The sequence below is a fragment of the Crinia signifera genome, chromosome 3 (assembly GCF_055691185.1).
Source record: "Crinia signifera chromosome 3, ASM5569118v1, whole genome shotgun sequence".
Lineage (NCBI taxonomy): Eukaryota > Metazoa > Chordata > Amphibia > Anura > Myobatrachidae > Crinia > Crinia signifera.
This window is the reverse complement of record NC_139219.1, coordinates 60,003,176-60,147,354: the sequence shown is the minus strand read 5'-3', so window position 1 is coordinate 60,147,354 and position 144,179 is coordinate 60,003,176. Positions and strand designations below refer to the sequence as shown.

The 144,179-nt window shown below is 43.5% G+C and overlaps 3 protein-coding genes across 5 annotated transcripts in view; 2 read left to right on the top strand and 1 right to left on the bottom strand.

The window, feature by feature from the left end:
- REL (REL proto-oncogene, NF-kB subunit) overlaps positions 1-40,584 on the top strand; it is a 47,496-nt gene extending 6,912 nt beyond the window's left edge. The window contains exons 2-11 of the mRNA XM_083174615.1: positions 8,196-8,228; positions 12,906-13,048; positions 14,998-15,152; positions 16,885-16,976; positions 28,996-29,136; positions 31,341-31,445; positions 33,458-33,670; positions 36,023-36,076; positions 36,609-36,698; positions 38,888-40,584. Of these exons, the coding sequence (XP_083030741.1) occupies positions 8,196-8,228; positions 12,906-13,048; positions 14,998-15,152; positions 16,885-16,976; positions 28,996-29,136; positions 31,341-31,445; positions 33,458-33,670; positions 36,023-36,076; positions 36,609-36,698; positions 38,888-39,561 (1,700 nt within the window). The 3' untranslated portion in view covers positions 39,562-40,584. The remainder of the gene's footprint in view (positions 1-8,195; positions 8,229-12,905; positions 13,049-14,997; positions 15,153-16,884; positions 16,977-28,995; positions 29,137-31,340; positions 31,446-33,457; positions 33,671-36,022; positions 36,077-36,608; positions 36,699-38,887) is intronic.
- A 23,320-nt stretch (positions 40,585-63,904) lies between these two features.
- On the bottom strand, positions 63,905-136,931 carry PUS10 (pseudouridine synthase 10). Of its 3 annotated transcripts, none has more exons than XM_083175884.1 (19): positions 136,847-136,931; positions 133,975-134,082; positions 126,074-126,210; positions 124,272-124,499; positions 122,641-122,727; positions 102,128-102,162; positions 100,064-100,175; positions 97,100-97,161; positions 90,364-90,409; positions 82,540-82,604; positions 80,329-80,414; positions 79,284-79,409; positions 76,749-76,805; positions 76,591-76,667; positions 72,396-72,448; positions 71,889-72,006; positions 69,716-69,858; positions 67,643-67,742; positions 63,905-64,159 (listed from the first exon to the last, which is right to left on the bottom strand). In XM_083175884.1, the coding sequence occupies exons 2-19, from the start codon at positions 134,012-134,014 to the stop codon at positions 64,121-64,123; spliced, it is 1,611 nt and encodes a 536-aa protein (XP_083032010.1). In that variant the 5' UTR covers positions 134,015-134,082; positions 136,847-136,931; the 3' UTR covers positions 63,905-64,120. The 3 variants fall into 3 exon arrangements, with proteins under 3 accessions (XP_083032010.1, XP_083032009.1, XP_083032008.1); XM_083175883.1 differs by lacking the exon at positions 136,847-136,931 and adding an exon at positions 134,184-134,290; XM_083175882.1 differs by lacking the exon at positions 136,847-136,931 and having other exon boundaries at positions 133,975-134,261.
- On the top strand, positions 136,364-143,929 carry PEX13 (peroxisomal biogenesis factor 13). Its single transcript, XM_083175886.1, has 4 exons — positions 136,364-136,520; positions 138,059-138,768; positions 139,921-140,046; positions 141,925-143,929. Exons 1-4 carry the CDS (start codon positions 136,426-136,428, stop codon positions 142,212-142,214), a joined length of 1,221 nt encoding a protein of 406 aa, XP_083032012.1. The 5' UTR covers positions 136,364-136,425; the 3' UTR covers positions 142,215-143,929.
- The last annotated feature ends 250 nt before the right edge of the window (positions 143,930-144,179 follow it).

Here is a 144,179-nt window from a genome sequence, read left to right as displayed (position 1 = left end):
TTTACGTGCTCAGACATTGCCCGGCATTAGACTGCGGAATGCGCAGTTTAATCCAGAAATTTCAGAATTGGATACTCCAATCCCAGAATTAAAATCCCAGACATTTTTAGGCCAAATCCCAGGATCCCGCCGATCCCGGGATTGGCCACCCTACTCTTTACTGTAGACGTTGACACTGGCGGTTTGCGGGTACTATTTAATGAAGCTGCAAGTTGAGGACCTGTAAGGCATCTATTTCTCAAACTAGAGACTCTGTACTTGTCTTCTTGCTCAGTTGTGCACCAGGGCCTTTCACTTCTCTTTCTAATCTGGTTATTGCCTGTGTGCTGTTCTCTGAAGGGAGTAGTACACACCATTGTAGGAAATGGTCAGTTTCTTGCCAATTTCTCACATGGAATAGCCTTCATTTCAAAGAACAAGAATAGATTGTTGAGTTTCACATGAAAGTTATTTTTCTTCTGGCCATTTTGAGAGTATAATCGAACACAGAAATGTGATGCTCTAGATACTCAACTAAGTCAAAGGAAGGCCAGTTTTATGGCTTCTCTAATGAGCAAATCCATTTTCAGCTGTGCTAACATAATTACACAAGAAGGCAGGTGGCGCTGAGCAGGAGACCCGGCTGCCGTTCTCGGTGAAAGGGAGGTAGGCGCTGCTAAGAAGACACAACGGCAGCTGTCAGGAGCACTGAGTAGGAGACCCACGGCAGCAGGAGATGCGGCTGCCATTTCCGGCAAAAGGAGCAGAGGCGTGAGCAGGACATCTGGGTGGCAGGGGTGCTGATCAAGTGACCCAGCGGCAAGGGCGCTGAGCAGGAGATCTGGTGCACGGGGCCACTCAGCAGATATCTTATCACTGGTAAAAAGAAGATGGCCCTGGTGAGTGCAATGAGGGGAGGTGGGAGTTGTTCCTATCAGAAACCTTTCAAACTTTTGCTTTCCCACCCCTGTCTCCCCCTACACAGTGCTGCTTGCACTAGAGTGGTGATGGTAGGGATTAGGGGATACAGAGCATGGTACACGGTGCCATCTCTCTTGGGGGGTGGGGGGTGGAGGTGCGGGGTCAGAGGGTCAAAGTGATTACTGTCAGAACCCTTTCAAACCATGCTCTCCTCCTCTCCTCCACCCACACCCTGTCACCCCATTCTCCTCCCTCTCCCCCACCCACTCTTCTTCTCTCCCTCCCATATTAATCTTTCTCCATCCCCTTTTCTCTCTCCTCATTTTTCTCCCTCTTTGTTCTCTTCCCCACCCCCTCTCGTCTGCTATCCCGCCTCTTCCCCCCCCCCTCATTCCCTGCCTTGTCTTCCTATCTTGCCTGCTATCTCTCCTCTTTTTTTCTCCATCCCCACTCTCTCACCCCCTGCCCCATCACACTTTTGCCTGCCATCTCTCCTCTTTTTCTCTCTCCCCCTGCCCCCTTTCTCTTTGATCCCTCTCTTTCTCTTAACACTCACACTCCCTCTGTCTCACCCCCTCTCTCTCTCTCTCTGCCCCTAATATCTCTTTCTGCTCCCGCTCTCCTCCCTACCTCTTTCCCCATGCTCCCCCTCCCTCTTTCTTACAGTCTCACCCCCTCTCTACCTGGCACTGTCTCTCTCATACCATCTATAAACCTTCACCCCCCCCCCCCCCCCAATATCTCCTTTGTCTCACCTCCTTTCTCCTCCTGACACTCTCTTGGTCCCCTCCTTCTCCCTCCCTCCCTATGTCTCTTACTTCTGCTCACACCCCTGCATTTCTCTCTCTCATTCTATTTCCCTATTTATCCATGAAGCCCTCTTTCTCACCTTGACCACCCCTCTCTAGTGACAAAGGTTGGGGTGGGGGGGGCTTTCAAGATTTTGCAACGGGGCCCATAATGTTCTAGTTAAGCCCCTGGCTAGTATAGTCATACCACATTAACAATGTAGAGAGTGTATTTCTGATCAGTTATCTTCATTGAATAAAACTGTGCTTTGCTTTCAAAAGTAAGGATAATGACAGTTCTTTAGCTTTGAGATCCATTTCAAAACTGACTCTCAAGGACTTGGATCACTGTGCCTCTGAACCCTACATATAGTAATGCAGTTTATTCTCAAAGATCATTTAAACAGGGTGTTTATTTGCAAGAACTGGGGCAAATGAAAAACAACCCTATCGTATTGCCACTTTTGAATAAATAGGCCAGAGAAGCCGGATAATGGCCTTTTCTATGTTGACCTATTGCTTATGTTGACCTTTCGACCATGTTGACCTAAGGTATGTCGACCTTTTTCATGTGTCGACCTATGGCCTTTCGACCAGTAGTGATCAACATATTGACTGTTGACCTTGTTACCGTTGACCCATACCCTAGAAGCCTTGATTAAAATGCATATATTGGTTTTCTTATGTTTGTGTTATACTCAGTGGCATTGAGAGGGGGGGGGGGGGGGGGAGAGCGGGTAGTTTTTACCCAGGCCCAGTACTGCTGGAGGGGTCCTGGTCTCGCTCCCCCATTGCAGGCAGCCGGGCAGTGGGGAGAGAGATGACAGGTTGCCGCAGCACAGCCTCTCTCCCCAGCTCAGCACATGCTGCTCAGTGCCATGCGCTGAGCTGTGGAGAGAGACAGCTGCAGCGGCAGCCTATCCTCTCCCTCCCTCTCATTTATTTTTTTCATGGGGGTGTAGCCATGTTCCTGGAGGCCTCGCCAGTGGACACCCCCCTCAAATTTACTGGGCACAGCCAACCTGTTGGCACCCCTGATTGTACTGGGCAAGAATATCAGGGACATGCAAAAATCCAGTTTTGAATTTGTTTTTATTCTTCACCTATTCCTTGAGGCTGATTTAATATAACGTGTAGCTGTACATTTCAATGATGCAACTTTCAAAGCAAGTTTTCGCTTGAACCTCTGATCAGCTTATCTGAGCATTATGGGACAGCACATTGAGCATATTTTAATTCACCTCCATATCTGTCACCCCCATATATGTCATACCTCCTGCATTGAATGAGCGTTTGGCAGTCAGTTGATGAGAACAATCTCCTTATGGTGAGAAGGCAGATGCCGACACAGAACGTGGCTTAAACATGTTCCTTTGGTCCAGAAGGGGATCTCTTGTGTCTTCTGCGACTGTTGTGTGTAAAGAGGAACAGCCTAATTATGGGTGTAACCTGAGAGAACTGTATATTGGGATTCCCCCATGTTACAATACTTACAACACTACTATTCAGGTTATAGCTGTGCTCCATAGGAAGTCTCTATTAACTACTTCTAGGTGGAAAAGGTTTAACCTTGGATCTGATACTAAATACATACAAAAAATGTAGATCTTTTTGTTTGAATCTTTGCTTGAGTTGATTTGGATTTTTGAGTATGTATAGCAGGATAGGACTTTTATATATGTTAAATGTAGGTGTGGCATTTTTTGAGGCTCCAAATGCTTTGTGTTAATTTAGGTTCCAATTCAGGTTGGATCCTTAATCTGAGAAATTGCAGTTGTCTGCGAGCAGTAAGCCGCCACAGAGACAGAAAGAGAATTTGCGAATGCATTACAGATAGCTGGGCATTCGCAGATCTGTTCTAAAATCCCGGAACATTGAAGAGCCTTCGGGCACATGCATTTCCTTAGTGAAATGTGGGGTACACACCAGGACGACCCTCTCACGATGCACGATGTGAGTGGGTCGTCAGTGTTTCTTCGGACCCACTCACGATGACGCGGGGGGGCACGACCCGCTCACGATGTGCACCGTGACCGGGTCCAATCTGATGGCGACCCGCACCCGGGAGTATGGTCGTTTCCAGATCCTACCTGCTGCGGGTAGGATCTGAATAATGACCATCCAACCCGCGGAACCGAGCATCGGATCGGTATCGGTCCACACCAGGACAGAAAAGGGCCCAATCACAATCTACATCCAATCGGTCGGAATTGGATCTAGATTGATGATCGGACCCTTGTCTTCCTGGTGTGTACCCAGCATAAGGTTCCATACACCATGTAGCGCGTGTGTTCCCTGAGTGTCAGCAGCAGCAGCCTCCATCTCCCCATGGTCATCACCTCACTGAGTAAGTCTAGACTTACTTGGCACTGCTAACATTTGCTCTCATTTTGAGAGCGCAATGTGATAAAGGTCTGAATTTTCCCCCATTGTTCCAGCACTGCTGAATACAGTATACCAGGCAGGGGCACCGACTTACGTTTTTGCCGGTGGGTGCTCAAGGGGGCGTGCTCAAGGGGTGTGGCCCTGCAATGGGCTCCCACAGACCCCCCCCCCCCCAGTCCTGGATGGAGGTAGGCGGGGATCCTGGCAGCGCTGCAGTGGGTTCCCATCAGCGGATATGCCGTCAGCAGCGGAGGTCCCTGCGGAAGATGGGAACTAGCAGCGGTATTAATACCGCTACTAGTTCCCATCCGCCACAGGGACCCCCTGCTGCTGACGGCATATCCGCTGATGGGACCCCACAGCAGCGCTGCCAGGATCCCCGACGGCGAGCAGCGGATGAGCTCCGGCCGTGGCCTGTCGGTGCTCCTCACTTTCCATGGGTGCTCGGCCCCGAAGCACCCATGGTTTCGGCGCCTATGATACCAGGTACTGCTGAGTGCAGTGTGTTGGCATTACAGGGATCATATGGCAATATGCTGGGCATTGCCCGGTATAATATTGTATGCTGCTATACAATACACAAGTTATGCAGATAAGCCATTGTTATGCATGGCCAGCGCAACTGTTTTATGCGTATTTCCACCAGCAAATATGGTTATGCATCCTACCAGATATAGTTGTTTTCCCATACATAATTCAGTGAGCACCACGCATGAGACTTCCCCTGCCCTGAAACAGTTAAGACATTGTGACCTGGCTGTGTAAAATGTGCCTTTGCAAGTTAGACCACATTCTTCCTCCATGATTGCTGCGGGTATACAAGGGAGTACTCTGGCACGAAGCCAGGTTCACCATAGTGACAAAATCCCGTAAGCAATGCAGAAATAACAGTGGCTGACTTAAAAGAAAGCTAAATTGAAACGTTATAAACATAAAGGCAAATGCATGGTTCACCATTGCTCAGACTTGTCTACTTTTAAAAACTGCAATCTGGAATATTACGGTAGCATGCTGTCATGGGGGCGTTTCACACTCTGCATAAAGGGCGTGTCTGGCTCCACATATAGGAGTGTCTATGCTGGTTGTTGCAAAATACAGTATTTCTATAAAACATTAGTAACAATATGTTTTGGGAAGTATTGATACTAACATTGCTGCCTGTAATATGGGATTTCTTATTTGCAGCTATATATCTGCTGCGATATTTATTTTCTTCTAACTCAGCACTGTATACATGATTAAAATGATGCCTATGAAATAAATACAAAATGCAATTTGACCTCGTGTGAATTCATCCCTAAGCATAAGTATGTTTTCGGTGTATTTACTCATACATCCAACTGGCCCGGTTTTCATGGCACAGTCCCTTTTTTAGTACTTTTTCCTCCCCTGCCACTCGCTGCTCTGCCCAGCATGTGCACAGCATCTATTCATGGGAGACAGGGGCATGGCCAGCATCTCACCCTGAGCTGGCCATGCTTTCATAGTGATGACAACAGGGGCATGTATCGTGATCCTGCCATTCCCACAATGCCACACCCCCTTTCATCGAGGTCACACCCCGTTTTTAAGGAACGCGACGCTGTGTGCGAGAGTTACGAAAATGTAGTAAATGTTGGGAGGTATGATTAAATAATTGTATTGTATTGTGAACACTGACTGTCTGCATCTTGAAGACTCTCCTTATATTTATTGGATATACTGTTTTTCCATATCATTATAGCATTAGCCAAATCAGTATGGAAACCATATACACTAGATAAACAAATGTGTTTAACTACAGAATGGTTGCAAACAAAAAAGATATTCCCAAGTCACACTACCAGCAGCAGGCTATGGATGAGTGCACACCAGCACAGATAACATCATGTGCTTCTGTTTAAATCTCCTGTCAGGGTTCTCCACAAGGGGGGATAATAAGAGGGGTCAACAGGGAGCAACTACAGAAAATCTCAGGAGATTCTTTGCAAGTGCAGGGATTTGCTGTAATCACTTAGGGCCTGTTCATGATTGGCTCAGTAAGCTTCGAAGATCGGAGCTTACTGAACGCCAGAGAGGACACCCCGCCGAATACCTGCCCCCCCCCCCCAGTTTCCCCTCGCAACCATGCAACGGGATGAGTAACGAAGACACATCCCCTCGCATGCTGCCGCTGCAGGAGAAATCATTTGATGGTGGCCGACCATCAAGTGATTACTCCTGCCTTCGCAAATAAAAGTCAGTCTCAACTGACTTTTATTTGCGGGCGCCGGAACGAAGACAGGACGGCAACTGATGTCATGTGACCTCAGTCGCCCACGCTCCCTTTTTCCTCCCTATAGTCCATGCTTTTTTGCGTGGAGGGATGGGTGGGGCGGGGTGGATTTATGAGAGGAGGAGGTACTCATAAATCAAGAGGTATGGGAAAGAGAAAAACATTGGTAACCGCTACTCCAGACCCTTATGGAGATGACCCCAGCCTTCTGGATAATAACTCCCATAACCTGTACTCTTGTGAAGGCATAAAAGTGATTCCTTTGAAGCAAATGTGTGACTGCTTACTAGATAAATCGTTTATACAATAGATTATATAATATCATTGATGACAGTTTAATACAGTATAACGGTGTCGCCGGAGTTTAGAAACATTCGCCAATGACTCTGTTTGCTTCTCTATATAAGTTATATATAGGGTAAAGTACAAATATATCCAAAGGAACGCTGCATGCTATAGCCGCTCACCTATCTCGTCAGTGTCGCTGCTGTTAGATATAGTTCCCACGTCCTCCCACACTGGGGCTTAGTCATGATAGACGGCACTTTTATTGAAGGCCACACAGTAATATGGTAAACGAGCGTACACCGTACAGAGCAGTCGCTGCGATTTCATGAATGAACCAGCACATATTAATGTTTTTAGGTCTGGATATCTGAAGTATTGACACACAGGATAGATGCAGGTGGGCACAGCGCAGTTCTATCAGTCATTTCACCAATGAAAGGCATTTTGCATTGTTATCTGGAAATGAAGTCTGTAGAGCAATGATGGGCCACATGGGGCCCTCCTAAGCCGCCAGCTGTGGCGCCAGGCTGCTTTATGCTTTGATGAAATGCACGTGTGGGTTATAAGTTTTTATGTTACCCGCTGATATAGTATTACAGATAGCTTAATTGTATTTCTTTATTTATTTTACAATAAATCTACATTGAATATTCATAGAAAAAATAAAGGGGGGGGGGGGCATGCCAAGTACAAAACATAAAAGAAATTCATGTCAGAAGTGTAATCATATATCAATATGGAGTATAATATGATTAAAAACAATAATGTACATTATTGTGTCAACATAGTAGTCAGAGTGCAGCCATATATATATATATATATACCCTTCGTTCAGTCACGGAAGCATCTCCTGATGTTTTAAAAGGGAGAGCGGTTTCTGTTTTTTTTTATTAAAAATAAATAAATAAAAGTATTGATTTAACTTATCACTGAGATTAATGCCCAGATTCAGACCTGTTCACTAGGCTGCATATACTCGCAGCCCAGAGAACAGATAAGCGTCACCCCTCTGCTATAATCGAGTCCTTAAAGGTCCATACACACTGGACGACTATGCCCAGCGTGTGTGGACAGCGATGATCGCTTTCGTCATTGGGGGGAAAGCCGCTCAGTGCATACACACTGAGCGGCTTTCCCCCTGCTTGGTACGGTCAGCGGTCAGCGGGTGGAGGACGGTTTTGCATAGCGCAGCGCTATGTAAAGCCGTCCTCAAAGCTGCTCATCTGCTGGTAATACCAGCAGATGAATGGCTTTCCCGGCGATGATGCGGGAGCGCGCAGTAGCGCTCACCGCTCATCGCCAGGCCATACACACTGGGCAGTTTTGAGCTGAAAGCCACTCAAACATGCTGTTTTGAGTGACTTTCAGCTCAAAGTCGCCAGTGTGTATGGGCCTTTAGTTTGAGGGCCTGGTTCTGCATATATATATATATATATATATATATATATATATATATAATGGAAGATGTAGATACTCTTGGGTATGCTATAGTTATACCGTAGCTGAGATTTATATGTTACATGTACTAATGTGCTCTTGCTAAACTTGTTGATCTGATTTTTGTATTTCCCCCCTGGCAGGTCATCAGATGCTGATGCAGAACAAACTTCTGGGTGAGTGAAATGTTCTGTTACATATTTATCATTAGCGGTAGTGCTGCCTCAGACTATTATATGTACTATTTACAGACTATAAACACTACTATGGGGTAAATTTACTAAGATGGGAGTTCTATTTCAGATGGGATGTTGCTATAGGCAACCAATCACTATATACTTTTCTTATTTATGCAGCACCTTCTAGAAGATAATAGATAAAATCTGATTGGTTCCCCATAGAAACATCGCATCTGAAATAGAGCTCCCATATTAGAAAATTACCCCTATAAGTTCTGTAGATATTAGAAGCCCCTAAAGCTGACCAAATATCTACTGGTTGATTGTCATGTCTGGCTGGTTGGAACAAACACCTGGTAATATCTGAATGACAATTTGGCAGTTTTCCATCATTTTAAAGCAAATGGACAACTGTCTTTTGCTCTGATCCATTACCAGGTTTTTGTTCCAACCAGCCAGATCTGACAATAATTCTGCAGATGTATGGCCATCTTTAGGCAGTTTCCCAAGCTCTTCCAATACAAATGGTTGGCAGGAGGAAAATGTCATCCCCCCCTAGATCCATCACTACAAGCACACAGAAAAATGTATACATTTTAGCATACAATATTTATTATACAGGTCGGGTCTCCCTTATCAGTGTATTCCAAAAACCGAAATATTCTGAAAAACGTGTTTTTTCTGAATATTACAGGCTTTTTTTTTTGGGGGGGGGGGGGGGGGGGTGTTTACCCCGCCCCTTTTTTCATACTTACCTCGTCCCCTGATGTCCGGCGGCCTTCAGGATCATCTTCAGCAGCATCTCCAGTCCCAGGGGTGCATTACGCGAGTGCGCCGATGACGTCACCGGCGTGCCCGCACACTCGCGCAATGCCCCCCTGGGACTGGAGATGCCTCTGAGGAGGATCCTGAAGGCCGCCGTAGACGCTGGGGGACACCGTGGACGTCGGAGGACCATCGGGACACCACCTGGGGAAAACAGGTACTTGTGTATTATAGCGGCGCCCATCGCATCGCATACCAAAAGGTATGCGATGCAATATCGCGTGATATTGTACAATGTCATTTTAAGATGCGATGCGATTAAAAATTGTATAAGCACCCTAATGGGTGCTTACAATGTTAAATGCACCCCCCGAAGCGTGGAGAGCGCAGCAAGCCCGCGAGGGGCGGCGGTACGCGTCCTCCGACCTTTTTATACCCCCACTATCCACGTCGGCGTGGAGTTGAGAATAGAAAGTGTGGCAAGCGCAGCGAGCCACCGAGCCCGAAGCGTGGCGAGCCCCGTGTGGGGACGCGGATACCTGTGAAGCCTGCGAAGGGTCGCGGATACCTGTGAAGGTATCCGCGTCCCCTCACCGGGCTCGCTGCGCTCGCCACACTTTCTATTCTCAACTCCACGCCGACGTGGATAGTGGGGGTATGAAAAGGTTGGAGGACGCGTACCGCCGCCCCTCGCGGACTCGCTGCGCTTCGGGTTCACTTTATAGTGGGGGGGTGGCGTGGGGGTGCATTTAACATTGTAAGCACCCATTTGGGTGCTTAAAAGCACCATTTAGGGTGCTTATACAATGTTTCATCGCATAGGGGGCAAAAATCGCGTCGCATCGCATGCCATCGGGTGATGAACATCGGAGGCGCCGTTATAATACACAAGTACCAAAAAATATCCCAAAATACAGAAAAATCCATTATCCAAAATACTCATTGTCTCAAGCACTTTGGATAAGGGATACTCATCCTTTAACAGGGCCGAAACTAGGTGTTTCGGCGCCCGGGGCGGCAGTCATTTGGTCGCCCCCCCTCCCCAAATGACTGCCGCCCCTTTGAAAAGTCAGAGAGCTACAGGTATAATAGTGCCAATCCAGCACATTGTATTATCACTATATATACAGTACACCCACACAGACAAGGAGACACTGATCGCAGGGTATGCTGGGACTTGTAGTTCCTCAGCAGCCACACGCAGAATCAATACATGTTACAACACTATATACTGTATATACATGTGGAAAGGAGATACTGATCACAGGTTATGCTGGGACTTGTATTTCCTCAGCAGCTCCAATTTACCGTATACACACAGACTCAGATCAGGCACCAGCAGCCTGAGGTAGGGGGGGCCATCATGATATATTGCGATACATACAGCTCCATGGCCGCAACCTACACAGACCAAGGGGCAGCACTGCCTCATACACCCATACCGCGACAGGCACAGCAGCCCTGCAGCCACCGCTCCATGTCGTGACAGACCCTGCGCCGGAATCGCCGAAAGGGGGAGACGCGGCCTCTTTACCGTGAGCAGCTGCCGAGGAAAACGGGGGCTCTCGTCGCGGGCCAGTGACGTCACCGTTACCACGGGAACGGCGGGTGGCTGGGCTACTCGCGCTTGTAGTAGCTGCACACGGTGTCAGTGCGCATGCGCGCTGACTGGCAGGCGCCCGTGTCCCAGTCCCACACAGTCACAGCTCTGCTCTCAGCAAACAAGTAACAGGCGGGACCCCGCTGCCCGTCCCCGGGATCCCGCTGCCAGGAGTCCCAGGACCGCACACTAGCGCCCCCCCCCCCCCTCCAGCGCCCGGTGCGCGTGGCCCCCCAGCCCCCCCCCCCCCCCCCTAGTTACGGCCCTGCCTTTAATAACTTAATAAGAAGTAGTAAAGAATATTTAAACCAAGATCAAAATGTTCTGTTGTCCTTGATCGCACAAAATAAATTGACTGCTGCAGAAAACTAAGATATAGGAGTTTTTTCGAACGGGTCTCGCACTGGAATTTCCCACTATGGTTATAATACACCAGATTCCATAAGTGAGAGGTTAAATTGTTTAACTGTCCAGATCCTCAGGAGTACATTTATTAAGCTCGGTGAAGTAATAAACTGTTTTTTATCACCGTCCAATTAGCTCCTACCTGTGAAGCTACAGGCTTGGTTTGAAAAAAGACAGGTAAAAGCTGATTGGCCGGTGATAAAAACCAGACAGTTTATCATTTCACCAAGCTTAATAAATCTACCCCTGTGTCTCACGGCTTCTCAGACCAATATATAGAAAAAGAAACTCCTGAGTTTTCTTTTTTTTTGTTCTATATATGAAAACAAAGATATTACAGCTTTATTATGAGCTGTGAAGTGTGTCATAATATATTGCTCTGTTTCCACACTGTAATTTTTATGCTGGGTGCCTCGTAGTTCGTTAATTGAGATTAGTTGAGAACAGGACATTACTATTCCTTATTAAAGTTGGCATGTGCAGGTTTTTTATTGGGGGATTCCACTTTCATGCAGATATATACAATATTATAATTTATACAAAGAAATATGAATTAGTCCCAAGGCGCTAAGCCTGAATCCTGCAGCCTTACACTGGAAGAAGAGTATCACCAAAGACCTCTAATCGTCGAATTGTGGAAAAGAATCAGTGTATATGGGGCGCTGGATTCTTGTTGACCCAATATAGTAGCTGTCCGATGGCTCATACAAATTTTGTGAGGGAGAAAACACAAAGAAAAGAGAGGAGACAGCAATCAATGGAGATCTGTATATGGGTAATAAACAGAAAAGTTTTTTCTCTCTCTGAGAGGTACAATGGGCAAAACTCCCAGGGGGATATCGTACCCTCACTCACACAAGATGGTGCGTGTACATCCACATCAAGGTATCTTTAGGGTGTTTTTCAAAAGGGGGGGGACACCTCCGTGTGTGGAAAAATTGGAACAGGTGCGTACCGTACTCACATATATGCGGGCAATGGCACTCCTATAAAGGTATCTTTGGGTTCCAAAAGATTAGTGAAATTTTCAGTGATTCCTTCCAATATTCTCCGTGTAGGGTATGAAAAGGAAACACAATTCACTCTCAATAAAACCAGAAATGTATTGGACAATGGTACACCACAAATATCTGTATGCAAAGTGAATTCCCAAAAGGGTTATCGTACCCGCACTCACACAAGGAAATGCGTTTACATCCACATCAGGGTATCTTTACTTTCAACAGAGCACCTCCGTATAGGAAATGGGTTGGTTATAGGTGCGTACCTTTACTCACATGAGAGTTAGTGATGGTACTCCTATCTGGGTATCTTTTGGATTCCAGTCAATAGGTAGATTTTCAATAATGAACTCCAAAAATCCCCGATCTGAAAGGCAATGTATGGCCATCCACTGTCAGCCAGGTAGTCCCCAGATGGTACAAGTATAGATGCACAGCTCCTCTCCACCATGGAAGTGGGAGTTTTGCCCATTGTACCTCTCAGAGAGAGAAAAAACTTTTCTGTTTATTACCCATATACAGATCTCCATTGATTGCTGTCTCCTCTCTTTTCTTTGTGTTTTCTCCCTCACAAAATTTGTATGAGCCATCGGACAGCTACTATATTGGGTCAACAAGAATCCAGCGCCCCATATACACTGATTCTTTTCCACAATATTATAATTTACCCAGCAATAAATAAAGCGTCACGAGTACTTTTGGAAAAAAGCGCTATATAAATAAAATAATGGATTGCACAGCATTGCAAAACAGTGTAAGCACAAGTTCTTGTGCTATATTAATGAAAGCTAGTGGTGGATTCCAGGTACCAGTAGTCGTCCTGAGATTGCTTTTGAAAAAGGGCACAGAGTTAATAGTATATGATGCCTTTTATGTTTACAGTTGTGATATTATCTGTTTCAGATGGACACAAGCCCTACATAGAAATATTTGAACAGCCGCGGCAGAGGGGAATGAGATTTAGATACAAGTGTGAAGGCAGATTAGCCGGCAGTATCCTCGGTGAGCGCAGCACAGAAAACAACCGGACATATCCTTCCATCCAGGTAACATGGGAAAGACGGGTTCAAAATGAGCAACAATATTAACCTGTCACAGCTCGCAGGGCCAGTATTCAACTGACCCCCCTGCATACGCTGTTTTTCCCTCGCTCCGTTTTTTTGGAGCAAGTGGGAAACAGCATATGGGGCCGCTGAAACAGCGAGACTGGTGGCCAATGCAGTGGGTTCCTTGCATTAGCCACAAGCCTCGCTGTTTGGGGGAATTCTCGCCGTCCTCTGACAGCAAGGATTTCCTGGTGGCATAGAATAAGGTGAGCGGCCAGCACGGGGGTTGAACAGTGAGGATTGCTTGTTTTCTGTGATCCCTGCTGTTTAACCCCCTCGCCGGCCGCATTGAATACGGGCCAATGGGTTAAGTATTGCTGCATATTTAGTCACTAGCTTTTATGCAAATGTTAGCTTGAGAACGGGATTGTTTTGTACAAAAAACTTTGCTATTGCAATAAGAACTTTGGTTTTTGCATTCACTTTTCTGGAGTGCGGAAATGCCCTTATATACATAGTAATGGACAGGCATGGATTCATAGATGCATATTGTGTATTTAGCTGTCAGTTAATGTTAGCAGCCTACTACTCATTTTCTATTTTCACAGATGAGGGAGGTGTTAGTGTTAAACCTCAACCATGACACACACATTCACTGTTACAAATGTGGGTAGGAAATAGATATTATAGTATGTGTTCAAGGTGAACTGTACAAATGTTCCGCTCCCTCTCCCTCACACAGGAAGGCACCTGTAGGAAGCCAGCCATGCAGAGGTGGGATGTTCAGCATGATTCCAGTTCCTCTATAATTCTGTATCACAAGCATTATCTTTCCCAACAATAAGACACCAATGAGATATTTAGTGGTTAAATAGCTGCACATGTGATTGGCCAGAGAAAGGGATGACCTATTCCAGTGTTTCTCAAACTCTGTCCACTAGACCAGGGGTTCCCAACACCGGTCCTCAAGTACCCCAACAGCTCAAATTTTCCATGTCACCTCGACTGGGTGTATTGGGTGGGTGACTTGGAAAACCCAAACTGTTAGGGGTACTTGAGGGTAGAGTTTGGGAACTGCTGTGAATCTAGACCCCAAAAAGTTTATGGGTGCATTTATTCTTGATTATGCCTGTTGGAACAATTGTAATATCAGCCATTTCTGACGTTAATCCGACATTCTGAAGTTACTTTAGTTGGGGATTGTCGTAAACAGCCACAACGCGGATTCAACTTTTTTAAAGTTAAATGTGTGCCTTCAATGCGGTTGGAAACTGCACACATTGAAAACACCCCGCTCCATGTCTTCCAGGTCACCTGAGGATCTTTAGGTTGTGATAATTGGTCATACACCTGTGCTAACTACATACTGTATTACCTAGGGAGGGATGCATGGCGCATCACATTTTGTGTGTTACGCATCCCGCTTGTCATTGCAAGCATAATGGCATTTATTAACACGTGTGGTTGAAGAAAATTACAAAGATGTCCCTACGGTATAATGGACTTCGGGGGTTTTAGACTCGGCAGTCCTTCTGCGCATGCGTCAGAGATTCTGGGATTTATCACATTCTGAAGCTTGCGAAACAGCATATCCTGCAGTATTAGATTCGTTACATCCGGCTTCTTAACCCTAGCACTTAGGACCCCTAACAGTTCACATTTTCCAAAGCACCCTGCAAAGCCACACGTGTGTTACCAACTGTTACACAAAGATCCGCAAGTGACCTGGAATGTGAACTGCTTAAGGACCTATTCAGGTTTTTACATCTCCGTGCTTCTATGGGCCTTGGAGAGTGAGAAAGGGGGCGGTTCAGACCAGGTCATTTGGGTCCGTATTGTGGGGGGGGTTTGCGTATGTGCGGTAGCCATTTGATGCCCTATGCAGATAGTCAGTTCTACATTTCTTATAGTTTGTATCACATATGTCGATCTCTCCCAATTTCCTGCAGCTGCACAATATAAATTACAATTGTAAAGGCAAAGTGAGAGTAACTTTAGTGACGAAAAATGAGCCGTACAGACCCCATCCGCACGATCTGGTTGGCAAGGACTGCAGAGACGGCTACTATGAAACAGAATTTGGGTCTGATCGTAGAGTTCTATGGTGAGTACTATGGTCTCCCTGTCACTAACACCGCACAGTCATAGAAAGCATGTCACCTTGTGTCCGTACAAACAATTGCAGTAGTATTAGTCCAGTAGATGTACTGTATATGTGCATTTTACTTGTGATCATGATACAGGTGGAACATGCTAGGGGCTGATGCAGCGGCAGGTAGCACAATGGGCAAAACTTCTAGTAAGAAAAGAGCACAGGGAAATGGCAAATTGCTGGGTACACATTAGATGATGTGCAAATGACACCACACTCACTCTGATTTCACTTCATCCCCAGAACAAACGATATTGGGCCTAATTCTGAGCTGACCGCTTATGTGAGAATTGCGAATGGATCGTTAACCGCTATCCATACGCAATTCCCAAACCATCGTTATTTCCATCTGTGCAATTGTGAGTATTTCTGGGGCTTTCCCAAATCTGTGACTGAGACAGGCCCGGAAATGGTCATCACTGATGTCACAGACGCAACTCATAAACGCCTGGGCACGCCTGCGTTTATTCTGACATACCCAGAAAACAGCAGGTTCTCACCCCCAAACGCCTGCTTCCTGTCAGTCAAAGTCCGGCCACCCTTACGCATGCGTGATGCATACAGTACACATGCGCAGTCATTGGGATAGCACTCCTTTTGTGAATTTTCTGATTGGCAATCAACTCTGAATCAGGCCCATAGTGTGTACATTCCGTGCAATCCTTCAAATGACAAATTATATATCATGTATCGTTTCATTATCAGCAATATATGAGCTATGTACTGTATGTCAGTTAGGGCATACATTGCAGACAATTTGCAGAAAAGCGTTGCGGATAACTTCTCATCTGCCTGCACGGCAGACATGACAAGTTGCCGTGAACGCGCAATAGAAACTTCAAACTATTTTATTCTGGGACCCTGGCAGACACTAAAAATGATTACAGGACACCGGCAAGTTAGCACAGAACGGGTTCCATATGTGTGGTCAGCAGATGGCACATGCATGGCAGCATTTTGGAGGCACAAAGTCATGCAAGAAGTATGAAGTAACAGACACTTTAACTGATTTTTCAGACTTCTTGGATCACTGACTGAGATATTATAAAAATCATTAGCCTGACTGTCATCAACATGGAGTCACGACCCCAAGCTGAGATGGTCATGACCAACTTTGGGGTTAGGATCCACAGTTTGAGAAATGCTGGCCTAGTGTGTATCCAGCTTATATATATATAAGACTAACTACTACTCACCTCTATGAGGTGAAGTACCACCACTGGCCAAAAGAGGCCACTCAACAGTTCAAATGACTCCTTTTGTTTTAAAAGATGTCATAAAAGAAGTGAAAGCAATTTTTGCAGGGACACTGATCTGTTTCAAACTTTCTGGATATGAAGAGAGGGAGCTGTGAAGACAGAGATTGGATGTAGGAGCACATGAGTGGGGTGGACAGTTTGTGGGCTTAAATCTGTCACCGCTGAAACCTAAAACTGTCACAGTTCAAAGTGAAAGTACTTTGCAGTAGCTGTAATTTTGACGGGCTTTTAACTAGTAAGAAGATATTTAAGGGGATAGATAGTAAGAAGATATTTCTGGTCTTTGGACAGATACATATGAATCCCCCTTGGAGCATTTTATGGCTCTGATTTGAATGTATACGTTCAGCTATTAGTATCTCTCATTATAAATGACTATTGATTTAATAAATCCACATTATGATCTTTTCTGTCTTCATTTGTAGCTTCCAGAACTTGGGCATCCAGTGTGTTAGGAGGAAAGAAGTGAAAGATGCCATCCATTCCCAAATGATTCGTGAAATCAATCCCTTCAAAGGTAGATTCTTTATGTAAAAAACTAAAACTGAATTGATGTTTAGGTCTTTTCCAATGCAGGGATAGGAGCAAATAAAGCCCAATACACAGGGACGGCACCACCACTAGGCAGCCTTAGGCATTTGCCTAGGGCGCCGGCCGCTGGAGGGTGACAGTTTGGAGCTTGTCCACGCTGCATCACCCGCCAAGCCCCCCCCCCCCTGGAAAGTCACGGCGCTGCCGGACACCCCCCCTCTCCTCCCGTCCCTGGGCAGAGTTGCGGCAGGCAGCGCCGCATCGCACGGCAAGCCCCCCCCCCCCCCCCGGAACGTCACAGCACTGGACCCCTCCTCTCCCCTCCCTGGGGAGAGTCGCGGCGGCGCACAGCAAGCCCCCGCAAAGGTCACGGCGCCATGCGCCGCATCACTGGACCCGGCAGCGTGGCCCCCCTGGAACCGGTAAGTTTAAGCACAGGGGCTTGGCCTGGGGCGCTCCGGTGCCTAGCACCGGCTCTGCCAATACATGCTAATGCAGGGGCTACATTTTGCTTGTTGATGACAAATGCTGGGCAAATTTCTTCGTACACTGGAGTTTAGAATGAAGCCGCTGTAGGACACATACCTTCCCAACACTAACCCTCCTGCAGTGTGTGTCATGGCTTTACCAAGGGGAAAATTGCTCTTATTTTGAATTAATTTATGTGCCACTAACACTACTGCATAGACCTCACCGTGGCGTCAGTAGAAATGCTTCACAATCTAATCTTGGTGCTCTGAGTCAACACTATTGTTAGTCATGCATTGGATGTGGTCATATTCTCAGCGTAAACCTTGCATGTTTCCTTTATGTAGAATTGTGAATATTATAGAGAGCACTCACCATACTTCCAGTTGTATGCAAAATTATTTGGAAATGTATGTAGACAGTGTGGTCCGGTATACAGAGGGTGCCCCATTTCAGTCCTCTGGGTCACCTTTCTCAAGACCATAGAGAAACCTGAAAAGCAAGTTCAGGTCAAGACAAAGTCCATTGTAGGACCTTTCATTTGAATAAATCCTGCCGATGCCCTTTTAGGCTGGAACTCATATCCTTGAACATGGGAAACAAATGTATACTATATACTAGTATAAGCATTACAGCCTGCTGCATTTTGTATATTTGGAGTATGTGTATATTTGGAGCAGCTAGTTTGAGCTTATATTACAAGTAGTGTGTTTGATATAGATTGGCTCCTAAAGCACTGAATAGAGGACATACCATATGGAAGATGTATCAAACCTTATGGGGTCGATTTCAGGGCATTGTGTCCACGATGTATCCGCACTGACACATCGCGGTGTGCTGATCGATGTAGGCAGTGTCATTACGAAATGGCAAATCAGCCCAACATCACTCCAATGTGTACCCAGTTTTAGGCTTGTGCTTTAGTGCCCCCAGCTTCCATCTGCTAAAGTGAGAATCAAATGAGATGTGAGTATGAGTTACTTGTGGGGAGGGGGTACTGCCCACGGCTCAGGACTGCAACCAACCAAGGTATAGACCTTGCTGGTCTGTGACGACTACTTTAATGTCACATACCACTTTGCACTTTGTTTATGATATCACATGTTATATTGTGGTCTCCTATGCCATCGCGTACTGCCCTTACACCACTCTTGTAGTATAGACGTGGCTGGGTACACATTAGATTACTGTATAAAGGATGTGGATGATTTCAGCTGCTTCTGAGCAACAAATCATGTAAATCGTCCATTGTGTCTTATGACTATGCCGATCCTCCTTCCCACTGGTCGTTTGTCGCTGCTGATCTTTTGTACATGCAGGAAGAGCTTTATATATTGTTAACAACGGATTCTTCAGGATGTGGCATTGAAAATATATTTTGCAAGATTGTACAGTGTGTATGCACTATATGGTTTGTCTGGGAGTTCAAGGGAAAATGTTGATGACATTGCATCTTCTGCAAGTTGTCTAATGTGTACCCAGCGTAAGTCTTGGTGCACCTGCTTTTTTTCAGTATAACGCAAAGCATTGGGTGTCCAAAAACATTTCACCGCTACACACCACAGTGAGTGATTTTAGCTTCCGGGAAAATGGGAGCTTTTGTCCCAGTGCATTGAACTCTGTCGGCACAGTCCGTGCTACTCAGTATGGGCCTCATTCAGGACCTGCCGTTGAGTGAATCCCCGCACTAGCATGCGAGGGGATGGGTATGCTTACACATCCCCTCGCATACAGCCACACTGATTAACAATCATTGGACGGTCGCTCACAATCATATTTTTTTTTCCTCCGTTCATGGATTATAGTCAGTCTAGACTGACTTTTATTCTGGCCAGAAATGGCCAAATTCGGGGAGGGTGCTGGCATCATGTGATGTCAGCCGGCCACCCCAGGCATCGACACGCCCATGAAAATGCTAGGCGTTCTGCTGCTTCCTCCCCAGCCTGCCCTCTGTCTACCCACATTGGAGCGAATGCTTCACTAAAGACGTTCACTTCGGGGGTTTGCACATGCGCATAATCGCGCTTGTGCATACCCCAAACATCGGACAGGGGAGCAAATTTGGCCCTCTGTGAGCGGGTCGGAATAACCCCCTATGTCTGTAATTCTGGTTCTTGTTTTAATTTTATTTTCTGTAGCAATAAAAGTATATGTAAAGTTGAGTCACATGTTTCACCCGTGTTTTTATTACATGGTTTCCGCAGCATTAGTAATACAAGTTCCTCCAGTTTACCTTTCAGATTATTTATATTAAAATAGTATTCCCCAAGAAGATTCATGTTTGTAGCAACCAGACAACACATTTTAGTTGCTGGGGAAAAGCCCAAAATGGGCGTGTCTATAAAATGCAAATCATTAGAGTGCTGCTTATCATTGGCCAGATGGTTTCCCTGGAGATATAATCGTTATAACAATAATAACAACTATATTTCCTGTTGTCATTGGTATTTAATCTTTGGAATGTATTTACATTAATCCACTGTAGTCTTCTCCCCTTTATAACTGTATGGCAGCTTTCCTACTGTACAGCAATTTGCATTTTATAGTTTGGAAACAAAGTAGCCTTGGCCATTTCCCAGATTCTTGTGGTTATAGGGAAATTGCGGCAATCCATCCCTCAGTCATCATTGTCGTGACTGTAGGGGTGCAGTGTATTCTTCTTTTGGTCGGAAGAATTTAGAATTTTTTTTTTTTATACTGGGCGGGTAGCTGACATCCAGTGATGTCAGCTGCCTACCCCCCGCACCCGCGTCACAGCCTCATTTCCATGAGAACGCTTGGCGTTCTCATAAGAATGCCCATGAAATGCTGGGTATTCCCATATGGAAATGGGTCCGTGTAGGGTGCGTGCACCCAGCGAAACGAAGGTTTGCCGTGAGTGCACGCACCCTGCGTCTGCACATGCATAGATGCACAACATGCATGGAGGACCGAACGGATCAGAATAAGGGCCATGTTTCTGTTTATAGCCTTTGTATATTATTATACCCCTTTCACCCCGAAGCCCTAACTCCGACCCCGGATACTGAACATGCCCCCCAAATAAGAGTGTCTTTCTCGTTGTACACTTTGCAGAAAACAAATACATCTCCTTAAATGTATCAAGCATAGACATAATCAAGATTACCTTTATCAGTATTATGTGGAGGAAATGAGATTGTTATCATAAAGTCTCAGGATGCAAATCTTGAAATAGAATGTTCTTATTTCCTGTAATGCTATCTCACATGTGGTCATAGAAAGCGTGCCTACCCATTGTGCCATAGTAACCCATTGTGCCATAGTAAGGTTGAAATCACAACATGATAGCATACACCTAATGTATGTATACTTCGGGCTGGCCAATACGTGCATTATTACAACAATTAGCACTGCAGTGTTTGTAAAACACCTTTATTGACTTGTTATGGGTGGGACACAGAACCAGTGCTTGATGTTCTTTGTCTGCTGCGCCATTCTATTAGGCTACATTGGGTGCCTGTATATTACCAACTGCAATATAACATAGTCCTGCTTCCACTTCAGGCAGTTAGCCAAACTACTTCCACATCCAACTTTTAGCTTATGTAAAAATACCTCCACACTGTCTCTCCCCAATATCTGTCATCCGCACGCATTACCTGCTGGCATTCACTCATGCGTGCATGTTCCTGGGCTGCACCCATCCTGTGGAATGCTCTTCCAAGCACAAGGCTTTCTTCTAGCCTCCAGTCCTTCGTTCCATGAAAACTCATCAGGCACGTTTATCATATTACAGGGCCAGCTGAGCCATTTAACCTCCATAAGATACACTATCCAGTTACATCCCCTCTATACAGTCCACACATATGTATACATATTATCTATAGATATATATATATATATATATATATATATATATATATATATAAAATAAAATCTCTTTTAATTCTCACTCAACCCGCTGAGCTCAGACCATCATTGCTGTGTGATTGGTTCATATAGTCTCTGCAATGTGACTGGGACAATCTGAAGTACTTATCCTTGTGTACTCAATTCTTGTCTCTATAGATTGTAATCTTGTGATCAGGGTCTATCTGTTATTACCCAGTCTTGTTTTATTACAATTTGGTTTGCACTTGTAAAGCGCAAATTAATGGTTACGGTATAGATTATCGAAAATGTCTAGGTCGACCACTAATGGTTGACACTGAAAAAAGGGTTTGATATACCTTAGGTCGACACTGCCAAACAGTCGACACATCTTATGGTTGACATAGGAAAGTTTGACAGTCAAAAGATCGACATGAGTTTAAGTATGCTCAAATGAGTTTATGTATTCTCAAATTGAGCCCCATTATATTCAATTTTAGCCTCAATCCACAGCCATAATAATGTTTTATTACATTTAAATACAGCCTCAATCTACAGCTTACAGCTTCAGGATTTATCCATAATTACTTAGACATTTGAAGTGTTCATGTATCACTGCCCATTTATATTCATCTGGACATTTAAGGATTTATTATATGCCTCAGGAGAGCCTCATTGATATAGGATATATTAGAAGTAGCATATTGTGATTCTTTTTATATTGTGATATTTTATGCAAAATCGAGTGCGCTCGTGAATATATTTTGAATGTGTTTTCATTTAAAATTAAAAATATATACTACAAAAATTGTGGTTTGAATGACATCTGATGCAGCAGCGCCTTTAAAGGTAGTAAGTTATTGCTCTCCTATCACTTAGCTGATTCAGAGATGGATGGAAATTCAATGTCAACTGTAAGCAGAATTGAATCAGGATTGCCTACCCTCCCGGGATGGCCAGGAAGGTCCTGCAAATCGGGTCCCACTCTTGGCCCCCCGGAAAGGTGTGCAATCCTCCCAGATTCCACTGGACCCCCGCATCTCCCCGGCAGCCTTGTTAAATTATCGCAATTTGCGGCTGTTCGAGGGGGAGGGGCTAAATAGGCAAATAGCGCTACTTTGTCCTGCCCCCTCCTCAAGGACCCGCAAATCATAAGATTTACATCTCTGGGGGCCCCCCCTAAGTGCTGCTGACAGTCTCCTCTCCAACTTCTCTCGGAGAAGAGACATATAAGTAGGCCAGTATGATTTGAATATCAGTCTGATTGTAAGAAGGAATATGCATGAGACGTCTCAGTAGAAGACTCTTCAAGAGGCAGGCAGCATGTCTCTACACATCGCAAAATTGAATGGCCCACTGCGGGTCCTGCAGCTGCCCACTACCTCCATGTAATCTAAACAGTAGTGGGTTCCCACAGTAATAGCTATGGGTAACAGGAGCTTTGCTACCCCTGGTAATAGATCTCTGCTGGCTCCCTCTGTACATTATGCGTGAGTGTACTATGCGTGAGTGTACGCGTGTGTAAGTGGGCATGAATCTGTAGCTACAATTCCAGCACTGTGGTCACAAGCTGGGATCTAACATCGCAACCATTGCATCCTCAGCTTACCGACAGAAGTGGGGGATGCAAGGAGAGAAAGACTGCATGGTGGCAAGCAGACCATTGGCTCCTCCTTCCTAGAAAATGGGCGTGTCATGCAACTCACCGGCGTCCCCTACCCCTCAATGCTGCTGCCTGTCTAGGGGAACTATGGGTGGCAATGTAGGGTTCCTTCTGCGTATGCACATTGGCACTTATTAATGTCCTGTGCCTGAATATTTCCCCAAAGGACAGATCTCCTGAAGAGAGGTGTCCTTTGTGGTGTGCGGACTTCTGGGTTTAGGACCTTTTTAACTTGTGTCGGGTGACGCACCTGCCATGGGAGTGCTGAGAGGGATCTTATTGGATCCCTCTCAGTGGGAAAGACGCAGAGAAGGCCATATGTTTCTATAGGGTACTGTCATGTACAGATGGCATTTCCTACCGCATCCAAGCTCCAGAATGTACTGTATTCTGTCTCCAACAGAAGCATTTCTAAGAAAAACATTTAATTCTCTTCACATGATTGGGAAACAGAGCCCGCCAAGTGTGGTGAGGGTTAAATGTTAGCACCTGCCCCATTCCCCGTTCTCAATGAAATAAGTTGCCTATAGTGCTGCATAACAATTGACATTGGCGACACGCCAGGAGTTCTTCTGTGTTCTCTCTGCTCCTTTCCAGCTAAACTTCCTGTTTCACTACAACAGATTTGCTGCGTGCACCCATCTCTTATTATGCCCTTAACCTCACACTTTTTTTCAGAGGCTGACGGGTCACTTTGGGCTCAACACTGCCTTGCTAGGTCCGCAGTATGTTCATTTTACTTCTGTGTTTCTATGCCCCATACACATGGGGTGACTGAGCATCTGTGCTTAGCGAGGTAGTTTAGCACAGATCACTCAGCACAGATCTCTGCACCAGTGATTTGCACTGACCGTCCCTGTTTCTACTGTGTGTATGTATGTTTTGTTGTTTTTTTTTGGAGGGGGGGCACAATATGGGTCTGTTTTTGATTGGCTCGGTTAGCTGCAAATATCACAGATTAACAAATGCCAGATAGCAAAATACCCGTTCCCCCCCTCCCCCCCACTGCCGTTTCCCCTCAGAACCATGCGATGGTTCTGATGTGTAACAAAGAAACATCCCCTCCCACCGCTTGACGCTCTGGCTACCGGACGCCAATCCGACCTCAATTATTACATTTTGAACTGGGACCAGCCATGATCAACTTCCTGATTTGGCCTATGTTTACGATGCATTTGCTAATATATATTTCATAATAAATATAGCTATGCAAAAGACTTTTCGTCTCTTGATGATCAAAAACTACAACTCCAGCAGACTTGCCACCGTAACCGTGCGTGGTGCATACGTAGTGCAACATGTGGGCAGAATTTCTCTCCTCTCACTTTATTTGTGGGTGTATGGGAAGTCAGTTTTACTGTATACTATGGTTAATGCTTTAACCATATCAACGTAACATTTAATGTGCATTTAAGATTCTAAAATTAGCCTGAAAAGGACTGACGAATGTGACGGAGGAACATGTAGTGGGCTGTGTCAGCCTCCAAAAGGTTTCCTACACATTTAATATTGTGGTGACATTACCTTTGCATCAAACCACAATAGATGCTTCCTCTGCTGTTATGCTGGTGGTTTTGAGGTAAATAACTAATAGAAACTACAGTTAGCAAAACCTACTTTATATGAAGCTTGTTCACATTCATTGGACATTTGTGCAAAACTAGAGTAGTGAAATCTTTTGTAAATAAGCAAGAAGTAAAAGTGGAGATTTTAGATAGAAATATATAATATAAGGTGGAACAGTTATATGGTGATGCCATTCACCGCCTGGATAGATTTTACATTTAGTTATATATAACAATGATATATTATAACTCATTTGCATAGCTGTTAGTAAAGTGAGAGGAAGTAGCAAGCGAGTGGAAAAATTATCATAAAAGTAGGAGTTGCTAGCACAGGGCCATAGATAAACTAAGCTGTAAAACTGGCCATACATCAGAAAGACCTCCTCACAATCATGATTGTGTACAGATTTTCCTTCAACTCCCCGGGAGAATTGGTGGTTTTTGGACACACAATATACTCACAATGTGCACACAATCCGTCGTAAAATCCAGCTGCTGCATACATCCAAAGGGTCAGTGCTCATTGCCAGGGGTTAATGCTCACTGCCAGAGGTTAATGCTCATTGTCAAGGAGTCAGTGCTCGTTGTCAGGGGTCAGTGCTCGTTGCCAGGGGTTAATGCTCATTGCCAAGGGTTAATGCTAGTTGCTAGGGGTTAATGCTCATTGCCAGGGATTAATGCTCCTTGTCAAGGGATAATGCTTGTTGTCAGGGGATAATGCTTGTTGTCGAAGATTAATGCCTTGCCAAGGGTTCTCGGAGCCTCAGAGGTGGAAGATGCCAGAGGTCAAATTTGACCTCTAGCATCTGACAGGGAGCACAGCGCTGCAGCGTTACACAGAAGTGCCAGGAGAATATAGCGCTGTGTTCAGACGCTAGAGGTCAAATATGTACTCTAGCGTCTTTCTCCTTTAAGGCAGAGGAATGCCAGGTAAGGAGGTGGCAGGCGGATTGCGGGGGAAGGTGGCAGACCGCTCCAATGACCTATTACATATGCTTAAAAGCACATGCAATCAGGTCCCAACCACGACTAGCAGACCAACCATTCAACCAACGGTACCGCGCATTGCACGATTGTGTCTAGCACTTATTCAGCCAGGTGTATTCTTCGTTATATCATATTTAGATGTTATAGTATGTTTAGAGTTTTGGAAGTAGTAGATAATCAACAATGAAAACAGTGTGATTGTAAGAGCCAGGTTTTCAGTGTGAGATTGTCATATCTAGAAGTATTACCATATATATCTGTACATGTTAATGTTATAGCATTCTGAATAAGAACAGGATTAGCATGTATTTATCGCCCATTGGTTGTGCTGTAGGGCCGATGTGATACATCTGTGAATGACGTTCACAGACATATAGGGGGGTACACACCAATATATTGTCTGTTTGCTTGAAAGCCCAATATATCAGTCAGTGTGCAACCAGCATTAGGCTACTAGATCTGTGTCAGTAAAGGGATCATATATATGATAAGTCTGCTACTGGTAACCAATAAAAAAGAAGATATAGCCAGTGCCGCCCCAGCCATTGACCTCAGCGCATGTCACTGACGGACTATTTCTTGGCTACTAGAAATATATATATATATGCAATAGACTAGCAACTCCACAGAAACTTGCACTTGGTTACTGCGCTGGGTGCCCTCACTGGATTTTGGATACAGTAGCACGGGACGCACGGCACTCTCAGCAAAAGAAAATACACTGCAACAACGGTAGTAAAAGCAACGTTTCAATACCACTTTATTGGAGCCTGATGAAAATGCCAATAAAGTGGCATTGAAACGTTGCTATTACTACTGTTGTTGCAGTTTATTTTATTTTGCTGAGAGTGCCGCGCCTCCCCTGCTACTGTATATATATATATATATATATATATATATATATATATATATATGTGTGTGTGTGTGTGTGTGCACTGCTTAGGGAGAGCCTTAAAGCCCATCCCAGTGCAACAACATATCCCAAAACCAGGTGTGGATTGTTAGGTCAACAGTGTGTAGGTTGACAATCAAAAGGCCATCCACTATTGGTCCACAGGAAGAAGGTCTTATTACTACTTATTAGTGTACCACGCTCGCCATGCTTCGGGCACGGTGCCACGCTGCGCTTAGCACAATATTATATTCTCATTCATGGGCATAGTATGACTATGAAAACTCATGTCAACCTTTTTCTATGGTGACCTTTTGCCCATGTCGACCTTTTGACCACGTCGACCTAATGCATGTCGACTCCTTTCTCGGTAGATTTGCTGAGTGTCAACCACTTGTTTCGGACTTTTCACTGTCAACCTAGACACTGTCCACTTAAAGACTGCATACCCTCCAAACCTGCTAGCATGTGGGAGTATCCTCACAGCTTGTGAAACCTCACAGGAAAGGTGCTGTGCTCACTTGTACCTTTGAGAAAAGCTCCGTGTGATATTCACACAAATCTCAGCAATGCTTGTTATTGCCATGAATGAGTCAGTGCTGCTCTCCCAACTGTACACTTTCCAGCTACATATGGGGGTACTTGCGGGTCTGGTAGACCAGTCAGTCTTTAAATAGCTTATTGAGCTAAACTACCATCATTTGCAGGAAATGCCCCTAAAAATAGAGTATTCTTTCATTTGTCCTTCTTAGTGAGTACGTGAGAGAGAGAGAACATTTTTCTAGGCTTTTTTGCTTTGTTGGAAGACATCCGGGAAAGGGTTCTTGTTACTCAGGTGCCGTTACCTGAGCAGGATGTGTATCGGGTGGAGAGATACATTATATATTGTCCCCGGCAGACAGGGAAGCATTCATTGAAGCACAACACTACAAAATGAGAGATGTATCAAGCCATGGGAGGAAAAAACGGAATTAGTTTCCCAAAGCAACCACTCGGTATCTATTATTTTCACACATTTGTGGCAGCTAGTCATGAAAATGTCAAGGTAGACAACAGAAGCAATACATGTGGAAGACTGGCAGTCTTGATGCCGGTGGTCTGAATACCGACTCTGGCATCCAAGGAGACGGGAACCCCAGCAGGGGTCAGGTAAGTATACTGTACTTGCTCTCTCCCTACCCCCCATAACCCTAACCCTCCCTTCCTGCAGCCGGACCATAACCCCTGACCCTAACCCACCATGCAGGTGCCTAAACCTAACGTTGAGTGAACGTTGGCATCCTGACTGCCGGGATCTTGACTGCATCACCAATAGACAATATCCTGCATTCTGAAGGGGCCGTAAATTAGTATAAAGGGAATTTTCAAAAGCTTTAAAGTTCACCTCTACAGCCACTAACACCTAGTGCCAAATGTAATAGGGTCTTAAGGGGCATATACACAGGGTGATTTCAGCGCCTTTTCTAAGCGATCTGACTAGTCCGCTCCATGTGTATGCCTTGCAGTGATGCCGATGCACGGTCCCACGAGTCGGTGTCGCCGGCTGGGTAAGCCAGTGCTTACACTGGCTTTCCACAGATAGCAAGGCTTTGCCTATTATAAAAATAGGCAAAGCCCCGCTCAGCACAGCATCGCAGTGTGCTGAGCAGGTGTCCCCCTTTGTGCTGAGCGTTTGTGCTGTTGCACATCGCTCAGCACAAAAAGCCGGGTCACCCAGTGTGTAAAAGTTTAAGAATCAGAAATTGAGAGATTTGGGGAGAGTTTACCTATTTTTTTTTTTTTTTCAATCGGCGATCATCTACACTGAAAAAACAGGTTGATTTTGCCATGTAAGTGATTGGCACTTTGAAAAAATATGGGAAGATTCTCCCCAAATCTCTCAATTTCTGATTCTCACACTCTTTTACATTTGTCCCCTAATTTGCACATCCTTGTAGGACACATGCACACATACAAGGTGTAATATTAACTCACTGAGTGTTACGTGTATTTATGATGGTATTTCCTGACTCTCTGGTGGACCTTTCACTTTGCAGTAAAAAATCAAGTCTCAATATTGTAAATAACATTTCCACATCTTTACTATTCCTTATATAATGTCCTGTATATAGTCACCTTCAACTTCTGATTACATTTTTTATTTTTAAAGGTGTGTACGTTCCTGCTAAAGTATATTAAGGGAAATGTATAAAAACAGGTGAACAGGAATATGATGATCTTACCCACAGCCACACCCACTACCACACCCACAAATTTCCTGTCATCAATTGAGTATAGGGCTTGGTGTATCAAGCTGTGAAGAGGATGGGGGAAGTTGGACCTCTGTAGAAGTTGGCCCTAGCGACCAATCTGCTTTGAGGTAGCATTTGTCAGTAAATTCTATAAAATCGTAGGAATATAGGAAGACGCAGATTGGTTGCAATGAGCAACTTCTCCTTTCAAAATCTTCTCCACATGTTGTGCTGCTTGATGCATCAACCCCTATTGTGTAAGCACTACAAGGCTGCTTTCATATTATTTTCATTGATATACAGCCTGGGCATTGTCTTTTGCTATATACATGTGATCATATAATAGTACATTGTATATTCCCCTGCAGTACCAAATGACCAGCTGCTGACTATTGAGGACTATGACCTGAATGTCGTACGGTTATGCTTCCAAGTCTTCCTTTCTGATGCCGATGGAAACTATACAATTGCCTTGGCTCCGGTTGTTTCCAACCCAATATATGACAACCGTAAGTTTATTTACACATATTCTGTTGATTTTATTTTCACAGTAGAAGCAAAGAACCTTCTTGATTTTTTTTATAGCATAATCCAAATCCATGTACATTTGATTTTTATCTACATGCATAGATATCTACTAATAATCAAGGAGGAGGCGGTTGCACAATGGTCAACCTCCACAGCTTGTTACCTGGGCTTTACCCGCTAAATCCCTGCTTGATTCCCGGTTAAAAATCTCGGGTCACTTTACCAGGGATTTTTACCTTGTACCAGTTTCCACTGACAAAATTCCCAGGTAGGTGCGCGTTCATATGCAAAAATTTGGGATTTTTAGCTCAATGGAAAATTTCTGTAATGGAAAATGTGTAATGTAATCACACCAGAGCAATGCAAATCACAGCCAGGGAAGCTCAGCCTGACTTAAGGTGCCCATACACGTTACAATTACTTTATACAATATTGTATATCTAATCGCATGTTGGTTTTGGGATGAGATCTAGTACAAAAAGTATGTGCTGCACATACTTTTTGTACTAGATCTCATCTCATCGCAAAACTGAGATGCGATGAGATGCGATATTGTATACAATATTGTATACAATAATTGTGACGTGTATGGGCACCTTTAGCATCAGTGTTGCTGGTCATACCTCGGCTTCAGTAACACTGCTGCAGAAATAAACATAGTATAGGGGCAAATATTGGTGCGTACAGCATTAGACCCATAAACTATATAACTTGATCTTATGTCATCAAAAAGTCCATTTATAGATTTTCGTTTAACCATACTTCAAAGTCCATTTATTTTATTATGGCATTATATAGAAGCTGTTTGATGTTGTTTATTCACTAAGTGTTCAGAAACCTGTTTAAGGTTGAAATAAATTCTATGTTCTTATTTTCTGATGTAAAACAGTGGGGCCCTATGTCACTGTGCCTGCAGCCAGACATGTCTCAGGCAATGCCAGATGCTTATTTCTATGTTCTAATAATCACTTTTCGAAGTCATTTAGGAATAACCAGCGGCAGTTTTTACCAATGGGCTGCAGCCCCCATAGGTAAAATCCGCCACTGTTTGAAGCCAGATGCAGTCTGTGAAATTGCACTGGCTTCATTGTAACTGGCAGTGACTTCCCATTGAAAGTTCAACCTGCCAGTCACCCAAGGCAGTCCCATTGGGAGGTGTTCCCTCCCTCTGGGGTGCCTCTTTGGGCTGCTGCGGGGGCAGTCCATAAATACTGCACATGTACTGGATCTGGGACCGTGAACATGTTTCTATGGACTGCTGTCTAAGCAGCCCATAGAGGCGGTGGACCACTGCATGCGCAGTACCAAATAAGCTACTGCGCATGCACCGGTCCCATGACCACGATGGGGGTTGGGATCGGCAGCGGGGATCAGCGACGGGGACCAGCAGCAGCAGCCCTCCTACACAGAAGTGAGAGCCGCCACTGGGAATAACAATGGCTGTTTTCACTGGATCTTGAATCAAGAAGCCTTGATTTTTTTTTTACACCTATACACTATTGTATAAGCATGGAGTTTGGAGGCATTTCCATTAAGAGCACAATGCGTAGAAAGAACCTGAAAATGCACTTCCATGTACACATCTCTGCAACCGTAGCAAATGAGCTGAGGGTAGCAAAAGAGTAAAACGCTTGGCTTGACAATGTTAATAGTTAATGCTAAAGTCACATTACACCAAGATGTACACAATAGATTACTCTAGTGAAGCACAATCGTGTCGGGACAGTGTTATTGGTAAATGCAAAAGTCGCATTGGCGATAATCTCAAATATTAGGTGATGTGAATACATTATTGCGACTCCTTAATGGCCCGATACACTACAACGATGTGTCTGACCCTGAAGTCGGATATCATTTCCCTTGAACTCCCCCTGGACCTTCCCGGGAGTGAATCCATCCGATTTTTTGTCATTTTTTTTCCAGAAGATTTATCTCATGGGATTGATCAGAAAATGCCAAATCCTATCTTCATTTTCTTTTCAGTACATGTTTGGCACTAAGCAATACTCCTCATGACAGGGGCCTGTTCATGAGTAACCAATTATAACATAACTACACACACTGTTACATTTTATTTCTGTATGTTTGCCGTGTTTTCTTTACTAGAGTGCAATGTAATAATGTCTCTTAATGGTTCCAAATATTAAAAAAATGTATTAAGGACTAAACTACCTTGCCATTGCAGGCGCTCCCAACACGGCCGAACTGCGGATATGTCGGGTAAATAAGAACTGCGGGAGTGCCGCGGGGGGCGATGAGATATTCCTGCTGTGTGACAAAGTTCAAAAAGGTGAGTTATGGTGTGGACCGTCTGCTATGGTTATGTGTGGTACTGGCAACGGTCAGAATATCTTTGTCCTATAACTTGTCTTTTACAATAAAACAGACAGTAAATGGTCACATTGGCTTTGTTTGAATGTGAGAACTACACTTTAATATATAGTTTAGTCCATGGGTTTTCAAACTCAGTCCACAGTTCCCATTTTCCAGGTTACTCATTGACACATTTTAAAAGATCCACAGGTGGAGCTAATTATTTCACTTGCGATTCTATTGGGGGTATGAAAAGTGGGATCACGGCTGTCGATCCCCGCCGACAGCCGTGATCCAGGCCCGTTCAGATTGACCGCATAACGACAGACGGGATTCAATGTTCCGCCTGCCAATGGGCACAAAGGGGGCGTGGCCCAGATAACGACAATCCATGGCCGTTATCGGCAGAACGGGCCCAACAGCTTTTGAAGTCGGGCCCGTTCTGCCGTGATCCCGCATCAATGCTGTCGTTAATGAGCTGTCGCTCACAGCGACTGTTCTCTTAGTATAAATAAATACAAATACAGCCATGTCAATGAATTGATGTTTAGTGAAATATTGCACCCAAAAAAAAGAGTTGCTGTGAGCGGCGCTGGCATTTATAGCAGATATTTTGAGGATCTCTCTCGGCAACATTGGCACTCAAAGGGTTAACCTTTTTAGTGCAAAGTGTTGTCAAAATAGGTGTGAAAATTGCCAAGCAAACATTTTTATTCATTATAATGATCAGTAATGTTACCTTATATAGGAAATATAATCTTGTTTTACACAACATTTTTTATTTGAATTTATATAACAAATGTGAGCGACGCTGGCATTTTTAGCAAATATTTTGCACATCTCTCAAAGAGATGTTGGCACTCAAAGGGTTAACAGTGTAATACTCACTAGTACCTTCACTAGCTCTAAATACTATTTTCCATGTAATACTGTAGCATCTGTTCATTTGCTTCCAGTTTTGCAATACTTCCAATCAAGCCATACAGCTTTAATCAGGGAAACATAAAATATACAGGTTCTGTGGCATGCTCTAAATTACCACACATTAAAAACAGGATTTTCAGCCCAATAGTACTTTCGGCCTATCCAATTATAGCCTATTTTTAAAGCTGTGTACACACGGGGGGTGATATATTGCTCAGTGTCTCCTTTTCATCAGCCACCAGAGATGGTCACTGATGAAAGGGAACCTCTGCCGGGGGAGCCGCAGGGGGAATCAGCTGGTCGCAGGAGCTTATGTTCATAAGGGGGGCTAAAAACGGGAGCATGTACCCGGCGATTTATCGCCGATGCACACTCCAATCGCTGGCAATATGGTCGTTCAGCGACCATATTGCCAGGGATTATAGCCCGTGTGTACGCACCTTCACATGTATTAAATAACCCATTTTCAGGTACCATATAGGGGGTATTCAATCTCCCGCAGCCATCTTCCGACTGGGGATATGGATTTTGGGCTGTTGGGCTCTACAGCATTAAACAGGGGATCTCGCGGAACGAGCCTGACTTCACAAGCAGTCAGGCTCGTTCTGCCGATAACGTCCGGGAAGTGACAAGCTCCATGACAGGCACCATCTAGGACAGTGGCAGCCCCCTCCTACAAAAAGGTGGGGTGCATGGTGTATACAGTTATAACTGGTTATTGCGGGGTGCATGGTATATACAGTTATAACTGGTTATAATGGGGTGCATGGTGTATACAGTTAGAACTGGTATTTGCGGGGTGCATGGTATATACAGTTATAACTGGTTATAGTGGGGTGCATGGTGTATACAGTTAGAACTGGTTATTGCGGGGTGCATGGTGTATACAGATTAATGGGCATGGCAGTAATGGTGTGAATTGATTTGCTATAGATATCACCTCTAATCAGTTGCGTTGCTCACAACTTACCTAATCCATTCTTTGGTTTTCTAATAATTGCAACATTGTATTTTCTTATTTACATGGTCACTAATTTCATTACCTCCGGTCATTGTTCTGTGTAGATGACATACAGGTACGTTTTTTTACCGACACTTGGGAAGACAAAGGACAGTTTGGGCAAGCCGATGTGCACCGCCAAGTCGCCATTGTGTTTAAGACTCCAGCATTTCCATTTCATATCACCGATGTCACAACAGTGAAAATGCAGCTTAAGCGGCCATCCGACCAAGAAGTCAGCGAGCCTATGGATTTCAGATACATTCCGTGTGAACAAGGTGAGCAACGTTGAAGTGTTTCCAAATTCTAGCTAAAATATCTAAAAAGAAAATGAGAACAATCTCAGGTTTTACCAATATTGACTTGCATTCTATTTGAAGTTTATATTATTGTACAGTTTATACAGTATTCTTTTTAAACACGTGAAAATTTAAGACGAGTTTTACTTTACTATATAATTTGTTAATTTTGGGAAAAAAGTTCCCGTTCGCAGTCTGACATGGGTAAACAAACATAAATTTAAATTTTATTGATCCACAGGAAGGGAAAACAAAACTTTCACACAGTTGCTAATTTAGACTTCTTGTTCATAATATTGGGCAGTATTCAATGAGAAAAGTTCTCCGTGTTTTGTGGAGAATTTGTGCTTTGTTCGCCTTGGATGGAGCATTTTGCTCTCCAAAAGCGAGCAACCCTATTCAATGTGAAATATTCTCCGTCTTTTTAAGTGATTTTCTCCGTCTCTCTCCGTGTAGCAATTCTCCATCTTTTGATGGAGAGCTGGAATGTGAACTTTTGAACGTAAAGGTTTTTTTTTTAAATTTTGGTGTAAAAAAATCAGTTTTTTTTTCCTGTGAAGAGGCATGTTATTTTTATTCATGTGCTTATAGCACATGAATATATATATTTAATTTAAAAAAAAATATTTTTTTACATTTTTTTTTTTTTACACAGTGCAGCCAGCAGGGGGCCCGAGCGCTCGAGCCGCTCATTAGATATTCATATATTCACTGCAGCCGAACGTAACTATGCACGAACGGGTTTAGTGAATACTGGGTCCCCCGCTGGCTATAGGGGGATGCAGCCTGGATCCTGGAGAGCCCCCCTCCCCTCCACAGTCCTCTGGAGCAGCCAGGGAGACTTTAATCTCTCTGGCTGCTTCCGGCTCCCTGAAAGCTCCCTGCTCCCTGCAGGGGTTAAGACTCGCCGCGAGTGGCGGCGAGTCTTAACCACATTGAATAGAGGGAGCAGGAGTGGCAGCGAGCCCTCCGGAACACGGAGAGTGCATGGAGAGCTAAATAAAACGCTCTCCATGCACGGAGAACTTTTTCATTGAATACTGCCCATTATCTACTTATCATAGATACAGATAAGATCTGATTGCAGTACAAATTTGTTCTCAAAATGGGCAAAACCATGTGCACTGCTGGTGGGGCTGATGTAACATGTGCAGAGACAGTTAAATTTGGGTGGGGTGTGTTGGAACTGAAATCTAAATTGCAGTGTAAAAATAATGCAGCCAGTATTTACCCTGCACAGAAACAAAATAACTCACACAAATCTAACTCTCTCTATACATATTACATCTGCCCCAGTGTACATAGTTTAGCCCATTTTGAGAACAAATTTCTACTGCGATCAGATCTGAATAAGGGTCAACATTTCTTGCTGGAGAGCATACATGCCTACTTACATGACTCACCCTTTGGGGAAGTCCAAGTGGCAAGAGCAGGAGGCATTGTGATTGGTGTCATCTTGGCCCTGCCCCCTTTTGTTCAATACCCCAATCTGCAGCATCACACAGCTACGGCATGACCATGGTGTAGCAAATCAGGTGAGAAATCCCCCACCCACTTCACTAGGGAAGTGGGAGGGATTACAGAGTACTCCTAGGATTAATTAATCTCTGGACTTCCTGGGAGTATATGCAGGGGTCTAATTTATGTATTTGAGTAAAGCAAAAAAAAAGCAACTGTGCAAAACCATATTGCACTGCAGGTGGGGCAGATGTAAAATGTGCAGAGATATTTACATGGTGGGTGTGTTTAAACTGAAATCTAAATTGCAGTGTAAAAATAAGGCTCCTTAACATTTGTGGTCTACATGGAAAAGCCTCCAGTATTTTTGTATAGAAAAAAATATAACCCACCGAAATCAAATCTAAATCTATGACATGTTACATCTGCCCCACCTGCAGTGCAGCATGATTTTATTGTGTCCTTTGTTTGCATTACTTACAAACATGAATCAAGAGCAAAATTCTCATGACAAATCCCCCTTCCTTGCCGCCCAGCCATCTAACCTGTTTCTCTCTCAAATCAGAGTTCCTGTGAATGGGAGTTGGGCATTGACAATACAGCTGTGAAAAATATGAAAAACTCTTTAAGTTAAGCTGGCCATACATCTACAGATTTATTGTCAGATCTGACTGGTTGGAACAAAATCCTGGTAATGGATGAGAGCAAATGACAGTTGAACATTTGCTTTGAAATGCTGGCAAACATTCAGATATTACCAGGATTTTGTTCCAACCATCTACATCTGTAGATGTATGGCCATCTTTACTCATGCTACTGCTTACCACAATAGAGCATCTGTACTAATGTATTTTTGTTTTGACATTTATTTAGACCATTATGCAAAGAAAATGAAAAAAAATGAGGAGGTGCTATATCATTTTTGGGGTGAGTAATAGTAGCGTTTTGTGTATCATAACATGTCTGTATTTTATTAGGGCATAGAGATTATAACGATGAGCAACTTCTGTGAGGGCACTTTAGGTCTCCATAGTCTCAGTGAGGCATCAGTTGGTGGTAGGGATGGACAGTAACTTCAGTCGGATTAAGGCCACATGGAACTTGTTACCAATCACCCAAACTAGTGTTGGCCAGACTTTATGTCGGATAATCAGGTTATTCTCAATGTACATTCGATACCCCAGAATGAATATATTAAATATATATGCTGTAGGCAGATGACTAGAAGAATTTGATGGCAGATAAAAACCTCTTGGCCCATCCGCCATCACTCGTGTGTGTGGCCAGTGGCCAATATTCTTACCAGGCTTCCAAGTGATCAGACTGCTTGACCTACAGTATGCAGACTTTTGTCCAAACAAACCACCACTGTCCGGAAAGACCCCACGTGTGTCTGCTATGGCTTTTTCCCTGATTATATATAATGCATTGTCTAAATAACCAGTCATGTGTATTGCAGATCATCTACAGGACCAACAATTTCATAAAGGAACCAAGCCTATGGCAACACTATCATCATTGTCTGGTAGAGAGCGACCAATAAAAAAAGGTATATTATGTTTTAGACATTTTTACATAAAGATAGTGTTAATGGGTTTTCGTTAGTCGGTTATACACCCCATCGGTTACAGCTGTTGAAAACCTGATATTCTGGAGAGTTTAGTGTACAGGTGTCCATATGCAATAAAATATTGTAAACTGTTTAGGTATTGGTATGATTCCTTATAAAATGGGGAGTGATAAACCGCTAGCCAATCAGCTCCTAATTGTTATGTTACAGGCTGTGTTTGAAAAATGACAGGTGGGAGCTGATTGGCTGGTTGTTTATCACTCTCCACTTTTTGAAGCGTGGTCATACTGTAACTAATGGAAACATGCATGTGTAAATGCTTACAGGGCCCCTTTGTCATTTCTTAATATATATGCAGGTGAAAAATACTAGATGAATAGGCTACAAGATACTAGAAGTAGAAATATAGCCACAGTGGGCCTGATTCATGTTGGTGGGTTAAGCAACTACTGAGTAAAACCATGCTGCGCTGCAGGTGGGGCAGATGTAACCTGTGCAGAGAGAGTGAGATTTGGGTGGGGTGTGATGAAACTGAAATCTAAATTGCAATGAAAAAGTATTTACCCTCCACAGAAAATAATATAACTGTATTTGTTTCCTTTGCGTGGCAACATGGTTTGTTCCAGACACAGTTACCTCCTCTTTTTGCTTTACTTACAAACATCAATCTGGCCAAGAGTTTCCAGAGACACTAATACCCCTTTCACACTCTCATACCCGGGAATGTGTTCCCGGATGCTTCCCGGGACTCTACCCGGGAATGTACCCTTTCACACTGCACTCAGACCTGGGATCGACCCGGGACAGCCCCATTCACACTGATCCCAGGAAATCCCTGCAAATACATATGCATGTCATTAGAAATGGACTCCAGGGCTCTGAAGGATGACATCAGCATTTGTGAGCCCAAGAAAGCTCCAATCAGCAGCTGTTTTAAAGTCCCATGTACCCAATCCCGGGTACGGGACCATTCACACTGACCGCATCCCGGGTCGATTCTGGAATCTTCCCTAGGTCAGGACCTGGGTAGAAATCCCAGGATGTTCATCCCGAAATATTCTTTCAAGACCCTTTCACACTGAGCTAAATCCTGGGTTGATAAGTGAAAGGGGTATCATACTGCTTTCACATCGCAAAATGCAGGGTTGCACCGGGACTTTGAGACAGTTCAGTCCCGGTGCGACCCTGCATTTTGAGGAGTTCACATCCCCTCAGCGAACCGGCATTATTGCCGGTTCGCTGATGTCATCCGGGGGCGCGGTGGGGAGTCTGCGCATCATCGGGGGCGGGGGAGGAGGCAGCGCTTAGAGCTGGCGCTGCTCCAAGCACTGCCTCCTCCATAGTGTGAACGGGAAACTGGTCGCTCGACCCGTTTAACCTGTTCACACTGCACAGCAACCCATTTGCGAGACCCAGTAACCCCTTTCACATCGCACTAATTACCGGATCGAACCGGCAAGAAACCGGCTTGTACCCGGTAATTAGTTGCGAAATTTACTAAGATGGGAGTTCTGTTTCAGATGGGATGTTGCTACGGGCAACCAATTACATACTATCTATTATCTTCAGTAAGGTGCTAAATTAATAAGCAGTAGATTCTTATTGGTTGCCCGCAGCAACATCCCATGTGAAATAGATCTCCCATCTTAGTAAATATTCCCCTAAGCGCCTGATCTGTTAAAACACATTCGATTAATAATGTACCCATAATCGAAACTTGATTCCAGCATGTTTTTGTGCAATTTAGTTCGGGGGAAAACAAGAAATACATATTTTCACCAAAAATACAAAAATCTTAATTGTATAAATCTGTTCTGTGTATAATTCCTCTAAAGAATGCAGCTGCATTTCCAGCTTGTTTGGGGAAAGTGCAGCCATGCCTTATTGACATGTCATTTTCTAAAACCTTTATTATGATCCCTAATAATTAACTGTACGGGGCATAAAGGGCCTACCTGGGGAATGCAGTGGTATGGGACATTGCTTAGTGGTGCCAAGTCTCCTGCTCTCTGGTGCCGGCACCTCTAGTTCTCCCACTCATTGCTGCCGGGTCTCTCGCTTTCCAGCAGCGGCATCTCTAGTTTCCTCGCTCACGGGTGCGGTCTGGTGGAGACTCAGGATGGGGGCCAGTCTAACCGTTACTTATTATTCTTTTTTCATTTTCACAGAGCCAATTGTCAACCAGACATGTATGCAGCCGTCAATTGGCGTACAATCTGTGGCCGGATCCGCAGCTCCAAGATTTCCTTTCACCATGCCCCCTTTGCAAGAACCCAGGAATACTTCCATCCCGGCTGGTAATCAGACCTTTCTTAGTAGCATTTGGCCAAGTACAAGCACGCTTGCTAATCCAACTAATCACCAGAACATTAGTTTTGTAAAGATGCTAACAACAGGAAACACTGCTCAGCAGAAGGCTTACCAGATAAGAAAACCTCTGGAGGCTTCTACAACCCGTGTGGAGTTTAATCCAGTGTTTCATTCAACTACAGATACCACTTTGCAAAAAAACAATTACAGTGTTCCTGAGAAAAGCTTATCCAATACCCATTGTATGCCAAGTGTCTCACAACCCAATTACACATCCATTGAAAATAGCACGTACGGGTCATCCTACAGTGATGCATTTATAAGAGATTCCAGTAGAATGAACGCACCATCCTGCCACAGTATTCCACAAGCTGGTTTTTTTGATTTACCATTTAGTACAGTACCGCATAACAGCATGATACATCAGTCTGGAGCGGATCTCATGGAAACAACGCAAGTTGAGTTTTGTAGCGTTGATTCTGACCTTGAACGCTTCATCGAGGATTTATCAAAGGGTATGTCAAACCCGTAGCACATTTAGAATGAGGGGTTTGTTTCAAAGCCTAATTGGACCGCCAGCCTGCCGGATATAATGGTTATTTATCATTCTTCTGATTATCCTGGAGAGCATGGTCCAATTGGCTGGATAATGGCCCTACTTCACTGTGGAATGGGTTTTAGAATCAAAGACATTCGGATAACAACTTGCTGTCCAAGAAATGTTAGTGAGCAGCCTTGAAGGTGCCATTCCCAATGTGGATGTATCTTTTCAATATCTTCATCTTCTGTATGAGGATATTTTCCTTCTGTGTACCGAATCATCCTCAGATGAAATGACCATTAGAAGTAACCAGGGAACAATGTTACGGATGATAAAATGATTAGTAAGGCAGAGCAGGACTGCCAAACTGCCTCCAGCCATGATGACACTGTAGTCCCCAGCTTCCACTGAAACTTCCATATGCTCTATTGTAGGAGAGCAACTAAAAGGTATCTACAGCCTACACAAGGTTCTCCCTTGGACACGATTGTTGGATAGAATGGATAGGTAGAATGTCGCACGGGTTAGGAATGATGTACACAATTAACAAACATGATGTATGGAAACTTTTTTTTTTTTTTTTACTAAATATCAACAATAGATGTCATAACTTTTGAAGACCACTTACAGGACTAGTCTGGTGACCACGTGTAGTCCTTGATGTGATACAGCCATCATGGCCAGTCATTGCATACTTTTCCGACCCCAGTCCTATACGTGCTGATGTCACTGAGGTATGTAGAAGATCTGTTGACCAGATGTTCTAGCTAGGCTAGTGCATTTTTAATATAAACTTTGATACCTGTTTTGAAGTTAAGGGACATCATCAAAAATATAATGAATCCATGGATATTTTTACAATTCAGGGGAACATAAAACTTACCTTAAGATGCCTTTTTGTACATTTTTATTTTGGAAAGAAATACAATAATAGACTTTAGGTTTATAAAGAATATGCACAGATATTCACTGCTGAGCTCAGTATGGTTCTCATTTTAAGCATGGTACAATTTTTTTTTTTGTATGATCACATTTTCAAAATTATATATATATATATATATATATATATATATATATATATATATATATATATATATATATATATATATATATAGTCCACACTGAGAGCAACACACCAAAACAAATGTAGGTGCCGGTGCCTTCCTGGGTACTCCAGGTTTGGAGTCCAATACATCCAATATATATATATATATATATATCAAAGATGTGGGGCGGCGGCACTCAGGCAAATAAAAGCACGAACAGACGGTGTTTAAAACCAACGTTTCAGAACCCTAAGGTTTTTTATCAAGGTGTAGCGTGTTCTCACGCTACACCTTGATAAAAAAAACTTAGGGTTTTGAAACGTTGGTTTTAAACACCGTCTGTTCGTGCTTTTATTTGCCTGAGTGCCGCCGCCCCACATCTTTGATATTGCACCGAGAGATCCAGCTGGATTTGGAAGGCACCGGATTTACTGCAACCCTCATTTATCAAGCCTGCAGATTAGCTTGGGCTCATTGGAGTGCTAACCTTATACCTCTACATATATATATATATATATATACACATATATATAATGTCCAAAAATTAAGGCACTCAGAGACTGTCTGATGGAGCAATTATTTCCGTATTGAGGGTTTAGTACGGACGGGAGCACGCTCCCGAAAGTACTAAACCCTCAATACAGAAATATTTGCTTCATTAGACAGTCTCCGAGTGCCTTCATTTTTTAGATATATATATATATCTCAATACTGTCCGTTTTTCATAATCATGTTTATACTTTTCTAGGAACTTGTGCATTTTTTGCTATGATGCAAATATTTATTAATGAATGTAATGACTGTGTCATTGTTACTAGGACTTGGCTAAATGAGCTAATTAAATTATCACTTGTAAACAATGTTTTTAAGGTAGTTTGAATAAACTAACGTTTTGGTTCCTTGTGCTTGATATTATTTTCTTGTGTGTGTGCGTGTGCGTGTGTGTGTGTGTGTGTGGGGGGGGGGGTTTACAATGCCCTTTAATCCACTGTATGAGGTGCTTTTGAGTATTTCTATATTGTATAAAATCAATTTGTGTTTGCAAAAGCAAAAAAATGTCCAGCCTCATGGAAGTCCACACGCAGTTGACTTTTTTTATTCTAGAGGGGCAATACAAGTTGATATTGCAGTGATGTGTAAGCACTGGCAATGGCACTCAAACTTGCACCCATCATGGGCCCTCCTAGTGCCGGACTCGCCTCCTGCAGTCAGCAGTACCATATGTGCAACACAAAGCCACATTTACTAACACCTGCAAATTCATTGTTGGAAACTGGATCCCCCCCAAGAGTCTCATAAGTGATGCTAGAGATTCTACCATATCCTGGTCATTGGTCTCTGCCACCCAGCTGCCATTGTCCTGGTATCCTCCTTTAAGTCACCATCAGGCTCATCTGTGTATTTTTGGTCCCTTTCTGCTTTCACGCCAAGTTCCTACATTGAAACATACTCTATCTGCATTGCCCTCACAATGATGAGAAATAGTCCCAGCAAACATTCTATGTGGTGACCCTCAGATATTTGTCCTCAATGGCTGGGGATGTCAACAGATAAATATCATTTAAAGTTTGTGGTTCTACCAGATATTTGGTCATAGATCCCACTATGACATTATTCGTGGGCAATTCTTCCTCAAGACCTTCATCCTGAACCTCAATATCTTCTTCTATCTGTTCCATTGGAGATTCCTATGAGATAATTATTATTCCATCATATATATATATATATATATATATATATATATATATATATATATATATATATATATATATAAAAAGTAACCACAAGTGGATCACAGTGCTGTACAGATGGCATACATTAAAACTGACATTACAGTAGCTAAAAAACTAAAACAGAGCACAAGTAGGAGTTAGCACCATAATGCTCATTACACAATACAGCCGAGATGTAAGGAAGCAAAGGAGATGTCGGCATGCTACAAGGGTCAGGCTGCTGTTGTAAAGCCTGTGAGAATAATAGGGAAGAGAACACCGCTCCAGGGAGCTTGTCATTTGATTCGTGCATATGATGCAGTGAAGAGAGATGTGGCAATGGTAATAATTGGCTGATCGCAGAGGGTGGAAGAGAGTATGTAGCGAGATAAGGTTGGAGATGTAGGGAGTAGTGGAATTATAGAGGGCCTTGTATGTGAGGGTGAGGAGTTTGAAGAGGATTCTGTAGGGGAATGGAAGCCAGTGCAGATTTTGTTGAGTGGAGTGGCTGGAAAGGAAGATAAGTCTAGCTGCAGAGTTGAGAACCGATTGGAGGAGAGTAAGATGGAGGTGATGGAGACCCGTGAGGAGAATTTTGCTATAGTTCAGCCTTGAGATGACCAGTGAGTGGATAATAAGTTAAATTGCACTCCGCGAGAGGAACAGCCTGATTTGAGCGACAAGATTGAGGGGCAAAGGAGAGGGAGGAGTCGAGAGTAACGTGCAAGCAGCAGAGTTGGGCAATATGATAGTATTATCAACAGTGATAGAGAAATTGGGGTAGGAGGGGGAGTGTAGACTGTAGATACCTGAGAGATATAGTTGGAATAGAGGTGGTATTGAAGGCCAAAAGAGCTTCTGAGTGCACCCAGGGAAAGGGTGTACAGGGAGAAAAAGGAAGGGGGCCTAGCATAGAACCCTGGGGACACCGACAGGCAGGATTAACGGTGTTAAGGTGGAGCCGCAGACAGACAATGACAAGAACCGATTAGCCAGCTAAGCTGTGAACCAGGAGGAATCCCTTTCAATACTTATTAACTAGATGTAAATCAAGAGCAAACACCAAGTAAGTGTTGCTGATTCGTCTGTCCTGTGAGTCTGCATCAAAGACAGGTGTCTGTGCAGGTGAGCAGGGTTATATAGTACATTATTTACATTATTATATTAGAATGACAGCCTGTCACTTTGCATATTTTGGTTTTGTCAATAAAGTTGTAATCTTGAATTTCAATATTCGATCCGGTCATGTATTTATATGGACTTAACTCCAAACTCCTCACCCTAAAAATAAAACCTTTTAGTTTTATAAAATAAAACAGATTTTTTTATGCTAACACTGGTTCCGCTGTATCACCTGTGTATTTCAATAACCTCCTGCTTTGTGGCAATTCCTAGATCATTGTATCCTATACCTTATACCTGTAAGCTCAGACAGTACATTGTACAATTATGATTAATATTATAAATTAAATGTTTGTTTGTTTTTCTTTAAATTTAGTTATATACCTACGGTTAAATATACAGGGTTGTGAGCTGACCAACATGACTTACCGGATTGTTTAAAATAGTTATGGTATAAAACATCTACAGTCTCTAGCTCTACAATCATATGGTCGACCACTAATGGTCGACAGTCACAAGGTCTACAGGGTTAAATGGTTGGCAGGGTTCAAAATGTCGACAGTCAAAAGGTTGACAGCTAAAAGGTCGACAGGGTTCAAAGGTAGACTGTGAAAAGGTTGACATGGTCAAAAGGTTGACATTGGAAAGGTCGACATAATTTTGTTTATTGTTTTTAGGGTGTCAATGTCGTCATAGGTCGACGTGGACACTGTCTAAGTGTACCATATCCCCTCGCATGGCTCAGTGTCTCACGGCATTTTATTCTCCCTCCACCCCCATGTCGACCTTTAAACCCGGTCGACCTATTGTATGTCGACCTATTGTCTGTTGACCTTTGGACCATGCCTGCCTTTGGAGTGTGGACCTTTAGACCCTGTCGACCTTTTGACTGTTGGCCAATAGTGGTCGACCTTATGACTGTTGACCTAGACTCATTCTATGATCAGTCCGAATACCCTGTGTAATACTTATTATATGACCATCAGCTGTTGGTTTGTGTATATTAAATAGAAACACCCTGGATACGGTCACTAGGTCGACGAGCATTAGGTTGACATGACTGAAGGTCGACATGTGTTAGGTCGACAGGGTAATTATGTCGACATAGGGTTTTTTAATTTTTTTTGAGCCGACGTGCTGACAGGCGGTATTTCATGCCCTACCATCTGTAAGGGCATGGTAGGAGAATAAAATAGTGTGCCGAGCACAGCGAGGCACCGTGTAGCGCAGCGAGCCATGCGAGGGGATGCGGTGCTACGTTTCTGTGTCAACATTCGGGACAAAAAAAGTGAAAAACCTCATGTCGACCTTCATGCATGTCGACCTAATGCTTGTCGACCTAGTTGCTGTCTGTCCAATAATCCATACCCAAACACACCACTTTTGTCTCCTAAGTCTTCAGGCAAAACAGCAGATAATACAGTTTATTTACCAAGTTTATGTTTTTTTTTACTGATTCCGTTATATACTACCTTCATTTCACCTCACACATCTTTTATTACTACTGAATAACGTTTATTAGCCTTACATTGCAGTGGGTAGTTTCGGATATTATAGCTCTGATCTCCCGTATCAGTCTTTACGGTACTTATGTAATATCTGGGCTCCCGTTTTTCTTATAAGACCGCGTCCGCTCGCCACACTTCGGGCCCGGTGGCTCGCCACACTATATATAAATTCAACTCCATGTGTAGTTGGATAGTAGGGGTATGAAAAAATGGGGTGCATTTAACATGGGAGCCCAGATAATACATAAGTACCGTCTTTACAGATGAGTTAGGAGCAGGATTAATGAAGCGCTCTGTATTATACAGATGCCACACGCTGTCCACAATATGAAAGATTTAAATCACACTGATACAGTATGCAAACTCTCTTCTCAATTCACTAATAACCTGTAACCACAGTATTTATAGGGTACATTTATATAACTTCCTATTCCTCAAAAATGCTAAATAAGTTCTATAGCAGGCTGGTGTATTAGTGACAAAGGATTAGTATGTTGGTGCTGGTGTATCATACTTAAGCCAGGCTGTCAATACTGGTTGAGAATTGGAATTATTGTGTGAGCAACACTTAAATTGAGAGCCTTAAACTGTATGGAAAACTGCGGTATTCAGGGATTTTGCTTCGCCTGCCCGAGAGAGGTGGAATAAAATCCCAGATGAGCTATGGCACGTGCCATAGAATTGTCCTGCGGCAATACAAATTCCCCCAATCATTGATATTTTAGGCAAAGGGAGACAATCTCTTACCACATATATTTTTTAATTGAGCCGTCCAAAATTATATATTTAAAAAAAAAAAAAAAAAAAAAGGTGCAGTTGTTCATACAGGACATCATTGACGTCACAGCGTTAATGTAACATGAAGTCAGGTGTGAGCAATAGGCAGTGAACACACGTCAGAATAGTTTCCCATACATAAGCCACCAGCCCACTCTGACCAGTTCTCCATAGAGCAGACAAGAACTGTGTAGGGTTTAATATCTGGGTTTGCTATGGCCAGCTATCAGTTGATGCGAGTGAGTAGTTTCAAGTGCGTTCGACTCCCACATTTGCTGTTCAACAACATACAGACATACACAGGAATGGAAAATATTACAATAAGAGATGTGACAGTAATGTAAATAGTGGTTTAGGGATTAGATAAGTGTAAATCATTATACCAGTTTATCATCGCTATTTACACTGAAGTAATCATATGGTAATATACACATAAAAAGTTTACCTGCAACAGACGTTTATCAGTAGAAAAGAGGCGTCTTTGCCTGTGAGATAGAGCATATACATAGATCACCCTCCTACTCACTTTTTGCCTCAGCACATCGATCGCATTACAACTTGTCCCTTTTGCAGAACACGTCATGGAAGATCCCACGTGTCATCAATAGTCCATGACATCATTAGAGAGGTGAATGATGAGGTCATGCCCTCGTACCATCACTAGAGCATAACGTAAAAGTTCACATTTCATGGGCTCTTTAATATTTATGAAATAAAGTCTCTAACAAGTTGTATCCGTCGTCAAATATACAATATATAGTACAGGGACGTGAGAGAGGAAGCGAAGGTCTGTGTTTGTGCAATGGAAATTCTGTGTTGCAACAGACATTTTTGTGGTCAGGTAGGGACTACGATCCCGAAGTCAAAGCAAATGAGTGCTTATTTTAGAACTCTATATGAGCATCTTACATGCTTCTATACGTACACGAGGCATCGGTGACAGCCTGCAAGACAAATACACTGACTGTAAAGAATTCAGTTTTGGCTTATTGGCATTGTTTGCTATCTGCACCAAAAAATAAAAATAAAATTAGTTTAATTGAAAATAAAGGCTACATTTAATGGAACTTTTGTATAGGTTATAGCTGGGAAATGTTCGAAACCCAGCGAGGGGACTGTTCCACGTGCCACCCTGTGCCAGGATTACTGATCCCTGCGCTGGAACTCTAGTATCAATGTGTACTTCAGTGTATTCTGTAATAGTTTTTATTGTCTAATTGAGTCACAAAGCAAAATACTTTGAGAACCCCTGTACTATATGAAAGAAACAAAAAGTATTTGGATGCCTGACCAATGAACCAACAGGGACTGTAATTACATTGTATTTAAATGCATATACTATGGATTTTGTCCCCCTTTGTGCAGCGGTAACAGCATCCACTCTTCTTGGAAGGCTTTCCACAAGATTTTGTAGTGTTTCTGCGGGAAATTGTGGCCATTCATTCTGCAAAGTCTCCATGAGGTCAGGTACTGATGTTGGACAAAATGACCTGGCTCTCACTGTTCATCACAAAGGTGCTTGAAGGGGTTGAGACTAGGGTTCTCTGTGGGTCAGTAAAGTTCCTACATACCGAACTGCTGAAACCATGGGACCAATTAAACTAGTCCTGCACATTGCCGAAAATCAAATTGTGTGATTGCATGTGAGCACACCCTGCAGTCGCATTGCAATAAAATGCAACCGGTCTAAACTGGTCCTTAGGACAAGTCGTACCAGTTTGCCCTTAAAAGGGAGGCTGCTTACGATTTGGCACTTGATGTGCCAAATTATACATGTAATAAGTCACATGTGATTTATTGCATGTATATCCCTGGATAGCTGGCAGGGGAATCCCTGCGGTGTGTGGCAGGCAGTGGGGTCCCTGCAATGCTGTCAGCAGGTCCATGCGGCAAATGGGAACTGAGTAGCACTATTCGCTGGGCAATGGCGCGGGAAGTACTGCTGAATTTGAAAACACTGAGATTCAGCCAATCAATGTCTGGCCAGCAGCGCTTCCCGTGGTGCTGCCCGGTGAATAGCGATACTCAGTTGCCATCTGCCGCAGGGACCCCGCTGCCTGCCCCCCACCGCTTCCCAGCCATCGCTGCCCGACCCCCACCACCAGCTGGCTGGACCCCTCAGCCCACCAAAAATAATCGCCTCTAAAATCAAAATAGTTTCTGTTTAGAATAAATTCCATGCTATCCAGCATAAATTTCCTTGCCAAAATGGAAACATTCTTATCCAACTGTAGTATGTTATTCACTGCCCATAGACCCTTTTCATGGGGTATACAGGTGTATAAGGCCTGAATGTCTACTGTCAGCCATATATAAGATGGGAGCCATTGTAGATCTTTAAGGTCTCGAAGTAGGTGAGTTGAATCCTTTAAATGAGAATGTTGTTGGATGACATAAGATTGAATTTTAAATCAAGAAAATGAGACAAATTTGAAGATAACTAGTCTTCCCCTGCCACTATAGGTCTTCCAGGGAGAGCTCTATTTTTATGCACCTTTGGATGATGGTGAAAAATTGGGACTTTAGGTTTAGCTTTGTAAATTCTTCTTTGCAGATGACAATATTAGTGTTGGCTTTTTTAAACATATTCAGTAACTCTGTATTGTATATAGACGTAGGATCTGACTCTAGCTTGGTATAGGTCTTCTCATCGCCGATGAGGTTGTAAGCTTCAGTCAAGTATTTGGTTTTGTCCTGAACCACTACTGCTCCTGCTTTGTCTGCCATTTTAATGACAATACCTTTGCCATTTTTTAGTTGTGTAAGAGCGAGCTGTTCCTGTGGATTTAAATTACTATGATGTTTGTTGGAATGCTTAATCTTTTTTAAATCCTCATTGACCGTTTCATAGAAACATTTGTATTTTGATTTGGGGCAAATTTTAAGCCCCTGTTTAGCAGTGTTTTTGGGGTTCAGAAAATTCCTTCTGGGAAATATTGATGATGCTTGTTCCCATTGGTCTTTCTATGTGTAGTTGTTTTTTTTTTGGTGAGTATATATTCTAACAGTACCACACAAAAGTGTAATTCTATCACATACCACACAAAGGTGGCATCCTATCACAGTACCACGCTTAAAGTCACTTAACGACCCCTTTTATATCACAAATATTTGCAAATGGAGACTGCATGGCTAGGTGATAGATTTTATACACCAGGGGCAACAGGTCTGATTACAATACCTACATTCAACAATTAACAGATATGACCAAATAATTTTGTGTACCTTTTACTGATAATAAAGTGCTGTGAAACCTTACTTCTGTTTCCCTAGCATAATTTGCAGTCATTCTGGTTGTCCTTGACATCTAATGGATATAAATATTACATCTTGTTTTCATATTATTGACTTAACTGGTACATTATTTAAAACCAAGCACAGCATGAGCTGGTCTATTGGTTTTCAGCATAACAGTAACTGTGAGGTTAAGTTGGTTGGAATTACATGGTTGCAAATGTTCTTTGAGGAACGTAAGGAAGGGTTTGGAAACACACTATCCTCTCATTAAAAAAAAACATCATAAGTGTTCTACCAATGAAATCATAGGCTTCTGGGGGATGAAAATGGTGAAAACTACTGAAAGAAATGAAAACCTGTCCAAAATATTAGCTCAGACAGAAATTAGATTAATTTATAACTGTAATACGCTGGCACCTAAAGGACTGAACCAAGATTTTGTTCCTTAAAGTGCCCTACCAAAGAATTCTTCGCATTCCATTACTTTTGTCCTTTTACTGCATTCCCCTAATATTTTATTTAACACAGGCAATTTAAGCGTGGTACTATTAATATGCACACACCGAATAATATAGAATTTTAAATTATATTCTCTCTTTCTCTTTCTATATGTATATATAAATAAAAGGCTAATAATGCTTCTCTCCTCTGTGGTGCAGCCATCGTAGGGTGCATGCGTTAATGTAACATGAAGTCAGGTGTGAGCAATAGGCAGTGAACACACATCAGAATAGTTTCCCATTGTACATTGTCCATTGTACACGCCACCCCCACCATATACTGCTCCTCTCATCCTCTTCCATATTCTCATCCCCAGACCATATACTGGCCCTATATACACACACACTACATTATACAGGGCACCCCCCTCCTCAATATACTGCTCCATACTGTACTTGGCACCTTCTCCTCCACATACTGAGCTGCTATTGAGTAACCTGCCATTAATTATTACACAACCAGGCTGAGAGGAAAATGCAGCCACCCAGGTAACTTTCAAGATCATCTTCACTTCACTAAATTTTAAACTGAACCAAGGGCCTGATTCTGGTTCACTTGCAAAAGCAAATTCACTCTAATGGGCAAAAACATATGCACTGCAGGTGGGGCAGATGTAACATGTGCAGAGAGAGTTAGATTTGTGTGAGTTATTTTGTTTCTGTGCAGAGTAAATACTGACTGCTTAATTTTAACACTGCAAAATAGATATCAGTTTGAAGTACAAACCCCACCCAAATGTAACTATCTGCACGTTACATCTGCCCCACCTGCAGTACACATGGTTTTGTCCATAAGAGAGTAAAATTAGATTTTGCAAGTGAACCAGAATCATGCCCCAAGTATATTTATACACAAGCAATTTGAATATATATATATATATATATATATATATATATCTTATATATTTAGCCAGATCCGTCACTCAAAGCAGTGTAGGGAACGGTGGGCGGGGTTCCACGGGTGATTGACAGGCCCGTCCACCGTTATCCACACTTCAAAACAAGGGCACAAAGGTTCTACACTGAGCTCTGTCCTACACACCACCACCGCCTACTCACAACCTCTTGCCGTGATCCGCCCCCTCCTCGCTCGCCACTCCCCATGACCGCTCATAATGGGTCTAAGCCCGCCCCCTACAGCGTCTCTCTCTTTGCCAGGCTCTACGTCTTACAGCCTCAGCCCCGCCCCCTCCTCCCCCACCACTAGCCATGCCCGCTCAGCCCCACGGCTTCACACCGCGCCTGCACCCCACAGCCTCTCTCTCTTGACAGGCCAGGCTCTACGGCAGGCTCTGAGCCAAACACCGCCAGCCGATGCCTGCACAAATAACACGGGTCCCGCCACGATCCGCCCCCTCCTCGGCCGCCGCTCAGCTAAGCCCGCCCCCCCCCCCCGGCTACACACCGCGCCCGCCCCCCACAGCCCCTCTCTCCGGCCAGCCCAGGCTCTACACCCCGTCGAGCGCACACTCCCGTGCAAGGGACGTCTCCCCACACCCGCACGGATCTGCCAGCTGAAGCAAAACCAGCAGCCGCTGCCTGCCGCCCCCAACGCCCCTGCTGACCCGTACCCAATGTCACCCGCCGCCTGCTCATTGCTCTGTGAGCGGTGCCGCAGAGCAGAGCACGCTCCAGGGGGACAGCACTACACTAAGAAACACATCAGGGCCATCAGAGGCCATGGGGAGCTGGCCAAGGAAGGGACATGTCCTGCAGCCTTCTAACACTTACTCAGCCAAGAAGCCAGCCACCACCCCCCACCTGCTGCTGCCAACCACCACCCTCCACGACCTGCTGCCGCCAACCGCCAGCCTCTAGGACCTGCTACCACCGCCCAACAACCTCCAGGACCTGCTGTCACCCCCCGCTACTTTTCCAGACTGCCTGCCAAAGACCACAACTCTACCCCCACCCTACTGTAAGTACTACCCACCACCCCATACCACTACACCACCAACTACCCATCACGCTGTAACACAGTACACCCACTTACACACCAACGTATGCTTCCGATACTCACAACTACACACACACACATATCCATGCCTCCAATTACTCACACCTACACACACCCATCCATGCCTCCAATAATCACAACTACACACACACACCCATCCATGCATCTCACGCCGGTAGCTGCAGGGTTAGCACACTTCTATTTATGTCTTATAATTTTTATTTTGCCTTTAAGGTCCCTTCAACACCCTCCAGAACCTGCTGCCGACAACCGCCACCCTATACGACCTGCTGCCGCCGCTTTCACGCAACGCCTGCCAAAGACAACAACTCTACCCCACCCATCTGTAAGTACTACCTAACACCCCATACCACTACACCACCACCTAATCTACAAACGCAGCTACCTTCCATTTCAGGCCACTACCTCCTGCATGGCACCCAGCACCCCATACAGAACAATATTACGCCAGTACACACACACCCATCCATGCCACCAATACTCACAACTACACACACACACACCCATCCATGCCTCCAATACTCACAACTACACACACACCCATCCATGCCACCAATAATAACAACTACACACACACCCATCCATGCCTCCAATACTCACAACTACACACACACATCCATGCCTCCCATAATCACAACTAAACACACACATACACACACACACACACACACACACATCCAGCCCTACAATAATCATACATACACACACACACACACACACACCCATCCATGCCTCCAATACTCACAATGACACCATACCGCTACACCACCAACACCTCTTTTAACACACCTCTCCTCCCTTCAACATTTTATCTCACGTGATATTGTGTTGCTTTTATATCTTGCCTCCGTTGCTGCCGCCTTTACCACTTTAGCACACTTCATTTTATGTCTTATCGCACCAAACAACCCCCACCCCCCAACACACACACACATCCATTCTTCCAACACTCACAACTACACACACACCCATCCATCCATGACTCCAATACTCACAACTACACACACCCATCTATGCGTCCAATACTAACTACACACACACACACATATCCATGCCTCCAATACTCACAACTACACACACCCATCCATGCCTCTAATACTCACTACTACACACACTACCATTAATGCCTCCAATACTCACAACCACACACACACCTCCATGCCTCCAATACTCACAACTACACACATACACACACCAATCCATGCCTTGAATACTCACTACTACACACACACACACACCCATGCATGCCTCCCATAATCACAACTAAACAGACTCACACACACCCATCCATGCCTACAATAATCATACATACACACACACACCCATCCATGCCTCCAATGCTCACAAAAACACACACACACACATCCATGCCTCTAATACTCACAACTACACACACACACACACACACACACACACACACACACACACACACACCATCCATGGGTCCAATACTCACAAATACTTTTGCACACTTCCATTTATGTCTTCTAATATTTCCATTTCCTTAAATGTCCCTTGAAAACTCACTGTAAGACAGTACACTTTACATGGGTCTTCAACCTGTGGCCCTCCAGATGTTGTGAAACTACATGTTCCAACATGTATTGCCACATTTTTTCCTATAAGAGCATGCCAAAAAAACTCAGGGCATCCTGGGACATGTAGTTCCACAACATCTGGAGGGCCACAGGTTGAAGACCTGTGCTTTACTACGTCTGCCCACTTACGTACCAACCACATTGTCAACCACACACTCACCTCTATGCCTCCAATACTCTCAAACACACACACACACATCCATGCCACCAATACTCACAACTACACACCCATCCATGCCTCCAATACTCACACATACACACACACACAAAAACCCATCCATGCCTCCAATACTCACAACTACTCCATACCACTACACCACCAACGCCTCTTATAACACACCTCTCCTCCCTTCAACATTTTATCTCACGCGATATTGTGTTGCTTTTCTAACTTGCCTCAGTTGCTGCCGCCTTACCACTTTAGCACAGTTCATTTTATGTCTTATCGCACCCAACCCCCCCCCCCCCACACACACACACATCCATGCCTCCAACACTCACAACTACACACACACACAACCATGCCTCCAACACACACAACTACACACACACCCATCCATGCCTTAAATACTCACAACTACACACACCCATCCATGCGTCCAATACTAACTACACACACACACACACACACACATCCATCCATCCATCCATGCCTCCAATACTCACAACTACACACACCCATCCATGCCTCTAATACTCACTACTACACACACTACCATTAATGCCTCCAATACTCACAACTACACACATACACACACCCATCCATGCCTCAAATACTCACTACTACACACACACACCCATGCATGCCTCCCATAATCACAACTAAACACAGTCACACACACCCATCCATCTCTTATATATTTAGCCAGATCTGTCACTCATCCCCTGTGTAGGTAACGTTCCTGCCCAGCAGGATACACAAATCCGCCCCCTCCAGGAAAAAGTGTTGTATGTGTATAACGTTCTACACATCCCACCCCATTGACATCACCTCCCCCCGCCCAGCCAGGGCTACAGTACACACCCACTATTACTCCACAGCCACCATCCACCATTACTCCTGCACCCCCCCCCTCTGCCAGCAAACCACCCCCCCCCCGACCCCCTCCCGCAATTCGCGGCACTCCCCGCGACCCCCCCTCCCCCCATTCGCGGGACCCCACGACCCCCCTCCCGCGATTCGCGGGACCCCCGCGACACCCCCCTCCCGCGATTTGTGGCACCCCCCTGACCACCTCCTCCCGCAATCCGCGGGACCCCCGCAATTCCCGGGACCCCACAACCCCCCTCCCGCGGTTCACGGAACCCGCGCTACCCCCCCTCTCGCGGTTCGCGACACCCCCGCCACCCCCCATTTGCGGGACCCCCGCACCCCCCCCCGCGTAATTCACAGGACCCCCGCAACACCCCCCCTCCCGCAATTCGCGGGACCCCCGCGACCCACCCTTGGAATTTGCGGACCCCCTCCCGCGATTCATGGCACCCCTCGCAACCCCTCCTGCGATTTGCGGACCCCCTCCCGCAATTCACGGAACCCCACAGCATCTCCGGCGCCCCTTCCCGCAATTCGCGACCACCCGTGACACCCCCCTGCAATTCACACACCCCTCCCACAATTCACGGCACCCGCCCTCCCCCCATTCGCGGGACCCCCGCGACCCCCCCTCCAGCGATTCACGGTGCACCCCCTGCCGTGATTTGCGGACCCAAGCCCCCTCCCGCGATTCACGTCACCACCGCCCCCCACACCCGGAAGTCCCGCCACCGAGTTCTGATTGACCCACGGCCTATTCAGTCAGATATATTGGATGACCATCGATAGCTACAACAATCGATGGTTATCCAAGTAATATGTTACTACTATCGATGGCATGGTGCAAAATCGCCATCAATGCCAACCATCGATGGCGTCTGCACCAATGCCCATCCCTACTCTGCAACAGCCAAAAACCTTTACTACCCCTCATGCCCACACACCTCTATCACTGCCCTGCCACCTGTTCTCCTGCCCCGTAACTTCCGCCAGTGGGAAGCCGCTCACCCTGTGTTGCCCACATTCCCCTATCATGCTTTACCACCCAGCCTCCTGCTCTCATGCACCCTAACTCCCACCCAGTAGGAGGAGACACTGACTCTGAGCCACCGTCCTGTACCCCTGTGCTGCCACGCTGGACTCTCACCCACTGGCAGAAGCTGCACAGTGTCCCCCACCCTCCTCTTTAGTCCCCCTTATGCCCACACACCCCTATCACTACCCAGCCTCCTGTTTTCCTGTGTCGTGACCTCCGCCAGTGGGGAGCCGCTGACTCAAAAATACCTTCCTATACTATTGCGCACACACACACCTAAACAACACAAACACCCCCCCCCCACACCCACAAATGTCACTGTACCCTCCACACTATCAATGTACATCTCACTCTGTAACCGCTTTTTAATTAAACAAAGCAATACACACCCCCTTCAAAATCATATGCTCTCTATGTAACACATTTCACCTATAACTCAAGTTGCAATACAGGCATCTTACATACAATTCTAACCATATTTCTCACAATACAAACGTTCACAAATTAAGGGGGCGCAGCCCCTAACGACGGTGTGAAGAGCGCCCGTAGGGCGCGATGAATCACCTAGTATATATATATATATATATATATATATATATATATATATATATATAGATAGATGAAAAAGGTGGTACTAGCGCTGGTAAATCCCCACTCTCTGGATCCTTAAAGGTTTACACCGTCCTGTGTGAGATCTTTAAATATACTCCCCTCTTTCCTTTAGGGTGGCAGCACCTCTCCTATGGGTTCCTGTTCTCGTGAACCCTATGTATGGAGAATCTGAAAAAAAGGGTGAGATGGGCGCCTCTAGTGTAGTATTTTTGAACCAAATTTGTCTCCCTTCACCACATGAAGACAGACCAACACCCCAATCTTAAAGATGTACCGTATGGGGTGGTATTCCACCACTGCTTTATGCACGTCTTATACAGAAAACTCCCAGCGGCTGACCGGCAACATTTGAGGAATTTCCAAATAAAGCCTCCCTCCTTGATCCACTCCTCGTCACAAGTTAAATGTTTAAAATCAAATAGGCTTATCTGGTGGTGATGCACACACAGCTGTCATCCATCCATCACAGTCAAAGTAGCAAATGGTCCCTCTCAACGCGTTTCATCCCTCTGGACTTCCTCAGGAGAGTGTTTGGTGGGGGCTTCCTGCCCTCCTTTTATACTAGTTCCTAATTAGCATAGATTTCCCGCATTACACAGTGCCCTCATTTCCGTTTCTACCCTGTGGAACACATTAGTGACTACTTCCGGTCCCTATACTGCCCATGGCTTCCTTATTATGGAGCGCATGGTATACTGTCATATTAGCATTAAAAAGAAGAAGAACATAGCCCCCAAGGGCCGTTGCACGACAGGAGTCGATTACCTGATTATTATATTAAATGTAAGCCACCTCACGCACCTTCGCTGTGGGCGCTACATCCTTTCCGGGTCCTGGAACGCACATAGCTTCCGGCCGTGAGCGCTTGTGGAACGCAGCGTACTTCCTGTTGCGGTTCCATACTACCCTGATTGTTCCGGTTACCATGGTGATCGCTGCCACCGATCACCATGGAAATATAACCCAGCGGCTGTCTCGCTGTTCTCATACCCGGCTCCCTACTGTGGCTTCAGAAAGAAGCATCCTTTCAGTACATCACCACGGTGATCGCTCTCGCCGATCACCGTGTTCACCGGTAAATACCGGCTGTACTTTTTTGCACTATTAGGTTAATTTGCTAGTCCATTAAGACGAGTGTAGTGGTTTCCAAATTTACCCCTTCATAAAAGGTAGATTAATTAGCACAGGTATGACTGCACAAACCATTACTATGGGAATGGTAAATTATTTCCACAGGTAAAGCTACACTTTAAACTTAGTATTGGAAATGTGAACTGCATACATGTCTTTACTACAATTCTCAGACCCTATGGTAGACTGCAAAAAATAATAGGTAGAGTTCCCATGTTGCAGCGTTGCTCACTGGCAGAAGGTCAGAAATGTCGGTGAAACACACACACAGTCCTCACGGTCACAATGCCTAACCATGTATGTGTTTCCTCGCCAACGACCTCCGTGGAGATACCAAGCACGAAAGACATAAAACACACCATAGAGATTACACCTAGAAACAACTAATTTCATATCTAACGATGAAGTTAAAAAACAGCATATATACAGAAGAGGTAAAGGTATTTTCATATTAATAAATAACTGCATAAAAAAAATCTTTTTTAAAAACATCAGAACCTCATAAAAAAGGGGCCAGTTCATAATTGTCATTAAGACTATTCGGTGTTAGTGTTCCTAATTCGTGGATCCAGTACATTTCGCGTCTCAACAGGAGATTTTCCCTGTCTCCTCCTCTGGGGCCCAGAGTCACATGTTCAATGACTTTAAATTGTAGGCCCTCTACATTGCCCTCATGTAGTTGTTTGAAATGTCTGGGTATTGTATGGCTTTCCACTTTATTTTTGATTCCCCTCACATGTTCCTGCACTCTCAACTTCAAATGTCTTTTCGTTTTACCCACATACTTGAGTCCACATGGGCACTCAAGCATGTAGATCACCCAGGTAGTGTTGCAATTGATCAGGCTTTTTAACTTATAATTCTTAGTTCCCTTAAAATTACTAAAATTCCTATAATCGGAATGTGCAAATCTGCAAATGTTGCACTTTGTGCATTTATAAAAGCCTTTCGTCTGATCCCATGGGTTCTTTGAGAGGGTCTTTTTTTGTGGGAGCATGCTGGGCGCCAGGGTATCCTTCAGATTTTTTGCTTTCTTGAACACCAAGTCCGGTCTTTCTGGGAGGATTTTATTCAGAATCGGATCTGTATGTAATATGCTCCAATGTCTGTTTAAAATCTTCCTGATGTTCTGATCTTGTTCATTAAAAGTTGGTATAAAATTAATGCGTTCCCCTCTATCACTTCTCTCTTGTATTGTAGGAGTTCATTCCTATCCCTGTCTCTAGTCTTTTTAATAGCTTCTTCAAGGATTACTTCAGGATATTCTCTTTCTAAGAGCCTATTTTTATAGATTTACTTCATTTGTTCTTCACAATCTGTTGTATTAGTGCAGTTTCTTTTTATCCTTGAGAACTGGGAAAGTGGTGTATTTGTTGTCCAAGTATTCTTATGATTACTCCGGAAATGGACATAAGAGTTTGAGTCAACTGTTTTTACAATTTTTTTTGTGGTAACCCGTCCCTCTTCGCTGGATAAGATGAGGTCCAGGTATTCCACTTCCTTATTACTGATTTTGTATGTAAAAGTGAGGTTATAATAATTTTTTCCCAAAGACTCCATAATAGTTTAAAATCTTCCTCTGTGCCATCCCAAATTATTAAAATATCGTCTATATATCTCTTAAAAAGTTTTATCCGTTCTAAAAATGGGTTGTTATCATATATCACTTTTTTCTCCCAGCTCCCCATATGCAAGTTGGCGAAGCTGGGTGCGAAAACAGTCCCCATTGCTGTTCCACACGTTTGCAAATAAAAACCGTCCTGAAATTTAAAATAATTATGGGTGAGGATGAACTCTATTAGAGTGCAAATAAAATCTCTATGCCCTGCCTCCAATCCCTGATCGACATTCAAAAACGCCTTACACAATTCGATCCCTTTCTTATGGTCTATCGATGTGTACAGGGCTTGCACATCTATTGTCGCCCATTTATAGTTCTCTTCCCATCCCATCCCATTTAGGGTTTGTAGAACAGCTGTTGTGTCTTTCGTATATGACAATAAATGTGTCACGTATTTTTTGAGGAAGACTTCCACATATTCTGATAAGCCCGACGTCAGAGAGTCGATCCCCGAGACTATAGGTCTCCCTGGGGGGTTGATTAGTCTTTAATGGATTTTTGGGAGAAAGTAAAACACCGGGATCACAGGTGAATTCCTTATCAAGTATTGTATTCTTCTTTCTTTATTATCCCGATGTAATGCACTCACTAGAATCGGTCTTAGATCCTCCAAAAACTCCAATGTGGGATCCGTATTCAGACGGCAATATGAATTCTCATTGCCTAACAATCTCATTGCCTCTATTTCATAATCTCGTCTGTTCATCAAAACCAGGCCTCCACCTTTATCTGCGCTTTTCAATACTAAATCTGAATTGTTTTTTAGTGCTTTTAGAGACTGTTTTTCAAAGTTAGTCAAGTTGCTCATTTTTTCCCTTTCTTTGTGTCCAAAGACTCTAGGTCTTTCTTCACAAGTTGATCGAACAGATCAATCTGTGTGCTTTTTGATTCTAACGGATAGAATTTAGATGTAGGCTTAAGGCCAGATTTAGAAGCCCGAGTCTCCATTTCCACATCTCCATTCCCCTTCTTTGAGAAGTGTCTTTTTAAAGTGAGTTTTTTCACAAATTTGTTCAAATCCGTGAAGACTTCGAACTGATCTATACTTGAACTCGGGGCAAATGATAGGGATTTAGTATGAAATCCCGGCGGTCGGGATCCTGGCGTTCAAAATCCCGACGCCGGAATCCCGACCGCCGAAATCCCGACAAGGGGGGGACGTGGATCGCCCCCCTTGCGGGCTCGCTGCGCTCGCCACACAGCGGGCCCGGTGCCTCGCTACGCTCGGCACGCTAATTTATTCTCCCTCCAGGGGTGTCGTGGACACCCACGGAGGGAGAAAGTGTTGGGATTTCGGCGGTCGGGATTCTGGTGTCGGGATTCTGAACGCCGGGATCCCGACCGCCGGGATTTTAACTGCATCCCAATGATAGACCCTTATTCAGCAGAGTAATCTCAATTTCTGTTAGCTGATGATCTGATTCTGGTTGTATATTCCTCTATTCCAAATTTCATACTCCTTTCTCAGCTTCTTATATTTCTTCTTTTCTTGTACTCTCTTAGGCTGTCCTCCTCGGGTTCCTTGTTTTCTGCCAGCCTTCTTTTTAGGGGGGGGGGGGGGGAGGGGGCGCTCTGTTTACTTCCTTTACCTCTAAGACCCTCCTCGGTGGAACCTCTGAGGCTGGTCTGGATAAAAAAACTCTCTGTTTTCTTAGTGTTCTCTTGGTGGTTCAATGCTGTAAATCTATTCGTTGTTTCAAAGTTCGCCCTCCTGGGGGTATATTGATTCGTTCTCCTTTGTCCTTGTGGTACTGTTCACCACTCTCTATAGTGACTCTGTCTGGAAGTGTCTCTCTGCTCCACTCTTCCTCTTGTCTTCACATTCCAATTTTTGACTTTATCAGAGTCATAATCCGATTTATCTCTCCTATGTTTCTTCTCTTTAATGTTAATGACTTCCCCCTCAATTTTTTCTATTTTTTTCACCAGGACTATTTCATTTGCTTTAAATGCTTCATTGTCTTTAAATTCCTCTAGTTCAGATTCCTTAAGCTTCAAATCTTTTTCTATTTGAATAAGATCCCGTTTTTTTTCCCTTCTACTATTAGTTTCATTAACCTCATGGAGCATTCATGGAGTACCAGGGCCCACTGCTTCACAAAGTGTTCATTAGTACTCATGAAGGTTGGTTCCTTGTAGGCTCTCAGGCCTCTTGGTACTCTCTCACTTTTGATATACTGCTCCAAGCTGGCAAAGTCCCACCAGGTTCTGATTTCTTTTGCCAGGATTCTTTCTATGTCCCAGAATTTATCATCCAGGCTTTTGTTGGCCTCTTGTGCTGGTTCTGTACTGGTATCGTTAAAGATTTTTTTGACACATGTCTATCCTTTTGGACATCCCTGGTCTTTTGAAGATGCTCATTATATATATATATATATATATATATATATATAATATATCTATATATATATCTATATATATCTATATATATATCTATATATATATATATATATATATATATATAAATAAATAAATTAATTGTAGGGGCTCTGCACTCACTAGATCCCCATCACATCAGCTCTCCGGAAGGCAAATATACTATACCGATGGGGTTTCCCGACCCACTTACTTATTCTGCGTAAGGGTTTCACCATTTCGGTTTCCTCAGTGGATGAGGGTATGAAGCTCATGACTAGATGGAATCAGTCTGGTTCCTCCTCAGAGGCTTCTCCTGTCCGTCGGCTCCAGCAGGACTGGTCGCTGGCAGAGAAGTGACTTGCTTATATATAGTAGTTCAGGATTCCTTCGTATATCTCTGATTGCTATAAATAATATCTTTGTTATACGTTTCCTATCTACATATCTTTAGGAGTTAATTTCGTAATTATCATATGATTGCTAATCTACGAAAAACATTTTGGTATTCAATGCTATGCTTTTACTTCCATGGTTCGATTGATATAAGAATGGTACGTTTACAGTCTGGGGTTTGGCCGCTGGGGGTTCCCGGTGGGTGTTTCCCGATGCACCTTATAGTGCTACTAAGATATCTGTCTCTGGTTGAGTATTCTGTAGCTGTGCCTATTAGCGAATGATGGCTGGTGGTGTGCCGGGGCCATGCTCAGTGGGATCGCTGGATGCTAGGATTTTAGGGTTATGGATGCCGGCTCCTTTAGAACCTTGCTGGACAAGATGTGAAGCTGACATTATATCTAACTACTATGGGTTTCTTTTTTACCTAGTTAGCAACCCTGTGTTATAATGGCTACCCTATGTCAGTTCGTCTAATGCCTTACAATATCACTGCTCCTTAGGTAACTGCGGGGGGAATGGCCACTACCTCCCTTAGAACTCTGGGTGAGGCGCTTCTACTATGGTGCCTTACTACGACTCTGTTTAGAGTCGCTATCTTTCTATTTCCTCTCCCCTTGTTTACCCATAATGTGTCTTGTATGTCTCTCTCTCTCTATTTTTTTGCCTCTATATGTGAATGTAATTGCTGCTTGGAGCTATATTTTAATTTATCAGCATCTCTCTTAATTATAGACTATGGTTAATATTCTCTTGTTGAATTTGAAGGGGCTTAATTCTCCCCAGAAACGAAACATGGCTTAAGCCTCTTTCCACAAATTGAAACACATGTAAGACATGTTCTGATTTCAACCAAAGGCCAGCATTGGAAATCCCTGGTAATACCTTCAGTTTCCCATATTGCTAATAATGTCCACAAACATTTCTTGTCCGAGACTGCTAACATAAGATATTCTCCCTCTGCTTTGTTGATCCATATTAAATGGTTCAAGTGGAGTGAATACAGGGAAACGCGTGGCCTTTCAATATTCTACAATGAAATTCCAGATCTAACAGCCCTTGCCTCTCCTCCACATACTCCTGATGAATAGTCCAATGCTGGGAGAATGCTCTCCTTTTGTGGTATAAGTAATATGCATATTTTACCATGTAGCATATTGAGGTCCCCTCCATATTTCCCTGTCCTTTTCCTTCCCTACTTTGTCCACCTCCTTCTTCTATTCTGTTCCCCATCTTTTCTATTATGAACATAGGTCTTGCCTACTTAGCTGAGATATAGCTGATTTTCCCTCAGATTATACTGTTATGCAGTTAAATGTTATGCTCTTTTATTCTTGTGCGTATTTATTGTGATTTATTGCATAACAGTATATCTTTTTGTTTTGCCCATGTACGAGACCTAATAAAAACCTATTATTGAAAAAAAAAATAGCCAATGAACTAAATATATAAAACAAATTGAGCACTCCTTCCAAATACTGTAGGTGATGGCACCAGACCACTGCTGTGCTTTCCACACCACTATATGTGTGTTAGGGATGCGGTCATTTGGTCTACTGCATTATGGTAGAAAGTCATTAGGTCGAATCCATTAGGTCGACATGCTAAAAGGTCGACATGACTAGGTCGACATGGGAAAAGGTCGACATGATTCTAGTTCGAAAGGTCATTAGTTCGACAGGTCATTAGTTCGACATTGTCTATGTCGACATTCACAAGGTCGACATGGAGTTTTTCACTGTTTTTTGAGCCAACATGTGCCGGCAGGCGGTATTTCATGCCCTACCATCCACTAGGGCGTGGTGGGAGAATAAAATAGTGTGCCGAGCGTAGCGAGGCACCGTGCCCGACGCATAGCGAGCGCAGCGAGCGATGCGAGGGGATGCAGTGCACTTTAAACTGTGTCCATGTCGACTGTGTTGACATTCAGGTAAAAAAACAGTGAAAAACCCCATGTCGACCTTGTGAATGTCGACATAGACAATGTCGAACTAATGACCTTGTCGAACTAATGACCTGTCGAACTAATGACCTTTCGACCTAGAATCATGTCGACCTTTTCCCATGTCGACCTAGAATCATGTCGACCTTTTAGCATGTCGACCTAATGGATTCGACCTAATGACTTTCTACCATAATGCAATAGACCAAATGATCCCAACCCGTGTGTTAGTATATTTTGACTCCTGTTGAAGATCCCTGATGAAGTGGATTGAAACGTTGAGATGGAAATGTACTACTGACGGTACTTCTTTTGATGAAAACAAATCAATTTTTATGTGCAAAGCAAAAGCTGGTGAGCGCGCCTGAAATAATAAATAAATATATATATATATATATATATATATATATATATATATATATATATATATATAAATAAAGAGAAGTAAATAAAGAGAAGTGAGTCAGGTCTGATCCGTGATGAGGCATGGTGAGTGAAGCTTGCCTGCACATTTCCACTAATTTGCCTTACATTTGGTTAAACATACACAAGGACACACAAAATAACTTGTGTTCAACTTTTTTGTGTTGACAATTCCCATGTCGATCTTTTCAACAAGTCGGCCTACTGCATGTCGATCTATTTCCGTTCAACTCATTGATCCACACCCCTATGTGGGATCTCTGGGGTGGGGGAAAAGGGGCTCAACAAAGTAACGTGCAGCCATATGTAATTTGTTAAGAAACAAAGTCTTTATTAGAACAGGTATAGATGGCTATGCATCTTCATCTACGATAAAGTGGTTTCCATTTTCACAATTCTCTTCTCAGTTTTGTGTATAGCACACGCAGAAGTACTGCAATACAATGTAATATAATTCAGACAAAATAAAACAGCAGATCAACATGATCCAATTATATTCAGGGTCCAATTTATACTCAAGATTTCAATCCTCCAAGGCCGGGGGCCAGTCCACATCCACAGACTGAACATACAAAAGAAAACAGAATGAAACTTAGAAAACATTATAATGAATGATGTATAAAGTAGTCAAACTTGTAGAACTAAGTCATTTAGAACATAATATACTGTAGCATAGCTAAGTTGAGAAAATGCGATCTGGCCGATTATGGAATGACTGCGCGTGTGCAGCATTCGCATTGCGCATGTGAGCCTGCTATTTCAAAAATTCTATGCTCACATTTTGCATCAAAGCAAACATTTTGATTGACAGGAAGCCAGCCTTAAGGGGACAAATCATGGCATTGTCTGGGTGCGTTTGTCAAAATGCAGTTGTGCCAAGGCGGGTCACTGATGTCAGGAGTGACCATTTCCGGCCTGTTGCTTTAGCAGAATTGTGGAAGACTTCGCTAAGCAAAGTTGCAAAGTTCTCTATGATGCCCCGTTTTTTTTGTGAATGGATCTGCATCGCGTTTTGTGATGCTTTCACAATTTCTGCAATGGTCGTTCTTCCTTTTTTTCTGGATGGTTATTATTTTTTCGGGTATGGGTCGACTTTAAAAAGGCCGACACTCAACTTGGGTTGACCACTATCATTGGTCGACAGGCCAAAGATTGACACACCAAAAGGTCGACATGAGGTTTTTAGGTGTCTATGATGACCCAGGCACCGTATAAGCTTACAGCGTTGGCTCCACCTGGCTGCGCTCAGCACACTATTATATTCCTCCTTCATTTCCACTGGGGTGGTAAAGTAAGAAACGTCCTTTTTTGAAACAAAAATTGTGAAAAACTCATGTCGATCTTTTTGATGTGCCGACCTTTGGCCTATCGACAAATAGTGGTTGACCTTTTGACTGTCAACCTATTAACTGTTGACCATACGACCGCATTCCATTTGATTGCAGCAACTACTTTTTAGCAGTTTTGCGGTCCATGCTGAATTAATTCCTTAGTACAAGGTTTACGGTAAAATTATTATATTCGACACCCACGATATTGCTGACTCCGTGGATTTCTTGTGGCCCCACAGACTGAAAATGGGTTGGAGGCGGCGCTTCCAATACACTTACATCCTTTCACAGTGCCACCAGGACCTGTTTCGTCGCTGCTTACACAGGATGCTCGGAGAAGTCATCTCCAAACACTCCTGAGCCAGCCAATAAACAGCTTTTAGACATTACCAGGATCTGCCTTTCATACTGAAGCTGACCCGGGTCAGACATGGGAGTAACCACGTTCTCAACCTGGGATGAAAGACTTGTTTTCACACAGGACTCAGATTGCACCAGCTTGTTCTAGCAATATCCCAGGTTCTCAGCTCAGTGTGCAAGGGGCATTAATGTAACAGCTCCTGGCATCAATCATTTGACAAACAAACTGAAGGACATAGGGATATCTTTCTATAACTTTGGGTCTGGTTCAATGTATAGATGTGTCCACAAATACCTCCCTTCCGTGTCAAACAAGTGGCGGTACTTGTGTACAATCACGGCTCCCACGATGTCCATCGCATAGTAAAAAATCGCATTGCATCGCATGCGATTTTTAACAGAAATGCATCCAAATGCAGTGAAATTAGTATCAAACATGTTCCAATGGCCCTCAAATGTCATTTTTGAGGCTGTACCACCCCCACTATCAACGCAAACCCGAAGCGTGGCGAGCGCGGCGGTATGCGTCCGACGACCTTTTCATACCCCCACTATCCACGTCGGCTTGGAGTTGAGAATAGAAAGTGTGGCGAGCGCAGCGAGCCCCCGAGCTCGAACCGTGGCGAGCACAGCAAGCCCCGCGAGGGGACACGGATACCTTCACAGGTATACGCGTCCCCTCGCGGGCTTCACAGGTGTCCGCTCGCCTCGCTGCGCTCGCCACACTTTCTATTCTCAACTCCACGCCGACGTGGATAGTGGGGGTATGAAAAGGTCGTAGGACGCGTACCGCCGCTGCTCGCCACGCTTCAGGTTTGCGTTGATAGTGGGGGTGGTACAGCCTCAAAAATGACATTTGGGGGCCATTGAACATGTTTGATACTAATTTCAATGCATTTGGATGCATTTCTGTTAAAAATCGCATGCGATTTTTTTTTTTAAATGCTTAAAAACTGCAAAAATCGCATCCCATCGCATGCCACTACATTTGGCATGCGATGGGAGCTGTGAAAGTACACAAGTACCCAAGTGGCATTACACAAAATGGGTGAATGCTGTGTGAAAGGGTAATAAGAGTGTTTTTGAGTGTGACTTATTCCATTAAAATGGTACTTATTCGCAAAGTGATATGCAGAACGCTTATATTCTGTGAGCTGTGACCATGGCTGTATCTGTATACGAAATGCTGTTCCAGTGTTTTACCGGATACTTTAGTATACCTTTACGTATGCAGTTACAGGAGCAGTCACACACAAAACATAGGCATGCTGCATATCATTTTAATCAGCAGAAGTGATTTGTGTGATTTAGACATCTTTTACTGGAAAAAGTCAAGACTAGAAGAAATGTTTAATGTGCAAGTATTCCTCTCTTGCACATTAAACATCTCTATTTAGTTTTCCCATTTGTATGGTACTAAACAGCAGTTTGCATACTGTGAGTACACAAAATGCTACTTAGTACTCAGTATGTGCGCCCAAACCTGGACAGCGGGACCGGAGCTGTGGCTTGATCATTGCATCGTATGTGCCCTTGTCAGCAGCCCCTGTGTGTTTAAATAGCGTAATGACACGCCTCTTCAGCATTCCCCATAGACATTTTAAACCTATGCCATTGCTTGCTCCATAGATGTGGGCTTTGCATTCGACATCTGAAACATGCGCAGTGGCGATTTTAAAAAGCGACATCTTGTGGATGATCACTGGTATTGCACTCATCCTGTAACGGCATATGCCAAACATCAAGCTGTGCTACTTATTGCACTGCCGTGAGACTAGGGGTGCTGTGGCAAGCTGGTGGGCCAAACGCCATAGGCAGGCTAGATGAGCATGGATTATTTTCATTTTTTTTTTAAGGATACGGGACCTTTAATCCAAGAGTACTTCCCGAACTCCTGCTTCCACCAAGTCTTCTGTGCCATAAAAAGAAAATCTGTATAGCCAGAAATGATCCCCCCACAACAGGGATTCCAAAGTCATTCTTGTGAAATATATAGTGAATAGCAGGGTTAATGTGTAAAAATGCCTCAGGGTCTAGGCTCTTTCAGAAATATATTCATGGCTACATTTTAAACAATGTTTAGATAACACTTTCAAGAGCCAGGCTAAATTGGTAATCGTGTTAGAAATTGGGAGTGACCTTTTATAGTTCTGCATCTTACAAGTGTTCATATGCTTCTCGTACACACTTCCCTAAGCTTCTGGACTGTCCAATAGACTCTCCCACCTGCCACTTTCCCTAGGTTAATGGGCTGGACACGGGGCGTGACAATTTGCATAAGTACTGACATGCCCTCCCACCCAATATACATTCCCATGCATGTTAAAAACATACCAGCGACAAAGAACACTAACCTCTACATCCAGCTCTAGGATGTCCGCTGTGGTTTTCAGTATTAGGCCAATATTTGGAACTGTCCTTCCAAAGTCACCATGAGCAAACTCTTTTATATAACTTTAAATTGGTTAAGAAAGCGCATTTACACATTTATAATCTACAATAGGTACAATATTGTCAGGAAACTACAGTTAACAGTTAACCCTGTACAATGCATCAGGAGAGCTGAGCCTGTATGTGCAGAATAACGGTGGAATCCGTAATCACTAGCGGTTTACTGATGAGTCACAGCAACAAACATATGGGGTTATTTAGTAATACCCCCATTTAACACTGCACAAATAACCCAGGTCTGACCCAGGTTTTTGCTGGGTCAACCCGGGTCACTGTGTGAAAGGGCTTTTTGAAAAATCTCAGGTCCATCAACCCAGGAATCTGACCTGGGTTAAAAGAACCCATCAGCACCAATCGGTGCCTCCTTTACTCCGCTCCGCCCCACCCCCCAATGGCGTCAGTGACCAGGCTTATTGCCAGGTCATTGCATGGAGCTACACCTCGCAAGTGCCAGGTCGCTCCCGGGATGGATCATGACCAAATCCTGGGTGCAAAACGGAATTTGCAATGTGAAAGGGGTATAAATAGGTAAATGTAACATGTACAGGCAGAGTTAGGTTTGGGTGGGGTGTGAAATCTAAATTGCAGTGTAAAAATAAAGCAGCCAGTATTTACCCTGAACAGAAACAAAACAACAACTCACACAAATCTAACGCTCTGCACAGGTAACATTTGCCTGCAGTGCAGGTTCCGTCAAACTCTGCAATTGTATAGGCCTCTGGTCACGGTCTGTTGCCCCTATTACAGCCCAGGTACACTAGATCAGCTGTAAGTGGAGAGGTGACTAAACTGCTGATCTGGAGCATGTGCAGTGCGTACAAAGTGCAAAAGCCCCTTCATATATATGGAGTTTACTCAGTGCAGCTGTTTTCAATCGGAAGCAGTTGTCAGATGTACCGCCGCCCAGGAGATGCCACTTGCAGATTTGATCACTGCCAGGATTGGGCTGCTATTGCAGCTCGGCCTGTCACCTCTGACATAGCATGACGCATAGGCCTCGCATGTCATGTCGTCTTGCCGCCCAGTGCGGCTTAGTGTCCGTGCTGCTCATTGCTGCCTCACAGCGCTCCTGCTGCTGAGCGAAAAGTTTGTACTCACTTATACAGGTATTTGATTGCTGTGGGGCTGAATTAATAAGGGAGACTATGTGTTCCATTACTATGTGAGCACTGTGTAGGGGGCACAATCTTGAATTGCTATGGGGGAAGTGTGTGGTGGATTACCGGGGGGGTTGTATGTGTAATTACTATCAGGGCAGTGTGTGGTGGAGCAATGTGTGGAATTACTATGGGGCAGAGTGTGTGGTGGAATTGTGTGTGAAGGGGGACAGTATGTGGAATTACTGCAGGAGCCAGTGAATGCATTTTATTACTATGGGAGCCAGATCTGTATTATATAGTCTATTCGATCGGGATCTCAGCTGGTAAAATATCTGGTCATGTTTTAATACCGACATTGAATTTTTAGAATTACTGATACACCGTATCAGTCTGCTGTGGTGTTTCTAGCACAGGTCTGGTTTGCATATCAGTGCTGATATACAGACCACACTGTGCTAGAAGCACTACAGCAGACAGCGGCACCCCAGGCCGGGAAGAGGAACTGCATGGGTTTTCAAAGATAGCGGGTGCTAGAATGAACACTATCTACTGATATTGTACCTTTAGTTGCGACATAGTGTTATTGTGTATTGTAGGCCTGGTCAGCCTTTGGCCCTCCAGCTGTTGAGAAATTCCCAGAATGCCCTGCCACAGTTTGCAATTTAGGAATGCTAAAACTGACAGAGCATGCTGGGAAGCTGCAAGAGCCACAGGTTGGTAATGTATGCTAAGTAACATGTGTAAATCAATATATATATAAAAAAAAATCTCTTGTTTATTCTACCGAGTAATATAGTATGTGCCAACAACTAATAAAGTATGTGATGTAAATTGCTATAGTAAAAGAACAATTGTGCAGCAGATAAGAAAGGATACGTCCCAGCTTGTGTCTTTAAATAAAGGCGAAAATGATGTTCGTCCACAAACTCTGTTTTCATGGTGTGAATGACTCGAGCTCGGGATGCCAAGGGTCGGCGGTGAAGAACTCGGAGAGGCGTTTTCTGTACTATCTTCATCTCCTGTGAGAGACACCTCAGTTACGGGAATGTGATTAAGCTGGACATGAATGGTACCACCAACACCATTATATGCAATATGATACATGTTTGATGGACATGAACAAAACAGTTTGTGCTTTTGGATTAACTAAAAATGTGTGGGAGCTTCAGGGGTGACCATATGGGATACAGGGTGGGTAACATTAGAGATCAAAAGGATACCGTACTCGCGCCAACTCACTGCACCAGATTGCATACACATGACTACACATGAGGAGACTGTGCTGATTAAATTACTTTATGACACCTGTGCATAGTGTGTGACTGAGTCTGTATACAGAGCAGAACAGAATTTGTATGAGACTCAAACGCACAAGGATCTACAAGCTTCATATATCACATTAATCAGCAAAGTCTCCTCATGCGTTGAGACTAAAGGTGCATACACACTGGGACATTTTCACAGGGAGAGGACAACTTTCCATAGCAGGATGCAATAATAAGTTGGAGTGTATGGGCCTGACAGGTATTTTTCAGACATGATCGCAAAACTTGGTGGGATTTCACTTTGGCTGGGCAGCAAATACCTGTTCATGGGGCTCTGCAAATTAGCAGCCCAGCGATCAGGTCTGATTAGACCCTTAAAAAAAACATTTTAATAAAAAATACGCCAAACATGTCTCACGGCAGCTGGCACGCTGAGTTGGCGGACCTGTAACAATGATGCATAAGGACACATCTGTATATCATACAGGCATTTCAGAAGCACATTTCGTGTATGCCCAAATTACTTAGAACTTTGTATTTTACTGTTATATTTAGGACCTGATGCAAACAAAACACTAAAAAGAAAATACATTTAAACGAAGGTCTGATTCAGGTTTGCACACTGCTGTGACTGGTTTAGCATATTTTCCTGCAGTCACATCTGTGACTTTATAGCAATGAGGGTACCAGCCCTTGCCCTGGTGTACAGCCGTGCCTCTGACACCCACTTTGGGCAGGTTTAGATGAAATACCGTTTGATGCTTTTCTACACGCAGCCATCAGTCACACCATCTAACATGTCCCTGCCCCATGCTAAGTGCAGATTCTCTGTCAGAGTGTGGCTCCTAAGGTGAGGGATTAAGCATTGCGTTCACAACCCAGGCCAGATACACTGCCATAACACGCCAAAATGCCGGCCACCTCTGTTTGTCTGAACAGCCAGCTCTCAACCACAGCCCAGGAACACCCAAGCACATTTTCTATACATACTGTGCATCTCAGTTGAGGCTGTGTCTATGTGCAAACACACCATGGGGCACAAGTGCATTCCAAATGCTCAAATCCTTGAAAATAAGCATCTAGAACCTATACCCCTTTTCCACTGCTATTACCTGGGTAATTGCTGTTACCTCCACCAAAAAAAGAAGCCTGGGTATGGGGCAAGAGGTAGTATAGCCTGGATTTAGTTTAAAGCATGGGATAGGGTAAAAAATGAAAAGGGTCTCTATGACAGCAGTCCCCAGGTTGGCAAAGATATTCCAGCCCCCCCCATATGGTCCATCCCCACTTCATACAGGGAGCTTGTAATCTCTCATATTACCCCGGTGAAAGCTGTGACAAACACCCTCACAGACTGGAATCCCTGCCCCTGTCCCAGGTCGCTGGTCTGGTGTTCCAGACCCAATAACAGTAAGATCTAAACGACCAGGCGCCGGCAGCCATTTAAAGTAAACTTGAGGCAAACTCCTGAATAACCCAGGATGGAGCCACAGTACGAAAGTAGTGTCTAGTGGATCTGACCTGAATTAGAAACATGTTCCAAAACCCGGGCTAGACCTGAGATTTTGCTGGGTATAAGGGTAGAAGTGCCTAAGAGAAATGTCTGTTTGGCCTTGCTAGTTAGAAAATGTTCTCAATCCACTGGTACAGAAAAGGTTAAAAATGTATTTCTGAATGATCGGTCTCCAATGAAACACAAACCATCATTAGCCCTGACACCCCAAGATGCGTGTGATAATGGAGTTTGTAGTAGTAGCTCAATAAACAGTAAACTATCAGCAAACCTTCTCATTATCAAGAACTTCTAAGGCTTCTTTACAGATGGGTTTCTCTGTCCATATTAGTGCACAGTAACACTTGGTCTTCTCCTCCTCCCCTTCCTTCATGTGTGCCACCGCCTCCCTTAAACAGATAACATTTTATTATTTTACCGATTTGACATACGAAAAAGAGAAAACATCTGCGTAATTGTAGAAGCGGTAATTACTTTGACACCGTTTACACGTGGCAGTAGTCCACCTTTCTGTGTGGCGCTCAGTTATATGGTGAATGCTCTATACAAAACGGGAACGATTGAGAAGTACACAAGATGGATGCTGATGGACTACGATAACTAGTTGTAGTTTCTTGTGGCCTGTCAGCATGCACTGCTTCTTCTCCACAGAAATCAACCATCCCCCTACCAAACCCACTGTGTCTGCTGCCACAAATATATACATCTGAAGGCTGCCCGGAAGGAGAGGAACACGAGTACAGGACAAGCCCACATGCGCAATAGACAACACACTCACCTGGTGACAATCTGCAAGTCCCGGACTTTGATTTTGTCAGAGCTGTTTATCTTCTGCAATATCATAAACCAACACGTAATAGTGAGCAATAAAGACAGCTGCATCATGCAATAAATGGACAATGAGTATCACTCGTCACTTCGACCACACACAATTCTGCACGTATAAAACTATGGGCGGAATTTAATGCCTCCCGAGTTCAGTGGCAGTGTGAGATGTCCGCCGAACTCGGGCGTTTTCTTAAAGGGGAATTAACTTACAAGGCATGGTTTTGCCTTGTAAGTTAATTCCCCTTTAAAAAAACGTCTGAGTTTGGCGGACATCTCGCACTGCCATTGAACTCGGGCGGCATTAAGTTCCGCCCAAGATTTCATTTTTAACAGAAGGTACAGTAACTTTTCCTTTTCTTTCTCAATAAATTTTTATTGACCAAAAATAGATAAAATGTGACAAGCAGTCAATGTCACACTGGAAAGAGTTCACAATTTTTTTTAACATATATGGAACAAAAACCAAGTAGTAAAACAATAAATTTAATCAATGTAAGAAAGATAAATACTGATGAAAATGGACCTTTGGTAAATATACTCCTTATTCTAATTATGGGGTCTGTGTCTTAAGCGTTTGAGAGAGATAAAGTACCAGCCAACATCACCATGGCATCTTACCCTCTCTGGCCCCCCGTCACCTAACCCGCTCTCGCCCTTCTCACCTCATCCCACCTCCCCATCACTGCACCCCCTCTCACCCGTCAACTTACATGCTGTTGCCCCCGTCAACTCACTCCCTCTGACCCATATAATATTCCGGTACTTGTTTCCTAGCACGGCCACCACGATTTATATCGTGGTGGTCGTGTCGGAAAAAATCGCGTCGGGTGCATACCAAAACGCACACGACGCGATGTACCCGATTTCTCCATAGGCTTCAATGTTAAAATAATTTAACATTGAAGCCTATGGAGAAATCGGGTCCATCGCGTCTCCATAGGCTTCAATGTTAAATTATTTTAACATTGAAACTGAGTACATTTAACATAGAAAAAAAAGGTAAATGGCCCAATATGGGCCATTTCTCATTGGCTATGGCCCCGGCATGTGTGTAAAAAATAATGGCCCCCCATTGTGGCCGCCACCCCCACGATTGACGCGAACCCGAAGCGTGGCGAGCGCAGCGAGCCCGCGTGGGGCGGCGGTGCACGTCCTCCGACCTTTTCATTCCCCTACTATCCACGTCGGCGTGGAGTTGAGAATATATAGTGTGACGAGCGCAGCGAGCCACCGAGCCCGAAGCGTGGCGAGCGCAGCAAGCCCCGCGAGGGGACACGGATACCTGTGAAGCCCGCGAGGGACGCCCCTCGTGGGCTTGACAGGTATCCGCGTCTGCTCGCCACGCTTCGGGCTCGGTGGCTCGCTACACTATATATTCTCAACTCCACGCCGACGTGGATAGTAGGGGAATGAAAAGGTCGTAGGATGCGCACCGCCGCCCCGCTGCGCTCGCCACGCTTCGGGGTCGCGTCAATCGTGGGAGTGGCGGTCACAATGGGGGGCCATTATTTTTTACACACATATGACGGGGCCATACCCAATGAGAAATGGCCCATATTGGGCCATTTCCCATTTTTACCTATGTTAAATGCACTCATTTTCAATGTTAAAATATTTTAACATTGAAGCCTATGGACAAATCGGGTCCATCGCATAGGCTTCAATGTTAAAATATTTTAACATTGAAGCCTATGGAGAAATCGGGGGCATCGCGTCGGATGCGCATAGGCTTCAATGTTAAAATATTTTAACATTGAAGCCTATGGGGAAATCTCGGGCAACGTGTGCCTTAAAGTTAAGGCACACGATGCCCGCGATTGCCTTTGCTTTCTCCCCATCTTAGTTCTCTCTCCCCTGTACCCTCTATTTATCTTTCTCTGCCCCGAGTCTCTTCTATCTCTCTTTTTACCCCATGCTTCCCCTGTCTTTCCTCCCTCTCCCTGACAGTCTCTCTTTCTTTCTTGGACCTTTCACTCATCAGTCTCTCTCCAATTTCTCTTTGACACTCACTCTCTCTTCCTCCCTGATATTCTTACTCCTTCTTGTACCCCCCCCTTTCTCTACCTGACACTCTCTCTCATTCCCTCTTTTTCCATGACTCCCCCCTCTCTCTGACCACACCAGTCCCTCCCTCTCGCTTCTTTGCAAGACTCCCTCTTTGTTTCTCACGAGGGGCAGATGTATTAAGCTTGGCGAAGAGATAAACTTGAGATAAATTGGAAAGAGATAACGCACCAGCCAATCAACTTCCAACTGTTAGGTTTCAAACACAGCTGATTGGCTGGTGCATTATCTCCTTCCAATTTATCTCCACTTTATCTCAAGTTTATCTCTTCCCCAGGCGTAATACATCTGCCATTCTGTTTTCTGACCCCCCTCCCCCCAAGAGGCATTGTATTGACCATAGTGTGTGTGTGTCTGTGGGGGGGCATGTCAACCTAGCTTATGTCAAGCTTTTGATGTCGACATATTGACTGTCTACCTAAACATGGTCTGTAAACCATCCGGAACCCAAATAAACGCTGTGCCGTTAACCAATAAAGACCACATGCTGCTTAAAATAGAAACATATGAAGGCACACATGCCATGCTTAGAATGAAAGGGAAAGAAATAGAACACAAACCACAGGAGATCAGGAAAGCCCACGACAGCTGGGCATGTGATACAATGTTACAGATGAGTAAAACTATACACAAGAATGAACCACAGCGAATGACAAGAGCCAGAAAAACAGCTTTCACTTTTCCTTTGTTGATATTTAATAAAAATAAAAAACAACATATATTGTGTGACGTCGTGAGATAATCTAGGACAGAGGTTCTCAACCGGTGGGTCCTGACCTTCTCAGTATAGGGTCACGACTCCATGTTGCTGACCATCAGGCTGATGACTTTTCTAATCTCAGTCTGAAACATCTGTTGAATGGTCTATTATCTTATACTCCCTCCCATCATTTTGTGCCTCCACAATGCTGCCATGTATGTGCTGTCTGCTTACTACACACGTGATGTGAGGCCTTCTACAGTAACTTACTGGACCCCCGTAGTTATTTTCATTGCCTGATGGGGTCTCAGAGCAAAATAGTTTGAGGACCTCTGATCTAGGAGAATATACAACTATCCATGGTAAAATATGATTTGACTGCGGATGAAATGAAAGGGCATAAATTTGGTTTAATACTTTCCGACATGCACCCAATTCACGCACAATCCAATTGAAAAATAAAACTAGTGCGGTAAGTTTGGCTGTTATTAGCCATTAGTTACTGCAGAATAATCACCCCAAACTGACTGGTTCTTGTTGATAGATCTACGGTGTCTAGATAGACTGTCAAATGGTCTACCCCAAAAGGTCGACAGGATAAAAAGGTAGACACATGTCAAGGTGGACAATACATTTTCCTGATTTTCACCATCCATGTCAGTATAGAGGGAGAATAAAATAGTGTGCCGAGACTAGCGAGGCACCGAGCCTGAAGCAGTTACAATAATTGGGGGTCCATGTTTACAGTTGCGAACATTGACATAAAAAACGCACGTCGACTGCATGTCGCTCTAATAATCCACACCCAAAGGGGACATGTAATCATTAGCAACAGAATCTGCTGCGCTATATAAGAAACTGTAAATAAATAAATAAGACAAATTAAGTGAATGATATACTCCTAATTACCAAAGTAACCATTAGGGGGTGTCCAAGGGCATTCTGAATAAAGGGTCAACATTTTTACCTTAAAAGTGGTATTTTTACCCTACTTTGCCCCGGCTCTAGGCCTAGAGCGAAAAGCCATTTGAAACCCTAATGAAAATGAAAGCAGCTAGTTGAATTGCAAAAACCTCTCGTTTTGCCAGGTTAAGTAAAAAAAATAGAATAATAATTATTTTGGTTAATTTTCCTGTCACTTTTTAGGCAAACTATACACTTAAGGAATACACAGTAGCTAAGGTAGCTCAGTTCCTCCAGGCAGTATGCGGAGTAACAGAAGTTGTAGAATGCCACATAGGACTCTTGGCTTAATAATTGTAACAGTGGACTATTCAGTGCCCAAGCTATAGCCACCTGGCTCTGACATCAGGTCCTTACAAACTGGGATGTGCTAGAAGATGTAAATAGGGAAATATAGAACAGAAAAAAAGCCCCTCACCTGCTGAAGATCCTTTATGTTTTGTGCAGTGAACTGGACTCTGTGAGGATTTACAAATTCGATTGCAAATGGTCTACCTAATGGAACACAAGGGAATGGCTCAGCTGTCACTCATTGTAATGCAGAATTTAGCCACTATGTACAAATAACTATCCTACCTCTCCCCAGGGTCCTGACATCCACATCTTCTCTTCCAGATGATGAGAAATTGAAACCTATAAAAGAAAATGTCATTGCATGAGTTGTGAAAAAGCAAAACATAACAAACATTCCCAAAAAAAAATTAAAATGAAAACAAATACCCGTTGGGGAGGGTGTTGTATGACGGACTGAGAGTCAGGACTTAGACGGTCGGTATACAGACATCGGAATCCCAGCCGCCGGTACTCCAACAGGGGGGCGAGCACAAAGAATGTTGCCACAGGTTCTATTCTCCCTCTATGGGGGTATAGCCCCTGTCAGTCAGGATCCAAACTGTCGGGGAGCGACGTCGTCACTACCCTTAAAGGACACAAACTAATGCATGTCTAACTTTTGGTGTCGACCAATTCACTGTCTGACTAGAGATTGTCTGTTAGCTATACTACACCCGAGCATAACAATAGGTCTTTTCAGTAAACTGCATGGTCTATGGAGGCAGCTGAGGTATGCGCCCTTTTCAACATTTTTCCATGGAAACTGGTGATGCACTATTCCATCCACAACTTCTAACCATACTACTTGCTTTTCTATGGTTCTACCATGGTTTAGTAAAAGGAAAAAGTTAAAAATGATACAATTTCAACACCACCACCTAAAATATAGAGTGAATGTCCTCAGAAGAACATTAACAATTCTAGATGCTTTCAGGAATGCTTGTGACACTCCTAGGATATAGGATTACACCTATAATTCATTTTTCCAGTACACTGGCACTACTGTGTAATCTTTAGTAGGCATATAAAGCTGTAGCGACACAGGAATGCTATAGAAGTGGATGAAGACAAAAGAAGAGGCACGTGGTCTTTTAAAAATGGTGGTAAATAAATGATCAACCTTTTTACCTTACATTGAAAAGGGTGTATCAAGGTTTTTTTTTTTATAATAAAATGGCATTATCTGATCGCCATTTTCATGAACATTGAGCACCTATCGCCACTTCACAGAGTTCCTCGGTTTAAATGCACTTATTGGTGATCAATCTATTAACTTAAATTGTGAGGATCTGAAACTTTTCTTCAAAAGTAAAATATTGGCCCTTATTCTGATCGCTTTGCCCGACCCGCATTTGGCCAGCGTTCTGATGTTGTGCGTAGATTCTTTTTCTGCGCATTTCTGTACACAGGGAACATACGAACTTGGCGAGAAGTCAGGTCGCCGAGTGCTCACTCCTGGCCTTCTAAACAGGGGGTGGAGAGGGGCGTTGCGGCCTGATCAGGGTCATTACCATACGCGCATGCCCTGCGTTTCATGGGCGTTCCCATGAAAACGCAGGGCGTGTGTATGGAAATGTGGTCGTGATTGTTCTTCAAGTTCCGAATCTGTCCAAATTATTAAATTTGTAGATGATATTGCTATACTGGGTCTAATTGTTAACAACAATGAAACAGTACGGATTGGAGGTTTCTAGATGGTGTCTTGGAGTAGGGAGTAGTAACAATTGCCTGGTCCTAAATGTGGATAAGATCAAGGAAATGATTGTGGACTTTAGGAGGTGCCACCAAGCTACATGCTGTCCATTCATTCTGAATAACCAAGAAGTTATGTGAGTCAGTTGAGTCTTTTAAATTTCTGGGCATAAACATGTCAAAATGTTTTATTGAAAGTGTTCTCACTTATAGTGTTTTGGCTTAGTATGGTTTGGCTTTTGCTCTGCCGCTGAGCATAAATCTCTTCAGAGAGTGGTATTCCAAGCATCCATCATGTATGAAAATATGGCTACTCACAAAAGTGAAGAGTATTTTGAGGGATCCCTCGCATCCTAGTGGAGAGCGGTTTTCTTTGTTACCCTCAAATAGGAGATATCGCTCCATCTTGTGTAGGACCCATCGGTTTAGAGATCGTTTTTTTCCACAGGCAATGAGCATTTTAAATAATCAGTGGCAGTATTGGTTGTAATCCCAGGGATGAAGTAAGGTTCTGCATTCCTGATGCCGTTTTTCTTTCTGTTTCGTCTTGCTGCTTTGTTTACATATGAATTTCGTTAATTGTTCCCTTTTTTGTGGGCAATTGATGATAAAAGATATTACTATTATTATAGTATTGCAGCTAAAAACACACAATACAGACCCCAGAATTTTATTTTAGCTTCAGAAGCTTTCATTACCAATTTTTTTTAGCGTTTCTATAGCAACTGTAAAAGTTTTTAATGCTCAGCGGAGATATATCAAAACATATAGAAAGAGAAGGTCCAACCAATCAGCTCCCATCATTTCTCAAATGCAGCCTGTAAAATGACAAGCTGGTTGGTACTTTATCGCTCTCAAAGCTTATATATATATATATATATATATATATATATATATATATATATATATATCTTTCCGTTAGAGCTTATAATGACTGCTAAAAATACAGTGAGAAGATGTAGGATTGGTACAATTTTCAATTGGAGTGTCCGTGGGCAGTTGCCCAAATTGTGATTGTACAACCACGTGGCATTGTAGCATGTGCTCCCAGTACTCGGGAAAGAACATGCAAAGTAGCACACTTACTGTCAGCTTTAAATACTGGCAAAAGCTGTTCTGTGATCAGCTCCTCCACTGAAGATTCCATCTTCCTCTCCCCATCAATAATCCACGGGGTCTGTGGTAAAGTCCTTGAGTATTTGTTATATCTACCTGCAATGAATCCATCCAAACCAATAATAATAAAGTGTATGTTCACCAATTTTGACACATGAAATTACTACAAATTCAGAATAAAAAATTAAATAGACATTTAATGACAATTACAGTTGCCAAAACAGAACCAGATTACACAAAAAAAAACAATATCTGGTTGACTCTCATAACACAGAAAAACATATGATGCTAGCAACACAGAGGCAAGAAAATAGAATAGATACACACTTTATTCCATTTACCTCTGACTTGCACTCTCACTTACAAGTACATTTTTTGTTGCTATAGAGCAGTAGTTCTCAAACTCGGTCCTCAGGACCCCACACAGTTCATGTTTTCCAGGTCACCTGACAGGTGCACTCATTACTGACTGACACATTTTAAAAGATCTACAGGTGGAGCTAAGTATTTCACTTGATTCTGTGAGGAGACCTGCATTGTGTGGGGTCCCGAGGACCGATTTTTTAGAACCTGTGTTATAGAGATCCAAACCCCATTCAAAACGCAACCCATAGCCTTTAACTCTTTAGATGCGCTCTGAAACGAGTTTACTGTAATCCCACCAGTACATTCTAACATGTATTCTCAACCCTGAATGGGAAGTTCTAAGACGAGGGCATCAACAACATGGTAAGTTAGTGGTGATTTCACAGAGCAGAGCTAGGCCGTTGCAGAATTAGGACGGGCCAGCTGGAAAGGAAAACTGCTGCACTTAAGGTAAGAATCTCTCTTAAATTTAAGATTAAACTTGTTAAACTCCATCCAAAATTATATTTTTATTTTTGTTAGGGAGTCTTGTAATACGTAAAGGCTGGGGAACTGTATAAAGTTTTGGATTGCCGAACATATGCTTACAAAAAAATAAATCAATCAATCTGGCACAAAATATAAAGGAGCTGGAAGAAAAAAGTTTTACCTGCAACAAAGACTGGAGAGTGACTGCACTGAATATCCACAACTTTACATGTTGTCTTTGGAGAAGATGGGGGCCATGGAAACTGGCTGAAAAACCAATACAAGTAAATACTACAATGTTAGGCAATATCCCATCTATCTCACAGCATAATGCCATATAACTGGGTCATCGTGACATGACCATACTTCTAAAAGAAAGCCCAAAACAACAGGATCTATGTATAATAAATGGTACTTGTGACTTATCTGGGCGCCCGATTTTCTTCATCACACCTAAAAATCGTGTCAAATCGCATCGCATACAATCAGATTGCATGCGATGCGATTTGACGCGATTTTAATAAGTGAAGGCACCCAGATGCCTGTTTCATATGTGAAATGGCCCCCCAGACCCCATTTTTAATTGTATTCCCACCCTGATGGCTAAATGCCTCCCATTGTTAACGCCACCCCACTATCAACGCCAACCCGAAGCGTGGCGAGCGCAGCGAGCCCGCGAGGGGCGGCGGTACGCTTTCTCCGACCTTTTCATATCCCCACTATCCACGTCGGCGTGGAGTTGATTTTATATAGTGTGGCAAGCGCAGCGAGCCCCGCGAGGGGACGCGGATACCTGTGAAGCCCGCGAGGGGACGCGTATAGCTGTGAAGGTATCCACGTCCCCTCGCGGGGCTCGCCGCGCTCGCCACACTATATAAAATCAACTCCACGCCGACGTGGATTGTGGGGGTATGAAAAGGTTGGAGGACGCGTACCGCTGCGCTCGCCACGCTTCGGGTTGGGTCATTTAGCCATCAGGGTGGGTATACAATTAAAAATGGGGTCTGGGGGCCATTTCACATATGAAAGAGGCATCTGGGTGCCTGTACATATTAAAATCGCATCAAATCGCATCAAATCGCATCGCATGCAATACAATAGCATACAATGCAACAGCGATTTTCTCTTCAAGGGAATTTCAAGGGAAATCGCATCAAATTGCATCAAATCGCATGCTTAGGGTACTGGCATACAATTTCAACATCGGGCGCCCAGATAAGTCACAAGTACCTAATAAATTAATAAGTAAAATATACTCTTCTTGAGTTGAAAAATTCTATAAAAAGTGGGAATTCTTTATTAACACTTTGGATGAGCACTCCCACAGTCATATTCTAAGAATATTTGAGGACACTACATGGAAACTGCTTAGACGAGTAGCCGCAGGTTAATAGATTACTCTGTCTATATTGATTTAATTATACTTTTGATTGCATTAACATTTGTAGCTCACCAATCTGATTTTTTTAAATGTATCCTTCCTCAATGTGTTTCCCTTTCCCCTCCTGTTACCCTTGTCTTTGCGTCACTCCTCCTTCTCTTTTTTGATTCTTGTTTCATTGATACAGGTTTGTGAAAGAATTTGTTATTTCTGATATTTGTTGTATCTTTTATCTCATTTTGTGATGCAGTATCAACATTTTTGGTAATTGATTCTTCATATTTGAAATTCAATAAAATTGAATAAAAAAAAACAACTATTTTTATTAACTTTGACAAAAGTACATTTAAAAAAAACAAATCCAAACCTTACAGAAAAAATGGGTAAAATATATGAGTAAGCAAATTGCAATAATCTGAATACCAAACATATGATATACTCTCTAATGAGATATCCATTTTGGAACTCATTAGTAGATACAGTAAATGGGGTGGGCTCACTAGATATGGTTAACCTTGGGGACATACGCAATGAAGGTCAATGAAGAATGTGCATGACATTTCATTGCATGTACAGAGTTTAAAAGGGAGATGGGAACAGTTTATCTTTAAAATAAGTGCACTCTGGCCTTTAAATTACTGCAGTATTGGTGAATTTTTATCAGACTTTAGTGGTAACGTTATGTTTTTTTCATACTAGAGATTTTCAGTATACCCAGTTAAGATGCACGTAAGGGCAATAGTAACCCAAAATACATAATCCCCAATAATATCTAGAACTTTTACACTGGTGGCTCCCAGCCCACATAAATACCAAGAGCAAAAATTCCACCAGCTACGTCAAGACCAGTTACTTGAAATCTGAACAGCTTCCAAAAATAGGACAAAGGGAAAATTAAACAATTAATCAGCAGATCATTAACAACGGGCAGCTCTTATGACTTCCTCTCCTTTTTGCACAGTTCAGTTAATAATACACTCGGTACTGAGAAGTAGGGTTAGAGGAACTCACGCGCAGAACTCGTTGTCTTTTATCTTGTCTAGAGCCTTCACAACCGCCATTCTAGTGAAAACAGACTGCAGACACAAGCATATCAATAAGATGATGATCTATATGTACAATGCAGAGGATGTGGCTACAAGTCATCCACCATCAAAAACTGTGGTTTATACATTTATTTCTTACTGTATATTTAAATGGAACAATTATCATCAATTAAAAGAAACATTCAGAATACTAAAGGGAAAATATTATCTCACCACAATTAATAATTATGCCTATACAGCCTAAGCTATGGGGATTTTTTGATGAGGGACAAAGCTTGGGTAAATATCAAATTAATGCTATAATGTATATAGTAAATCTCTATATATCATAATTTTTTATAAGAAAAAGGCAGGAGAGGTGTAAAATAGTCACTCTTACCTGTACTTTAATGGCCCCAATACACTTATTCCCTTGAACCAAATTTGGACCTTTTTTATCCCATCATAAAATTAATATTGTTTTCTTAATTTTAGGACAGATAAGCTGGTGCTTTGTAGCAGCACATGTAATGCAGCATTTTATGATATTATGGCCAGTGGGAGGCAGTATTCTCTCATTGGTGGATTATATAGCACTGTGACTGACCCCCCTTATACTAAAAGTGTTTACCCACTTCAGAATAGTTCCCTCTTAGCAGGTGTCTCTCTAGAGCAGGACAGGCCAACCTGTGGCTCTCCAGATGTTGTGAAACTACAAATCCCAGCATGCCTTGCCACAGTTTCAACACTCCCTTATAGCAAAACTATGGCAAGGCATGATGGGATTTGTATGTTTGACAACATCTGGAGAGCCACAGGTTGTGGCCAGGCCTGCTCTAGAGCAATTATTTTGTGGCAAGCATGGTGGTGGGGGAAAAGCTTCCCAGAAAGATATTGGAGTTTGCTGCCAATTGTCACTCAGCAGTAGGTCTGCATTTAGCCATGCAACTACCTTTGTCTCTTAACCCTTACCAGTTATGTTACTGACAAATGCACACCTAAGTAAAAATCACCAGGAAGCAGGACAGTGTGACCTAAGAGCATGATTTTACTGACTTGGAACACCTGTCATCTGTGTGGTGCTCCAGAGACAACCACTACTTTTGGAGTATACATGTGAAGTAGATTACATGTAATATAAAGCAGTAGCTTTCCTACTGGAAGCCTCCAAGTTGGCAGACATACCCAGGTTCCCAGTAAATTGGGCTCAAAATAAGACTTTGCATTTAAGTGTGGGCAAAAGATCAATTATCAAAGGCACATTTATGCAATTTCTAACTGAGGCAGGGACAAATATGCTAGTGGTGTTATGAGAGCTGGGACTGTAGACCAGAGAACAAAATATGGCAGTCCACCTAGTACTCCATGCAGCTCCACACTAACTGAAATTCAGAGAGTGTGGCGTGTGTATCTAGGGGTGTGGACTGTCGACAGTGAATATATCCACCACAATTGGTTGACACTGAAAAGGTCATCACATAAAAAAGGTTGAAATGCACTAGGTCAAAATTGTCAAAAGGTCGACAAAAGCAAAAGTAAAACTCCTTGACAAAGATACATAAGGTCTTGACACATGTTGGCCTAGAGCAGTCTAATTTTTAGGATACTGATTTGGACTTGGACCCTGTTTGGACACTTTAGATCTATATCGTGTGAAAGATCATCTGAATGCAGGTTAGTTTCCCCCTCACTTCATTTAACAGTAACCCATCCGGATTGGGAATTTCTTTTTCTACGAAGTGAGGTAGGTTTCCACTGCTACAACAATTCTGATCTTCTTTTTGTTAGCCACTCGAATATATATTTTAAAATTGAATTTTACCAAATAAAACCTTCATATTAGACCTGCTTTTTAAAGGATTTTTCATCCACGCCCCACGTTGTGAAAAGATACCATGCTGTGTGTCACACGGAGAGCCTACCACTGAGCACTGATACGAATGTGTTAAACATTGCACTCTAAAGATACTCTTATAAATGTAGATCATAACATGACCTTGTAAGTAGGGGTACGGCTGACCCTTTAGCAGCCATTGTAAAGAAACCTTTTTGTTTTTGAATTTCTCTGTCTGCCCTGTAAGTCAGGGAAATGTCATCCCCTTGATCAATCCCCAATCCCCCATCTGCACACAAAGTTATTACACATTTTTTGTTGCCTATTTTCTCTCTCCACATATTCATCATTGCGACAAACGAATGTCATCGCGAGCCTTAGAGACCAATGCTACAGGGAAAAGGAGAAGACATCTAGGACCTTTAACACCCAATAGGAATGTCTTATTTTATGTATACTCCATAAATTAACTGTCACATCTCTGCTATTAGACCATCCACCTCCACCAACACTCTTGGTCCAACATAGGAGCGCCCATTGACACACACTTCTCACATATACCCAATGAGTCATTTGACAAGTCTCAGGGAATAGGCCCCTAGTGTAAACATAGGTTAGATCCTAGAAGCACCCAGACCCTCAAGCCTTCTTTTATACATAGGCAAAAGGTTGACATGGGAATGGTCGACATAGGAAAAGGTCAACAAGGGGTTTTCACTGTTTTTGGTTTCTATGTCGACATGGACTCCAAATAAGTGTAACATGTACCCTTGCTTTGATCGAAAAGCTCCGGGCAGGATGACTCCCTTCGCTCGGCACACTTTACCATTCTAAATACTAGTTAAAAGAAAATATTGTGGTTCATCCTATTTGATTGCCAAAATCCCATATAAAATAGACCAGCAGCTAGTAGGAATCACCAAGTGCTTTTGTCAAATCAAAACTCAAATGTGAACATAGAAGTAAATCCCTTTCAGCCAGTTTGCAAGAATCAAAAGGAATTGTACAGATACCTTTGTATGTAACAGTCAAATAGAGAAATTATCAGAACGTTTTTTGGTTAAAGGCTATAATCAATTGGCAAAGCTAAAAACAAACTCCAGTTAATAGATAGGACGGACCTCCTGAAAGAGAAACCAAAAAAGGACAATAGGGACAATTTTAAATGGTCTTTTATTTCAAGGTATAGTTCCTCATTTAAAAACACTGAAACATTTTTTAAGAGAAATTGGAAATTACTGCTACAAGATCCAGTTTTAATTAACCATATTCCGGACCGAACAAGTTTTATATCTATATATATATATAAGGGTACCCTCGTTAAAGGATAAATTGGTGAGTTCCCAACCCTGGTCCTCAAGTACCCCCAACAGTGCATATTTTTCAGGTCTCCACACAGAATCACAGGCAAAATAATTAGCTCCACCTGTGGATCTTTTAAAATGTGACTGAATAATGAGTGCACCTGCTGGGTGACCTGGAAAATGTGCACTATTGGGGGTACTTGAGGACCAAGGTTGGGAACCACTGGCATAGAGGAAGAGCCCTTACAGAGTGTCTGCACAAAAGGGTTTCATAGGTGTGGAGCATGTCTGATGTGTAGAACTGTGAAAAGTGCCACACCAAATTTTTATAGTTCAAGATCAAGGGAAAATCATATAAAATTGATAATTTTATCACGTGTAACTCCAGGAATGTGATTTCCATCCTGGAGTGCACGTGTAATTTTTTTATGTCGGTAAAACCTCAAGGAATTTGAAGGTGCGACAATCTGAGCATGTATATGACATTAGAAAGGGCCTGGATACACACTCAGTTTCGTCGCACTTTTAATTGGTCCATAATAGAAGGAATGGGTTTGTTTTTTTTATTCTGGTGCATAGTACAAGTCTTACCAAAAGCTAGAAGCAGAGATGTCGACAAAAGACTCTCTAGAACGGAAATGGAATGGATTTTTAAATTGAAAACCCTATCTCCCTTTGATCTTAATACAGAATTTGAACTAAAATGCTTTTTAAAATGATAAGTGGCACTTTTCATATTCATCATACATCCTCTCTTTTATTACTGTTTTTAAGTGTTATTAAGGATTTGTATCTTTTACCCCCTGATTTCTAGTGGTATTTATTGTCTCTTATTATTCAGTTTATATGGCCGCTGCTAAGTGCATGAGACTTCCACCCTTCTGTGATATCCCTCCCGCTCCGCTGTCTGTAATCCCAGACCCCTTCGGCCGCGTCACTTCTGGCGGAAGTGGGGCACTCCGGAACTACCGGCCACGGCGAGGGACTTCTGGTGATTAAGCACGCGGTCCTGCGCACGAGAGGAGGTGAATTACACTTAAGGGTCAATTAAGTGACCAATGAAATTTGTGTTTAGGGCAGTGGTTCCCTAGACCCCCTGGGGTGCCTTGGAGCACTTGCAGGGGTACCTCAGGTTGATGGTCCAATGAAATAGGCAAAATAAGTGCTTGTGCCTTCCAATTAAGAATATGTGGGTAAAGAGAAGTGAATCATGTTTCTCACCACATAAGTGGACCTAAGGAAAAGATTTCAATCACAACAAATTTAATATTTTTCCTGAAATTCAGGGCCGGATTATAGTGGGGGCACAGGGGGTCAGTACCCCTGGGCCCCCTCTATCTAGGGGCCCCCTGTGGTTGGCATGCATTTCTTTTAAAAATACATTTTTTTAGCTGATGGTTTTGTGCATGGGAGAGTGGGGTAGAGCTGCAGCTTCACATATCTGCCAATGTGACAATGATTAATAGTGCTGAGCATCAGGAGTGAAGGCACACTGACTGCACAAGTGTGCAGTGCATTACTGGGAGTTGACTAAGTTCCATAAGACTTTGCACAAGAGGTCAGAGGCTGAGACGTTTGTGCTGAGCTCTGCTTGGTGGAGCTCATCATATGCTTCTCAGGCCCATGAAGGAGAGCAACAGCAGCTGCCTCGTCATGGGAGGGTTTTTAATCAGAGGCAGCCCTGAGCCTGTCTGGGCTCCAACAGAGTAAGGTACAGAGGGACAAACACAGGCTTTTTTCATGTGGTGTATATATATATATATATATATACACACACATGTTTTTATTAATCCACCCCCCTGTAGTTACCCATTGACCAAGTTTATACTGATTTTACGGCCAGTAATGATAAGTAAGAGGGGGCCCCCCTTTCTAAAGTGCCCCGGGCCTCCCGAAGGCTTAATCCGGCTCTGCTGAAATTAGTAACCAACTTTTGGCCTAGGGGTGCCGTGAAAAACATTCTGATACTTTAGGGTGCCGTGATTCAAAAAGTTTGGGAACCACTGGTTTAGGCTATTCTTGGGGATAAAAAGAACTTTGTATTCAGTATACACCACAATTCTGAGGAAGGACATTAAGTCCAAAATGCATTAAGTATGGTGTACACCATTGGCTTTTCTTTGGCTGGATAATCACTCCCTTGCTATCCCTGGACTTAGAGGACTTCAAAGACCGGTATCTGGAGTCTCATCTTCCAACAGGACTGTTTGGATGTTGTGGTAGCAGTCCATGTCTTGCACATATTAAATTGCTTTTGTTATCTGAATACTGCACAATGATCCTTTTCTGTTGATATCCCCCACTCCATCAAAAATCCCAACATTCTGGGAAAGGTGTATCTTTTTTGTATCGTTCTAGGTGAAATATTTATCTGTCGACCAAATCATCAGGCAGTCACCTATTCAAGTTATGTATGACCTTATGTAATTTTAAACATGCAAGGGGAGCGCTGTGTGGTCTCACAAACTCCCTTTTCTTCTAAAATCCCATATAAGCCACGGCACATGACGTTTTATCAGGGCTAATTAGATATCTCCCAGCAAGCCTATTACATGCATCAGCAATTGCTGGTAATAGAATACCTCCTTTGGAGTATTGTACAATGGATGTACAATATCGATACCCACCACCATCCCACACATGTAACTCGCTACCTCCAAACAGCCATGAATTCGACAATCCGTGGCTGTTTCCAATAACACAGATCAGACATGTTTTAAAGTCAGATCTGTTATCTCCGACATGGGAATTAGCGGCCTCCGCCTATTCAATGCTGCCATTTCCGACTGCATTGAAGGTGTATTACGACAAAACAGATTAGACTTTAAAACAGTTCGGATCTGTTTTGTCGAAAACGGCCGTGGTCAAATACACGGGCATTTTTCGACACTGGACAGACAGAACATTGAATTCCGCATGCCGAGAATCTTTCGAGAAGAGCAAACAAAAATGGCCTGGGATACCAACTGTCGGGATATTCCGACAGTCAGAATCCCGGTTTGAATACCGCCTTATATCGGTTCCAGTTTGGTTTCACATGATATGCCTGTCTGATTTGAAGATGTGTAATAAAAGCTTAGGATGATGAAGAAAAGAAAATCACATTGTAAAGTTATGTTTGCACATAGTAGTAGTACGTTTATTTTTAAGGCGCCACAAAGTGTCCGCAGCGTCGTACATAGCAAACAAAAAAAAAATTACAAGGTAACGTACAGGGTGTGTTGATAAAATACAGCATAAATAGGGCTATAGCTGGTAGAACTAAAATCAGCATCAGTTCTGAAGTAGGTGTCGAAATTGTCGAGGAGACTGAAGATGAAGTAGAGGAAGTGTAGAACAGGGCAGGAGCACTGGTGAGGTAAAGAGGTAGGGCGAGTACGTGAGTAAGGAGGGCCCTACTCATAAGAGTTAACAGACTAAAAGGAGGTGGGTGGACGAACGAAAAACAATAGGATAAGTAGGAACTGATGGAGGGGTAGGGTAGGCAGGATAGGAGGAGCAAAAGAGGTTAGGAGGAGGAGGGATAGGCCAGTCAAAATAAGTGGGTTTTGAGGGAGCGCTTGAAGGAGGTAAGGGAATCAGAAAGCCTGATGGGTGGTGGGAGGTTGTTCCAGTGCAGGGGGGCAGCGCGAGAGAAGTCTTGGACACAGGAGTGGGAGGAGGTGATTAGGTGAGAGGTCAGTCGGCGGCGGAGCGAAGAGGACGGGAGGGAGTGTGGATAGAGATCAGTGAAGAGAGGTAAGGAGCGGTGGAGGAGGAGAGAGTCTTGTAGGTGTTGGTGAGGAGTTTAAAGAGAACCCGGAAAGGAATGGGGAGCCAGTGAAGAGATAGACAGAGGGGCGAGGCAGAGGTGGAGCGGCGGGAGAGGAAGATGAGCCTAGTAGCAGCGTTAAGAATGGATTGGAGAGGGGCGAGGCGGGTGAGAGGTAGCCCAGAGAGAAGGATGTTGCCGTAGTCAAGGCGGGAGATGACAAGAGAGTGAATGAGAATATTGGTCGCATCAGTGGAGAGGAATGGTCTGATGCGAGAGATGTTGCAGAGGTGAAAGCGGCAAGACTGTGAGAGAGCACGAATGTGGGGGTGAAAGAGAGGGAGGAGTCAATGATGACACCGAGACAGCGCGTTTGGTCGGTGGAGGTGATCTCGGTTTCACCAATGCTGATGGAGATAGTTGGCGAAGAGGGGATGTTCGTGGGATGGAAGATTAGAAGTTCAGTTTTAGCCATGTTTAGTTTCAGGAAGCGTTGGGTCATCCAGGCTTAGATGGCCGTGAGGCATTCGGAGACCTTGGACAGGAGTGATGGGGATAGGTCGGGGGAGGAGAGATAGATTAGGGTATCATCAGCATAAAGGTGGTAATGGAAGCCATAGGAGCTGATGAGGTTGCCCAGAGAGGTGGTGTAGAGGGAGAAGAGGAGAGGGCCAAGGACTGACCCTTGGGGAACACCGACTGGCTGCCGGGTAGTAGGAGGAGGAGGAGCTCGGAGTGGAGACAGAGAAGGAGCGATCGGAGAGGTATTAGGTGAACCAGGAAAAGACCGTGCCAGTGATGCCAAAGGAGCGGAGGGTGTTTAGTACACTTAAAAGGTGTAATATGAAAAAGGAAGTCAATCATCATTACACCAGCACAGAACACAACATAACCTACATGTTATAAATGATAACTGCTTACTTGTTTATTCTTTGTACGTTTGAAACAGTCCTTGCATGAAGTGGCTCTAAAATACATAAATAGTGAAATATTAGTAGAACATGTCTGTAAGGGAAGACAACGTAAAAGCGTACATTTATCTAAACATAAATTCTGGAACAGCTTCATATATTGTTTATGTCAAGTTTGCTTTATAAAAGGGAAAATACAAACATGGTTTTTCTTATCTTTTTCTCTTTTCTTACATTTTCTTTTCCTAAATAATCACATTACATTTTTACTTTTATTCTGTTTTTTAGTTATTTCTGTACCGTGATCTACCAATAAACAAACTTAAAAAAAAATCAAAACGTGGTGCACGCACAATGAGATTTTTTAAATGTTTGTTTTTAAAAAGAGAACTTGTTGCCCCCTTGTCATTATTACACCCTTCTGTGTCCGTGTTGTCTTGTCTCGTTTTGTATGGTTTTCTTTTCCACCCTTTGTATACAGGCTTAGATTTTTGTGGGGTTACACATATAAATATCGTTCTATAACTTTCAGTATTTTATTGTATCATTCCTGTATGTGTTTACCATATAAGCTATTACTGTTGTATGTATTTTCATACTTCTATATGTTTTATACTCAATAAACATTTAATATAAAAAAAAAAGAGAACTTGTTTAGGCAAAATGTGCTTACGATAGGAGGCTGTAACAGCAAACAAATGTCAATGCCTACCGTATGCAATAGTTAATTGAATTACTGCATTAAAGTAATGAACTCAACATGAACAAAGCATTTAATGGAACTATTGGCAGTGATGTGGTAGTGAGCACTGGTGAGGACAAGTCTACGTTACAATTTTTGCATATCTGTTTTGTAATTTGTTTTTATGAGAGATCCTCAAAATATCAGTTAAAAATGCCAGCGCCGCTCACAGCGACTGGTCTTTTTTTGGTGCAATATTTACCTAAACTTCAATTAATTGACTTGGCTATATTTGCATTTATTTATACTAAAAGAACAGTCGCATATTTCGAGAAACGCTCACAGCAACGTTGGCACTCCAAGGATTAATGTCAGACCACAAATGAAATTACTGTTTATTAGCTTTGTTAGATCTAGTGTTAGAAGTTGTAGTGCTAAATGACCAATGGGGAGTGGTATGACTAGCCGACAATCAGGATCCTGACAGTCAGTATAAAGGCAATCGGAATCCTGACTGTGGGCGTTCCAACAGGGGGGGTGAGCGCAAAGAAGCCCTTTTCACTTACCACTGGTTCTATTCTCCCTTTATAGGGGTCATGGACCCCCACAAGGGAGAATAGACCTCATCAGTCGAGATCCCCCCAGTTGGAGCACCGGCAGTCAGGATTCCGATGTCGGTATACTGACTGTCGGGCAGTCATCCGGCACCCGTCCAATGCAATAGGTTGTGGTTAGAGGGAGGTGGCACAATTCCAACAAGATAATTTAAAGGGACAATAAGTTAAAAGGGTGTATATAGTTCTCCAGTGAGAACACTGGTGATTTGACTAGATCTTGACTACATGTAGTCAGGATCTAGTCAGACGGTGTGTGGGACTTTTTCATTTCTAAGTGATCTAATCAGATTGCCCCATGTGAAAATCATGTCCCTTAAGAGCCTTTCTTGACACACAGTACCCAGCAATAATTTTAAAATAGCTTTCTAAGAGATTTTTACCATTATAAACATTGTATTCAACACAAGTATATTGTAATGGTATTACTACTTAAAAATGCAGGCTTTGGTGTAAGAATTTGGAGATTCTGCAGCATGAAAAAGTAGTTGCATAGAGGTATATTAAAAAATGAAAAGTAACTTAGTGCAATTATTATTTATTATTAACAGTTTCTTATACAATATAGCGCAGCAAATTCCATTGCGCTTTACAATTGGAAAGTGATAAATCAAATCTGGGTAGTTACAGACAGTTATAGAGGTAGGAAGACCCAGCTTGTAATCTAACAATGGTAACTCAATATTTATAAGAATTAATTCAACTGTTAACCTTGATTTGGATTTTTGGAGGACGCAGGGAGTTGTGTCTCTACAGGATATTCATTCACAAGAGGTATTACTCTCATTCTCCCAACTCCAAGAGCGCTTCCAAATCCCAAAGCAAGATTTCTTTAAGTACCTTCAGATAAGGAGCTGGCTCTCTTCATTCCACAATAATCCCCCAATATCCAGGAAACACTGGACTCACCTCTCCTTTCTCATACACTCCAAATATAGCAGGGGAAACATCTCGAGATGGTATGAACTCATTATATCAGAATCTTTGAACCCAACATTTCCTTCCCAAGCTAAATGGGAGAGAGATCTTGGAAATGTTTTCAGCTCGGAAGTCTGGTCGAGTATCTTCTCCTCCTGCTTTAAAATCTCAAAATGTGTCTCCCATACAGAGATGTTTCTCAAACTAATTCATAGAGCATATTTTACCCCCGAACTACTGCATAAGATTTGGCCGGAGACCTCGCCATATTGTTGGAGAGGCTGTGGACAGAGTGGGAGCATCCTACATATTTTCTGGTCATGTCCCCACATCCAGCTTCTTTGGAAAACAATATTTGCTCTAATTTCGAAGGTACTCAACTACCCGGTACCCCTAAGTCCTTTGCTTGCCTTATTTCACTACTCCTACCCACATGTTAGCAGCACTGATAACTATATACTCGGCCATATCCTTATTGCCTCTAAAGCGGCTATAGCCCAACAATGGAAAACACCAAACATTCCCTCCATCCATAGTATTGAATCTAGAATTCATAAACACTTCACCTATGAAACCGCTTCTAGCCCTTACATCTCCCCATCACCCCTCACCAAATTGAAATGGGAGAAATGGTCTCTATATAAAAACTCTGACTCATCAGGGGCCCCCCAAACCAGTATTCTCTCAATTGATGGTTTGCGCTCTCCCACATCCCCCCCCTCAGTTCAGTACAAAAGATAAACAGGCGATTGGTAGCCCAATTACCTTCCCTATCGAAAGTATACAGGCTCATGCGTATGTTAGATGGAAATCTATATGGCTCAAAACTACACCGTGCTAGAACCTATGAACTCCCTTTATGTCTACATCCTACTGTACACCCCACACAATAATCCTAGCCCCCTCCCCTCCCCCCTTATTTATTATTGTTTTTATTTCCCCCCCCCCCCATTTAATTTGTATTGACTATGCGATTGTATTGACTGTAGATATGTCTTATGTTGTGATGTCGTGTCAAAATTTTCTGTTATCTTCACAAAATCCAATAAAAAAGATTGAATAAAAAAAAAAAAAAAGAATTAATTCAACTGTGAGACGGACACAAATGATTGATGATCTAGGTAGATTAGAGGAATGGTCAAGAGCATGGCAACTACAGTTTAATGCCAAAAAATGCAAAGACTAAATATAGTATAAATGGCACTATAATGGAAACTACTGAGAAAGAGAGGGATCTAGGTGTCACTATTTCAGGGGACTTAAAGGCAGGTAGGCAATGTAACATAGCAATGAAGAAGGTCAGATGCTTGGCTGCATAGGGAGAGGTATCAGCAGTAGAAAGCAAGAAGTAATAATGCCACCATATAGGTCATTCATACGACCTCATCTAGAGTACTGTGTTCAGTTCTGGAGGCCATATCTCCAGAAGGATATAAATACATTAGAGACTGTACAAAGAACGGCAACTAAAATGGTGCATGGCCTACATCACAAAACGTACCAGGAAAGACTAAAAGATCTTAATATGTATACTTTGCAGCAGAGAAGGGAAAGGGGTGACATGATAGAAAGGGCTTTAACAAGGTACAGGTGGGAGACATTCCTCACAGGAAGAGCAGCAGCAAAACACAAGGACATGCACTGAAACTAGAGGGAGGAAGATTCAGGGGAAATGTGAGGAAGAATTACTTCACAGAAAGAGTAGTAGATAAGTGGAATAGCCTCCCATTAGAGGTGGTAGACGCAAATACAGTAGTACAAATTAAACATGCTTGGGATAGGCATTTTTATACCCTTACAAAAAAATAAGGATCAAATATGGTTTGAGGTAACATGTTTAAAAAAGGGGCAGACTAGATGGGCCAAGTGGTTCTTATCTGCCGTAAAATTCTATGTTTCTATATAAAGGGGGTATGGCTTCCTAAAATCGGACAAAATTGAAAAACAGTGAATAGATGGAATGCGAATTCCATCTATACTTTGCAAAACGGAAGCAATTTTGACGCAAGCCTGCAACATTGAATACCTCCCATAGAGATTAACAGTAGCTATGCAGGAGAATATTATTCTAATACATGAGAATAAGGATTAACAAATACTTTGCTGACCATTGTTGTTGTTTAACTATTTATATCCATATAAAATTAAGATTTTACCTCCCCCTATAGTTTTTTCAATTATACCAAATAAAGACTATGGTGGGATATTTATCACAGGATGGAAAGAGACACAGTACCCTCTAACCAGAGTCTGCCATTTCATAGGCTGGGTTTAAAAAATAAGTTGATTGGTTAGTAAATTATCTCCTAGTATTGATGGATCTGTTCCTTTTAGTTTTATTGTGTTAGTTGTACATTTAAATCCTATTGGACGTCACTTATGTGTAAGATCTCTCCTGTCTGGTAATAGTTTTCTTCTGGTTATAAAATATTATTCAGGGAGCAGTTAATTATCTATACCAACATTAAAATCACCCATAGAAGTCCAAAAAAAGAGATTTGTTCAATTTCAATATCAATTAAATTCAATGCAAAGTCGCAAGATAAATAACTGCAGCTAAGATTCCGGCAGTCAGAATACCAATGCCAGCAGATTAGAGATATCAATACATTTTCTAGGTGGTAATTCCCTATGGATGGGACAAACATTCATACCCTTTTTACACCCAAACGCCGGGTCGCACCTGGGTTTTTGAACCTGGCTCCAACCTGGCATTTGTCCCTTTTTACACCAGCATCCCCACCCGGCATAATGCTGGGCAGGTGATGACAGCTGAATCCTGAGCTGGTGCTTGGAGATGACATTATCTCCAAGTGCGGGGAAACCCGCCAGCCAGCCAGGACCCCAGTGGCGCTAACCAACAAACTAGGGGCAAGCCCAGCACCTGGGAAAGCTGCTGGGCTGCACTCGGCATCCATTCACCTCCTCCCCTGCTTCGCTGCTCTCTGCATAGTACAGCAGACAGCAGTGGAGGCTGAACACACCCCCTGCCCAACCTCCAAACCCCAAAGGAGGTTGCGGTCGGGAGGTATGGGCTCCCCCATTGGTGTAAACGGGTCCCGGGTCAGTTATTGTTTACACTGCCACTTAACTCAGGTCTCACCCATGTTCAACCCGGAACATTTCCCGGGTTGAATTGCTGGGTAACCGGACCCTGGTTATATTTTTTTATAGCCCATTTACACCAAGCACTGACTCGATTTCAATTAGATTTTGCTTATATAAGCAAAATCCAATAGAAAAATAGACTACATGGAACCGTGTGCACACCCTATTTAAGGTGATGTGAGGTATCTCAACACACACACACAAAGATTTGGTCTATCTAGTGCAATTAAGTCAAATATCAAATAAGTTTTTATACATTTGGACAGTCAGATTCATTGGAAAGCAACAAGTAGAGAAGACACTGATGATGGCACACATTAATCTGCATATTGCTTATGTATTTCTGAACAAATGCTTCAAATATGCTTTTAACAAGGAAAAGTAAACCATAACAAGCAATCACCTTGCAGCTAGAGGGCCGGATTAAAGGGTGGGGCAAAGGTGGTCAGTACCCATGGGCCCCCCTCTAGCTAGGGGCCCCCTGTGGTTGGCATGTATTTAAAAATATATATTTTTTTCTTTTGCTAAAGGTTTTGTGCATGGGAGTGGAGGAGTGCTGCAGCTTCACCTATCTGCCAATGTGACAAGGATTAATGATGCTGAGCATCTGGTGCCAAGGCACACTGACTGCATAAGTGTACAGTGCATTACTGGGAGTTGACCAAGTCCCATGACGCTCTGATTGGTGGAGCTCATTACATGCTTCTCAGGCCCATGGAGGACAGCAGCAGCAGCCTAGTCATGGGAGGGTTTTTAATCAGAGGCAGCACTGAGCCTGTGAGGTCTCCTACATATGTACTTATGTAGTACAGGGGTCCTCAAACTATTTTGATCTGGGACCCCATCAGATAATAAAAATAAATGACAGGACCCCAGCAAGTTCCTGCAGAAGGTGATCACATGACATGTGTAGGCAGCAGACAGCACATACATGGCAGCATTGTGGAGGCACAAAATGATGGGAGGAGAACAAAATAACAGACAATTCAACAGATTTTTCAGACTCCTTGAATCACTGACAGATTATAAAAGTCATCAGCTTGATGGTCAGCAACATGAAGTTGCGGCCCCATGCTGATAAGTTCAGGACCCACTTTGAGGTCAGGACTCACAGTTTGAGAACCGCTGATCTAGTATATTCTATAAGATTGGTAAATGTTGTTGGTTTCTATGGGAAACGTCTCCACTTTTTAAGGTTTGATGTATCACCTTAATAGTCTGAAACACTTTAACAACAACATCTGTGACATTTGCCGAGGCATCCAGGTATATCTGATTAGTGAGTCAATGTGTTGGGTGAGTAATGATTTAAATGACATGTGCTGTGATTTCCCTGTAATGACAGCAGGACAACCATGTGTGAACATGACTAATGTGAACAGTGCACTGTAGTAAAATGTGGATCATGTCTCCGTCTCACTTACAGGAAGTGGCAGTCCTCATCTGTTTCTTCATGACAGAACACCACCCCGACTTCAAACACACTCTGAAAAAGTGAAACATGAACTTGAGTCACAGAAGGATGATAAACAAGCAGGGGAAGTGAGATTAGAGGCTATCAGCAATGTGATCATGCATGTAATAACAAAAGAGGAAAACAGTCCCATGTCAGATCAATGCCCAGATTCGTTCTATGTGATGCTTTGGAAATAACAACAACAACAACAAAACAGTACAACCTATATTGCAAAGCTACAATAAAAAAAAAAAAAAAAAACACCAGCTCCATTGAAGTCAAAATAAAAATCAATAAATATTAATAATACTTAATTTGACCTCTGAACAATGACCCATGTGTATATTTTAGTGAATAGTTAATAAGCAAAGTGGTCACCATCCACTCGGTCTCAGAAAAATATCCTAGAATTTTAATAGGCTCCAATCGACAGAGAAATTCTGGTGTTTAGTAGTTGCTAGAGGAGCCTAGGTCACGGACTAACTAATCCCCAAAAGGACAGGGAAAACAGTAGAGGAAGAGGTGAAATTAACGGTCTCATCGGAAGCAAGACATTGTAACCAGAAATACCAGACAACAAAAACAGAACAGTATCAGAGAAACGTGAGCCAAGGTGGCCAAGGTCCACAATGAAAGCGGAGAGGAAGGATTTACCGGTAAGAAAAAAAAAGTCCCTGAAACTCATTCTTCAATGGTGGACAATGGAAACTATGGGAATATCCCAAAGCTGTACTCCTACTACACTTTACGAGACTGATTCAGATGCAGTCGGTGCTATTTTTTACCATATGTAATTGTGACGCATACTAATATGGTCAAAAACTAACCTGAGCACAGGGACACCCGTTGCTAACAAAATTTCCATGCAACAGCATAAGTTTGTTGAAACATCCATTTTGTTGTTGCAAATGGGTTCAGCACCATGCAGACGTGCAGGCTGCGCTGCTCTCTAGTAGCAAGTAATTTATGCACACCCAGAACATGCCTGCATGCATAATATGCCTGCGTTTGGCAAACCACTCCCCATTCTAACACACAAAGGCTGCCTTTTAGTCACTCACTTTGTGACCGATTCTTCAGAGTGATCACAATTCACTGCTCAGGTGCATGCCCAGTCAGATAAGGTTCACCAATGTACGTACGATGGCCACTATGAGTCCCGAGCTGAATGACCCTCTATGTCCAAAACTGCCATCAATGGATAAAATGGTCTTAAAGCAATAACATTTGGCAAAGGGGAGCAGTCAACTCAATAGCGTAATCGTCAAAACTCGATTCTCAAGGATCAGTTTTAGGACCAGTATGCCCATGCTTGGCTACTGGTGACTGAATTAGTACTGTAACCAGTATGATTTAACCATCTGTACTAGACTGTCAGCATGGGGCGAATTGGGCTACCGGGCGAGTTACCGTGAGTCTGTCCCATCCATTCTCTATGTGGCCAGCAGGCCCTGCCTGCCTACTGGCCGGACCAGTTCTTGCGTCTACCCGACCAGACGCCTTACTTCCGATATTTGCATTCCACCCTATGGAACTCAACTGGAAGTAGCCATCTAGGGGGCAATCTGCAGTACTGAACACCATCGAGGTGTTGGAAGAGGAAACCGGGGCAGAGAAGAAGCTGACTGGAGGAGGGGGGGATGGTAGTGGGAAGTAGCAGACAGCTACATCTCACCACTATAGCCACACGTCCTTGGCCCCTAAACCCAGCGAGCCCCTGCAGCCTGGATCCCAGCAGTGGAAGTTGGTGGGAGCCAGCATATGAGAGGAGGCTCCCAGCATCCTGGCAACACCCTGTGGAAAAGAGACACCTGGCTAGATCCAGATGCCAGAGGGAGACCACTTTACTCCTGGGGATGCACCCACTATGTGCAGCCTGCTTATCGTCCTGCTCCCGCTGCTGGCAGACATCACCTTATGCTCCGCTCCCTGCTCTGCCTGACACTTGCTGCTAAGAAGCGGCTGTCGACTCCCATTCACACAGGTGAGGGTGGCTACCATTGAATGGAGAGGGGAGATAAGAAGGGGAGGGGGGGGGGGGGTGAGGAGGATTCTGAGAGACACAGAATGAAGGGAGGTGAGAGGCACAGAGTGCAGGGGGTAGGGAGGGCTGGCTTAGCAGCACAGGGGATGGGGGGGGGGGGGCAGGCTAAAAGAATAAGTAGATGCAGGTGGGAGATGATGGTGTTGGAGATGTAACACAAAATGTACATGTTATGGAAGGGACACGGGTATTGTTGATAGTGACTAAGTATAGAGATGCTAAGTTTCTTCTATTGGAAGCCATAGATGGTGTGCACCTATAACAAGATGGAAGGTTGACACAAGCATTTGGTTGACAATGGCTAAATCGACGGTCAAAATGTCGACACAGGCTTTTCACTTTTGAGCCGATGATAGTTGTCTAATATAAAAGAAGTGCCTAGGCTCCTTGCGCACATATTATACACCAACGTTTCCGATTAGAAATTAAGATTTATAGACAATATTTTTTCTTTTCATCTCATTCCCATAATTTAATGCTGAAACACAAACATATTCGTATCTAAAATGCATTAAATGAAATGCGATAGTGGGCACAATAGATGTGACTATGTACAATATATATATATATATAGGCTCTTGAGAAACAAATGCTAGTGTAGGACTTGCAGTGAAATGGGGTCCCTTGGCGATGGGCTGCAAGCTTAAATGCATTGATCAATTCATGAACTAAAACCCCATTATTTATTTGATTGATTGTATACTAAGGTGAGTTAGTTCATTATGGAGAGTGTTGAGTCCCTGTATTTGTGTATATATATATATATATATATATATATATATATATATATATATATATATATATATAAATATATATACTGTATACACACACACACTGTATATATCACATTTTATTAAACACTGAATTCCAAGTGATAAAAGATCACACCTTGCTTACGGCTTGAACCCCCAATTCTTTAGATATCATGGGATGAATGATCCACTTGTATGCTTCCTTCAGCTGGACAATATCGGATTTATCCAAGTTACAACCTTGCTTTCTGTGAAGAAAAAAAACAAATCAATTTAGTCAGAAATCAAAATGGGTTTGTTGTAATGCACTAGCATCACTAATGGCACGTCTTCTATGGCATAAATGTAGTGTGATTATATATATATATATATATATATATATATATATATATATATATATACATACATACATACACACACACATACATACATACATACATACATACACACACACACACACACACACACACACACACACACACATTGGAGAAGGAACCGCACTCAGTTCATTAAAGAAGACACAGGGTTATGCTCCACTTTAGAGGATTATCCATCCCAATAATAGCAGCATTTTAGAGAGAAGTAGGCACTCGCCAGCACTGAGATTGTCAAGACCAAACACCAGGATGCAGCAGCAGACAAAGTCTGCTGCTGTATCCTGGTGTTTGGTCTTGACAAAGGCCCCTGTTGAGGGCCGAAACGTCGACTTCCTTGATGTCCCGATGTATTGACGAATAAAACTTATTTGCTTTTGCACAATCTCAGTGCTGGTGAGTGCCTACTTCTCACTAAAATGCTGATATATATATATATATATAACAATACTTTTGTAGGAGCAGGCACTCACCATAGGCAATTCAGGGTTGAAGTAAATAAACTTTTTATTCAGTGACACTGCCTTGTGCCTCCAGTCCTTTTGGATATCTATTGTCTTGACAAAGGTCCCTGTTGAGGATCGAAACGTCGACTCCAGCTATGACTGAATAAAAGTTTATTTACTTCAACCCTGAATTGCCTATGGTGAGTGCCTGCTCCTACAAAAGTATTGTTATATTTGGGACTTAATTGCCTCTAAAAGTGGAGCACCGCCGAGTTGAACCTGAGTATTTTGTGTGCGGTATTCCAGACCTGATATAGATATATATATATATATATATATATATATATATATATATGAGATTTATCTATATCGAACTATAAATATATCTATCTATCTATCTATCTATCTGGTGTGGTCCATGCCACCCACTTCTGTTTGTTTTATTTTGCTTATGAACCGGTCCGGTTATTCTGCCAAAGACCCTTTGGGACCGAAATGTCGATGACCTTAATATTCGTCGGATAACCATCCAACCAGTCTATCTATCTATATGTTGGGGTCCGCACTTACATATAGTGCGGGAGGATTTCCAATAATATAACAGAGTACAGCAAATATAAAGATGAGGAGGGCACTCACCCCTTGGCATTATATTGTTGCCATTCCTTGCAGAAATTGTTGAAATGAAAACAATAATTTGGGATTCACATATGTATTTCAGTGGTTTGCAGTAGCAGAAAAAAACAATAGTGTCACCTTATGGTTTTCATCACAGCTTAGTACTATTTTTATTTTATTTTTAGATATGAGGGGGGGATTGCACTGAAATACCTCAGATGACTTAGGATAGAGGTGGCCAAACCAGACTTTGAGATCTACCAACTGTTCATGTTTTCCAGGTCAACTGTGGCTCTGTACAATGTGTTTGTTAGGAATGAATGCACCATGGGTTTGAACAGGTGAAAGTTAGTAATGACTACACCTGTCCACCAGCTAGGTTCTGGAACACTTTAACTGTTGGTAGATCTCGAGGACCGGTTTTCCAGACCTGACTAGGACTTCCAAGGATCTTTACCGCTGTGGTTTTCCTAAATAAAACTGGTGTGCTGGTGCGGCGTGCTTGATTTTAAATTCAGACAACAACTTATATCTCACCGGAATGACTTGACCAATGCCATAGTGCATCACTATAGTGGGGGGGGGGAAGGCAACATGCAATACACTGCAGTCCATACATTAACACAGCTTGAGTAGAATGTCAGATCACTTTTGAAAATCTTTAATATTGATAAGTTGCATTTTTAGTTTCATTATACCTATATAAAACAAGTGTATAACAGATGAAATGCTGCATTGAAACTCCCTGGTGCTATCACTCACCTTATTTCTTGTTGTGCTTGCAGCCATGCAGAATTCTAGTCCCGGGTTACAGGTACACCCAAAACAAGAAAAAGTAATGGAGGATTAGTATACTTCTCTGTATGCCTACATTGGTTTCACATTTACATGCTCGTAACAAGCCGGGACCAGTGTGCAGTGAATATATGAATATCTAATGAGCGGCTCATGGCGAATGTGTAAAAAAAAAAAAAAAAAAAAAAAATTAAAAAAAAAAAATGTAATATATATTAATGTGCTTCAAGCACATGAATAAAAATAGCAGGCACCTTCACAGAAAAAAAATTCAGATTTTTTTTTTGACACCAAAAAAAAGAAAAAACCCTTTATTTTAAAAGATCACTTTCCAGTTCACCTTAAAAAGATGTTGAATGCAAAATGGTGAATCATGGCAAAAATCAGGGAGAAAGCAGTTCGCCATCCTAGCATTGAACACACTCACGGCGAATCCCAGTGAAAACCCTATTGAAATACACCGGCGTATTGCAGCGAGCATGAAACGGAGAACTGGCCGGCATTCACCGTTCGCTTTCGGCGAACAGTAAACATTGAATAAGGTGACTCACATTTTCAGTGAAAAAGATTCACTGCAAGGAGTGAAAACAGCCTGATTCGCAGAAAAAAAACGGTTTGAGAAGGAATTTGCCTCTGAACCAGAATAAGGCCCAATATTTGAACAACTAAAACGGTTGATCCAGATATGAACGGGTGCCGGACGATATCCCGACTGTCAGAACACAGACAGCCGGGTTCCCGACGGCCGTCGGCTACGACCCCCATAGAGGGAGAATAGAATAGGTGGCTCACGTAGCGAGCCACCGTGCCCACAGCATGGCGAGCGCAGCGAGCCAGAAAGGGGCTTTGTTGCCCTCGCCATGCTGTCTGGGTCCGGCCAGTCGGGATCCCGACGTTGGGATAATGACTGTCGGACCCCTATACCACACCCATATCAACTCCTTCACATTAGCAATCGTGACCTACTGCAGATGCGAACAGTGGAAAGTAGGTGGGAGTCTGATAATCTATTACCAGGGGTCACCAACCCTTGGCATACATGCCCCTTCCCACATGATCAACATTTCTCAGGAAATATATAACAAGATTTTGGGAAAACCACTGGCGCTTAAAGGTGAGATCAATCTCCTTTAGAAAAGGGGTTTGGGTGCCCAGTCACCTACTCCAATGAACCCTTAAATACACGATTCTAAGCCAATCACTATCTTAGAATCGTGTATTCAAGGGTTCATTGGAGTAGGTGACTGGGCACCCAAACCCCGTTTCTAAAGGAGATTGATCTCACCTTTAAGCGCCAGTGGTTTTCCCCAAATCTTGTTGTATGTATATATATATATATATATATATATATATATATATATATATATATATATATATATATATATATATATATATATATATATATATATATATATATATATATATATATATATATATATATATATATATATGTCTTTTTTTGGAGTGTGATGCTCTCCAGGGGATCCACAATCTGCAGATTATTGAATTAATTAACACCTTTATTTGCGCCAGTTTACATACCCTTGCTGTTTAGATATAGATTTCTCAGGACATGTTAATGACCCCAGAGGAATATGCCAGATTCTCAGGAAATGAAGAAAATCAGTCACTCTGTTTGCCCAAAATCAGTCACTCTGTTTGCCCAAAATCAGTCACTCTGTTTGCCCAAAATCTCTGGCCCTTATTCTGGTTGGTGTGGTAATATCCGCGTGCGTTCGTGCCGCCGATGTTTTGTGTCTGCGCATGTGCGAGCGGGGCGTACGGCAAAATCCTGCATGAAATGTGAACACTCCGAACAGGGGGTGGAGAGGGGCGTGAAGGGCTATTTGGGCTCATTACCATATGCATACGCCCCGCGTTTCATGGGCGTTCCCATGCAAACGCTGGGCGTACGTATGGTAATGCGGCCATGACGCACGTGTAGGGGGCAGACATATGACAACGCCGGATGTCAGCTGCCCGCCCAGATCCCTGCTTTTGCACGGAAAAATGTCCGTGTGGACTGAGGTTGCGGAAGATGGTGGACCACTCGGTCCTGCATTCGATGGTCTGCGACCATCGAATGCTGGGGGAGGTTCCCTGAGATGGAGGAGGTGTATTCATGAGAAATACACGTGCGGTCCGTTCGGCCAGCTTCTTACCGCGTACGGACGGAGTTGGCGATCTGTATGGAAGGCGGGGTTTCGCACGCACGGTCCTGGCCGCATATTCGGATCCGGCCGCACCGATCAGAATAAGGGCCTCTGTTTGGCAAACAGAGTGACTGATTTTCTTCATTTCCTGAGAATCTGGCCTATTCCTTCTACGGCCACTCAGGTATTTGTTTGCTTGTTTTTATTCATTTTTATTTTGATGCTTGTTATTAAATACGTCCTTATTACTGAGACTGTTCCCATTTCCTTTATCCACCACTCAGATCAATGAGCAAACCATACTTGCCTACTTTTGAAAACTAGTTTCAGGGAGATAACAGTTGAGGGGGCGTGTCATGCTCCACCCAAAGGGCGTGTCTAGTCCCATATATGGATTGATTGTGAAAAGAGATTGTGAACCCGGCACCTAGAAGCGTGGGTGTGTACTGCTACATCTGAGAGGAATCTTGTAAAATGACTTATATCCAAATGTAGATGAGCCCCAAAGCAGTTAGTAAGATATACTATACTTGGTAAAGTGCTGGGAAATGGTGCTGATGATTCAATGTAAATGTATCTGTCTCTCATTCTTTGTTTCTCCAAAAATGTAACAGTGTAATGTGGGCTAGGTGAAATGAGGGAGATTGCTAGACTAATGAGGGAGAGAGGGAGATTGCTGCTATATCAGGAAGTCTCCTGCAGAATGCAGGAGGGTAGGCAGCTATGGAGAAAACCCACTAGAGTTATTCAAAGGGCTGCCAGCTAAAAGAAACCTTGATAGGTGTCCTCCTGCAAGACGTGCTGTAAGTACGGTACGCATCCCACAGATCAGACCCCTGCACATCTGGTGGTACCCCTAACAGATACCTTGATAGGCACGGTGTTACACGTTGCTTTGTGAGTCGGGAATACCATAAAGATTCCCCATGTTCTTTTAAAAAGTACAATATCTGGACTTAATACTTATATACAGGGCTATTTTTCAGCAGGCTCCAGCAGGAACTGAGGCCCTTATTCTAGTTCACTCTGACAAAATATTTCTTAGATGGACAAAACCATGTGCATTGCAGGTGAGGCAGGTGTTACTTGTGCAGAGATAATTAGATTTGGGTGGGGTTTTACACCTGCCTCACCTGCAGTGCACATGGTTTTGTCCATCTAAGAAATATTTTGTCAGAAAGAGTGAACTAGAATAAGGGCCTCAGTTCCTGCTGGAGGCTGCTGAAAAATAGCCCTGCTTATATAGAACCTTTTCCTTTTCTCTTGATGTTTAACTGCTATATGGATCCATATTCACCCATATCAATTGAAAATATTTTTGAGAAATTCTGACACAAGTAGGGATGCCAATCCCGGGGCATTTTTTCAATCCCGGGATTCGGGATTGAAAAATGCTCGATCCCGGGATTGGCCTCCCTGATACAAAAAAAAAAAACAAAAAAACACAGCTGTCCCCATCCCCCCCAAACTGCCCACACCGTAAATCAATTAAAGGCAGAATAATCCCAAACCACTATCTCCCTGCCTGCACTGCACTGTCACTTACATGGAGGTGGTGACAGGCAGTAGCAGGAACATCTCCAGCAAGCGGGTGGCCAGGTAGGACGAGCTGCACAGCGGGCGGCCAGGTAGGACGAGCTGCACAGCGGGCGGCCAGGTAGGACGAGCTGCACAGCGGGAGGCCAGGGAGGATGAGCTGCACAGCGGGCAGCCAGGGAGGACGAGCTGCACAGCAGACAGCCAGGTAGGACGAGCTGCACAGCGGGCGGCCAGGGAGGATGAGCTGCACAGCGGGCAGCCAGGGAGGACGAGCTGCACAGCAGACAGCCAGGTAGGACGAGCTGCACAGCGGGCGGCCAGGGAGGATGAGCTGCACAGCGGGCAGGTGTGTGGCCAGGCAACCTAGTACAGAACAGTGTGCTATAGCGGTATGACGGCAGCCGGGCTGTGCAGCGTGACGTGATGTCAGGGGTCACGCTGCGCAGCCCGGCCACCGCCATGATGCCGCTACAGCACACTGTTCCTATCAGTAAAATACCGGCAGACAGCAGTGTGGCTATCGGGCACTAATCCCGCATTCCCGGGATTGGAAGGCTCAATCCCGGGATTGAAATCCCGCCTTTTTTAGGCCAAAATCCCGGGATCCCGCCGATCCCGATCCCGGGATTGGCCTCCCTAGACACAAGTCTTTATTTATTTTTCATTTATATCCATGAATATCACCTTCAACATTGACCATTATGTGATGTCACACCTATTCGACGGAGTGAAGCGCCAGCAATATTGCTCTTCTTCATAAGCTTCAAAAAAGGAGACTTTTCAGTGATCTCCTATCAACATTGAGGCTGCTAAGGCTCCTAGATTGCGCCTTGGGATTTTCTTACCTTTTTTGTGTCTATCCGTGCAGCTCAATCTGACAATATTGTCAGTGGCTGCATTTACAGAGGGGGGGCGTCACTGACCAATATCCTAAATGATATCAGCCAGAATCGTTCTCCCGCAGCACCACCGGGGGCCCGCTGTAGTCTTCTCTAAAAAGTATAAAATAAATATATAAAATATACACTAATCATTGACACTCACTATTACTAGTTTTGGGGTGCCCTATGGTTTGGGACCACATTGTTTAAATAGAAATCACAGGGGTTCTACACTCACTAAATTAACAATAATAAACTGTGGAGATTTAGTTCACGTAACCCTTTGAGTGCAAAAGTAATTGTGAGAGCCTCAAAAAATCTGTTAAAACTGCCAGTGCCGCTCACAGCGAATGTTCTTTTTTCAGGTGCAATATTTAAACTAAACTTTAATAATTGACTTGGCTGTATTTGTATTTATTTATACTAAAAGAACAGCTGCTGTGAGCAATACTGCCAATTGTAGTGGATATTTTGAGGTTCACTCACAGCAACTTAGGCACGTAAAGGGTTTAACACGGGCCACCCGCCAGCAGCAACTAGCTGCTAACAACCAAAAAATAAAAGATTAATGGTAATGGCTATAAATGATGGAATCGTACAATGGGTATAAATGATGGAATAGTATAATGGGTATAAATGATGGAATAGAATAATGGGTATAAATGATGGAATAGAATATGTGAAGACTATAAAATATACTAGTCATATTAACATCTCTCATCCCATCAGTTTATTTATTGTACGTCTGACACTTCCTCAGCACTTCAGGTGTTTTGGAGACTCCCACTTACATTTAGTAATCAAGTTCTCAAAGGGAGAATAAAATCCTTTGCTATCTGTGACGTTGCAGGAACAAGGAAATAAATATCAGAAGTACAGGTGATGAAACATCTGACCTAGATAATGGTCTTCCTCTGTTATCATATGTAAAGCAGCGGTATTCTCTCCCAGGGCCTGTTCATCAAGCCAAAAGCATGGATTAAGAGGAATGTCAACACACCATTAGGGTTACGGTTTTAGTTACATTCCTGTTTTTCAATAACAGAATACAGGAGATGTTTTCCACTACGTAATGCAGAATACCACAGTCCCCATGATTCTCAATGGGTACTGCAGTATGGAGGCATTTATCAAGTTGCCCACAGCATAGCTTTGTGGACTATGGGGCCGATTCTGCATAACACGCAGTGATCCAAATACGGCCTCGATGGTCATGGTTTGCGCGCGTGCATTTCTGCGCATGGGCAAACTTCGACTGCACACAGCTGCGGAGAGTCACTCATTCGCCAGGCCGTTCATAGCGGGGAGGGAGGATTGGGGGCAGGGTGGCGCTGGGCCATGGGAACACCCGCCGTTTCATGGGTGTCCCCATGAAACGCTGGGCATTCCCATGGGTACGATGACGTCAGCCGCCTGCTTTGTCTTCATCCCGGCGCCCGCTAATAAAGGCCACTTGAGAGGCAGGAGACATCATTCCATGGTCGGCGACATGTGAGGATAAGTGTTTTCGTTACAAATCTGCTCACGTGGTTGCGAGGGGAAACAGCAGTGGGGGGAGGGGGTACCTAATACTCCTATAAGGGAAGCAGCAGTGGGGGAGGGGGTACCTAATACTCCTATAAGGGAAGCAGCAGTGGGGGAGGGGGTACCTAATACTCCTATAAGGGAAGCAGCAGTGGGGGAGGGGGTACCTAATACTCCTATAAGGGAAGCAGCAGTGAGGGAGGGGGTACCTAATACTCCTATAAGGGAAGCAGCAGTGGGGGAGGGGGTACCTAATACTCCTATAAGGGAAGCAGCAGTGGGGGAGGGGGTACCTAATACTCCTATAAGGGAAGCAGCAGTGCAGTCCTTAGGTGTTGCAATACGCAAGGGACATTCGGCACATTAATTACAAGGACGGCCTCCTCTGGTGTTATACTGGATTATGGTATGCGGTCATTACAGTCAACAGTGTCTTGGTCGTCAAAAGGTTGACATGGTAAAAAAACAGAAGCAAATGGTCGACACGATAAAATGAATGGTGGACATGAATTTTTCATGATTTTATTTTTGAAATAACAGACTTGTTCATATGTACCATCCCAGTGGGCCTAAAAGGAGAATAGTGTCCGAAGCACTTATACAATGTCCATGTCGACACAGACACCAAAAACCTAAAAACTCATGTCCCCATTTCAACTGTTTTCGTGTGGACCTTTTGTTTGTGTTGACATTTTGACCATGTCGACCTAATGCATGTCGATATTTCCATGTGTTGACCCTCTGGCTGTTGATCAATAGTGGTAGACCTAATGACCCATAGGGATTATAGATCAATGACTTTGAATTATTATTGCATTAGTATGTGAAGTGTATATGTGTCCATTTCATAAACAGACATGTATTCATGCCAAGCTCTACTCCGGGGAGCGGCCTCTCTTCATTTGCAAGTTTTAATGAAGATAAATCAAGAATTTGTACCAATAATACTATATATACTAATCATTAATACATTCTATCTGCATAAACACCTAGAGCCACATACTGTGTCTAGCATGTCTGATTCTGCCTTTGGGGACACCCCTTCCTTGTCATTCAAGTTATTGTGTATTCTTTTTTATTAAGGGAATTAAACCCCATTTATGCCCTGTATATGAGACGTGCCCTTAAGAACCCTGAAGCACTTGCAGCATCCGTGCAACGGCTACATGTATCAGAGAATGATTACTCTCTCTGTGGGCCAGATGCCAGAGTACTAAGCTTGAAAAGTGATAAAATGGAGAGACCATCCAATCATCTCCTGTTATTTTTTAAACCCAGCCTGTGACATGACCGCTAGGAGCGTATAGGCTGGATGGTTTATCCCTCTCCATGGCTTAGTACATCTCCCCCTCTGTCCGGTTACATTGAATACGCAGCCTGCTTACTATCAATAACATGATGGAGAGACCGACTCTTGGATGAGTGTTTGCATTCTGTTCTTTCTACAATATAGTAGGAGGGATTCTGATTTAGGGACTAGTGAGGGGAATCCCTCGAAAGTGGTCTGACACAGAGTGAGTCACCGAGAGCCAGCCATCTGGGGAAGTAAAAGACAGAGGAGGACGGGACACAGATAAAAGCAGAAGAGAAGTTGTACACACGTGATGTAAAACATTTACACGTTTGTAGGTCACTAACTTTGAGCACTTAAAGAAATATATTTCAGTATGAAATCAATATTTATATCCTCCAGCAGCTGTAGAGGAACTACAAGTCACAGAATTCCTTGCCAACCAGAACCTTTAGGTCTGCAACATTTGGGGGCCACTGCAGTCTACCCACACAGTCTAACATTACTTAAATCTCACACACAGGGAGATTTTGCCTAGCCTATATTTATTAATTAGCAGTTTCTTATATAGCGCAACATATTCCGCAGCGCTGTACAGAGGATATTTGAGCATTCACATCAGTCCCTCCCCCAGTGGAGCTTACAATCTATATTCCCTACCACATGTACATGCACACTCATACATTCTAGGGTTAATTTTGTTAAGAGCCAATTAACCTACCAGTATATTTTTGGATTGTTGGAGGAAACCCACGCAACAACAGGGAGAATATACAAATTCCGCACAGTTGGAGTTGGTGGGAATAGAACCCATGACCTCAGTGCTGTGAGGCAGTAATGCTAACCATTACACCATCCGTGCTGCCCCATATGCTGAGAAATGCAGGCTAGGCAAATTTGCCCTCAAGCTTCCCAGTGGCTAGATCGCCCATACACATGTAGCGATGTGTGTATGGGCAATCTGTGCTAACCAGTGTTCTTTGGTTAGAGCACTGGCGATTGGACTAGATCTTGACTACATGTAGTTCGCAATGGGGGCATATACACGGAGCGTTACGTGCTTAATTCCTAAGTGATCTAGACAAATCACTTAGAAAATAGGCTATTATTGTACCGTGTGTATGGCCCTGGAATCGATAAAAGAAACAACAACAAACCAAACGAGGAAGAGTAGTACACATTTGTATTTCTGGGAAAACAAAATGATGAATGCATTCTAAAGAGTGGAAATGTGGAGAAGTTGCCCATAGCAACTAAGGACTTTATGCAGGTCTGTTATTTAGTGCATATGCATTCACACGGGGGGGGGGGGGGGGAATGTTTAGCAATTTCACATGTGCAGATACATTTCTGTGCATGTGCGGACGCTGGGTGTGTGCGCCCACAGCGAGCAAACTGTTCACTGAGTGTACGCACCCAACCTTGCGGCCGGTGGCCAGGGGTACTTGCCCATGGAAATGCCCAGCATTTCATGGCCGTTCCCATGAAAACGCTGGGCGTCCCTATGGTAATTGCCCAGTGACGTGGGCGCCGGGGGCGGGCAGCTGACATCACTGGATGTCAGCTGCCCGCACATTTCCCCGATAACATACACGCATATAAAATTGCCCTGAGAATCACTTTGGATGGTCGGCGACCATTGAAAGATGTGGGAGTTTTTCACTGGCCTGCAAATTGATGTATATGTATATTGTTAGATAAATTCAAATAAAAAAAATGTTGTGTACAAAAAGATTATATTCCCAATAGAAGGTAAACATCACAGGCCATTATGTGTAATAAAAATGTTTATTTGGCAATTTTCACACCTATTTTGACAAATTTCTCCACTTGGCACTGAAAGGGTTAGCAATTTCACGGAGTCCCCATCTGTACAGATATTTGGTCCTAGTTCCTCATCATGCCAGAAAGAAGTACTCCGTCACACCAACCTCCCACATGGTACAGTAAATGCAGCTAAATGCTTAGTGTAGAGTTACTGGAAACACTTAAGCCCCACCTATACCTCTACTGTTGTAACCATGGAAACGATTAGGGCTAATTCAATTGTAAACACAGTAAATGTGTTCAAACTGGATTTTAAAATAATACAATCAGTCTCCAAAGGTTATCCTAACCAAGAGCTTTCAGCCCTTCTACACAAAATGTAACACACTGTCAAAGTTATGTTGCATTCTGGACCACCCATGGCCCACCTAGGCACTCCCACCCTTTTAAAAACGGACAATTACCATGCCCTAGCCCCATTTATACCAAAATTCTGTATCCGAACCGGTATTTGGTACACGGTTCCAAGCCAGGTCATATCCGGGATTTGCACCGTTTACACTGTGGTGCCGACCCGCAGTGTAAACGGGGGCAGTGCTTGGAGATGACATCATCTCCAAGCGCCAGGACCACTGATCGTCACACTGGGGCAAGCCCAGCACCAAGGTAAGCTGCTTGGCTGTACCCAGCCTCCGTGCACCGTGAGCCCCCCGTCCACGAGGTGAATGGATGCCGCACACAGGCATCCATTCACCTCCTCTCTGCCTCTGCTGCTGTCTGCACAGTACAGTAGCGGAGGCTGTGTGCGCCCCCGCCTCACATCCACACTGACCGCAGGATGCTGGTTGGGCATCCCCATTGCTATACACGGGACCCAAGGCGGATGACCCAGCATACCCATTTATACTGTCCACTACCCAATTCCTGTCCATGTTCCATCCTCCTCAGGACCTGGCTAGAAGTCCCATGTAAATGGACACGGGTTGACCCCTTTTACACCGCCGCTAACCTGGGTCCATGAGGGAAAACCCCAGGTTTTGCAGCGGTGTAAAAGGGGTATTAATCTATACAGAATTGCCTACTTATCTATCTTATACCACCAAACGTTTCACTGGAAATGTACACATCATCATTTGGACTGACATATTCGTTAATTACAACTGAAATAAGAGCCAAGGTTAGTAATATTTATAATACATTAGCGGGACCCGCTCATTAAATATTCACTGTGCTGGGTCCCGCTCATTAGATATGCACAGAGCGGGACCTCAGTGGTAGTGCTTAATGTGCTTTCACACCGCAAAACCTGCTTATACGTGGTTTAATACCGGGTAATACGTGCGGTCTGAAAGGGGCATAACCAGCTTTGACCTGTTTTAAGAAAAGTTTTAAATACCGGGTCTAAGCAGGTTTGGCTGTGTGAAAGCAGCATCTGTGTCATGGGATTATCATCATTTGCAGGTTCTGCCTACAAAGTTATTCCTGTGACCTAGCCTAAAATATAACATAACAAGGAACTCAGAAATGTTGGTAATATAAATCAAAATGATTTTACTTTTAAATTTGCTTATTGACTTTATCTTTAAGCTTCAAAATTGCATACAACACCATTAGAATTTATATTTTACTAAAGAGCTCCCTCTGCTGGTAATCATGAGAACGCTATTAGCTCACCTCACTTGGACAAGTACTCACAAAAGAAAAAAAAATTAGTCATGTACTTCTCAGATCACATGCTTCTAACGTGTTATCTGAAAGATACAACTATTTGAGACCTTACTTTGGGTCTCACTTAGGCTACAACAAAGCTTTGCATGCTGAATGCAGACAGAACGGGGCTGAGGCCAAGATGAATGAACCCCTGTTTGCAGAGGGCATCTTTGAGTAGATGTATGAAGCAAGAACAGTAGAGTAATGTGCCATCGATCAGTTGCTATGTATAATTTTATTGAATGAACTTGATAAATGTTACTTCAAACTGATTGGGTGCTATGGCATTCCTCCCCACCTTTACAACTGCTGCCTCCGCAGATCTAACCCTTGTGTGCATTCCCATTGCACATATAGCCTGATTCAGACCGGACTGCTAAGATGAGAATTCACAGTGCACTGTGAGGAGAAAGTCGCCGCACAGACAGAAAGCAAAAAGCCCATTGCTAAATTGCGAGAGAATTGAGAATGGTTCGTTAAATCGTCATCCGCTTGCAAATCCATACGCAATTACCAAACGGTTTTTGCCATCTGTGCAAATGTGAGTGGGTCTGAGCTTCCACTAATCTGTGGACATCAAGGGCGAAATGTAATAGGGTGCGATTTTTTAGACATGTGCGATTTATGGCCAAAAACGGCCGAAATCGCACATTTTCCGAAAATCGCACATTTAATAGGTTGAAAATCGCGGTAAAAAAAAAAAATCACACTTTTTACTGCGAAATCGCACTTTTAGAAGTGCGATTTTTAGTCACATTTCAAATCGCATCCAGATGTTTTCCTATTATAAAGTATACAACTCGCAAATGCAATAGGGTGCGATTTTTGGTAAATGTTACCAAAAATCGCAAAAAAAATAGACCAGGTTCTGACAGGCGAATTTGACAGAACCATGCACAGATCATTGAGATCTGTGCATGGTCCTGTTAATAAAAATGTGTAAAAGTGTTTTTATTAAAAAAGAACGGCGTGGGGTCCCCCCTCCTAAGCATAACCAGCCCCGGGCTCATTGAGCCGGTCCTGGTTCCAAAAATACGGGGGGACAAAAAGCATAAGGGTCCCCCGTATTTCTGAAACCAGCCCCGGACTCTTAGACCGGTCCTGGTTCCAAAAATACGGGGGACAAAAAATCTGGGGGTCCCCCGTATTTTGAAACCAGCACCGGGCTCCAACAGCCCACGGTGTCATGCCACAGCCGGGGGACACTTTTTATACAAGGTCCCCCGGCCAAAACATGAGCACCGTGGCTGGTCAGCCTTGGAAGGGGTACCTGGAGGAGTGGGGACCCCCCCAATAAAGGGGTCCCCCCCCAGGCTTCACCCGTCCAGGGCTGAAGCCCGGGGCTGTCACCGGCGTCCGTGGCCAGTGGACGCTGGCCTGATAGGGTTAAATCGATCATACGTTACATTGCTTTATACCGGAGAACTACAAGTGCCAGCAGACCTCCCCCGCATGCTGGGACTTGAAGAACCACAAGTCCCAGCATGCGGGGCATTAATGGGCCCGCTGGGACTTGTAGTCCACCTGTAAAAAAAATGTTTATAAAAAACACACACACACAGAGAAGTAAAAGTTTATTACACACACACCTCACTTTTACACCAGCGTTACTTACCATTCCTGGATCCAGCGCTGGTCTGGCTGCTTCACAGCCGGCTCCCCCCACACTGACAGGCAGCGGGGAGAACCGGCTTTCTCCGTTGCCTCTAACAGCTTCTGTAGCGCTGTTCCAGCGCTACAGAGTCTGAGAGCGCGATTGGCCGATACGTCTCCATGGAGACGCATAGCTCAGTCCTGATTGGCTGAGCTATGCGTCTCCATGGAGACGCATAGCTCAGCCAATCGCGCTCTCAGCCTCTGTAGCACTGGGACAGCACTACAGAAGCTGTTAGAGGCAACGGAGAAAGCCGGTTCTCCCCGCTGCCTGTCAGTGCGGGGGGAGCCGGCTGTGAAGCAGCCAGACCAGCGCTGGATCTAGGAATGGTAAGTAACGCTGGTGTAAAAGTGAGGTTTGTGTGTAATAAACTTTTACTTCTCTGTGTGTGTGTTTTTTATAAACATTCTTTTTACAGGTGGACTACAAGTCCCAGCGGGCCCATTAATGCCCCGCATGCTGGGACTTGTGGTTCTTCAAGTCCCAGCATGCGGGGGAGGTCTGCTGGCACTTGTAGTTCTCCGGTATAAAGCAATGTAACGTATGATCGATTTAACCCTATCAGGCCGGCGTCCACTGGCCACGGACGCCGGTGACAGCCCCGGGCTTCAGCCCTGGACGGGTGAAGCCTGAGGGGGGGGGGGTACCCCTTTATTGGGGGGGTCCCCACTCCTCCAGGTACCCCGTCCAAGGCTGACTAGCCACGGTGCTCATGTTTTGGCCAGGGGACCTTGTATAAAGTGTCCCCGCGGGCTGTTGGAGCCCGGTGCTGGTTTCAAAATAAGGGGGACCCCCAGATTTTTTGTCCCCCGTATTTTTGGAACCAGGACCGGTCCAAGAGTCCGGGGCTGGTTTCAGAAATACGGGGGACCCCTATGCTTTTTGTCCCCCGTATTTTTGGAACCAGGTCCGGATCAATGAGCCCGGGGCTGGTTATGCTTAGGAGGGGGGACCCCACGCCGTTTTCTTTAAAACTTTTTTTTTTAGCACAAAATCGCATTTATGAAAATGCGCACATTTTCATGACTGAAAATGCGCAAATTTTCATGACTAAAAATCGCCCGAAATCGCAGCAAATCGCATTTTTTGCCGCAAATTCGCATCTCATTACATATGCGAATTCGCGGCAAAAAATGTGATTTTTAAAGGTGCGATTTGGTGCGATTTTTTTTTAGTCTAAAAAAAGCGCACCCTATTACATTTCGCCCCAAGTTTCCACCCGACCAAAATGCCAGCTTCCGGTCAGTCAAAGGCCAGGCACATTGGGTTTATAACCCATACGCATTGTCTGTCGCTAACCACTTTTGCGCATGCGATGTGTACAGTACGCATGCGCACTCTTTTGAAAATCACTACATTTGCAAATTCTCTGATTATCAGGCCCTTAATCTGCAAATTTTTGATGGCGATCAGTAACACTTATGCGGGGTACACACCAGGATGACCCGCTCACGATGCACATCGTGAGCGGGTCGTCAGTGTCTCGTCCGACCCGCTCACGGTGACGCGGGGGGGGGGGGGGGGGGGGGGGGGGCACGACCCGCTCACGACCCGCACCGTGAGCGGGTCTAATCCGATGGCGACCCGCACCCGGCTGTATGGTCGTCAGTGAGATCCTACCTGCAGCAGGTAGGATCTCAATAACGACCGACCGACCCGCGGGACCGCGCATCGGATCGGTATCGGTCCACACCAGGTCAGAAAAGGGCCCAATCAGCACACAATCTACATCCAATTGATCGGAATTGGATCTAGATTGTGGGGATCGGGCCCTAGTCGTCCTGGTGTGTACCCAGTATTACACAGCTTTTATGAATAAAAAATACTTGGGTAGGGATGTTTCATCGGCACACCATACTTCCTATTTAAAACCACTGAAAGAGGTGAAAGCAGCTTGAATAATTTACTGGTTGTTATGATTATTTCCTGCTGCGATGGTTGCGATTGCCATGGTTTCTACGCAAAGATTACTGGTTGCTATGGTTTCTGCTTGGAGAAAGGGACTATTTTGGAACATCCATGTTAGTTAACAACATTTAAAAGCTTAAGTTAGCATAATTAAATTTGATAATTGTTATATTTTTACTATAGGCCTTGAAAGGATTCTTGAAACTGAATTATAAGGTTATCCTAAACAGAGAAGGGAAGTTGTTAAAAGGTGCATACACACGTAGTGTTCATTCTAGCACGCACCAACTTTGAAAACTCATGCAGTTCCTCTTCTCTGCCTGGGGTGTCGCTGTCTGCTGTGGTGTTTCTAGCACAGGACTGGTTTGCATATCAGTGCTGATATACAGACCACACTGTGCTAGAAGCACTACAGCAGACACCGACACCCCAGGCAGGGAAGAGGAACTGCATGGGTTTTCAAAGGTGCTAGAATGAACACTACACACTGATTTTCGCCCATCTAAGCAATTTTTTCAGAGGTTGGTGACTTTCCATAGCAGGATCTGCAGTTAATACCAGCAGATAAGCGGCGGCCCGCCGGCGATGATGCGCATCAGAGCTCATCCCCGGGCTGTACACACTGGGCAGATTTTTAGCTGAAAGCAGCACAAACGGCAAAACTGAGCGGCTGTGTATGGTCCTTAACCCTAGTGTTCCCGCTAGGCTCATTTCAAAGGGCGCTGCGCCCTGCCCCTTTAAAAGCTGCCAATTTACGCCCTGCCCATTTTTGCCCACCCTGCGCCCTGCACAATTTAATAGCTGCTGCCGCGCTAGAAGTCTCCTCCCGCTGACAGAGGCATTAGGTGACTTTTAACCGGTTTAGTCCCGGTGCGACCCTGCATGTGCGGTGTGTTCACACGGCAAATAGCGGGGGAGGAGCCAGCGCTTAGAGCTGGCGCTGTTCCAAGCGCTGCCTCCTCCATAGTGTGAATGGGAATGATTAGCTCAACCCTTTTAACCTGTTCACACCGCACAGCAACAAACTGGTAAGAACTCTGCTTTCTTACCTGTGTTTACAGCCGTACTTTGCCCGTTTGCGGCACCCAGTAACCCCTTTCACATCGCACTAATTACCGGGTCGACCTGGCAGGAAACCGGCCTGTTCCTGGTAATTAGTTGCGATGTGAAAGGGGTATCAGTCAGCCGCAGCTAATTACCATTTTGGGTGGGGAAGGGCTATTCATTTAAATAGCATTTTCGGTACTCTTTACCTAGAATGTATCAACATCAGGCAGCATCGCATCCCTGGGCTACCACCAAATAAGAGATGGTAGCCCATTGTAGCCTACCCCCTGACCCACTGGCACCCGGCTCAGCACATCGCAGGGATGGGCTCCTTTCGAAGCCCTGTCCCGGCGAGCGGGAGATGACACAGCCCGCCATTAGGATCGCATTTTACAATGCGATCCTGGCCGGTAATATATAGTGAGGATTAGTATAATATGCCTCTACATTTATTTTGGTCTTAAAACAACATCTATAGGTTGCATTATACCCAAGTGAAAGAGCACTTGAAATTACATATGTTTGCTAAATTCTGATGGTTGTTAGAAAAGGGAAATATTTATTTTTGCTTACATGAATAAAAGACAATTCATTTAATTTGTGTTAAATTTCACTTTAAATGAAAATAGGAACACCTTCTACTATGACCACATGTTTACCACAGGTAGTCAATGAGCAAGTGCCTGGGTAGGAATGTCTGAGAATCATTAATAATGAACTAGAACTGAGGGGTTGGTTTATTAAGCTCGGTGAAATGCTAAAGTGCCTGGTTTTTATCACCAGCCAATCAGCTCCTACCTGTCATTTTTCAAACCAAGCCTGTAACTTTATAAGTAGGAGCTGATTGGCTGGTGATAAAAAAAAAACAGACACTTTATCACTTCACCGAGTTTAATAAATCTACCCCTGAATGATCAGTCGTTACTCTAATGAACCACAAAACAAAACCAGAACATGCTTTGTATAGAAATAGATACAAAGAACTAGAATAAGCTAGAATTGTAAAAGAGTGAGGTGACTATCAGTAATAAATATACATTATTTGAGATCACCATACTTCTTTTAAAACCACTGAAGGAGGTGAAAGCAGCCTAAGTAGACCTTATAACAGTGGTTACCAAACGGTGTGTCGCGGCTCCCTGGGGTGCCCCAGGAAACTTTCAGGGGTGCCCTGGGTTGGTGGTCCAGGACCAATTTTAATTATTTATGATCAATTATTTATGGACAAAACCAATGCTGTTGGCTGCCAATCGTGAAATATGTGTACAATCAGGTGGCATTTTATTATTTTAACTTCCTGCATAACAGAGAAGAACAATACAGGTTGAGTATGCCTAATCCAAAATGCTCGGGACCGGAAGAATTTTGGATGACGGATTATTCCGTATTTCAGAATATTTTTATATTTCAATGAGGTATCTTGCATTTATGTTGTACAAACACATTAAACCATGGGTCTTCAAACTGTGGCCCTCCAGATGTTGTGAAACTACATGTTCCAACATGCATTGCCACATATTTTCCTATAAGAGCATGCCACAACTGTCAGGGCATGCTGGGACATGTAGCGCCACAACATCTGGAGGGCCACAGTTTGAAGACCCATGCATTAAACACACACAAATATATTTTATTTGTGCATAAAACAAGGTTTCAAAACATGAAACACAGTTTGTGTCCTATCTCAGATACTTAAATACCAAGCAATCATTGTCTTGCACATATTTAATGCCAGTTACATATCATGTCCCCAGTAGTGCCAGTTAGATGCTCCCAGTAGTGCCAGTTACATACATATCATGTCCCCAGTAGTGCCAGTCACAGATGCCCCCAGTAGTGCCAGTTAGATGCCCCCAGTAGTGCCAGTTACATACATATCATGTCCCCAGTAGTGCCAGTTACATACATATCATGTCCCCAGTAGTGCCAGTCACAGATGCCCCCAGTAGTGCCAGTAACATATCATGTCCTCAGTAGTGCGGTTACAGATGCCCCCAGTAGTGCCAGTCACAGATGCCCCCAGTAGTGCCAGTTACATAGCATGTCCTCAGTAGTGCCAGTTACATAGCATGTCCTCAGTAGTGCCAGTTACATAGCATGTCCTCAGTAGTGCCAGTTACAGATGTCCCCAGTAGTGCTTTTAGCAAAAAAAAAAAAAAAGTTTGCTTTCTGCAATGTATGGTTTTCGGAATAATTTGGACAACGGATATTTGGATAAGGGATGATACTCAACCTGTACTATACTATGGAAGATAATTTGTGGAATGAATTATAAAATTGTACAACTGCTAACACGTTTCTAAATCCAAAAACAAATGCACACTCATATGTAAAATTTCACAATCTTCGCTTCATTTTCAATAGAACATTGTGAAAATTATTTCTGAATTAATATTGGCAACAAAGGAAGTTTGTTTACTTAGAACCTCCGATCGCGAAGTGTAATTTGGTATAGTCCGAGAATTGAGAATGCTGGCAAAGCCTGCTAATGCTCTCTGCGATAATAAACATTAAGATCGTGACAAAACGTGACAACACAAAACGCTCACTCAGCGTACAGCAAAAATTGTGGTTTTTAATTAGTTAAAAATTAACAGTAATTAATACGGATTTCACATTTGTTTTTTGTCACCTCGGCCATGTTTAGTACGCTCGTATGTAAAATGTCACAATCTTTGCTTGTAAACTGTTGATTTGTAGAGAAATACAAAAAAGGAAATTTTTGCTATATATATATATATCGAGAAAAAGAAGGCCACACAATGCGCTCAGTGAATTTAGTTAAGCAGCAACCCTGAGGGGGTCCCCTGTTAGATAGGACCCAGTATAGACATAGAGAGAAAAGGGGTTTTTCGGGGTGCGCTAGGACCTTTCAATTATTTAAGACAGTATGGTTTAAAATAGGAAAAATTTAATAAACATTTGCTCACAGAGCATAGCAGTATAAACAAAGGTCGAATTGATACACTTTACAATGTATAAAATGACATGAACACAATTCAGGTCAACAGTCGAAATGCGCCCAATAGGCCCAACGCGTTTCGTCGTGAACACGACTTCCTCAGGGGCACAATACAACAGTAGGCAACGATGGTCACACTGTGAATTACAGTAAATACATTGTATTTATTTGTATTTACTGTAATTCACAGTGTGACCATCGTTGCCTACTGTTGTATTGTGCCCCTGAGGAAGTCGTGTTCACGACGAAACGCGTTGGGCCTATTGGGCGCATTTCGACTGTTGACCTGAATTGTGTTCATGTCATTTTATACATTGTAAAGTGTATCAATTCGACCTTTGTTTATACTGCTATGCTCTGTGAGCAAATGTTTATTAAATTTTTCCTATTTTAAACCATACTGTCTTAAATAATTGAAAGGTCCTAGCGCACCCTGAAAACCCCTTTTCTCTCTCTCATATATATATATATATATATATATATATATATATATATATATATATATATATATATATATATATATATATATATATATATATATATATATATATATATATATATATATATATATATATATATATATATATATATATATATATATATATCGGATCGGCACTCCAACACTGATGGATATATACCTGGGTGCCCTCCGGATCAGTATTGTAGAAGAAATAGCAGGCAGGCGGCGGCACTCCAAGGGTTTTTATTCGTGCAAAAAATCTCCAACGTTTCGGGGCCTAGCCCCTTTGTCAAGGGGTATATCACCTTGACAAAGGGGCTAGGCCCCGAAACGTTGGAGAATTTTTGCACGAATAAAAACCCTTGGAGTGCCGCCGCCTGCCTGCTATTTCTTATATATATATATATATATATATATATATATATATACATACACATATACACACACACACTCCATGGTGAGTACAATATCCGTAATACCTGTGCTTTTTTCATATGAAACACCAAGGTAAGACAGCATTCATGCTACACGGTGGAATTCAATTAGCCGCAGTAATTTACAGCAAATTAATTAATCCCTGGGTATATCCAATTCCCTCCAATGCAGCTAGCAGCTTTTATCAAGGATTTTATTTCCCAAGACCTCTGTAGGCTCCAGAAAAAAATCCTCTTAAGTACTGTAGCATTTTTTTTGGCAAATCACGGATTCTATGCGTTGCTGCACAAAAATAGAAAATTTAAAAGGTCCAAAAAAAAAGGGCTGCAATTAAATTGCTCAAAGCTGATTTGTGCAAAATTGCCCAAGACTACCCCTGTTTATCACACCAGCTAAATTAACGGGGTAAGTGATTCTCCCCTAATGATTGATCATCAAGGACAATAAGCTGCAGTGAGATATCACACATTAAGGGGGTTAATCAATCTCCCGACTGGGGAGATGACTGTGGGCCCTATTCAATGCGGTCTTCCCCGACAGCATTGAACAGGGGATCTCGACAGAATGAGCCTGACTTTTACAAGCAGTTGTGAAGCTCCCAGTCGCAGCTCGCCGATTCCCAGCTGCAACTCATGGCCACGCCCCCTTCTCGTCCCGCGGCAGGTGAGACATTGAATCCCGCTTGCAAATTCTCGGTCAAGTAGACCGAGAACGGGACAGGGTTATGTGACCCAACATTGAATACCCCCCTAAGTTTACATTAGGAGCTTCTACCGGTCTTCCCTTCATTATATTTATGACCTGAAATGTGAATAAAGAAGAGATGGATAACCATATAGGGATCATTTAGACAACATGGAGGGAAAGAAGCAGGCGGCATTCCTCATGAGCTTCAACAGAGCTCAATAATCTCCCAATGATTGCCAATTTCTTCTTCATGCCCCCTCCAAAAGTAACCGTGAAATAAGATGGGTAGAAATACATGAGCACATACCCCAGCATCCTCTAACCATGGACCAGAATATATTGCTTTTCTACATATGCCAAGAGCACCAGCAAAAAGAAGGATAGCATTCTGCGTGCACAAAAAATATGATCCAAAAACATTTCATATCAGAAGACAGAACAAGAATACACAGGTCACCTTACCTCTCTCACCAACAGCTGTGCTGGTAAGGACATCGAGAAAACAAAGTCTTTAAACTCATAACCACCAGATTGGACTTTATGGGAAATCTAAAAACAAAATAAAATAGATCACACGTCTTGTCACTTCTGTAGAGGGCAAACACTGTAAAAAATTCACAGACTGTGTAACATAAATGTTAGTTTTCCCACTACGAGCGGGTCAAATATCATGCTGCATATAAGTTATCAGAGATGACTGTAGGTTCCTACTGTAGGCTCTACTGAGCCTGACAAATAAACCACATTTACAAACCACATCTCTGGCTCTCATACCGACGCTTCTCCCCCTTTTTCACAGCATCGTAATGACAGCATGGAGCTGGGAAGTAACAAGGATTGCAGACTACCTCAAATTCCACGTGACCAAGAGATGGTCCTTTACACAATTAATGGATACCAGAGGTGGAGGCTCCCTGACAGAGCTTTTGTGCAGTTGTCACAAGCTGACATTATAGACATGTAGGCTGAAACAGGCTTTAGGGCAGAAACATCTCTATGTCCTTGTGTAGTTTTTTTAAATATTTCTATTCAATATGGATTATTGAATATAAATAAGTGAATAATTCATTAGTGAATAATTAGCACACGATTACAATTTAATTGCAGTTTATTTAAGTGTCCCCCTGCTATAAAAAAAAGCTAATACCACAGAAGGCTAAAGACGCCCCTTGCTGGCATTGTAGATACCGCCAAGACCTCAAAATACTCTGAAGGGGCGTACACACGGGCAGGCTGCTGAGTGCACGGAGCGATTTTGACTGTGTGTGATTTGGCTATAGACCAAATACAAAGACGTGTGCTTAGTCAAAACTGACTTGCCTGCACTGTCTATATGGCCATGTGATAGTAAAAACACAGGGAAGCACATTATCGCCCCACAGTGTACAAACGGGCCATTCGGACTTACTTGCTAGGTGGTTTAGGCTTTCTAGTCAAAATCTCCTGGCCAAATCACGTGTGTACACGTCAACTAGATTCCGCTTTTTACAACGTGATTTGGTTAAAACTGTATCCATGAATTCTTATACCGCTTTCACATCGCAAAATGAAGGTTCGCACAGAGACTTTGAAACAGTTCAGTCCCAGCGCAAACCTGCATTTTGGGATGTTCACATTCCCACAGCGAACTGGCATTATTGCTGGCTGCTGACATCATGGGGGGCGGGGAAGGAGGCAGCGCTTAGAGCTGGCGCTGCCTCCTCCATAGTGTGAAAGGGAAACGGGTTGCTCGAACAAACATGTTTTTGGAGCATGGGAGAAAAGTGGAGTACTCAGAGGAAACCCACTCAAACATGTTCTAAACGAATAACCAAAGAGACAAAGCTAAAATGCGTTTTGCAAGTGGTTTGGTCCAAGAATAGCAAAATTGCACACAATTCTAGAATTAGTACTATAAAAATACATCCTCATAAAAACTACCTTCTATACATATTATAAATTGACACCTTTAATATTAGCTAAAAACTTTATTTAAACAAAGATTTGCTTGTATAAAGAGAAGATGATATAAATAATATAAGAAAGTGAGGTAATCAAAAAAAGGTACGTCGTCACTGATGGGATCTAGTGAGGATGCGCACTGTGTACATTACCTTTTTAACAAACTCTGTAGTGCAGAGATGCTGAAGAATCCCCAGGCACAGAATGCAAGTACTTGCAGTCCCACAGTTAGAGTCCTCTATGTCCCCGGAGCTCTGTGCTTCAGTGGCCCTCCCATCTGTATCTTCCAATCGGACCTTCTTACTCGGTGGGGCATTATTTTCATCAGCAGACTCACCATGAGGTTGAACCAGTAACTTCTGCAGCTCAAGAGTTAGCTCCTAAAATAATAATACATTTTATTTATATCTACTTCTCCAAGACTCAAGGCGCTTAACAGGTAGAGTAAATTTAATACAGTACAGGAATAATGAAGTACATGAAAGCTCTTCATAAATGATACTTAAGGGAATTACGGAAATGCTTGAGTAAACAGGAAAGTCTTGCGTCTTTTTTGAAGGATTCTAGAGTGGGGGCCTCTGAAACTGTGCGGGAAAGTGAGTTCCATAGAGTTGGAGCTGCATGGTGTAATCATTTGTTTATTTATGTCAGGCAAATAATTACAATCGAGACATCATCAGTGCTTTGTTGTTGCCGATTTATAGTAGTATTGCATATATGTTTAATTGTGAAATCATTAAATAAATCAAGTCCTCTACTAGTAGTGTAAACAGGTGCTTGTTTCTGGCACTTTTTTTTTTTTTTTTTAAACAGAGACCAGATGTGGTGCGGTGCAATGAAGAGACCCACAGCAGCACGGTCAGACAGCACAGCACTAGAAGGAGGCGATCCAGCACATCAACTCTCTTGTCGCCGTTGTTGCTGGGGGTTGACGTCACAATTTAAATTACCAGCTCTGACTTAAAAAAAAAAAAATTATCAGAAGAGAGGACCTGGCTTGCTTTCAGCACCGAAAGGGGACCAGTGTTGCTGATAACAATGATAGGAGAGGGACCCACTGCTGCCGGAAGTACACAATGCCACTAGTTAAGGCTTTGTTTAGGTCAATAACAGATTATATAGCACAAATGTAAAATATCATATACCCAGGAGTTCTTTATCACAATAGGTAGGATGACTGTACCAACTTTTAACATTAGATTCCTGAAAATGTAATGTTACATAAAAGTTATCGTTCCATACAGATGTTTGGTGCAACTGTTGCAATAATGCATGTCTAATGAACACAGCTTTTCCTATTGAAACACATAATACAGAGGAAATTTGCAAAGCAGCCTTAAATTGTTCCATTGCAAACAGCAATCTACATTGTAAAGGTTCCCACACACAGTGCAATTCTCGGACTCATTTTTAACTTTTTAGTTCAAAATGCATCACTTCAAATTGGTATTGGTAGTTCAAATTGGACAGTGTTTCTTTTGGCTTGCGATGCGCGCTCCTGCGTAGTTCATATCGGAAGCCCAAAAAGTACATGCATGCAGTACTTTTTGTACTAGATCGCATTGCATCTGGTTCAAATCGCACGCATGTGATTTAGACTAGATGTGATACGATCTAGTACAAAATGTACCATGCTTGGTTACCTTAAGTGTAATTGATGCTAACTGCATGGTCTATTGAAAGTGCCTCCGGTGTGCACAATATATTCTACAAGATACCCAATAAACCGCTCAGAAGTGACATCTGGACTATAGGGTGAATCTCCAAATCTAATAAATAATACGATTTTAAATGAAAAGCCTTCATCACACAGCTCATCCCTGTATATTAAGCCTATTAAAAAAAAAAAAAATCATAAAATACAGTACTCACTATATTAACTAGAAATACAATAATGGGGACAGCTTGTTATTTATATATTTGCCCTATCATTTTTTAAAAGAGCAAACAATACCTTGTATGGAAGGCGGTAGAGATTGGGAGATCCAACACAGCACAAGCGAAGAACACATCTTGAACACGTTCCACCGGACAACAACATCTGAGCTACTGGTTTATACTTTTCTTCTATCAAAGTCATGTTGTAAGATCCTTGGGAATGGAACATACACTTGTTAAAACTATGACTGGTAAAGGGGGAAGTAAAAATATTACATTGTTTAAATTGTATCCCAAATTAACAAAAAACGTGCACAGTAACTTACGATGTCATCTGTAACTGATTCCTGGAATAAAAATCACCAGCATACAATAAAAGATGATGACAAAACTTGGTTTCTAGAGGAGGGTCCCGGAAATCAGGGGCAACCCTCCTGCATAGCCCTCAGTCTCCTGCGAACCGCCCCTCAGGTGTGTGTGTGTGTGTGTGTGTGTATGTATGTGTATGCATGTGTATGTATATGTGTGTGTGGTGGTGGGGGTCCATGCGTCATTATAGACCTGCCCCTCGCAGTGCAATGCCTGAAATACCGGCATTGCACAACGGGGGGCATGGCTAAAATGGCGCAATGACTCAAAATGGGCCAGCCCATCAGTGGCTACACCCCCATACTACCCCTCTTCGCTCCTTGTGATGGCCCCTCCTCACTGCATCACTGAGCTGGCTGCCCTCCCTCGGTGAGAGCAGCCAGAGAAAGTCAGCAAGCATGTTCTAGAGCAGGCATTCCCAACCACGGTCCTCAAGGCACACCAACAGTGCAGGTTTTGTAGATATCCAGGCTTCAGCACAGATGGTTTAATTAGTACCTGAGTGATTCTGATTAATCCATCTGTGCTGAAGCCTGGATATCTACAAAACCTGCACTGTTGGTGTGCCTTGAGGACCGTGGTTGGGAATGCCTGTTCTAGAGTGAAAGGGTGAACATTGCCCAGAAATGCTAGACCCAGAAATGTGCATGGCAATAGGAACAGAGTTCAGGATTGCACCCGGCAAAACAACCCAGCGTTTAAATGCCGGGTAAAAGATGGATTTTTCAGACTATTCAATCTGAACGTAGTATTAGTGGTATATTTACCAGCATAATATTAAGAACAAAACATACTGATTGATTGTGTTTGTATAAGAAAGACAGAAAAAGGACGCTCTCTCTTTTTTTGGGGCACAACTTGTTAGTAATATGATTTGAATTAGTTAAAAATTAACTTTTATTATTTTTAGTTAAAATATATGAGCCAACTTATGACACACAAACGTTTACACATACCAAACATTAAACATATAAATTCTTGCCAGGGTAAATATCTTTCCCTATTTAGGAGCAAGAAAGTTAGAAAAAGAGCAAAATCACCTATTATATCCTCCTGTCTCTATAATTGGTTTAGGGCAGGTGGGCTTGCTCTTACCGATGAAAAATACAGCGAAATATTTCCTTATTTGTTCCTCGGATGTCTGGTTATGCTCCTCTAAAATTCAATTGGGAGTCTTACTATAGTAAATAGTTTGATTCAGACCTACCCAATTACACCCAACATGAATTACCTATGAGTCACTGTAATTAGCACATGGCGTATGTTTTTCATGAAATAAACAGTGTTATTTGCATAAGGGTAAATAGTTGATAGAAGATAAATGGAAAGGAGAGGAGAAAAAAAGAGGAATCTCCTTCCAGTCTGTAGCTACTGCTGCTGCTTGCTGTGTGTAGTACCGATACCAATGTGGCAAGTGAGCGAGTGCTTTCAGATTTTTCGCCCACTAAAGGAGTTAGCGGGCTTCTGCTGTTGGGGCCCGAATATGTGCAGCCACTTGGTTAACCAAAAGGTCCTTGCAAGCGAGCTACACACACAAGGAATCCAATGAGAGAGCCCGGAAATTAGATATAGGATATGTGGGTGATCCCTCTTCCTAACCCTAGACGCTGCTATTCACCCATTTGCCTCTGGCATTGATGGGAAAATGAGCGATCCTGGGTAGGAGGTGAACACTCGGAAAGATTAGGACCTAATTATGGTCTCACAAGTAGTTTGAGATAAAAAGAGTGGAAACAGAAAAATATTTTAGAAACACTCGCCTTGTGCTTAAAGTTAGTGAAGAGAATATTAGATTTTACTCATTCTTATGGCTTTTAATTGCATCTGTGATATGAATGCTGGGCTATCTATTTTATTACAAATGCGTAGTTACTATAACCCACTGTTCAGAATGGAAATTGTCAGATATAGGGCTGCTTCTCTGTTATGGCCAATTAGCGCTCAATAAATTAACACAATCTTGTAAACCACAATTCTCAAAGGCTGCTTGTAGCTGATTTAGAGATTTTAGTGTCTTCCAAACCGTCCATCCAATGCAGCCCGTCTGTAGTTAGCTTTGTAACTCACTATTCTAGAACATGTGCACAAAATTCAGCATATATCCAAACAATAATTGGTATCCTGCTCTTAAAGGTAAAGGCTTAGTCTAATTTAGCCCAATTAAACCTGTTAGCACAGTATTATAAGCCGTATATCTTTCAGGCTGTTACACAAATGTGGTACATTAGTACTTGGCCTAACGACACAGTGCTATCAATCATACGCACAGAATACAATGTCAGCCTAATTACTATAAATATTAAGGACAGTGTTACCAATCACAGTTACCATTGGTCAGACATTGTGTAATATATCTGCCCTATAGCTCTCAGGCTGCTTGTTCTTATGCACCAATTATTAAAGAAAAAACAGTATATTCGCTGGGTACAGTCTCCCTCACTCAATCCCTATCCAGGGGAGAGTATGAAGACATTAATTAACCTGTAATTACAATACTGCCACAGAAGAATAGAAATAAACACAGTAGTCGCCAGAAATGTTAAGTATGAACCCGGGAACACCCGGTATACTTAGCTGTGTGCTTTGTCTCAGGAGGGCTCTCAATGTATCTTATGGCAGCGGTTCTATTCAGCGGTGTGGGGACACCTAATAGGAATTGTCCTGCAGTCTCATGTTATATGTGCCGAAAGCGTCTGTGTGCCGGGACCTCCGACTATTCTCTGTGCGCTACCTTCTTTTCCTGCGCTGATAAGCAGGGTGGGTATGGAGTCTCCGTGCGGCTCTAGGTGAGCAGACCTATGCCTGTCAGCAGTTCACCCTATACCTCTTCAGCGCTGGAGCGCAATCCACTTCAGCTAATCAGGTGAGCTTGACTCAGTGTCAGATCTCCTGATGAAGCTGTAGCGAAACGGCCGTCTAAACCCTTTCCCCCCGGATGCCAGATTCAATGGCATACACCTGCTACACCCAGCATTAAGGACAGCACGGAGGCTGACATCTCCCTCTCACTGCTGTATGGAGCACCGCTCCCATACTGCCTGATACGCACTGCGGACACAGGCAGAGATCCGATCCCCAAAGCTGCATGGAGATCTGACACTGAGTCAAGCTCACCTGATTAGCTGAAGTGGATTGCGCTCCAGCGCTGAAGAGGTATAGGGAGAACTGCTGACAGGCATAGGTCTGCTCCCCTAGAGCCGCACGGAGACTCCATACCCACCCTGCTTATCAGCGCAGGAAAAGAAGGTAGCGCACAGAGAATAGTCGGAGGTCCCGGCACACAGACGCTTTCGGCACATATAACATGAGACTGCAGGACAATTCCTATTAGGTGTCCCCACACCGCTGAATAGAACCGCTGCCATAAGATACATTGAGAGCCCTCCTGAGACAAAGCACACAGCTAAGTATACCGGGTGTTCCCGGGTTCATACTTAACATTTCTGGCGACTACTGTGTTTATTTCTATTCTTCTGTGGCAGTATTGTAATTACAGGTTAATTAATGTCTTCATACTCTCCCCTGGATAGGGATTGAGTGAGGGAGACTGTACCCAGCGAATATACTGTTTTTTCTTTAATAATTGGTGCATAAGAACAAGCAGCCTGAGAGCTATAGGGCAGATATATTACACAATGTCTGACCAATGGTAACTGTGATTGGTAACACTGTCCTTAATATTTATAGTAATTAGGCTGACATTGTATTCTGTGCGTATGATTGATAGCACTGTGTCGTTAGGCCAAGTACTAATGTACCACATTTGTGTAACAGCCTGAAAGATATACGGCTTATAATACTGTGCTAACAGGTTTAATTGGGCTAAATTAGACTAAGCCTTTACCTTTAAGAGCAGGATACCAATTATTGTTTGGATATATGCTGAATTTTGTGCACATGTTCTAGAATAGTGAGTTACAAAGCTAACTACAGACGGGCTGCATTGGATGGACGGTTTGGAAGACACTAAAATCTCTAAATCAGCTACAAGCAGCCTTTGAGAATTGTGGTTTACAAGATTGTGTTAATTTATTGAGCGCTAATTGGCCATAACAGAGAAGCAGCCCTATATCTGACAATTTCCATTCTGAACAGTGGGTTATAGTAACTACGCATTTGTAATAAAATAGATAGCCCAGCATTCATATCACAGATGCAATTAAAAGCCATAAGAATGAGTAAAATCTAATATTCTCTTCACTAACTTTAAGCACAAGGCGAGTGTTTCTAAAATATTTTTCTGTTTCCACTCTTTTTATCTCAAACTACTTGTGAGACCATAATTAGGTCCTAATCTTTCCGAGTGTTCACCTCCTACCCAGGATCGCTCATTTTCCCATCAATGCCAGAGGCAAATGGGTGAATAGCAGCGTCTAGGGTTAGGAAGAGGGATCACCCACATATCCTATATCTAATTTCCGGGCTCTCTCATTAGATTCCTTGTGTGTTGTTGTTCTACGCATTAATAAGAGATTTTTTTGCACAAATAAAAACCATTTTGTTTTAACTAATCGTTGGTAGAATCTTAGTGACAGAGCGCAGCACTAAACCAATCTCTAGATTCCTTGTGTGTGTAGCTCGCTTGCAAGGACCTTTTGGTTAACCAAGTGGCTGAACATATTCGGGCCCCAACAGCAGAAGCCCGCTAACTCCTTTAGTGGGCGAAAAATCTGAAAGCACTCGCTCACTTGCTACATAGGTATCGGTACAACACACAGCAAGCAGCAGCAGTAGCTACAGACTGGAAGGAGATTCCTCTTTTTTTCTCCTCTCCTTTCCATTTATCTTCTATCAACTATTTACCCTTATGCAAATAACACTGTTTATTTCATGAAAAACATACGCCATGTGCTAATTACAGTGACTCATAGGTAATTCATGTTGGGTGTAATTGGGTAGGTCTGAATCAAACTATTTACTATAGTAAGACTCCCAATTGAATTTTAGAGGAGCATAACCAGACATCCGAGGAACAAATAAGGAAATATTTCGCTGTATTTTTCATCAGTAAGAGCAAGCCCACCTGCCCTAAACCAATTATAGAGACAGGAGGATATAATAGGTGATTTTGCTCTTTTTCTAACTTTCTTGCTCTAAATAGGGAAAGATATTTACCCTGGCAAGAATTTATATGTTTAATGTTTGGTATGTGTAAACGTTTGTGTGTCATAAGTTGGCTCATATATTTTAACTAAAAATAATAAAGGTTAATTTTTAACTAATTCAAATCATATTACTAACAAGTTGTGCCCCAAAAAAAGAGAGAGTACTTTTTCTGTCTTTCTTATGCCATACCATATCACTCTCTAGGGAGCACCTCCACTTATATGACTAATCGATACGACTGTATCAAGCATACTATTTTTCATTGTGGAACATTATATTAATTTATACTAATTATATTGAGTTATTGCAGTGAATACTAGTGCACGGACAAAATTTCCCCTTTTCCCTTTTTCCCATATTGTGATTGTGTTTGTAATCAGGTATTATAGTGAAGGTCTAATAGTGCATAAAATGAAAGGTTTGGAAAAGCGGACCAGTAGAGAAGTTGCCCATAGCAACCAAGCAGTTTTTACAGTACCTATTATTTTATAGGATGTACTTAATAAAAGCAGAGTCTATGCTGAATGGGTGCCATGGACATCTTCACCGCTCTTTTTGTTCATCCTAACAATCGGGTGATTTTATTTTTGGCCCAATCAAAAGGCCCTAAATATTTGAAATACATGCCAAATAATTTTGTTTTTCTTTAAGTAATCGATTTTCTGCCACTCTACACTGAATTTCCATAGTTCTACCCACTGTTCTGGTATAGCGGATTGACAGCGTGTAGATCGACAATAACATGGTTGGCCAGGCTTAGTGAAACACTTGTGTCGATCTTGTGACTGTCAATCATGTCCCCATCGACCTAACTCTTGCGCCTAACGTTCGTTACTGTCGATCTAGATCTGGAGTAGCCAACCCTAGTCCTTGAGAGCTACCAACAGTGAATGTTTTGCAGGTCTCCCCACAGAATCACAAGTGAGCTAATTAGCTCCACCTGTGGATCTTTTAAAATGTGTCAGTGATTAATGAGTGCAGCTGTGCAGCAGCTAGGTTGTCTGGAAAATGTGAACCGTTGGTAGCTCTCGAGGGCTAGGGTTGGCTACCACTGCTCTAGATGCTGTTGACTATCTTTAGGTATCAGGCTAGACACGTTTGACTAAGTGTGATCGATTATAGCAATGTCGATTTAGAGCAACAATCAGATACACCACCCACAAGGAGGCTGATGGAAATAGGATAAGATTATCCTGAATACTTACATGCCACCGGGACTAGGCAAAAAACTGAACCATACCGGGCCAAAGAACGCTAGACCGGACTGCCTAAATTCATACCTCCCAACATGACCCATTCCAGGAGTGACACAATGCTCTGTTTCTGGACTTTCCTCTTAACTTATTATTGCCATCACATGTGTTGAACAGGTTGATTGATACGAGAGGTGCTTGAACACAGGAGATAGCAATTATAAATGAAGGCGGAAGTCCAGATACAGAGCATTTTGTCCCTCCTGGAGAGGGTCATGTTGGGAGGTATGTAAAGTCATCAAACTGCACTGCCATTCCAGAGCTTGCAGTATCCTGTCTGGGTGGTACCTATCCAGTGGGGTGCCTGTGATAGCTGTCATCTTGAAGATAGGGAAGAAGAGATTACAGCCTCCCCTTATGGTCCGGAATAATACAGTTTATACTACATCTCCAGACCTAGCAGGGAGCCTGTAATCTCTCCCTCCCCATCTCTCGGTTGACAGATGTCACAGGAATGTCCTCCAGCCCACCCCCACACAGGCACCCCCTTGACCCTGTCCAGTCCGATGCCCTATTCCAAGCTAGAACACTGCGCAACATTTTAAGATAGCAGACGATATACTCTGTCTTGGCTGACCCGTCATTTGAAATAGCATAGTTGGGACTGTGATTTTTGGGGTTTATTGGGGAAACGCAGAAACAGACGTTTGTAAGTGTGCACCTAGCTTAACTTCATACTGATCAGTCTGTACTGGCTTTAAGGTTAAATAGAATGCATAGAAACTTATATTAGTAAAGAAACATGTGTACATGAGTACATGTGACTGAGAAGCCTCTCGCAGAAAGAAAGGTTTTTCTTGTGCCAAGTGTCTAATGTGGGAGAAGTGGAAAACATTAGTGTTTAAAATTTAACGTCATGATCTGAGAAGTGGAATATGCCAGCAAAGAAATCTGGCTGCAGCATGACACACAGAAATATATGGTTTTAAAACCTTAAGGCTGTTTCTACACTTCTGTTATATAAATATACCCAGGGCACGGGTCTTTAACACTCCCATGTAACAGAATGACAGCTGGTTGTCTACATGATACAGACACAGAACACACAACTCTAACTTGTAACCTTGCAATCAGGTAGGGGGTCTCAAGTTTTGACCATGGGAACCTTGGGTTAGCATAAATATGCAGTACTTAATACACTATCACATAAGTACACTTTAACATTGTATGTATGTATGTGTAATATATATATATATATATATATTATATATATATTACTTCATTCCCTATGACATGCAGGGGCTCTTACCTTCACAGTGTTTAGTAAATGAGTCGCTTAGATACACCATGCAAAGAGCAGAATGGATCAGGGGGAGCTGTATGCGGTGTCTCTGGCACTGTAGTTATGGAGTGTGAGCTGTCAGGAAGGGAACAGGGATCAGACACCTCTCCTAAATATTAAATGCAGCAAAATAATCCTAATTCAAATAAATTAGTACAGTGCTGCATATAACGCACAGACAGGGCACTCGGACCGAACAACGCGTGTCATCAGTAACGAGGGAAGTATTGAGACGACGGACAGTCGGACACGCATGCTGCCAGACTGCTGCAGCAGGAGGGGAAGACTATAACATTCACACAACACCGAGGCAAAAGCGAAGGCTAGCTCCCCCAGCTGTTCTGGAGGCGACACTACAGACACACACAATGATGTTAAATATTACTGTGTGTTATTCAATTCAAGTGATTGCCTGTTTCCCATGATATTCAATCTATTAAAAGTGTTCACTGCCCCATAGTGACTGCATACTTGCCTACCTGAATCTCTCCATGAGGGAGAAAATGCTCTGTTCCTAGGCTTCCCTGGTAATGTAGGATTACCATCACCTGTGGTGAGCTAGTTAATTGTTAAGAAAGGCATACCTCCCTGGGACCCCGGTGGCGGGACAGGGTGCGCGTCAATTTTTTTGGGGCGCGGCCTGTTTGAAAGGGGGCATGGCCTATACTCGTTGCGCTGCTATGAGGCCATGCCCCTGTTTTCCACCGCGGTGGGGGCATGCCCCCAGCCCCTCTGCCCCCCCCCCCCCTCTGCCGCAGGACACTGCCGGCGGAGGGAAGGACGCAGGAATGTCCCAAAATATCGTGACGTTCCCACGATAAGTGGGACAGTTGGGAGGTATGAGAAAGGTGTTTCCCCACAGGTGATGGCAATCATACATTACCAGGGAAGTCCAGGTACAGAAAATTTTCTCCTCATGGAGAGAGTCAGGTAGGCAAGTATGCCCCATAGGGCTCCAACAAACACTTTTGTACGAAGTTTGGCTGATTTCTGCCCACAGTGGGTGCAATTACCAGTGTTAAAACTGCTGCAACGGCACATAGCACCCTTTGCTATGAATAGATTTTGCCCCAGTGACTGGTAAAGGGTAGTCGGGTAATGCTGTGTACACACAGGGGCGATAGGGGCTATAATCGCTGGGAATATGGTCGCAGGCGACCATATTGCCAGTGATTGGAGTGCGCACCAGCGATAAATCGGCGGGTGCGCGCTCCCGTTTTCTGCCCCATTGTAATCGCTGGTCGCAGGAGCTTGCTCCTGCGACCAGCTAATTACCTCTGCAGCTCCCCCAGCAGAGGTCCTTTTCATCAGCGACCATCTCTGGTCGCTGATGCAAAGGAGACACTGGGCAATATATTGCTCAGGAATATATTGCTAGCAATATATTGCTGGGCAATATATCTCCCCCCGTGTGTACGGGGCTTTAACCCGCTATTTCCAGTGTTTATTTTCCTGATCATTTAATTAGATAGGAGACCACTTATATGTAAACACCCTATGTAAACACTGCCATAAAGTAGAAATGGCCCTTCCGATGTATCTCAAATTAATTTATACAAGTAATCTAGGGTTGCCTACTTCCTGGCTGCCCACAGGAAGAGAGTTAGGTCTAAATTCAAGTGGGCTAAGGGAAATAGTGATGTGACAGAGGAGGAGAGGGGGGCGGAGAGAGGAGGAGCAAGATCGGAACAAGGGGACCCAAGGGGACCCTCGCGGGCTAGCTTTGCTCGCAATGCTTCGGGCACAGTGGCTCGCTTTCCTTCACTCGCCACCTGGTTACTAAAGGCAACCAGTGGTGACGTGGATACTGAAGGAGCAAGCACCCCGGCCTTGTTCCTCCCCCTGGGCGTGGAAGGTCCTTTAGCCCACTACAATTTAGCAACTACCTCAGGGAGAGGGCAGCCAGTTCAGTGAGGCACGGGGGGCAGGGCCACCGACAGGGCAGGATGGGCTGGGGTGGCTCACGGACGATCAGTGTGGGGGCATGGCCAACGCGTTTGCATTATAATTTTTTTATTTTTCATTAGACACAGGATTATACAGTCAATTAATTTAGCATTTTTTAAAAGTAATAGATATTAATATTAGAGGAGGCATTCAGTGTTATATAGTTAAGTTACAACACAAACATAATTGCTAATATAGCATGAGTGTTTTAGAATAATAGTATATAATGTACATTTAAGAACTTTTAATACAATAGCGCCATATTTTATTTTTTTAAATCTCGAAAATATGTTTCTGTGTTAGATTGTTCAGGCCTGTGAATGGCTCATCAGTTCCGCGTTGACATCGGTAACCGATTGGCATAGCCTGTGTGTGGCACTTCAGGTTAGCCTGTGTAATAGATTGGCCGGGTCTGTGGATGGCAGGAGGTCTATTCTTAGACTGTCGGCGATAGATTACTCAGGCCTGTGTATGGCACTGCAGTGGAGCGGGATGGCGGCGCAGCCTCCTCCTAAACCGTGGGAGACGCGGCGGGTCCTGGGCGGAATACCCACCACCTCCTTTCAGTGAGTGCACACCGCCAGATAGGGGGACGGGAGGGTGAGCGAGTTGCGGGCCCCGGTACAGTGCGGGGTGGGGGTGGTGGACCCGGGAGCTGTAACCCCAGTAGTGCGGTACTGTATAGCGGACCCGGGGGTCCCAGCAGTCCCTTTACCCACACTGTCCTCTACTGAGTGGGGTCACTGGCGGGGGGTTATCACTGTGGTCTTCGCTCTGTGTACAGGGCACAGCAGGGTCCAAAGGGCCACTGCTAGTTCCTGTGCCTGTCTTATCAGCCCCAGCAGGCACATTCCTTGAAAGCCTGTCACGGGTACCTCCACCGTGTACATACCTCAGCAGCAGCAGTGTCAGTAACCCAGTGCTAGTCCTATAGGCACACTGGTATCTATCACTGTGTCTATCTTTTGCAGGCATCTGAATTCAGCTTTGGCATTGAAAGCTAACCATGCATTCTGGTGTGAGGGGCTCAAGTCCAGAACATGGGGCTAGCAGAAATATACTGCCTCAGGACACTATTGGTGTGAACGCATATTGGTGCGGCTTAGAGCATGTGAGCGTGTCCTGCAGATCTTTGTGGTGTCACATGACCTCTGTCACCCCCACATTTTACTTAGCAGTTGGTTCTGCAAGCTTGTGTTTATATCTGACTACAATTGAGCATTCGTAAAGATAACATATCCATGTTCCTTATGATATAGAGATAACATCAATGTCACTGAATCCTGACACTGTATACAGTTTTTTTTTCATGTGATTTAGCTCATGGGTTGCTCTATCAAAGTAAAAGCTTTGAACACACAATGCCCATGTCACAGCCAGGCTCCTCTGCAAATTATACATATGACAAGTCCTGGTTCATGTTTTTCATTAAGCAGTTGCCCCTCGTGTTCTCACCTGTTTATGCATGTGCTTCTCAGTACAGTCCGGCCACCACTCAGATAAGGCTTTAATTGCATCATGGAGAAGTATTTTATTAATTATAGACCTGGTGTCATCTGTGGAAATAGAACTACCCCAATTTTCCTGTAAGGACATGCTAAAGCGGCGTCAGGGCATGCCTGGATGTATAGTGCCACAGCTCACATACCGCTAAAGGTGCGTACACACATTCAGATTTTCTTTCTGATATATCTGGTGGGAACATAAACCTGGAAATGTATGGGAGCAACTGACAATCAAAAAATTGTTCCCAAACACTTGAAAACAGACAGTGGTCAGTCAGACAAATAGTTTAATCATTCTGATATAACAAATTTATTAAAGCATATATTTTTTTTTCTGTTTTCCTGCATTTGGGTGGAAATTTTTGATTGTCATATGGTCCCATACATTTCCAGGTTTTTGTTCCAACCATATAGATCAGACAGAAAATCTGTACTTGTGTATGAACCTTCTGACAATGTGTTTGTAGTACAGCCTAGATACAAGGTACTGGTATTTTGTTTAGGCTTGAGTAACTCCCTGTATTGTAGTCATGAGAGTGAGTAGAATTTAAGATCTTTTGTAAGCTATTCTTATGTTTAGTGTTTATTATTATTTGCAGATCAGCTGACTTGAGAACTAGTACCCTCACCAGACCAGGACATCCAGCTCTTAGCAGGGTGCCACCGCCTGTCCTACCTAGACCATCTGAACAGACGAGAGCAAGTTCACTCAACACCTATCGGCCTGCGTACAATTCCTACTCCACTGGTTTTGGCTCTTACGGCAGTTATGGCAGCTCACTTTATGGCAGTTATAGTCCATACAGCTACGGGTACGGTAGTGGAATGGGCTACAACAGATTCCAGACAGATGAAGTACCTCCTAGCAGGTTTGTGCGCCAAGCTGAGGAAAGTAGCCGCGGAGCGTTCCAGTCCATTGAAAGTATTGTTCATGCTTTTGCCTCGGTCAGTATGATGATGGAGGCCACCTTCTCTGCTGTTTATAACAGCTTCAGAGCTGTTTTAGATGTAGCAAACCACTTCTCCAGGCTGAAGATTCACTTTACAAAGGTGTTTTCAGCTTTTGCACTTGTCAGGACAATCCGGTTCCTTTTCCGCCGTTTGCAGAGACTTATGGGTCTTCGGAAGGGTTCAGAGAATGAGGATTTGTGGAGTGAAAGTGCCGGGACCGTGGCTCAACTTGGTACTGAGAATGATGCCACCAATACTTCCAAGTCGTGGCCGATTTTTTTATTCTTTGCTGTCATTCTTGGAGGCCCGTACCTTATTTGGAAACTCCTATCCAGCGGTAATGCTGAAAGTACTGATGGTAAGTTCTACTCCACAGACTTATATATGAATTTTCTTAAACACCTGCATGGCATCTGCCTAATGAGCAAATAAATCACCATGTTATTGCGTATGCCCCTTTCACACCAGAAGATGCAGGGACTTACCCGTGAATTTGTTCCCCGGATCATGCAGGGACATTCCTGGGTTTGCCCGTTTCACACCAGTCTAGTGCATTTTCTGGTGTGAGGGTGAACCCGGCAGCTCCGTGTTCCCAGCAGTCGGGCGGGAGCAGGGCACCAGGCAGCTCCGTCCCTAGCCGGGAAGCCGGTGAGTAGCTTTCACACCAGCCAGCAACCCTGCTAGCTAGCAGGGATGAAATCCCGGCACCTCCGTCCCAGAATTTCGGCCCAGGAGCCTTTCTCACCAGCGCTAGTGCTCGGTTGTTCCTGGGGCCAACCCGAGAATTATGGCTGGTGGGAAAGGGGTATTAGCAAAATGTAGAGAGAGCGCCTTAAAATATCTGTTAAAAATGCCAGTGCCGCTCACATCGACTACTTTTTTGGGTGCAATATTTACCTAAACTTCAATTAATTGGCTTTGCTGTATTTGTATTTATTTATACTAAAAGATCAGTCGCTGTGAGCGATGCAGGCATTTTTAATGGTTATTTTGAGGATCGCGTACAGCAGGGCAATTGCGGCCCTCCAGATGTTGAGGAACTACACATCCCAGCATGCCTTGCATCAGTTTCAGCATGGCCACATAGCAAAACTAATGCAAAGCATCCTGGGATGTGTAGTTCCTCAACATCTGGAGGGCCGCAATTGCCCAGCGCTGGCGTACAGTAAAGTTGACACTCAAAGAGTTAAGTGTGAAAAACAGAATAAATGCTCTATTATTACTGTGTGTGAATTTTACTTTGTTCCTTTCAATCTGAAAACAATAATGACCAGAAATGCAGACATGTGGACTGGACCTATGTGGCTTTCCAATTCATTAGGGAAGAGTCATTCTGAATACTTGGTATCTCAATGTCCTTGGTCCTTAGTGAATTGATCATCTGTATTCTCAGGTCTGTTCCTTTCTGAGTATTTAGTTTAATATCTGCATGCTGGGATGTCCACGTGGTGATACTAATCTGGTGTGTGTGCCTGTCACGCTGGCTTAAACAGTGTAATTCTTTCTTTAGAAAACATAAACTGGGCGAGCGGGCAAGATGACCATGTTGTGGGAAGGGCAGAATATGACTTCACTGCTGCCTCAGAAGAGGAGATTTCCTTCCATGCTGGTGATTTACTCAACCTGGCTCCCAAAGGTAACCTTTTTTTCCCTCCTACCTGGGTATTTATTGGCTTATGCACATATATTCTCCTGCTAAGCTTAATAGCTGACTAATCTAATTAAAGGGATTATTATCTTCATATACATTTCATTTACTGGTCTAGACATGCTGTGGTGTGTATTTTACTTAATAGATTGCTTTTTATTTATTTTAAAGCTTGGGCTGATGGGCATTTTATTCTGATGCCAGAACGAATGCCCGTTGCTTCAGTATATACCCAGCTTTTGTTGCGTATTTAGTACACTTCTATTTGATTGTTTTGTTGTCCTTGGATGTGGCACATTGAAAACATCCATCCTCTAGGGAGCAGGTACAGATGGTGAATTATGGCCATTATTCTGGTTCACTTGCAAAGGCAAATTCCTCCTCAAACGGACAAAACCATGTGCACTGCAGGTGAGGCAGATGTAAATTGTGCAGAGAGAGTTAGATTTGGGCGGGGTTTTACTTCAAAGTGAGATCTATATTGCAGTGTAAAAATAAAGCAGTCAGTATTTCCCTGCAAAGAAACAAAATAACTCACCCAAATCTAACTCTCTGCACATGTTACATCTGCCCCACCTGCAGTGCACATGGTTTTGTCCATTTGAGAAGGAATTTGCCTTTGCGAGTGAACCAGAATAAGGGCCTATATCAGGAGGACCTGCTGCAAGGTAATACACATGTAACTAATAAACCATTGAGGAGGAGGCAGAGTTGATAGTAATTGTGCCCCGAACAGCAAGCGCAACTGTGTTAATTGAAAAAGGCACAATTGTAACACACCTGCATGCACATGCGTAGTAGAAGGCACCAACTAGCCCCACTAGAGCATTCACAATAAGCAGATTGCTAATGCTGAAGATTCTATATGCAGCCTCTCTGATTACCCATAAATAAAGTAGGGACTGGGTATATGGGCAAGTCGCAACATTTAGTGGAAGCACCTTGGTCCTCCCTCCTCTTGATTGGTTGATGTGCACCTCTTGTGGGCTGGGTTGTTGGCAGGCACACAGTAATTTGCTCCACCCGTCTCTGTGTTGTCGTGGCTCCCCAGTATATTGTGCGCTGTAGATGTGCATTCAAAAAAACAAGCAGGGCACATTTCATCAGCTATGAGTCGGGAAGGTTATGGCACCCTGCCATAACAGCTTAGCAGGAACACTGTATGTAACATGCTGTACCTGTGCTCACAATTCTCAGAACTGTATTTTGGGTTTTATTAGACTGCTGCCTCCCACCCTTATCCCATTTCTCCAAGCCCAGTTCGGCATAAGAGTTAATCAACTGTGCTTTGCCACATGTGTGCCAACTTGAAAAATGGCTATATAGGTTGAGTATCCCTTATTTGAATTGCTCGGGATCATGAGGAATTTTTCCGTTTAAAAAAAAAAAATTTTTAACATACTTACGCGGTCTCCCGGTGGTGCCTCGATAGTCCCCCGACATCCACAGCGGCCTTCACGATCGTCTTCAGCATTTCCAGGGGTGCATTGTATGGGCGCGCTTTTTACGCACTCGCGCAATGCACCCCTGGGACCGGAGTTGCCTCTGAAGAGGATCCTGAAGCCTGCCATGGACGCGGGGGGACGAGGTAAGTATGGAAAAAGTGGCAGGGGGTAAAAAAAACACACAAAAATCACTGAAATATTAATAACCACGGTTTTTGGAATATTTCGGTTTTTGCTATACAGATAAGGGATACTTAACCTGTACTACCTGGTGTATCCCTTGGTCTCTAGACACACAACAGCATACATATGTCTTACACAAAAAGATATGTGGATACAAAAGCTTGTCACTTGCTAGACATTACCGTTTAGTCTATACTTTTACTTTAATTGATATTTATTGTGTTGTGAATTATTTCAGAGCAACAGCCTAAAATAAGAGGATGGCTGCTCGGAAGCTTGGACGGACAAACAACAGGATTTGTTCCAACAAATTACATCAAAATCCTTGGCAAAAGAAAAGGCAAGAAAGCAGAAGAGAAGACACAGGAACAGCAACCGCTCCCCAGCAAGTCGTCCCCGAGTGGGGCAGCAGCTGTCACCACGTTGGAAGAGCAAGAAGCCGCGCTAGAGTCTGTTTTTGTGGAAACTAACAACCCGGCATGTGATATTGATGCAAACATAAGCCACAGAGACACATTTGATCTATAGACACACACACACACCTCTTGGGAGAATGGCAAGGTTAGGGTGTATTGCACTGCAGTTAGCGAAGAGCCATATAATATATGTATAAGGTGGTCAGCCTTCACTGGATCACACTGCCACTTGTGCGGATGTGCTATAAGATGCATAGACTTAGAGAAGGGTGTACAGCTGCTCACACACTAGACTAACTGCTTAATAAAAGGGAATTCTATCCAATCATTTGTTAAAATAATATATTTATGGGGGTTTTGGTCTCCCTGACCCACAGCTGCACCATCCTTTCTTTTGTTGCATGTTTAGAGACATTGAGCGGAAATAATGGCTTGCGCTCGTACCCCAGCTCTGGGATACTGATTGTCCTTTTCCCAGTAGGTAGTGACTTCTGTCTCTGTTAATCCAATTTACGGAGAGGTAGAAAGCCACCTATTTTCTGTAGCCATATTTCTGTCTTTATATTTATTTCATTTCCTTGAAATATTTGAGAAAATGGTTCGATAGCCGCTTGTACTTTAGTACAGGCGGCAAAAAACCAACTCTGCCTGGGAACCCAGAGAAGACTGCATTATGCTTAATTGTTGGGTTCTTTTCACCTCTTGGATTTGTTGGATCCATTCTTAATCTTGTACACATTAGAGTTGAACAATGATTACTGAAATCAAAATCCTGTACTCTGTCCTCAATTCTACTAGAGCATTTTGTGTTTGCAAAGTCTCCCTGCAACATATTGTATTATATGCATAATGAATAAAGGAATGGTGTTCCTAGCTCCCCCTCCCTCCCCCCCCCCAACCTGTGCCCCCACTCTGTCCAGTATGTCGTCCTACTCTATTAGGGTCTGTCCAGTCTCCCCCTGTGCATGCATGTTGGGGACAGGACAGACCTTACAGAATAATTATATAGTTGAACGCACTGATAGGACTCCATTATATATTTTCGAGTATTAATTCTCTTGAACGATGCACACAATTTTGATTACATTTTCTGTAAATTATGCTTTAAGAATGCATGTGAAGTGGAGCAACGGAGCTTTATTCCATACTTGCCTACCTGACCCTCTCCATGAGGGAGAAAATGCTCTGTTCCTGGACTTCCCCGGAAATGTATGATTGCCATCACCTGTGGTGAAACACCTTTACCTAGCTCCCCACAGGTGATGACAATCATACATTACCAGGGAAGTCCAGGAACAGAGCCTTTACTCCCTCATGGAGAGGGTCAGGTAGGCTCATTCTGACACCGAAACAAATCTCCTTCAGCCTGGGTTGCCTGTACAAGCTTGAATGATGTTAATGAAGAACGGAAAAATCACAGGTTCCGTCATTCATTAGCATACATTGTGGCTAGTGGTATAATCAGGCTTGATGTGCAGAACATCAAATTTGACCTTGCCGAATGTGACCGTGGGAACGTGCATATCACCGGGATGCACTTGTTGGAGATATATCGATCTGCCTGACCAGGTGGCATATTGCTCAGCGTGTACCCAGTTTATGTGTTTGTTATGGGGTTTTACAGTACAAACTAATTTCTAAATCATAAAAAATGAGTACTGTGTGAAGACGGTCAGATTGTAATGAGAATATGGATGCTGCCCACCCACACTTTGTTCCGGCACTGTGCTGGATTATCCATTTTGCTAGACTGACAGCGGTCAGGTTATACACCTCTGACTCACTAGTGTCAGTTCACGTGAATTAAAGATTAAGTTTAATATTTAATTCTCATTTGTTAGTTGTTTAATTTACACAGTGCAGGCAAGTGGTAACCCAATAGCCCATATTTAATGCAGCCAGTTAAATGGTGGGGATCACCGAAAACAAGCGACCCTTGCGCCGGCCGCTCACCCTCTTCTACGTTCCGGGGGAACCCTCGCTGGGTTCGCTGGGTCAGGGGACAGCGATGATTCCTCCAAACTCTTATGGCTATTGCAGGGAGTCTCGCTGTTTTAACAGCCGCACAAGCCGTTTC

Bases quoted from the DNA above. Each gene is read 5' to 3' on its own strand.
- PUS10 (XM_083175884.1), bottom strand. From the start codon at position 134,014: ATGGTGTATCTAAGCGACTCATTTACTAAACACTGTGAAG. The intron at 97,162-100,063 runs GTGTGATCTTTT...TCACTTTTTCAG, and splicing joins GGGTTCAAGCCGTAAGCAAG to AGTGTGTTTGAAGTCGGGGT. The intron at 79,410-80,328 runs GTAAAACTTTTT...GATTCATTGCAG, and splicing joins CTCTCCAGTCTTTGTTGCAG to GTAGATATAACAAATACTCA.
- PEX13 (XM_083175886.1), top strand. From the start codon at position 136,426: ATGGCACTGCAGTGGAGCGGGATGGCGGCGCAGCCTCCTCCTAAACCG. The intron at 136,521-138,058 runs GTGAGTGCACAC...TATTATTTGCAG, and splicing joins ATACCCACCACCTCCTTTCA to ATCAGCTGACTTGAGAACTA. The intron at 140,047-141,924 runs GTAACCTTTTTT...GAATTATTTCAG, and splicing joins ACTCAACCTGGCTCCCAAAG to AGCAACAGCCTAAAATAAGA.